This window comes from Dermacentor andersoni, chromosome 7 (assembly GCF_023375885.2).
Source record: "Dermacentor andersoni chromosome 7, qqDerAnde1_hic_scaffold, whole genome shotgun sequence".
Classification (NCBI taxonomy): Eukaryota; Metazoa; Arthropoda; class Arachnida; order Ixodida; family Ixodidae; genus Dermacentor; species Dermacentor andersoni.
In genome coordinates this window covers 73,408,005-73,543,155 of record NC_092820.1, presented here as the reverse complement: position 1 = coordinate 73,543,155, position 135,151 = coordinate 73,408,005, and the positions used below count along the sequence as shown (strand labels likewise).

Here is a 135,151-nt window from a genome sequence, read left to right as displayed (position 1 = left end):
TCGGCCACATATTGTTTTCTGTCGCCGTTACGCCATGAGGAAATCCCGGGATCCTAGCCATAGACAGCTTCGCCGTAAAAGACTGCCAACTGTAGCAGCAGATGTTTGATTATCTTTAAGACCGTTAATGCTATCACAAAACATGTTGAAAAAAAAACAAAGAAATAAAAACTGAAGCGTTAGTTTTATAACTAACCTTATCATTAAAAATTATGTAGTACTTCTGTAATCTGAACTTGTTAATGAAGACATCAAAAGCAGACAAATTTATTAATTTAATTATATACGCCGCTCTGAAATAAAGAAGTGCGCCACAAAACTGCGAATATAGGACTTGTGAAATCATTGTACAAGTTATATAAATACAATTCTTCCGCTTTATATGTTCTAATGTAAACAGTTTACAGGACTGCATGCGACATGCGCGTCTTATGCTCAACGTATTTGTAAACTTCCTGCTTCAGTTTTTTTTTAATGTTACTGGTTTGCTGCAATTCTGGTAAAAGCTTTGAGGCCATAAATAAAAAAAAAATTACTTCCTATATGTTCGGTAGAATAAGGCTTTCTCCCTTAAATGCAACGCATTTGCATTGAATCGGTTCAGTACCTGTCCTCCGTTTCCCACTCGTTTGAATAGGGAACTTATAGTTGGTCCCAAGCTATACGCCTTCTCTTGACATTCGCGAAAACCTGCTCTCAAATTTCAACGTTCAGCTTTTCCCGCGCCGTTTCTCATATAGCTCGCACGCAGCACTATAGCCTATAGTCTAGCTAGTATAGTCTAGCTAGACTAGCTACTATACTATAGACTACTACTATACTACTATACTAGTATAGACTAGTACAGTCTGTCTAGCTATAGCTGTCTCAACTCTCAGGCGAAACACGATTTCTTCACTTCCAATGTTAGATGAGAGCGTCGACCGAAATGAGGCGAGAACGATTTTATTTCTCGTCCGAGACGTACAAAAAACCCGGAACACGCGCATGATGCCACCGTTTTAAGATAGAGCTGGGCGGTCGATTGATTAACCTTTAGATTAATCGATGGATATGCGTTAATCGCGATTATATAACTCCTTTATCTCGCGATCAAATCTTTGACTTTATGAGAAAAAACCAGGCAAACGTTAGCGAGGTGACCCCGGCTGTGTCGCAACTGTTCAACAGCAAGTAAGAGAGAGCAAGATTGAGCTTAACTTAACCAAACCTGATCCAAGAGGGCACATGGGGGTCCCAAGCCACATGTGTATGTTGTACATCAAGTCACATGAGGTAAAATCTGGCGCCCATGCTTGGGGCCTCTTCAGTGCAGCTGGATTGGCTATTAATACTGGAAGGAAGTGCTTCCTATACTAGAAACTGTCAACAAGCTCTTTTGCTTCCGCAGCTGAACCTTGCATTGCGTCTGAGTGAACTTGGTATGCTTGATATGTCCACTCACGCAAAGTGCCGCTGGCGTGCAGCTGTGAATTCAAATAGTACTGATTCTTTCTTTTTTTCTTTTGCAAACTACGTTGTGTAAATAGCCAGTTTTGTTGATAAGTTCTTTTTTTAAAGTTCGCGTACGTGAATATACAAATCCGATGTTTCGAATAATTATTCAAACGTTTTCGACTAATTGGGTTAACACTTCGGGTCGATGCCCAGCCCCAGTCTGAAAAAAAAAAAAAGAGCGACTGATGCACTATAAGGATTTATTATGAAGGATAACCAATAATCGATGGCTCATGCGCAGATACACACTCATGATGATTTACCGCATGTATATTTGATCTATACTAGAGTTCGGCTGTGTGCTATTCTCCGGCGCCTCTGCTTACAACCGACGTCCAGTAGTTTTGCTGGGACGGGAAGCGCTTCGTTTATGTCTGGGGCTACCGAAGTTTGTAGCAAACACTGTGCTCTACAAGGAATCACGAATACCTTCCCTTGAAATGAGATTTAAAATACTCACCGTTCGAACATCCATAAGGCTCTATGAATCCCCCCTGAGGAGGTCCCAGTCAATCTCTATCAATCAACGAGCCCAATTTTTTGGATTCACATGGCCTCAGTTTCACACGCCACAAGTGATTATAACACAATAGCTATTGAGTCCGTTAGATGTACATATAAATGATACAATCACGGTAAACAGTATCTCAAATTCATTGTTTATTACTTATGATGACATATACCCAAACAATGCAAAGCAGCTTCCCTCGCATATTCTTAACGGCTTTCCAGGATCACTTGAGTCAGCTCCACACAAACGTAATTATAGCAACAGATGCTTTGCAGGATAAGGAAAAGGCAGGAGTTGGAATTTTTTCATCATCATTGAATTGGTCATTTTCTATTCGGCTTCCCGACTTCACTCCAATATTCCTAGCGGAATTCCTAGCTGTTGTCCTAGCTTTGCGCATGCTACAGGCTTCCAGGGGAACCGCGGTAATAATCGCAGACTCTTTATCGCTGTGCACCTCACTTACTGCTTCCGGCGAGTCGCATGTATTAAACACTTTGTACTCACTGGCTCCAAGTCGTTTGCGGAGTTTACTATTAATATGGGTACCTGGGCGCAAAGGCATGTTTATGGATAAAGCGGCAGACAGCTTGGCCAAGGCTTCTATCAGCGGCCCTGTGCTTACCCTTCTTCCAACGACTTTCACGTCTGTCAGGTTTAGAAGACACATCCTTTTAGCATCAAAATCAACTCTAACATCATCCTCGGAACTACACCACTTACAATTCCCTTGGAGCAGAAAATTTTGCAAAACCAGACAGACGGAAGTGACATGAACGAGACTGCGTTGTCGAGTACCACCCCTAAATTTATACATGCCCCGATCTGGTCTGGCAATTTCCCCTTTGTGCCACTTTCGCAATTCATTTGAAACGATTGAACACTACCTAATGGAATGACGGCGTTTCTCCTCCCTTAGAAAAATGACACTGGAAATTACAGTGCGACAGCTCGGCCTGCCATTGAACACTCCAGGGCTGCTGTCTTTTGGCGCGTCTGTGCTTGGGCGCTCACACAGGAATGTATGCATCGCCTTAGAAAAGTCCATTATTGAATGAAACCGATTTCATTGTTGACCGTATTATTAATTTCATTCCTCCTTTATTGCCTCATTTATATTACATATACTTTTTTTCTTTGAGGACTGTCTACTGAATCGCTTTGAACTTTCCTCGCTTTAATTTTTGCGTCGAAATTATAGATTTATAAATTTATTACCTGAACACTTATGTAAAGTCTGCCCGACTCTTGGCCAACCACCGTGAATGGGTATGCGCCAAACACATCAAGGTCATTATCATAATCATTATCAAGGTTTGTATGCGAACTAATTAATGTAACGGTCACTCCTCGTGAGGGGCAATCCTAGGACTCGGGCCTGCCCGACCTTACACGAGTAGAATATTGATAAAGTTGTTACCACCACCTGGTAACGTAACACCTTTGAGAAAAAGAGCGCGAAGGGTGGGACATGGGCCGCTCGCTCGACTCGTCTTTCGCACTGTTTTATTCAAAGACGATCGCTGCAGTTCGAGACAGTTTTGCAGCGCCGCGCGGTTAAGTAGTTCACGAGGAAAGTTGTTTCTTCTTGGCTATGGCTTCCCACTCGGCCACGTCCAAGGCAACATTGCAGGCGCTGTAGAGGCCCACCAAGATGGGGACTAAAGGGAAAGGAAAGCCTGGAAGTAGAGAAGGAGTGCAACCATGTTAGAACAACGACAGTTTGAACAGTGCAAACGAGAGGGAGGAAAAAAAAAAAGAAAGCTAGGAAGAAATCAAGTGAGACAGAAAATGTGTGTAGAAAGGCAGCGGAGGTTAACTAGAGGTAGTGATGGTCGGCTACCCTGCACGCGAAAAATGTGGCAAGAGCACAGAAAGGAAAAGAGAGAAGAGTACGAAGTCAACCGCGTACACAATCCAGTAGTACCAGGCAGCGTTCTTAGAAGCCTATTACGTAGGCATGTAAACCTCGGTAACTTCAGTAGCGTAGATAAATGCTTTACGTGCGGAATTACTTTGGCAGCACCAGCCTAGAACTTTCTGCTCTGGGAGTGGACGACCATCGAGTCTATCAGGAAGTTTGGAGATTGCTTGCCTCTTGGCAGCGCGGGCAGACACATAGAAGGTGTGCGCAGGTGCGGTCGCAGCTGTGCATGTCACACGTGGGGCCCGCGGTTATTCCAATGTATAGGAACGCGTAGGAGTTGGTCAATGGCGGCTCCGAGCCACAAACGGCACAACATCATCTCTTAGTATTGCGCTATCACAGCTACTGGACGTAGTTACAGGTCAAGGGACAACGCTGTTACAAACGCCGGCTGTTTTCGCGTTGGCACTGATGGACAGGGTATACCGCGCGTATATCTTTGATTCGAGGAGACCATGGATAGGACACATTCAGATCTGCTAGCCCTTGTTTCGATGATTAAGTACTAACTTTACGCTCTGTTTTAAGCCAACTGTATTGAGACCACATGGGCTCGACCGTTGCCGTCCGCGCAGGTTGCCACCAGAGTACTGCTGCACATGTTTAAAGACGACCCGACTGGGCGACCACCTTTATTACACGATGAACGCCGTTGCGTCTCGCACGCGCGCACCACTTCTGATCCCTTTCCTTTGCCTTTTCTTATTCCTGCTTCCCCTTCAGAGTAGGGTAGCCAACCATGAGAGGTTCAACCTATGTTAACCTACCTACCTTCCTTTTCTCTTTCCCGCTCTCTCTCTCAGGGGAGAACGAACGCAAACGAGACAAGATGTAAACGTTCAAGAAAACGAAATCAACTTCTTCCCCATCGCCAATACAACATGTTCATGCGCAGACTGAGCTTTACGCTCGTCCTTCTCGGTGGGTGGCAGCACTTCACGAACGCGCTTAAAGCGCTGATGGTTACTCGCGCGGTGCCCCTAGAGGCCTCCGCGAAAGGCCTCGCCATTCAGGATACACAACAGAGAGTCCACAACCAGGTAAGTGTGCAACTCAATTTGAGCCCGGAAGCGAATTAAGCCACAAGTCATCGCTCCATCTGCGTCGCATACCATGATGACATGTGAACATGCTTCTGCATTTGAGCAGGAGGTGTAAAGAATAAGATAAGTTTCAAATAAAATACAGTATTGCATGCGTCATGTGCCCTCTTGCAGAGTTATTACAGTGGTACAGCTTCATGCTCAAGTAACTAACTACATTCGGGAATGTGGGATAAGGGTACGTAAAAAAATGCTCTCGCGCAACAACAACAACAACAACAACAACAACAACAACAACAACAACAACAACAACAACAACAACAACAACAACAACAACAATTACCGGTGACGACCCTTCTGAAGATGACGAGGATTACTTCCAGGTCTCCCAAGTGGAAGAGGGAGGCGATAATGGTGAGCAGAAAGTGCGGAGATCCCAGCAGGGCCTGGGCCCGCCGCATCCGCTCGGGTGACGCCAGGTAGCGGCCCTGGGACAGGAGAGGACATAACGTTAGCCGATTGGGGCATGCGCACGCAGTTCGTTTCGAATATCCAACAGGGCTGCATTCACTCATGCCATTACGAACAAACGAAGGCACGCTGACGGTTCTCGTGGCAACAGATATCAGTCCGGACCACCGCCTCGAGAGGAGTATGATGCTTTGAAATGGCATACCTTTGGTGGCGACGTCTTTTGTCGCAGAGACGGGCCTGAGCTATGCTGCCCCCGCCTCCCCCCCACTTCCCCCGTTTCCAAGCAAAAAAAAAGTGCTCATCTTGAATTTTTGTACTGCAGTGTCGAACTTCGCGTCCGTAAGGGAACTCGTTGAATGCGCCATGACAATATCGAAACTGCAGCACTAATATACTATCGAACGAAAATGCTACCAGATCGCTTTCTTGATTACTCAAGATACTTTACAAAGACTATTTTCCTAATAGCATATTATTCGTTCCCCACGTTTCTACGCTCGACAAACAACGGCAATTAAAGTCTTCCCAGTTGCAGTAAGGTGCACGGAGAATGACTGCTGGAATTTTCTGGTGCCTTAACACGAAGTCTGTCCGATGACTCCAGCAGAAATAGCGTATGCTTCCTGCAAATAAACATGTTTGATTTGATTTGACTGAAATAAAAGTTACGGAAAGCTTTGAACCTGCTTGTAAGCACTTTTATCTCTGTAATCAAACGTCATAAATCATTTCTTCACCATCAGTGATCATTGCTTTTGAATGAACTTTCTCTTATTATTGAATATCTTTAAAATACTTTTGGCTGACCTACACTGACGTTCCCGTATTGGGCCAGTCACTAGCCGGAAATGCGATCAGTCTAAATCTTATAGTATGCATCTCCTTTTACCGCAGAGGCGATGTTTTCGTATATCTCCCGCAGACATCCGTTTCGCGGATGGCGTCATCGCGCCCTATAGATGGCTCAACACAGGACAGCGTGTATGTAACGAGCCAGCATATATAGGTATTGCCATCTCTACTACCGCTGCTGATGTGCCGCTTGCGGACTCTGTTCCCTAACGAACCACGCAACAGAACAACAGACGCTACCTAAATATGCTCTGTTAGAAAAAAAAAACGTCATCAATACCCAGACCTTAATCACGTGACCCTCTCGTCGAGATGGCACGCCGCCCTGCGCAGCTCTCATCTCGACGACCAACTCTGGACGACCCAGCAGGACTACGAAGCGGCGAAGAGGCCAGACCTCGACGTCCCATCGTGGGAGGCCTAGGCCCAGCTGACTAAACTGCTGGTGCTCATTGAAGTTCACTCTCTCTCTTCGTCAGGAACGTTGTCCTTTTAAAAAGCCGACTTGATTCCTTTTGTTCTTTTGCATTTTTTTCTACTCTTTTCTCCACTAAGGGCACTTGTTCTCGCGAGTACCAATCTGTACGGAGAAAACAACTGCTTTCAAAATTTGAAAACGTTCGTCGTCAGGCAAGCAAGCGAAACTAATTGGCTGGGGGCGTCTATGCAAATCGTGTTCGAGTTGGGCAGCGTACATATGACTTTGTAGTTCTTATGTTGTCAAAGATTACAGGAAGCGATTACATAACAGATTCACCCCTGCTACGATGTCTGAGCGTACGGTAGTGTGTGAAAGGGATGTAGCTTAATTTTTTTGCCGTCGCCTGTGGATAATATTGAAACTAACTTGGTATAGGCCGTTATGGTCGTCACATACAAAGAAAACCGACCACGAAGTGCGTTTGCAGTACCGGGAGAAGACACGAAAATCCAGAAAGTCGCGTCAGCACGGATACCAACCGCATTATGTTCCGTCTTTACCTCTGCGGTTATCAATCAAAAAGAAGTTGTCGCCATCCTTAACACGGGATAGTTATACCCCTGTCACACGGGCACCCGCGAACTCCGTTGAGCATGAAACTCCTTAACGGAGATTGACGGCAATGGAGTTGCGGCTGTGCTACACGGCACAGCGTGAGCTTTCGACGGGCGCCGCACGGGGTACAAACGGCGCTGCTGCGCTTACTTCCGCGTGCAACTGTTCCCATATACGGTCGCCGTTAAAGTAATCTATGTGCATTTTTTTAACGCAGTATGCAATAACATAAAATCACAGCGAGCAACTTTGCGGTACGTTACCGCAAGACTTTTGTTTTCCAAGCATAGCGAAGTTGCAAGCGATGCTGGCCACACTGCGCTCTTGCTTTCGTGCGTGGGCAGAGCGGGTCACGTTGTTGGGTCGGTGCGCTTCGAGTTGTGATTCCGCTGTGTAATCGCGCGTGTCTGTGTGTTCGCGGTGCGCCGGGATCGCTCATGGTGCGTGCCACCCGGAGAATCTTACCCGTACGGCTTGAACGATACGTGCGGCTCCCGTGCATATAAAAACAAACAAAATGGCGGAACGACGTTTCCCGATGCAGCGTGGCGAAGTATTGGTGTAGAGAGTACAGGTGCTGATGCCCTTAAAAACAAATTAAAACTTCCATTATGTGGCATATATCCCAAGGCAAAAAAAATAATAATGCTAAAATTTGTAAATGAACCAGTTACGACGATTTTACTAGCGTAGTTTTCTGCAGAACTGTAGCTGCCTGTGAACGAGAGTACTCCATCCAACCGTAATGGTCATTCCCGAACTCCCTTCGCCCAAAATCTCCATTTAACTTCCTTGGCGCAAGGGAGACCGTGTGACACGGAGCGCAACTCCATTGGCGTAAAGACGAAGGAGTTCAACGGAGTTCGCGGGTGCCCGTGTGACAGGGGTATTAAGTTTGTCCCCGAACATGAAGATGCTGCTTCTGGAATTTACACAAAAAATAAAACAGAACAACAAAAACTCATACGACGGTTCGCGACAGTTAAATACGCCGTGATGGTAAACACTAGATAACTTTTAGCCTGTCCGCTATTCCGGTAAACGGGGGTGGTTTGGGCGGATTTCCGAATTTGCGGGGGCGTAAACGTGAGCGGCTGGAGCGGTGCAGCCGCCTGGTGACGTAGACCTCAACCAGACAAACACAGAGCTAAAATTGCAATAGCCTACTATATTCTACTTCCCTGCTGGTGCAAATTTTCGGGAGCGGTGTAATTGCGAACACGTTTACGCCGCTGTCGAAAATTTACACCCGTGCTAAGAAGAATATATAGTAATAGGCTCAGTATTTATGTGCTTGAGCTTTGCACCACCAGCTGGCGCCGCCAATATTGCCGCTCCCGTTTACGCCCCCGCTCATCCGGCAAACCGCCCGCGCTTGCCGGAATACCGGACGCACGCGGCACCGAACGCCCGCGCCGCCGCTACCGACTCACGAAGGGAAAGGCGAGGGATGACCGAGGAAGAACATCCACAACACTGCGGGCGTAGTCGGTGGATTCCGCCGCCCGTGATGGATGGATGGATGCTATGAGCGTCCCCTTTGGAACGGGGCGGTGGGTTGCGCCACCAAGCTCTTGCTATCATACTGCCTAATGTCCTACCTACGTTAAAAAGAAAGGAAAAAAAAAAAAAACACGAAGAATTCCGATCACCAAACTTTCTGAACCTCTATCGGAAACTTTATTTTTGTACGCCGTTTCCCTACTTCTACCAATATTCACATCGCCTCTTACTAATCACCCCCCTATTGCAGACATGTTTACTTTCCCCTTAATCTCGCCGAACCCAAGGGCCTAAATCGCCCGCTGGGCAGATATGTTCACTTTCTAATGAAACATGCTCCATCGTTTTTGTTGTTGTTCTCCTGAGTGGCTGTGGAGCCGTTTACCCAGCTTTACCGCAGCAAGCACATGCTTCTTCTTCCTTGTTGTATATCTCTTTATAAGTGCGTGTTCTAAGGAATCCTGATCTCGCTTTGAAAAGTAATGATATTTTCTTTGAGGTGTCGCAAATTGTTTGTTTCCTCATTTCTTTATTACCTCTTAGGCAGTTACCCTTAGTTGGTTTCTTTTCCATTGCTGCCACACATGAGATTGTCTTAGTCTCTCTGACTTTCCTCTTGACGTTCTTTGTTGGCATGTTGCTCACCATACCGGTCGCATACTTGCTGGTAATCTTCCTAGTTCTTTTCGTCCACTGTGAATCAGTTTTCCCAGTGCACATACCTGAGCACTCTCCCAGCCCATTTGCTCTCTTCCGTACTCCTCAGTCGTTCTTCATAATCAGTGTTAATCCGAGCTTTCCTTATTTCAAAAGTCGTCCAGCCCATATCACCCTGCACAGCATCATTTGTAGTTTTCCCCCTGAGCGCTCAATGTGAGGCGTCCCCCTGACCTTTGATTCCCATCGAGTCCTGATTGTGCCCCTGACCGCCATTTCCAAACGTTAGTCCTGGAACCACAACTTTCCACATACCCCGGAGCACCTCGTACTTATTGTATCCCATAGCGTTCCGAGTCTCGCTATGGACGCATTTCTTTTCGCGTTTGCTCTCATTGCTTTTTCCTGTCTTTCCATATATCTATTGCCTTTGTTTGCCTATGTAAAAAGGTATCTTTATTCTTTTACCTGAGGTATTTCCTGGCCCTGTTTTGACGCTGTCTGTTCACTGCTTTCATTGAATACCACAACACCTGATTTTTAACGCTAAATTTCAGATTTAGATTCTCGCATTCCTGTCCAAATATATTAGCCCGACGTTGCAAATCACTTTGCTTGCTAGCTAGCAACACAATGTCGTCCGCATAAAATAAACCTGGAAGCTGCTGCTCCACTACAGTACCCTGCTCTTTGTATGACAGATTAAACCCGATATTACTTCCTTCTAGCGCCCTCTCCATCCTCACCATGTACATCATAATCAGCAGTGGGGATAAAGGGCACCCCTGCCTCAGTCCCTTGTTGATATCAGCTTTCTCCGCGCTGCTCATCCCTTTCCATTCAACGCAAACGGTATTTTCTAGGTAAATCTCTCTCAAAAGTTGTATACAATCGTCGGCTAAGCCTTCCCCTTCCAGAATAAGCTCCTGTAATGTCTAAAAAAGGCCACATATAACAGTTTTCTTTCTACTATGGATATTTCAATACAGTGAGTAAGGGCAAATAAGTTAACATCCAGACACCTACCGATTCTTACGTACTCCCAATGTGCCATTATTCTCTGCCCATGCTTGCAGCTTTAATTTAATCACCTGCATTGCTAACCTGTATATTACCGTTATAATGGTCAACGGTTTAGATGAGTGAACTTAGGTTTTTCCCCCTTATTTTTATAAATTATGTTCATTATACTTTGTCGCCAAATGTCTGGTATTCTTCTATGTTTTAATGTTTTTTCTACTCCTTTCAACAGAGCTTCCTTAGTTTCTGGTCATAGTTCATTGATCAGCCTGACAGGAACCACATCTAGCCCTGTGGCTGAACGCTCAGGAATTTTCTCTTTGGTTTTCTTCCAGTTGAAATTTGTCAGCACCAGCTCCTTTTCCACTTGGGTATCTGTCATGCTGTTTTTCTTCAAATACAACCTCATCATTGCCGTGGAAAGATTCGGCTGTTATTTTTCTGATGTGATTTCATGCCAGTTAACCTTCCAGTTTGTTTTCCTCTTCGTCTAGGATATGTTGCTGTATTGTTCCGGACTTCCTGCCTAATAAGTTTATGTGGTTCCAAAATATTTTAGGTGCGGCCTTCTTTTTCTCACGTATGTCTGACAACCAACGTTTACTTTCACCTTTTAATTTTGCTTGCACCAGTATTTGAACCATAGACTTTTTCTCCCGGTATATTTCCCATTTACTGGTTACTTCATCCTGCGGCAACTGCGCCTTCTTTGCCTGCCTGTGCTCTCGAGATGGTTTCTGTAGTTCGGTGATCGCTCCTCGTATCTCCCTGTTCCACCAGCTTTTCGGATTCTTTTTTCCTTTCCAACAAACATGTTGCTTCTCTTTCTGTATTTCTGTCGTAATTACCCTCAGAAGCTCACTACATTCCCACTTTTTGCTTGGCCATTTGGCAAGTTCTTTCTCGGCTCTAGTGACTATACTTGTTAATGGTTCAGCGTTCAAATGTGGACTGGCCATTCTTCGCTCCTTGCTCTCTCTCTCGACTACATATTCCATTTTGAAAATCAGGCGTTCATGGTCGCTCCCTATGCTGCTATACCCTTCCTCGTCAATGACCATTTCTCTCAACTTATAAATTTTTTCTGTCGCCAGACAGTAATCAATGGTCGATTGCAGTCTCTCCGTTACCACGTGGTCTGCCCGTCACACTTAGGCCCTGCATTTACGATAACAAGATTAGGTTCCTCATACATATCTAGCAAAGACTTCCCGTTGTTGTCTGAATCTCCATCTAGATCCTGTATGTGGGCATTCATGTCACCTTATAGGATAATTTCGGCATCATTCCCGAAACCCTTAATGTCACCACTTATGCACTCTACTAACTCTTGAGTCTTCTCTGTGCAATTATTTCCCGTCCACAAATACGTTACGCCCAAGCCAAGTTTTATTTCCGCTCATTGTGCATGATAACCAGAGATGCTCTTGACATTTCGAATTTACTATTTTTCATTTGGTTCACTAATCGATGAGGATTCCGACTCCCCCTCCCTTTCTTTCTGATTTAGTTCTGTTGCACCCTTCCCAAACATAATTCTCAATCACCGGTGGCACTTCCGAGTCTCTAAGGTGTGTTTCTGTTGCCGCATACACCCCTATTTGTTCTCTGTTTAACTGTTATTCAATCTCTACCCACTTTTATTCTGCCGCCTTGCATGTCTACGTCGCCTATTGCATGGTGAGCTCTCTTTCTTGATTTCCTCCTCTTTATTTTATTTGCGGCGATGCTGTTGGTTCTCCTAGGGGACCTTCTTCATTACTATACCTACCCCGGCTTCCTGAACGCCCATGGGCCCTCCAAAAAAGTAACTGCGTGACCAGCAAGTCGCCAGCCTGCTTCTCGTTCAAGCCCGTGGTTGAAGTGGATCCCGTCTCGTTGAAAACCACCACATCTTCTCACTTCCCTGCTGACTTCTACAACCTCGAAACATTTCTCTCGGCTCCTTGTGTATATAGCCTCATTAGCAGCCTCTACGGTTCTTTGTACTTTACTCTCACGTGCAGGAACCTTCGGCACTGTGCACACCACGATCTGCACCTGAGGAGACAGCTCGCGCAAGTCGTCTACCTCCTTCGCCAAGCGCTGGGCTAGTCCTGTCGCTTTTTTGTTTAGTACGTCATTTAGTCCACCTGTTACTACGACAAGGTTGCGTTCGTGAGCATATTCCGCGAGCTTTTCTTTCGCTCGCTCCATGGCAAAACCCAATGTCCCCCCTGAAAATGTCCCTACCGCCACTCTTTTGCCGCCTTTCACGCTCTCCACAATTGTCCCTGAGCAACCAGTCAGGTTTGAGTCGCCGGCGATAATCACCCTTGCCCTCTCTCTTATTGCCGAGGCCTCTCCCTACTTCCCTTTGTCCTCCTTTTCCGCCTGATTCGGTCTTGACAAGGTACATTGACCCCTAAGTTCCTGCTTTTCCTCTGTGGCCGCTTCAAGGTAGGTGAAGGTCATTCGAGCTACCCCCACGCTACGTTGCACGCACTCTCCGTGCTTTGTTGACGCTCCCTGTCCTGTTACGTCGGGAGACGGCGTTCCACCGTCACGACCATTCTCGTTCATGATGGCGGCCCCATTCCGCATTTCCTGGGCTGCTTGAAGTCATTTTTCCACCGCCTTCCGTGGATCACGCTCCATGTTTACCTAATTTTTTGAGCTCTTAGACCTGTTTCACAAGCTCATCTTGGAAACCCTCCATTTTCTTTAGTCTAGCATCGACATAACAGTGTCTGCCGATTGACTCGATTTCTTCTCCATTCTCACCCTTCCCCTCGTCTGCAATGAGGGGCGCTGCACACTTCTCGCCTTACCGTCTTTCTTGCCATGTGCTGCACTTAGCTTTTTCTAATGCAAACACTGAAGCTTTTCTGAGCACGCGCCTACGACGAGCACAGTCCGACACACATAGAATCTAAATCCCTAAAATGCCCTCAAGGTAATTATCACCAGTGTTTGAAAAGCAATAAATAAATACTTAAGGTATGACAGGTATTCAAGGACGCGGTCATGCTCTCACTATCCTACCGAAGCAATATTCCCGATATCAATGCACGCACAATAAAACCACTAATAGGTAATAGTCTTGCCACTTCCAAACTACTATTTAAAGGCTATACAGACTTAACCTCAGACACGGTTGCACGTGTTGAAACACGCGGCACGAAAGGACGCTCTGACTATCCTAGCATGCCAAATATAAACGAAACACACCTCCTGGCAGCAGGCCAATGCTACATTTCAATTTCTCTTATCTAACCTAATAATCAACCAATTTGAAAATTATTTTTGAGGCGAGACACTCCCCAGACAGTGCCTTACAATTTCTGGAGTACTATAGCCAAAATTTGTAAGGCACCTTGGAGAGGGGCCCATGTTTCATAATGGCAGCATTCTTCATAATTGGCAGCATAATGAGAAAACCTTTCAATGTTGTGAATATTTGGATGCGAACATGGTTTTTTAATGGTGAATAATATTGTTTGTTATTCAAAAACCATTCCAAAAGTATTCTATAATTGATCTGATTAGGTTAGCTACTCACACTTTAATTTTTATTTGAATTAATCTAAAAAATTATTATTTGCACAACCGTGCATGATTCTGTTACATACAGTTTAATAAGGTCCCAAATGAAAAATCGACGCAAACCAGTGCCGTTAATCCATCATATTATACAATGCCAATGCTGCTGCCCATTGAACTCATTTAACACTTTCTGAACAACAGTCACAGTCACTTAGCTAAAAGTATTTATTTTTGCAGTGTAGGCTTATTGTAAACATAGGAAAAAGTTACAGGGGGTTGGAGACACAGTGAAAAATGCAACACTTAACCCAAAAATGCTCTTGTAAGGTTGCATAAGCTACATGTTCCTTTTTTGTTTTCATGCATATCTGTGCACGAAATTGCCAGTGTGAGTTTGCCTCGCATTATTTACCAGACGGGCAAGCCGTGTTGGAAAGCCAACCTTGCAGAGTCCTGGCAGGAATACTGACGCAACCGCAGAAGAAAGGCGCATCTCAGTGACTCTGGCATTGCGCAGCTGAGCACGAAGTCGAGGGTTTGGTTCCTGCATTTCATTAGAGGTGGAATGCAAAAGCACTCGTGCGTTTGAATTTAGGTGCACTTTAAAGAAACCCCAGATGGTCAAAATTAATCTGGAGCGCTTCACTATGGTGACTTTCATAGCCTCAGTGTTGCTTTGGGATGTTAAAACCTGACCGTCCGCCCGCCCACCCACCTGCCCGCCCGTCCATCCATTCATTCATTCATCCAATCCATCTAATCCAATCAATCCATCCATCCATCAAATCAAACCATCAATCAATCAAGGTGCATGTCAACAAGGAAAAGCGAACACAAGGGGTGTATAAAGAAGGCTACGGCACAGATTGGACCAATGGCCCAGTCCACTATTCCTGTACGCATTCTTGCCTGACCTGATACTCTCATCTTGGCCATCGTCGAGACATCCAGAACATAGGGACAGTGTACTCTGGTGTGGCTTTCAGAAAGTTACAATGGCAACAGGCAATGTGTTACCACTGCAATGTGCACAAGTACGGCTGGTGATACAGCAGCACACGGCATCGTCATCGACCTCGTGCCCCACTAGTACGCTGGAATGCTTCACGATGTGGTGTCTGTGATTACAAAGGAAAGCAAAGGGAAATGGGCAGTTGTTGGAAGAAAACTCTCACCACATATTATCCTCCTCAGGAAGATCAGCCCGATGTCCACATTGCTAAGGAAGAACATACAGGAGAACATGGAGAAAAGAAAATGCGGTGCGGAGACGACAGCCCTGAGGAATCGCAACCACATTTTATTGAAGAAGATTTCCTGAAAAGATACAAACCATCAATGCAATCAACTCACTCTCTTCACGCAACCACAGGTAGGTAGGCCAACAATTACACTTCGTAACATATCTGCGACGCCTTTGGCCACAACACCAGTTACAAACGCCTTTGAACTGGTTATCGATCAACTCAGCTCCTGAAATGTTTTCTGCCACGGGGCCAGCTTTTGGTAAATCCCCAGCAGATGGTGAAATGAGCTACAGAGAATGTGCCGAACTTAAAAGGCCACTAAAGGCAAGCAATAACTCCAGCTTAGATGATACATTACAGAAGACCAGCTACGATCACTGGATACAGGGTAACAGATACCACAATATGATGCTTGAATTCACAAACAACACAGGCCTTACAGCACACACATAATACACACAAGACATTATGCCTTAAGGCATGCCCTTATTGCAATTAAAAAAAAAAGGGAACTCCTATACATTTTTCAGCATTTGTTTTGTGCCAAGAATGACTTAGTTGTGGAGAAAACAGACTGCTGGGAGTCGATTCGACGGTGTCTATATTAGACATGCATTGCTCTACCAATTGAGCTACGGCGGAGGCTTTTCTGCATCCTTGGGTAATTATGCATGCGTATAAGATCTAAGCTGGGGAGTGTTAGCCCGCACCACTCACAGCCACGTCAGCGGACGTGGAACATCCTTTTGACAAATGGCGTCAAGTACAGTAGAACCTTGTTGGCACGATCCCGTTACATACACTTTCCCGGTGCCAACATTTGTTATCGACAACACAAAAAAAAATGACCCAATACAGTTATGCATCTTTTTTTTACCGGTTCATATGTTCCCAGAAGACAGCATTTTTAGGCGCTAGCGTTCAATATATCGCCAAATTGCAAACATATATGATATGTTTTCCAGTCGCTACATCCCACGTAAACAAGAAAAGGTGTGAGGTGCGTGCGATCGAGAAGCAGTAGCTACCCACCACAGCAGCTTCCCTGCAACACTCACTCACTCGTCTTATGCGAAAACACTGGCACACACACAGTTCCCTATACTGGTGCCAGCAAAAATCTCCTCCCGGGTCGTTGCATGCTACATTCACAGCTATTGCCACCAATCCTATTGCCATAAGCATCTTCATCTATCTCTTTCACAACGCATAAGGTGTAGTGCCACTGGAAGCGCACTGCATGCTTTTAATATATGATAACCCAAACGAGTCACTGTTCCCTGCTGCAGGCGGCATGAAGAGAGCGTCATGTTTCGCTCTGGTGGCATCATAAGCACTGTATTCCAGCGTCGCTCACCAGCTTAATTTCGTTTCGGTTTCCCGTTGCCATGTTAAAACACTATAAAACACAATGTTGAAACACAATAAGAAAACAACAATGTGCACCTCTGGTCGCTCATGTACCACTAGCTCGATGCGCCTTGGTGTTTTTGGCACTATGATTCACGTCAAGTGGGCACGTCGACACTTCCTGCCATAGTGCCTCGCTCAAAGAAGCTTCTGATCCAGGCTGAATTCGAGGAGTGCAAATGTAAGCTCGTCGAAGCTGCAAAAATGACAATGCATGTATCATGCATGCATGACAGCGCGGCCCACCAGCTCAGCGTGCGTCAGCATCTCGTGCTGCAATGATTCGCGCAACGCGTCGAATTACGTAGATGTGAACTACGGTTGAGTCTTTCAAATTTTTTAGCGACTGCGGATCGTATGTTTTCCCGGTCAGTATGTTTCTTTCTCGCATTCTTCACCAAGACGTGCAAGTGTGGTTCATCTGTAGTACGTAAACTTTAGAAGCAGGCAGCTGGTCAATAAACCCTCGCATGCTACCGAAGGCATCAAACCGGCCTAACTCTTGCTATGCAATGAATGAGAAGAAGGGCTCGATTTTTGTTAGTCACAATCATTAAAAGCCAACAGTTAATGAAGCCCAGAAAAGCTTAGGTGAAATTATTAATTTTTTTACTGAAGCGTTAAGGTAGATAAGGTGCAGAAATAACAAGGTAAAAGGAAACATAAATGAGTATGGGTTAAAAAGAAATTTGACAGAACCCAACTTACGATGCATGTTGACAGTAACGCTTTTAGCATTGAGTCAGTACAGCAACACAACATATTGTTACGGTGAGAAAAGAGAACAAGGTTGTCGACGGTGAAGACGACGAAGTGGCAACAGCCTCTCGGGATTCTTGAATGCTGTTTATATACGCCTTGTAAATACACCGTGTAAATAGTTTTATGCCCGTGACAGTATTGCCACCGTCTAAATGAGTTATGTATGAGGTGTGTACTGCAGTGGCACCCCTCTTTTGCACTTCCCTAAGAATCATCTAGCACTGCCACTGCGAAGCCTGCACATGGTCTCCGAAATGCATGGCGCTTGTGCGTGCGAATGCTGGGAAAATCATTGTGCGGCAACCGGGATCCACTCTCGTGCTTCTTTCTAAGCACACTGCATCATCTGGCGGTGCACCGAGAAATCAATGTGTGCCTCTGAGACGAGAAGCACGGTGCGTCGGTGCCTGCAAAAAAACCGAGAATTGTTCCCTCGACAGCCGCACACTCAGCGGCACATGCTCATTGACCCAAGTTGGCGAGAGGTTAATCGACGAGCGACGCATGCCGTTGGATTCATGGTGCAGCCTGTTAAAGCGTCGGTGTTAAAGACATTCCTTGAATTAGCCGCCTGCTAAAGCGTGGAGTTGCTGTCGACGAGGAACCCTTGTGACGTGGGCTCGATTTCACTCAGCACGGGAGAAATTTAAGGGATCTTTTTCATCATTGTAGAGCAGCGCGTTCCCGGCGGCACATACATAGTTACGTCGAAGACCTTCATTGAACAGCGGCACACACCTACTGCCTCATACCCAGTGACTCAAGTTGGTATCAAAGAAGTCCTTCAAACAGCAGTAGCTTCCCAGTCCCGCATCTACAGTGACCCATGTCAACGTGAAAGAGATTCGTTGAAGAGCGACACATACCGGGTGTGTGAGGTATTCGAGAACACAATGTCGGCTTCAGGCAGAGAAGAATATCTCCGGCAAAAACATTTTCACCAAACTTATGGAAATACTTCTTTTAATGTTTATTTCCACAACTGCACAATAAGTACACCATCCGCAGGAATAACCAATTCAATTCGGCTTCGAAAACAGCTGCATGCATGGATCAGGTAGTTCTTAGAGATGTGGGCCATTGAGTCAGCAATGGCGGCCTTCAGCAAGTCCTTTGTATTATGTGGCTATTTGTTGGCCTCTCTCTCAACGATGCCCCAGACATAGTAGTCGAGTGGATTTAAATCTGAAGAACTAGGAGGCCACAAGTTGGGAGTGACGTGGTCGTAGAAGTTGTCGGCCAGCCACTCCTGGATGACGCAGGTGGTGCGGGCAGGAGCCGAATCTTGCGGAAAGACATAAGGTCTTCCTTTTGAAACAGTCTCTATCCAGGGCTCTATCCACGTGGCAGCATTAACACGGAGTCCTACTGCAAGAAAGTGTGAAGGCATGACGTTACCCTCGTTGCAGACGACGGCTAACACCATCATAGACGATGGAAATTTTGTGTGCATTGTAGGCACCTCATCAGCGCTTGCGCAACGCCATCTGTCGTTATGGCGGTTAACTTTTTGGTCTTGGTCAAGTTCTTTCCATCTGAAAAAAAAAAGAAAAAACCAGCATTCCAGGCTCTTCGGGTGTCTTCAGCTTGCTTAGCAAGCACTTAGACCGGAGCAGACGATTCTCCCGAGCTTTATCGGACATGAATTGCCCCCTCCTCATGACATAGGAATGGTATCTCAGGTCCTGATGCACAGCGAGACTGACAGTCGACTCTGCGACTTGGGGCTCCTTTGCAATGGGCTGCATCGACTTCCCTTGGTTGTCAGTCACGATGACTTGCAGCCACCGGAGAAAATCAGCGGTTCTGACGACATCTGACCGCTCACTGAGCTTTTTCCTCTTTCCCACAGATGCCATGTCACCGCCAGAACACATCAGTTCTGTCCGCACATTGTAAACGAAAGACTTTGCTACGTTCAGAAAGGTGGCAATTTCCAAGTCTCTGTGGTGTGCGGCCAGGGCGACCAGGTCTGCATAGCGTTTCATTTCCTGCATCAACATGTACGCTTCCATGTTTGAAAAACTTGTGCAGTATGAATGATAAGGGGTTAACCAACAAGAAACCGCATGCCTATAGTCGGATACAACTTTAGAAAAAAGGGGAGGCCCAGCCCAGATGACCGAAGCGCGACGGCCGATTGCCTCTGCGACTAAAATAGTCCCGCTCGAAAAATCGTGCTCCTGAAACGTGTAATTCTCAGTATAAATAAAGACTTTTGTATTTTGATGACTGGCTTAGTAGAGCTCTCATGTGCTACAGCACATGCCGGATAGCGACAGAAAAATAACCCCATGCCTTCTACAACGCTGCCCGTCGTCTGCTCTTTAGCTTCACTGCAAGTGACAAAAGTAGAAAGAGCAGCTCTGCATGGTTTTGCGCTTGTTTACATGTACACGGCGTATCTACTACTCGTTTTCTAAGCTTAAAATGAATCAGTTGCTATTGAAAAAGTAGTTATATAAAACAATGCATTTATCGCAACCATTACAAACCTGGGTCGAGAATACGGTCGAGGCAGGAAGGTACAAAAATGCTTCATTCATTGTTTCAAATAAACACTCTTGGTTTTAAATAGCATAAAATTTATATTCTTTTGGTTTTGTGTTTTCACAATTTCACAGCACGCATTCTACAGCTTGCGCGTGCAGTGAGCACTGGTGGACAGCAATCAATCGACGGTGCTACACAACGCTCGAACACCGTCGCTAGACGCTCGGCTATCTCACTGCTGACAATGATCGTTCACGCTAAGTTGACGGCGACAAATCCTTGCGTTGAAGGCTTCTTCTGCAAATATTTTCTGTTGAGACACTCGTAGGTTTGTTTCATGCACGCACACTTTTCTGATTTCTCCTGAGAATGGTTTTGCTCCATCACTTCACCCCGTCCGACAAAAAACGCAGCGACACAGTACAAGAATAACACACCCGCCACTAACAGTAAGCACCAGTCTTTGGAAAACTTTTCTCGTCGTAACATCACTCGGGAGCGAAATAAAAGAACATGGAACAAACACGCAGGATGTGTGTTCGTAGCGGTCGCCGCGGGATGCTGTTTTCAGGCAAAGCGTAATGCAGCGCCAGCGATGCTCGCTGCAATTTTCCTTCGCCGGATCACGGCTCACAATAAACGCACACAGCACAAATGCCGCATCATAAGCTCGTAGTAATATTTCCGGCGTGATAGACCATCAAAAACAGTTCTGGAATTCACTCTGACGAGGGGCTGAAGCATACAGCTGACGCGACCTCGCCCAGTTCGAAGCACGGGCGGCCATCTTCTCTGTCGGTGGGCTCACCGGCCGTCTGGCTACGGTGGCTACCATAGTCTGGCTGATGACGTTAGTTCAGAGTGCGCACCCATTGGTGGGTGCTCATGTGCCTCCACCTCGGAGGAGTAAACGCTCCCTTTTTTCTAAAGTTTTATCAGACTATAGATAGATATGATGAGCCTGCTGGTGCCTATGGTGATAAGGAATACTGTTCTCAAATACCTCGCACTCCTGCTATGTACCCACTGCAGCATACTCAGTGACCCCAGTTGGCCTGACGGTTGGTTTCGAACCCATTTTCCTCAGCACAGCTGCCCAATGAACTGCCCATTTGACCACGGACTACCGAGTGAAGTAGGTAGGTGGGAAAATGCTTATGTGCAAATATAAAAGCATACATAGTAGCTAAACAGATACTTGGCCCATGGAAAGTGCACGAAGTACCCTAGTAATGCTGATGCATCAAATGGTACAAAGAGCAGGCTACCTCGATCCTCTTCCAGCTGTCTTTGTTTCTGATGACCTCCATCAGGAGCTCGGTGGAGATTCCAACAAAGTTGAGGGTGCACCACACCACCACTGCCCGGTCCATGCCGTGCCACGAGCAGACAAAGGCGAAACTGGCAGCTGCCCCCACCATGCGGCGTTGTGGTGTCCACCCACGAGCCACGACTGGCTGGTAGATGTACCTGCGCAGCATGCATACACTGGCTTCACAAATGCAAGGTATAAACCATCATGAATGAAAGTTTCAGATAGAGTGGCACAGATGAAAAATTTTAATTTATTCGTGCAATGGCCAAATTATATTGATGTACTAAATGTCCAAGTCTAGAGCTGGGACATGCAGTACAGTTTTTTTTTTTCTTTTTGGGGCACACGTGGCCTTTAGTTTTGTTCGATTTTACATAAAGATATTGGAAGTGCTTTAACAGGTTAGCCAGGTTTTGCGGGAGGGCACAGAAATCGAGGATGACAAAGAAGTCTTAAAACGAATGGTCATAGTTCCTACCTGCCAACCCTCTGACTGTAGACCAAAATTTTTATTCTGCATACTTGTTTAGAGCAGCAACAGCACTTAATGTAGATGCTATTTGCAACTTATTGGTATGGACTGCACAGGATTTACTGAAAACAAAATCACTGTAACGATGCGACACAACGAGGTGGTGACTAGCAACCATGACTAAAATAGAACAGCACAAAGTTATGTCACTGAATAAAAAAAATAACACAGTAAAGTGGAGGCTAGCAACCATGGTTGCTAGTCACCATCTCATTTTTTTTTTTCATTCAGTGTCGTAACTTTGTGTGGTTTTATCTATGTCGCATCTTTGTGCTGTTTTATCTTAGTAAGCCATGTGCAAACCGGCCCACATGAACACGATCCCACACATGGACTGCAGGTTGGTGATGGGGCAGCCAACAACAAAAGAAATGACGAACTAACAATGGCAGCATGCATGTATGATTACTGGGCCGAGTGCTATCATGCCTGTTTGTTCTGCCAGTTGTAACTCTGGGAGCAAAAGATGGCTGCCACCTTCGAGCACTGCAAATCCTGGTCTATACATGCCACTGGCTTTACGAGTAAGCTCCAGCTTTTAATTTTCATATTAAGATACACATGCAATGTCGAAATGCTTTACAAAACCACTGCACTGCTTTTTATGAAACTGAGTCATTTAAATGAACAAAGAACTATACACTGGCGGTTACTAGAAGTAAACTTTTGCTGAAATAATTATTTTAAGAAAGTTAACAAATATCAGAACTTCTTAAGGAAATAAGAAAGAAGCACCAAGTCTTGAATTGTATAACTCCAAAGCAAGAGTATATTTGTCTGTAAGCAACATATGACGTAGTTCTAATGTTTACTACTACAATAATTAGTATTTTACATAGTACATTTACTTAGTCCTCGCAAAGGTTGCAAAAGTCTCACTAAAGAAACACTCGCACTACCTACAGCAATGTCTCATGGGTAAACGTTACCTGCTCCAAGACACTGTAAAAGATATTGTTGACTAAATTGTGGTATCACGTTTACCCCCTATCGTGCCATGCGATTATCCTGAATTCTGACCGAAAATTGCCAAATTTCTTATAAAGCAATTGTTTACGAAAGACATTGCAGGGAATGTTTTAGGTGCTCATTTATTCAAAATCTCAGCCATTATTGTAAAACTGACATCATATTATACCATGCGATATCATATCATATGACATATACACATACCACATACCAAACGATAGGTATGAAATAAGAACATAAATCGTGACAGTCGCCTACAGAGCACATTTTGAAATACTCCAATTAGTCACCTGTGTCCTCATGAAACACCTTAACTAGAGACACCAAATACTGGAAGCAAGCAAGGAATTCAGGGGCTTTGTTTATGTTGTTTCCGCACCACTACCCTGCGATGTCAAAGTAACCAGAAATGCTGCTCTCAGAAGACGAGCTCAATGCACAGAGAATCTTGGTGTCTTCTTCACTCACAGAGCAATACACTAAATCGCTGAAATTACTCGATACATCACTGAAATTAGCTTTTCTTCTTTTTCGTGAAGAAGCCAACGAAGGTCAAGTTGCTGGCAGCGCCATATTGACACGTGTACTTATCTTTATCGGGCAACCACGTTTCGCCGCTTAACAACTGTAATCGCACAGCGAGGGACGCGCCTGCATGTATCCGACGTTTCTGGAAAGTTATCGACGCTTCTATCCGCGTGTCTGTTTTCGCCGAACCTTGTTTTATCAGATTTCATCGCGTGACACGAATGGTGTAGAACTTTGTGGAAGACACGCGGGTCCCATCAGTTAATCTGGAACATTCGACGACTGATCTATAAAAGCCGACGCGCTTGACCCGCTAATCAGTTTTTCGACGATCGCCGAGCGTGTTCGCCGCTATCGTTGTGCTATAAGTGTAGCCTGTTTTGTGGGCACAGGTTCGCCCAATAAAAGTTAGTTTTGTCGTTCACAGTACTGCTACTGTGTTATTCAACGTCACGACCACGTGACATCTGGTGGAGGTGCTTGTGCGTTCATGTACCGAACGCCCCCGCAAAGCCGCGATCCAAGCCCGAAGCCCGAGGACAAAACCAACGTCGCCCAAGACCAGCGAGCTAGCCGCCGGCTGCAAGGACTGCCCCCAGAGCACGGACTCCTACCTGAGACGTGCAGGAAGATTGCCACCAAGTCCTCCCCAATGGCAGCCCCAGCATCCCCCGTCGTGCTGCAGCAGCCCAGGGAGCCCCCCACGTTCCGCGGTTCAACATTCGAGGACCCGGAAACCTGGCTCGAGACGTACGAGAGGGTCGCTGCATTTAACAGCTGGAACAGCGACGACAAACTGCGACATGTCTTCTTCGCATTGGAAGACGCTGCCAGGACGTGGTTCGAGAACAGAGAAGCCACGTTAACGACCTGGGACCTTTTCCGAAGTGGCTTCCTGCAGACATTCACAAGCGTCGTACGCCGAGAACGAGCCCAAGCACTACTGGAAACCCGAGTGCAGCTGCCCAACGAGACCACCGCGATTTTTACAGAAGAAATGAGCCGCCTATTCCGCCACGCCGACCCGGAAATGTCCGAGGAAAAGAAAGTCCGGCTACTAATGCGTGGTGTTAAGGAGGAACTTTTCGCCGGTATGGTATGAAACCCACCGAAGACTGTCGACGAGTTTCTTTGCGAGGCCACTAGCATCGAGAAGACACTCGAGATGCGAAACCGGCAATTCGACCGCCGCACCAACGCTACAAACTATGCCGGAGTTCAATCACTGGCCTCCGAAGACCTGCGCGAGGCTATCAGGGCAGTCGTACGAGAGGAGCTTCAGAAGATCTTCCCGTCGTCGCAGCCTCAAGTGGCCTCGATCGCTGACATCGTCAAAGATGAGGTTCAGCGGTCGCTTGGAGTTCCGGAGGTGCAACCTCAATTACCGCAACCCCAACCCGAAGCGATGACCTACGCCGCCGTCGTACGCCGTCAAGGCCCTCCTCAGCGACCGCGCCAGGGCCCTGTAACGCCGCAATTCCGTCGACCAGCGCCGCCGCCGCCGACAGCGCGCCCACCCGTCGCCCAGCGGAGCTACCCGAGGAAGACCGACGTTTGGCGCGCTCCTGACCACCGCCCGCTCTGCTACCACTGCGGGGAAGCGGGTCACGTCTACCGACGATGTCCATACCGGGAAATGGGACTGCGAGGTTTCGCCGTCAACGCTTCGCGCCCGCAGCAAGGTGAACGCCCTCGCGATATCGCTGACTACCTCGCGGCTACTCAGTGGAGTTCTCGACGACCGTCGCGTTCACCATCACCAGGCCGCTACCTGTCGCCGCAGCGCCAACCATACACTGGCCCAGCTCGGGGCCGGTCAGCGAGCCCATATCCGGAAAACTAAAAGCAGCAACCGATGGAGGTGCGGTTGCTGTCCGTCGAACTGTCGAAGATCCTCCGCCGCCGACGAAGACGCCGAAGAAACTACCTCGACGACATAACGACACGCCGCTGTCCCGACGAAGTCTGGAAGGAAAGAATGCGACGACGAAAGACGACCTGACGTCACATACCAGCCACAAGTCAACGCGACGCAGTCGTGATCCGACGCCAAGACCGAACTGTAATGCAAGACAAAGAGCCACCGACCTCGACGTGCTTCTCGACGGCCACGCAGTCACCGCCTTAGTCGACACAGGGGCTGATTACTCCGTCATGAGTGGACACATCGCCGCCCAGTTGAAGAAAGTTAAGACTACGTGGGAAGGCCCTCAAATTCGTACCGCCGGAGGACACCTCATAACGCCGACTGGAATGTGCACGGCAAGAATTACCATTCACGACCGGACTTACCCTGTCACCTTCGTTATCCTCCAACAGTGTTCACGAGACGTCATTCTCGGCATGGACTTCCTCAACCAACACGGCGCAGTCATCGACCTGAAGTTGAAGTCAATAACTCTGTCGGAAGACCATGCGATACCGTCGGAGAACCCTCGTAGTCACCACGCCTTGAGTGTGCTCGAAGATCAGGTGAGCATCCCGCCTCGCTCCAGCATTGTTATTTCGGTCGGCACCGAAACACCCGCTGACTTAGAAGGTGTCATCGAAGGCGACCAACGTCTACTGCTAGACCGTGAAATTTGCGTCGCAAGAGGGATCGCTCGACTGCACGGAGGAAACACGAAAGTGTTGCTGACAAACTTCAGCCAGGAGTACAAGCACATCAACAAGGGCACGACGATCGCATACATCGAGGAAATTCTGGAAAACAGCAATGCGTTTGTCCTCTCGGATTCCGCCGCATCTACCCCGACGACCATGGTTGCCGAACCAGACTACGACATTAATCCAAGTCTCCCCGTGATTAAGCAACAGCAGCTCAGAAGTCTGCTCCGGCGATACAAAGGCTGCTTTTCGACGTCATCGAGGATTCGACAAACACCAGTCGCCAAGCATCGCATAATCACCGAGGAGTACGCTCGACCACTTCGCCAGAGCCCTTACCGAGTTTCGCCGCGAGAACGTGAAGCTATAAGAGAACAAGTCGACGAAATGCTGCGCGACGACATCATCCAGCGCGCCGAAGAAGCCCGACAGCTCGCCCGCCTACGGATCAAGACCCAGCAGCGTACCGACAGCCGACACTACAACCTCCGACGACGCTTCGTCGAGTACCAGCCCGGCGACCATGTTTGGGTATGGACCCCGATACGCCGGCGAGGACTCAGTGAGAAGCTGCTGCGACGCTATTTCGGACCCTACAAGGTCATCCGACGTATTGGCGCACTAGACTATGAGGTCGTGCCAGACGGCATTTCGCACTCACAGCGGCGCCGCGCACGATCTGAAGTGGTCCACGTGGTGCGCCTTAAACCATTTTACGGACGCTGATGAACTTCCTTAGTTTGTTGTTTTCTTTGCTACAGGTGTTTTTCTTTGTTACTTTCGTTTGTTAGCAGCATCGGGTCGATGCTTTTTAAGAGGGGGGTAATGACACGTGTACTTATCTTTATCGGGCAACCACGTTTCGCCGCTTAACAACTGTAATCGCACAGCGAGGGACGCGCCTGCATGTATCCGACGTTTCTGGAAAGTTATCGACGCTTCTATCCGCGTGTCTGTTTTCGCCGAACCTTGAGTTATCAGATTTCATCGCGTGACACGAATGGTGTAGAACTTTGTGGAAGACACGCGGGTCCCATCAGTTAATCTGGAACATTCGACGACTGATCTATAAAAGCCGACGCGCTTGACCCGCTAATCAGATTTTCGACGATCGCCGAGCGTGTTCGCCGCTATCGTTGTGCTATAAGTGTAGCCTGTTTTGTGGGCACAGGTTCGCCCAATAAAAGTTAGTTTTGTCGTTCACAGTACTGCTACTGTGTTATTCAACGTCACGACCACGTGACAATATTTTATGAGCCCCAGTGGCCAAATTGTTTTAGTTCCTCTGCCATTATAAACTCGCTCCTGCTTGTGCTGCCATATACCAGAAGCATGATAAAGCACTGACATGAAATCAGCTTGCCCATGGTATTGCTAGAAAATGAAAAGTGTCGTCGATGAGCACAGCTTGTCCTTGGTCGCTTTTGCAGGAAATGGGTAGACCTATCCGGCTTGTCCAAGGCACGGAAGGGGTTAATGTATTGGAGCAAGGCTAGCCTCTGAAAGTTGCCATTGTGGAGCACTGTAGATTGATTCACATGGCTGGTGCTCTTAAACGTGCATGTATATCCACTTAGAAAGGTGCTTTTGCATTCTGGTACCACTGGGATGTGAACACCACAGACTGAACTCAAACTCAAGACATCTCAGCTGCAGAATGCAATAGCTAGTGGGCCACAGTGGCAGGCAGGCAAAATTTTATTTGCTTACTGCATTACATTACTCATAATAATTAACAGATACTAGCACAAGCCACTGTTGCAACAATTCACTCACCTCTGTATCCACAGGTAGAGCCCTCGATCAAAGTGCCTGCGTGCGCACAGGATGAGAGCAAAGATGTGACAGAGCATCGATCAATGTGCAATTCATTCACATACTAAACATAAACTGTGTGAACTAAATGTGAGCATAGGGTAAGCTGCAGTGGCTTTACCTAAGCAGGACTTCAAAAGTTATGACCAAATCCAATGGCAGGTTCGGAGCAGTTCCGGAGCAATGAATTCCGCTCTTTTGAAGTGAAACTGCTCCAATGAAAGACCGAAGGCCTTTGTCGGGCGTAGATCAATCCCTGGAGCAGCCAAGAATTTCCAGTCCAAATTTTCGGAGTGCACTGGAACTTTAGAATCTTGGGTAACTTCAGAACCGGTTTAGCATGTGTGCTCCCTCGCTTCATTGCTCTTGTGGTGAAAGCTTGCATTACAATTGTGAACTTCGTGACACCAGTCAAGCCATGATACTACGAACACGGATACAATGAATCATTATATAACCTAAAACCTACATTGTTATTGCTGGTATCAGCATGTAAGAAATACAGTTGATACCTTTTAATTGACCCTCTCTTAATTCAACTCTGCTTAATTTGAATGCACCAGAAAGTCTCGGCAAGAAACAATACATTGCTATGGAGCGAAAACTCGTTTAGTTTGAATGCAAATGCATGCTGCTTTGGTTACCTCAGCCCTCACCTGATCCCCGCATGCGTCTCCTCGTGCGTGCAGTGGTTACTAAAAGCCTTTAACATGCAAGAAATCCAGCAGCCTCCTTCCTTAGGTGTGAAGCTGTTTTATCTTTATGTTTTAGTGGCCTATGCGCCTTCCACCTAAAAAGCCATTCATTCCTGTTTGTTTCATGTCATGTCACAGTGAGGCAGCGTTTAAACATGTCAGTGTTTTTCGCCGCACGCAGGTTGAGTTGTGCTTCAAGAGCATGAAGCAAAAAGATATTACAGGCTACATCAAGCAATAAGAAAGATGTGAATTCACTCATTTTGCTACTGTTTGTTAATTGGACCTATTGTTTGTTAATGTGACCCATTGCAGTACTGCAAGAGTTAATTTACTGGAGGTCCACTGTAAATGCTCATGACAAATATCAGGGAATACAGTGCAGTCCACTTATAACGATATCGAGAAAGACGAAAAATATGATCGTTATAACCGATGATCGCTATATCTGGACTGCAGTTATCAAAAAAAAAAAAAAAATTAAACGCGTTTGCGCTCTTTACCTTTGCAGTTCTGAACTCGAATTCGCTACTTGCTCTAAAGAATAGATGATGTATACAGTAGGCCGTGAAAAACAAACTATTTCTAGCGCCAATGACCGTGTCAAGGATTAGGCGCACCAAAATAGTCCGAAATCTGCACTTGCTTTTGCGACAGCTTCAGCTTCACAACCGCGGTGTGCATGGATTCCAGCTGCTGCGCGAACACTGGCGGCAATCCTTTAGCATGCATAAAATCAATTAAGGAGTCGATCGACGACAGTGCACTTTGCGTGGACATCGTGGTCGGGGTCAAGGAGCCACTGTCGATCTCGTTGTCACTGTCGCCGATGCCGTCGCCGCCGTCGCACAACTTTGCGTCTGTCGAGACAGCACATCTTCGGCGATCGCCTCGTCGGTGACCTCATCGCAGAACGAGGCAGCACTGTCTGCAGTCAAAAACTCCTCCTTCGACACACCACCTGTGTCACCAGCAGGAACGAGCTCCCAGAGCTCGGTTATGTCAGCGACTTCCACCGGGTCGGTCTCAGCAGGTTGGGGAAGTTCGTCCTTACGCACAAAGCCCGCCTTCTTGAAGCAATTGGTGACGAACCACTGGTAAAGCGCCTCTTCAACATCGGCGTACAAAGGGTCTCTAACCCCTTTTCCGCTGATCGGAATGGCCGCTGATAGCTCCTGCCTTCACAATCGCGGTGCTCCCGGTTTTCAAGATGGTTGATATCGTTAACTGGACGAGCTCATACTTCTTCACGAGGGCGCTCACCTTGAAGCCGCATCGAGAGTCCTGCAAAACATCCATCTTCGTGTCAATCGACACAGCTTTGCGCTTTGTCGGCGATATCTTCGAACTGAGTTGAACCGTTGGTTGCACGCTGCTTCGGTGGCGTCAGCCTGCTATCGCGAGAGAGACGCGGGACGGGCGCCACCGCGCTTTGCTTGTCGCTTCTTTTTTTCTTTCTCTCTCTATCGGAGCGACTGTGGCCGACGCGCATGAAGCAGCTAGTGCCATCTTGTGGCGCGCTGCGCCAACGTTGGCTGCGCCTACTCGTGCGCGGGCGGGGCGAGACGCGCTGCGCGGTAATGGCGGCAGATACGAACTTACGGAGGTAAACATCGCCTCGTCTCGACATCGTTCGTTTCAGGGAACTAAGCAATGCAAACATTACGATTATTTGGCGCGGAAAACGCCGTCCAGACTGCAAAATTTTGATCGTTATATCCGATATGCGGTGAATAACCTATCGTTATAAATGGTTTTTTTCCCCATAGACCTAATGCATAAAATGACACTCTCATGTCGACCCATCGTTATAACCGATATATCGTTATATGTGGTATCGTTATAAGTGGACTGCACTGTAGTACGTGATTCCCCTTGACAGATCTGTAGTAATACATCCACAAAAACCCTGTCTCAACATCAGAACTTGTCTCTCTCTCTCACTGATTATGATAAGCCAATTATTCTCTAAGGCAAGTGATAAAACTGGCAAGTTAGGCTTCCGCCAACAGAAACCATTACTCTGTGGATCTACTGTCTCAACTCTATCAGTTAAATTCCCTCGCAGAATGCCGACTACCATCAAACTTGGTGCTAGCTGCTACACAATAAGGCACTGACCGTACAATTTACTGTTACAGTAGACGTCTGTTAATTCGATTGTGATCGAATGATACTGCTGGCACCATGCATTTCTATGGGCCCAAACTATTGTTATTTTGATCTTAAAACTGACCTTAGCTGGATAATTCAAATCTGGCCAGCCAGTACGCAAGTACCTGACCCCTATGGTGACTCCAACAGTGACCTCCTTGGTGGCAGCACCTGTCTCGGCGAAGCTTATGGGCCAGTGACTGCGTTGAACACATGTTATATCCTGTAGGAAACGCTTATTTTTCAGCCTGCCCTATGACGATTTTCAAGCAATAACCATCGCTCACAATGTCTGATTACGGTATTTATCAGATTCTAACGCGCACCTTTCTTTCTTTAAAAAGGAAGAATTGGGCCCAAATTTGTCTGCGCAGTGCAATCGGACTCGAATCTAAAACAGCCTCGAGAGCGTTCGCATGCTTTACCGCATAGCACGGATGTATTGCGGCAAAGCCGCCTTTAGGAAACCAGCAGCCAATGAGCAAGACATTTTAGACTCTTGCTATAGGCAGGGTAATATCATCAGCAATCTTGAAGATATAGAAAATTGTAAAAGCAGTGGAACAATTCTATACTGATCTGTACAGTACCCAAAGCAGTCACGATACCTCCACTGGAAGTAGTAATGAACGGATTACACAGGCTCCTCCTATAACTAGCGATGAAGTTAGAAGGGCCTTGCAAGACATGAAACAGGGAAAAGTGGCAGGACAAGATGGACTACCAGTCAATTTAATCAAAGATGGTGGAGACATAATGCTTGAAAAACTAGCGGCCCTTTATACGAACTGTCTATCGACTTCAAGGGTCCCAGAGAACTGGAAGAATGCCAACATTATACTAATCCACAAAAAGGGAGACGTTAAATAAATGAAAAATTATAGGCCCATTAGCTTACTTCCAATATTATATAAAATATTCACCAAGATAATCTCCAATAGAATAAGTCCAACACTGGACTTTAGTCTAACAAGGGAACAGGCAGGTTTCAGGAAGGGATACTCTACAATGGACTATATGCATGTCATCAATCAGGTAATCGAGAAATCCACAGAGTACAGTCAACCTCTCTATATGGCTTTCATAGATTACGAAAAGGCATTTGATTCAGTCCAGATACCAGCAGTCATGGAGGCATTACGTAATCAAGGAGTACAGGATGCTTACGTAAATATCTTGGAAAGTATCCTGCAGAGATTCCACAGCTACCTTAATTCTCCACAAAAAAAGTAGGAAGATACCTGTAAAGAAAGGGGTCAGACAGGGAAACACAATCTCTCCAATGCTCTTCACTGCGTGCTTGGAAGAAGTACTCAAGTTATTAAACTGGGAAGGCTTAGGAGTAAGGATCAACGGCAACCTCTCAGCAACCTCCAATTCTCAGCAATATATCGGCAGCCTTTGATTTGCAGATGACGTTGTCCTGTTCGGCAACACTGGGGCCGAGGTACAACGAATGATTGAGGACCTTAACAGAGAGAGTATAAAAGTGGGGTTGAAGATTAATATGCACAATACAATGATCAATAGCCGGGCAAAGAAACAAGAGTTCAGGATCGCCAGTCAGCCTCACGAGTCTGTGAAGGAATATGTTTACCTAGGTCAATTACTCACAGGGGACCCTGATCATGAGAAGGAAATTTACAGAAGAATAAAAATGGGTTGGAGCGCATACGGCAGACACTGTCGGCTCCTGACTGGAAGCTTACCACTATCATTGAAAAGGAAGGTCTACAATCAGTGCATTTTACCAGTGCTGACATATGGGGGCCGACATTTGGGAGACTGACAAAGAAGTTCTAGAACAAGTTAAGGACCGCACAAAGAGCGATTGAACAAAGATTTCTAGGCATCACATTAAGAGACAGAAAGAGAGTAATTTGGGTCAGAGAGCAAACAGGTATAGCTAATATTCTAATTGACATTAAGAGAAAGAAATGAAGCTGGGCAGGTCATGTAATGCGCAGGTTAGATGACTGGTGGACAATTAGGGTTACAGAATGGGTGCCAAGGGAAGGGAAGCACAGTCGAGGACAGCAGAAGACTAGGTGGGGCAATGAACTTAGGAAATCTGCGGGTGCTAGTTGGATTTGGTTGTTGCAGGACAGGGGTAATTGGATATCGCAGGGAGAGGCCTTCGTCCTGCAGTGGACATAAAATAGGCTGCTGCTGCTGCTGATGATGATGAATTTTTTGTGCTATGAAATCGGGTGCACGTTAGATTTCTACTTGGTTTAGGAACTTTAATGTCCTTTACACATTTGTTTTCTATTTCGGACACACAGAAAATGGGGGCATGCTTGGTTTGGTGGTGTGTTAGAATAGCGCAAACACTGCCAAATGAATCAATGGTGCATTACAGCATTTTTTGTGCACCTTGTTGAATTTAACCTGCCAGGTAATTGATCAATTTCACTGGTCCCATTAGGGCCGAGCTAATGGAAGTCGACTGTGGTCGCCTAAAAGTGCAAGCAGTGTTGTGTAACGAGAATGCGGTGTTTTAAGGCGGTCCTACAAGCAGATTATGCTACTGCTTTCATTTTGTTGGCTTCACAGTGTCTCTGTTGGAAATGCTTTCAGTACTTGTTACACAGCTGATACTAAAATGTTTGCCATTTTAATTTGGCACAAACCAAAACAAAGCTGTTGACTGCACGGACACGTGGCGGTGCTTTTCAGCATCACTGTGGAGGAGGTTATGTCAACCAACATCAACTATCACGTCCACAACAACTGGTGAAGGCGTGGAGGCATAAAAATTGAGTGGACTCCCCAGAAATCCCAGATACATTACAAAAGTGCAGTGGAACTTGCAGCCATTTTAGGCTTAATTTAACAGCAACGATGGCGATAGCATTGCTAAGGGTGCTGGTTGCTTTGCACTGCTTAAAATAATGTTGCTCCCGGTAGCACAATAGCAGGACTTAGATTTGCATTAGCCGCTGGGTCGATCAGATTAGCATTCAGAAGTTGACGTAGGAGCTTTAATTTGATGCAGTATGCTCACAGCTGTAAACAATATGCCTAAAAAAGGAGGCCTTGCTCGCTCTCTCTTGCCATGTTTGCAGCCTTTGTTGACCATGGTAAACAAATGCGGAGGAAGGCCGCTTGGCTGCAAACAGACCGGATGATAAAAAACTCCAAAATAACCAGAGGTGCTTGCAGCATTTCATAGCAGTAGCTGCCACAGGGAAAGACAGGAGAAAATGGCAAACTCTTACTTTTGTAATCAAATTGTTGCTGTGCAACGTGACACACACGCCGAGCATCTTAAAGTGCTAGGTTGCACGAGGAAAGGACAGTGGTATGGTCGTTATTCACTCATGCCACGAATGCGTCTCTGGCCTAGTGGGGATGAGAGTTGGGGTAATGTGCCTGGTAGGCCAGGGTTCAAATGCCACCATTGAACATGTCATCTTTAAAAAAAATTGAGCAACGGTTTTTGTTAAAACCGCCCATTTGGCCTATCCAGCAAGACAGCAGCCAGACGACACTCTAGAACCTGGGGAGGTAAGGAAATACAGCTTCGCTTTAAGAAAGCAGATGTCTCCTGCCCTTGAAAAACGTGAGAAGATTTCCAGCTGGCCAGTGGGGCCCATTAATACTTCAGTCAGATGACCCCCTGCTGTGACCCACCTCCAAAGGTAAGAGCAGAGGTGAATGCGGCTCACGCATTTCGGTGGTGGAGGGAGTGCCATGCCCTCGAGGCCAGCCACTGCCGACCCAAACCCGTACAGTATCCGGTACTTCAGGAAGAACAGCACCGTGAGGCAGATCCCGAGCCCCAGGAGGCTGGGATCGTCCATCTCTGCCACGAGGTCAGGATAGTATGCCAAGGCTGAGCTAAAGCATGTCACAAAAGCAGAAAACGTGCCACTTAAGAGAGAGCATGTAAACAAAAAAAGTAGATATCAAGTTATGATGTTTAACATCCCAAAGCAATACTACACTGGTTATGAGGGGCTCCGGATACATTTGGGCATGTGTCTGTTTTTTTTTTTAATGCGCACTGTTTACCTACGTACCCGAGTGTTTTTTGCATTCCACCCGCTGTGGAATGCGGCCACTGTGGTCATGTATCGAACCCATGACCTTGCACTTGGCAGCAGATTGCCATATTTAGTCTGCTACCACACTGCTTACAGAACATGGAACTACGACATTGTGTGGCGGCAAAATCTAGAATTTCTGTGTCAAGTAGTCAAGTAAAGCAATTACCATAAAGCACCCACTACAGTTAAGGGGCCCATCATAATAGTCTGTGACTGGATTGAGTAATGGAACCGGTGCATTGGATTTGTGTAATCATTTTTTAATTGTGTGGTGGACTACCAAAATTCCACGATCACTTTCTTTTCCTGCACCTAGGAAGTCCCTGTCCTGTTGCCTAAAATCACAGCCATATTCATTGCTGCTGTTGGTATGTACGAGTAATCAAGGAACGAGAAAGCATGAAAGCATGTAAAGTACGTAAAATATTAAATCAACACATTTGCACACAACTTGCGGCAAAACTTCCATGTGACCTAAAGCACACAGACACAATGACAAAAGCAAAACATGTGCGGAATCTCTTTTCCGTGCAATGTGCCTCTATCAATTTATGGATATGCTTTCCCGGAACCGCAATCAGCATGCACTGGTTGCAGCTCCAAGGGCATTGCGATTTACACACTATTTCTAAATGCTACTCTGAGACAGATCATGGCAACTTAAATGGGCAGAAAGAAAGAGAAGGCCACTGTCTGCTTTGCTGGCTGTTTCTTGCATAATGGCTAATTTGATAAATAAGTCGGCCCCGTGGAGTCAGCAAACTTGTGGATTTCTAAATTTCACAATTTGCACATAGAAAGCTTCTGGAGATACTGCATGAGTCGCTTGTGTATGTTATTACTTTGCAACACATTATTTTAAGACTCAGCTTGCTTGGGACTTCAATGTCGTTTTCGTGTGGACTTACTGTTTTAGTGAATATGTTCTTTTACTTACTTACAAAGTACTTCAATGAATCCCAACTAGACTCAGGCTAGCGATTCAGCTGCATTAATACTATGTATCTTTGTAAAATATTTATGGTGAATAAATAAATAAATAAATAAATAAATAAATAAATAAATAAATAAATAAATGAATGAATGAATCACTTTTCAGTCCAATTTTACAGCTAGATGTTGTGAGGCTTGAGTGTATGGCTCTTGCAAAAGGCCGGTGGATGGATAGAGCAAACCAGCCTGACATTTCAGTGGTGGCACAGTAGTGGGACACCATCTCGCAACATTGGATGCATTGCTACATACCAATAAGCTGACTTTGCAATGAACTTCACCACATCACTGCTGCCAAAAAGCCTGCTTGTGGCTGTGGCTATTATACTAGGTTAAATGGTGACTATGGCAAGTGTTTGGCTCATCAAAAGAAAGATTCGATATGGTGCCCCCTCTTCGTAGGAAGTCGTCTTAAATCGTTGATCAACCAGTAGGGATAGCAGCGTTGCCGAAATGTGCTGCATGTGTGGTGTACATGTGATAATGATGGTTCCATCTCTCCGAGATGAGACGTGCCAGCTTCTTTAAGGGGTTGTTGCAAAGGAAAGAAGTGGTGATAGCAGAGAACAGTAAAGTTGGCATGTCCATACTCAGTAATGCTTGACGAGTAGTGCGAGAACATATACAAGATGAAATACACAGAATGTTCCCAGTCTTAATATTGTCTTGTGTAGCTTTTCACGCTACTCTGATATTAGACAGATATAACATGACATTAGAGACAGTGCAAAGTGAAAGCAAAGTATACATTCACTGATGTGAAAAGCTTTGTACATTGATATGTGTCTATTAACAAGCGGGTTCGCCCTGACTTTACTGGTAAATTTGTTTGAATTTTTGTGGTAGGTTATACAAGCCAAAGCACGATACTTGCGACAAGAGACGAGAGCAGCTGCTGGCACGCGGCCACACTGCCAGGTCAAAGGCACTGCTATGTAAATTGGCGTGCTGCCTAGAGCATGGTTGGAAGCACAATGTTTGAATTAACGACCGCAAATGCTTACACTTACGAATTACCAGGCGATTTCAGACATTCAAACACTACACTTCATTTTGACAGGACCACCAGTGTCAGTTAAAATAAACCGGAAATTCGAATTAAGTGGGCTCGAATGTAATGATGTTCAACAGTGGTATCACTAGCCAAGAGTTGCAAAACTATTGATTACAGTGTCAGCAGTGAACTATTGCAATACTGTCGATAGTACTATGTTATCAATAGCTTTCATAACACTATCGATAGCTTCACGAGGAAATATGGTAATACCATCGATAGTCTTCTTTACACTATCGATAGTTTAGAAACCTATAGATACTATTAATAGTAAATTTACCGATAATTTTTGCATCATTAGTGTGCACATGCCGTGAGTGATACAGTATCGATTCATATAGCTTCTACAATTTTTCAAATGTGCCCCTTTTATGCACTCACCTGTAGAAATAGTGAAGAAGGGCCTCAAGAAGAAAGTAGTAGAGTGTACACAACCCAACCTGAACAGCAGGGTACATGATATCTTGCGCTGACCAGGCTGTCTTTTGTTTTGTGACCTAGGTAACAAAAGCAAAATACTTAGAAGTTATTTAATCCTGCGTGAAAGGAGTGGCAAAATGCAAGAAATTCAAACCAGTAGGGGTACACATGTACCCCTACTGAAACATTCCGTATGCCATTAAAATATTTCCGTATATCTTCCGTGTGCTTTCTGTATAATTCTTACATAATACGATGACTAAATTACGACTACAATGACTAAATTCAGCAACTATCTCACTGAGTTACCAACGTGCTCTTAGTTAGTACCAACTAAGTTACACACATGTGCTTATCCCACACTGTTATCACAGCAAGGTCCACCCCCGTGGTTGTTTACTGGTGCAAGCAGATTGGTGCTGGTCAGTTTGAGAAAGCAGAAAGGAACACGAGCGCACTGGAACGGTGTCGCAGAAGAGTAATGAGGCTAGCAGATGAACATGTACAGCGTTTGTCAAAAGTATACGGGATACTCTACGCCTTCATGATATATGTAGTTCGGCTGTGTGGTGAGGTTCATGTGGAGCTCATGATACTACAGGCCTCTGGGCGGTGGGCACGAGCGTTCTTTTCATGCCCTGGGGCATTGCAACTTTTGGCTTACCACATAAGCTACTAAATAGGCCACATTCGGCCTAAAGGTCTCAGGCGACACAGGTCGTATATTTTTGACAAAGACTGTAGGGGAGAGAAGGAGTGCGAGAGATATATGAGGACGCCGAAAGTGTGGTAGAGGAGCCTCAACGTCACATGATGAGGCTGACACTTTCAGTACACACAAGGGCGTGACAAAAGCGTGAATGCAGTGAGTATCACCGCATGGCCAGATGGCATCTCCCTGTGGTGGCATGCAGCTTCCCACTTCAAGAAGGTATTCCTCAACAAGTTTACCACGGGTGACAGAATGCGCAGTCGCCTTTCGTTCAAGAACCATGTGCAGCCAGTAACAAAGTATGGGAAGGCAGATTTCAAGCTCAGTGTTTCTTGTAGAGTGTGTAGGACATACTGGCTGGCAACGTCAATTACTATGCACAGCCTCTACTTTGGAGCTATAATTACTGGCACCCCGAGATGCCTACACAATTACCAACGCTCAGTCGAGTAAGTGAGCTCCTAATTTGCTGTTGCTCACTGTTCATGTTGTTAATTTGAGTAGGGCAGAGCAGATGACAACGTTGCTGTTTGTGTGCCGTGGATGCCAACAATTTGCGCAGGGATACAAATAAGTAGGGTGCGAGATTAGAAAAAAATTTCAAATAGCAACCAACTGTCTTGCTACTCAATTTGACCCTCAAGCCAAATAGCTACAATTCTATTGGGCTGTCAAATGAAGTAACTCCTACTAACAGACCGTTTTACTAATTTGCAAGAGCGCTTCTCGGCACTGCAAATTTGCCCAGCTGATGGTGGCACCAGTCCGACTTGAGAGAGGGTGAGATGCTCGCTGCAAATGCTGGGATTTGTCTCTCATGCATGGCTTCATACTGACAGCCATGCCTGTGCTTTCTATGTCATAAGACAAGCAAACTGTTTGCATGTGCCGAATGCAAAAATGACTGCACCGCCATTAGCTCAGCGAACTGCCTCGCAGGTAATTTAATTTTACCATTATGAAAAGGGTTCATTAGCAGTGGATTTGAAATAAATATGCATTACCTTCTTAAAAATTTGTGAATCAGTGATCTAGTAATATATGTAAAGCCAGCAAGTAACAGCAAGTGTGAAACTAACCAAAATACAGCCGAACCTTATTACAATGCAGTCACGACCAACACAAGAATGGATTCTGTGTAAGCATTACATGCTTATTGTAAGCATTTATTACACGATGATATTGGCAAGAAATATTATTTGTTTCGTTACATATATCTAGTACTTTTGTTAAATCAAAAACCTATCTAAATAGTTTTGTTCGAGAACAATGCACTTCATGTGTGGTTTGCTGCCATATGCGATTTGTGTTCATTTCAATCTGAAGTGTCGCGATTCGCACACTTCTAAAGAGCCAATTAAGCAATGATTAAGCGACATTGTAATGATTTGCACTAATGAGGTCAAATGCACTTCAGTCAAGCCAATATTTAGTGTACTGCCCCCAAACAATTTGACAACCACTGTGGCATACCTGTACGGAGAAGTCCGAGTAGTTCTGCAGGGGGCCGGTAAACAGTGCTGGCAAGTAGAGGATGTACGCAAGTGATGTGTCGATCTCAGGATTGTTCTTTGTGCTGGGTCTTGCGATGGCATCAATGGCAAAGCTCATGCACCGAGCTGCCGTCCACGAAAGCCCAACTTGCGTGAGGAAAGTTTCCACACTGCCATGGTAAAGATATACAGGCTGGAAGAAAGGGTAGGGAAAGATATTTTCTAGTCATCTTCCGTAATTAACCCTTTAGGGTGATGTGTACGAAATTGGGTACGCCAAGCTAGCGCATCAACGGCAAAAGCATTGATGAAAGTAATGGTCAAAATGTGTCACATACATCTTCAAACTCTTCCGATTGGAATTGCGCTGCAAGTTTGAATAATGGGTGTAAAACATGTTACTAAAATGAGTGGGAAAGTAGACAGTTGTGTGTTCTTGCTCAGTGCAATTATGTCATATGTAGTGGGTCCACTTTCGTTGTTTTTCACAGTGTGCTGCACCAGGCATGATTTTCAACTGCCTGGATAGGTGCTTTCCAAGCCTGCTATAATTGAAATAGTTGATTGTTCTCATTTCTAATGTTCCTGTAGAGAGTTTTTGCATGTAGCCCACATTCTGTAAACTTCACAAAACTCAATAAAAAACTTCATATTGGTAATCTACTCTACAGATGTACACCGCTTATGATACTGAAGATGCAAAAAATGGGGTGAAAGTGAGTCTTCAATCAACAGAATATTTTGGCACCTGCAAGGGATAAGTGCATGAGAACATAACACCAGCAAGGCACTGATATGTCATCAAACTATCTGCAGACTTCTCTGAGAAGAACTTTCAAGGTGTACTGACAGGACATTTTCAACGTGTCATTTTTCTGCATTAAGTGGAGGTACAAACTATAGAAAGAAATTCTAGCAGAACCTACCCACGATAATTTCCCAAGTTATGCCAGAGCTATGTTAACAGCACACATATTTTCTTTAACTTCCATTACAGCCAACTGAACTGAGTGTGACGGTGCGTCCCTGGTTTTGTCGCTTTTGCGGCCAAATACACTGCACGTCCCTAGAGACCTCCTAACACTCCACGAGCTGTGCACGAGTCTCAATATCATGACACCACGACAGTGGCGATGCTCTTTCACTCTACTTTCGCAGGTGGTATGCACCCCTTCTGAAGCGTTGCCATGGCGCCGAGGATAGGTGCTTACCTGCCATGTTGTAGGCCCAGCTTCGATTTCTTGTAGGGGCTACATTTTTATGTGGCCAGATAGACAGACCGAAATGGGGTCAGAGTCAGAGTGCCCTAAATAATTTACTATACTAACAGTTGTAGCTACATAACACCATGAAGCCAACAGACAATGAAGCCAAGGAAAGCATGGGGAAAATTAGGTGTGGTTTTAATCGAAATGTAGGAATAATAAGAAAAAGGGAAATGAAAGTGGATGAACTCATTACTTCAGCATTTCAATTAAAACCACAGCCTATTCCCCCTATGATTTCCTGACTTCAAAAAGAACACTATAGCTTCAAAAGAATGAAAAAGTAAAAGCAGAATCTATACATCAGAAACATACAAAATGCATCTAGATAAGTGCAAATAATGTCCATCACTCCAAACAAATGTGAGCAAAAAGAAAGAAAACTTCGAATGTAAAACAGCGGGTAAAATATACATTATAGCTAACAGATCATATGAATTAAAAAACAATGTTTCAATGAGAAATTAAACATTTATAAATTGAATGAAAAAATATAAAGAAGTAATAGACGTGTAAGATTAGAATGGTGGCAAGGGACCAGAAAAATGGAACCCTGTGGTTCTCCTTTTTGTTGTCCATTGTTTATACATACATGTTTTGGTACGAAGGAGATGGATGTGTCATGATACACTGCCTCGCTCCGTTACTGCAATCGTTGCAGCTGCCAAACGTGAAATCTGCCAGAAGAGACGCACGCAGCACTCTTCTTAAGTTTTTTTTTTAACGTTTTCATAACTAACCTTATTGCTACATGTCGTCAGCAAAATTTTCTGTCACTGCACTATGACAGTGCTGATGCCAGGTCCATTCTTTCGAGAGCAACTTTAGTATCAAAAACACATTTTCTGTTTCCCTACTTGCTATGCATGATCCTTCGATGTGCGAGAAGCATGTGGTAGGATTTTTCTGCAACTTTGAAAACGTGTGCCAGTGCTCCTTTAAGGACCAGCTGCAAACCATGACTCACAGTGGGACTCCTTACTTATGACTCATCCAAAGCAGCATTGTTGCCATTGTCGGTGTCAGCTAAAAGCAACCGACTGACACCTGTGCTCGAAGTGGTTTATCACGATAAATCGGTTGCTGTTGCATCAGCAAGAAGAGGAGAGTAGGTATTGTCATACTGCTGCATGTATTTCCCAGAGGCACTGCACATCACGGTCACCACCTTTGTTCCACTAAGATTCTTGACACAGCATACTGTTTAATTAGCTGCCTGAGCGTGAAGCTATCTGCTCGTGAATTATTGAAGGTTTGTACGTGCTTCTATTCTTTGACCTCTTTCCCTGCCAGATCCTGTGAGTCAATGCCTCACTGAGAGATTATAATATATATATATATATATATGTGAGTATGTGTGACTGTGCATGTGCTATACTGGTCGCCATCTTACGAGCCCACACAATTGAAGATAAGCCACATACCTTTAGGAATGTTAGCACAGGGAAGGCTGAATGGATGATAACAGCGAGACCCAGTAGGTAGCACACCAAGGTACTTCTGTACTTTGCAGTAATGTAGAAGGTGATGTACAGGGTGTAGAAAGACGCAGTTGTCAGCCAGCCAACATTGTAGAGCAGGAAGAAAGTGCTGTACGCAGCATAAAAACTTGAAAGCCACTGTATTTGGGAGAAAGAAAAAAGAACGATTACACAGATCTAACGCACATGTTCGAATCTAGGGAAAATAAAGCTTTTCTGAAGCAGTCCTCTCAAACACACGTGCTATGCAAGGCGATATACTTGCAAATTCTCTCAAAGAGCTACTTGGCACAACAGAAGCAAGTGTGCGATCATGGCCGAATGGTTAGAGCATCGGCTGGGGGGCCGAGGGTCGACCCCACCATCAGACGCGCAATTCACATAATTTTCAGAGTGCGAGCAATGCAATAAAGCAACAGAACCCAGTAGCCACAGATAGCAAAGTACGGGAAGGTTTGCTAAGAGAGGTTTACTTCAGCAGATGGATTTAATGTGAGCAGAGATTTTAATGGCATGAGCTGGGGACGTATTCTGAAACGTTCGCCGCGGCGAAAGTTTCGCACTGGCCACGCCTCCGCCGTTGCGGCGCGCTCTGAATGGCTGCTTTGACAAAACCGGAAATTCAGGTGGCGCAAGTGAATTTCCGGTTTTGTCAAAGCAGCCATTCAGCGCGCGCCGCAACGGCGGAGGCGTGGCCAGTGCGAAACTTTCGCCGCGGCGAACGTTTCAGAATACGTCCCCTGGTTACATCTGTCACGCACAGGTCAGGCATGCAGCAGCAACGTGGCTTTGGCTGAACAATATGAAATTACGGAGAAAAAGTTGAGTGCGTACAATTCAGCTGCCTGTAGATACAAAATATTTGTTTTGCCTTTAAGATTAAAAAACAAAGGTTAAGGTAGCACTACTTAAAATGAAGGAAAATGTAGCCTTGCACTAAAACTACTGCCAAGGTTCGTTGCATCCTTGGGTTTGTTGTTCGTGTGACACGAAGAATGAGTTCCCGCTTCATTCGGCTAACTGTTTAACCTCCCTCATTCTGCTGGTTTTGGAATATTGTGGCCCTGCCTGGGCACCCAATCATACTTCCTTGCAAGCTAGCTCAGACACGGTCTGAGCTAGCTCGAAAGGAAGTACACCACCACCACCATCAAGAACATACACCATCCTAGATCGCAGCAACCTCAATGCAGTCATATCCTACAGCGCTGATCTACATGAACCTCGCCGTGCAGTCGGCTGGTGCAGCCTATGCCACAGACAGTGTGCTGCCTCCCTCCACCCGCTCTGCGGACTGATGCCACCAGCTTATTTCTGTCTGCCTGCCTGATCGTGCCTCATTATGAGCACTAGCGACACGCAGCTTACACTTGCTCGCACTCTATTCATTACTGCGAGTTGCGTGTGCTTCGAGGGCGGCCACCATTCAGGCCCACGCAGGGTGTACCCTCCTTCTGCGAGGACACTTGAGCCCTCCTCCCCGGTGTGGATGGCTTTGTCTGAGGCCCTGTCCACTGTGACGTAAGAACTTTGTAAATTAATCGCTTCTAGTGCAATGCGCATGGTGCGAACTCATTCCTGCCTTTTCTTTTTCGCGTGTGCATGTGCTTCCACAGGTGCGGTAGGTTAGTTCGGCGGGCCGACACGTCTGCATGGGCTTACACTTCTTCGCCGAACTTGTACTACCAGCCTACCCCTCTCTGTTCTCACCTCTCTTCCTTTTAGTAGAATAAAATATCAAAGTAATGCATCTTTACTTGTTGCTGGGCTGATTGGTTGGCACTTATTACAGTGGGTTAGGATGCAAAACAAAGTGAAATAACACCAGTACAGGGAAGAGCGCCATTCGCAACTAAGTCTGACAGGGCTAAGAAATGGGGCAGCGTAGCACGAGCTTGTTGACAAGGATAAGAGTGCTGCACATTTATTTGCCTACGCATTGCGGTTCCTGCACGTGGGAGCCAAGTCTGTCTAGCATCTGCATACTTGGCAGAAGATGCCTTGGCACACGAGTTAATGGAGGCACACATTACATTAAAATGAAATGCAATATTTGTACCAGTGACATGTATGTGGCTCTGCATAGCAGTAAACAACAGTTCTTTGATTGCGTGTTAGAATAGGCATGCATTTTCAAAATTTTGTCTGTGTGGTCTCGTTACGGTGCACAAATTTATTTGTGCAGTCTTGCATCTTCCCTGTAAAAGCAAACCTGTATGCTATGAAAGAACTTAGTTGCAAGCGCCACTCGTTCCTGTCCTGGTCCTATTTCACTCTGTTCCGCATCCCAACAAACTATAATATCAAAGTAACAGCAGTTTTGCAGCTGTTATTAATGTTCATGCTGTACTCTGAGCAATTAGGTGTATGCTTGTACCACATTAATTTTGGCACTCCTTTCAGATAACTAACTAAGTACATAAACACATCATTGCATACCTTCAGATGCTACGACAAAACAGAATGCAGTGCTTCAAAGAGGATTGTGCAAATAATGCCACGTATGCAAATGAACAAGCTTCCATATTATTACGCACATGCATAAGTACGGCTTACTTTGTGACATTTGGCAAAAAGGCAGTGGCTGATGAGGGGCTGCACCAAAACCCACGGCCAAAACCTGCGGATAGCAGTGCTGTAGCGATACCATTCCTCGTCAGCAGTGTCCTGAGAGCAAACCCAACACAAAAAACAATCAATGAGCTGTGGTGAATGCTGGATGGTAAACTAGAAACTCGTATACTGTACCTTGTCACGAGGGATACCGTAAGAACCGTCAACGAACTCGTCAGGAACAACTTCGGGCAACGTATAATCTAAAGAAAAACAGGAAAGAAACACCAATAGAACGCCTTTTCGAGATAAGAGCTCCAAATGTCACGCGCTCGCGGTAAAGAAATCGCAGGTAAGCCCCCTAAGAGAGAGAGAGAGAGAGAGATATAAAGAGGGAGAGAGAAGGGAGGGAGGAAAGGCAAGGAGGTTAACCAGACTGAGTCCATTTGGTTAACCCGTCAAACATACCCATTACGAGTGTACGCCACGGACATTAACAAAGAAACAACAACAGCAGCAGCAGCAGCAATCGGAACAGTAGCTTCAACCACTATTCAGACACTCACTCGTTTTGCATGTCACGAAGCAGCCCAGAACGTAAACCAATCCGGACGTCCAGACCAGCCAATGAAACATCCTCAGCAGGATTTCCCACTTCTTCAGAGTGGCTGGGAACCTGGTGGGAAGTAGGGAAATGTAGAGAAACAGACAGGCACACTTCATTTTTAACTGGCTCCTATTTCCCAGTCGTCTGTGTACGGAAGGGTCGCGACAAACATATTCGGATGCACAAACATTCATCGGTGCCCGTCAAAACGTCGCTAGCAAGCGTGAAATAAAGTCAAGTCACGCGCTGGAAGCTTGAGGACTGTGGGCTTACCAATTCTGAACGACTGTAGGCGTTTTCTCCTTCAGGTCCTCGGCGTCGTAGTCATGAGAGTCGTTCATGACAGCTCTTTAACCGAGCAATCGTGCCGGCTGTCTTCGTTAGGCCTCACGCTACAGCGTCGCCACCGGGGTTTCAGCGTGTACGATTAATGATAACGTCAGCTTTAGTTGAACCAAATGCGACGCTCGACCCAGCGGTACACTGGACATGAATTGCACGCATGTCGCGTTGAACCAACGCGATGTTCAGCGATGAACCATAGTGACAGTGACCGCACGGTCGCGAGCATCGGGATCAAAGGCAAGCTTCACTTTGTGTCGCAGCCGCGAAAAACGCTCTGTAAACATTACATGGTGTTAGATACGTGCGTTGGCAGCTTCAAAAACGATCTGGCTGTGCTTTTACACTTGTCACTTCACTGCCGGAACGAATTGTTGCACAAGTTTAGAAACCTAGAGTAGGTAAGTTGTAGCGAGCGCTGGCGTGCACTTGAGCAGACGCCCAAAGACAGTATATGATCACCTGGTGTCACCATATGGTGTCACTGTTAGAAAAATAATATTTCAAGAATGCAATCGCACATGTTAATAAAAAGCAGTAATACGGCAAATGATTTAAAATGTGTTATATAACAGAAGGTAAATAGTCCGGTTTTGAAAATTCAATTCAACGTATATGGAGGCGCGTAATTTAAACCTGCCTGGAGCGTCTCGTTGCCGTCTTCGGTATCGCGTGTACTTGTTTGAAATTTGGTGCATAATTAAGATGCCTAGATTTTATAGCGGAGCTTTCTTGATCTTTGTGTTCACTTTCCGCAAACATATGTCTGACCTAGCAAAATGGCCCGGCCCCAGGAGTGAGGACAACGTAATCAAAAGGGATGACTTGGTGGATGTATCCAGATACTTGGGCTGCCGTGCATAATATATGTCCTGGCGAGAGTTATAACATGGTTCGCAACGCGGGCCAATCCCTGAGATGTTGCAACGCCACGGGAACCACATTTTTTTCTTTCTTTTTTTTTTATTGATCGTCAAAATTTATGAACGTTCCCTGCCCTTGCTTAGGACACTTACTCTGCTGCGGATAAGGTCGCAAGACCTGCACCTCTTTCTGTTTATTTAAGTTTTTGCTAATATACTGCCCACCACCTTCAAGTCTTTCTTTTATAATGAAGTAATAGAATAATAAAGAAAACAAATTATTGGGTTTTACGTGCCAAAACCACGATCTGATTATGAGGCACGTTGTAGCGAGGGACTCCAGAAATTTGGATCACCGGGAGTTCCTTAACGTGCACCTAAATCTAAGTACACGGGTCTTTTCGCATTTCACTCCCATCGAAATGCGGCCGCCGTGGCCACGATTCGATGCCGCGACCTCGTGCTTTTTAGCAGCCCGACACCATAGCCACTAAGCAACCACAGCGGTTTGGAGAAAAGGGGATAAGAAAATGGGCGAAAAGATAACGTGTCGCAGGTGGGGGCCAAAACATTATTTTCTTCATCTCAATTTCAACCACAGCTAATTACTCCGACGCTTTCGTTGGCTTCATTGGCGGTTGGCTTCATATAGTCGCGATTAACAAAGAATCGAGCCCCTCTGACTCCCTTCTCCTCGTTCATTCATATTGACACGTGTACTTATCTTTATCGGGCGACACATTTCACCGCCTAACAAATGTTATCGCACAGCGCAGGACGCGCTTGCATGTGTGGGAAGTTTCTGGAATGTTATCGATGGTTCCATCCACTGTCTGTGACCGAAACTTGTGTAATCTGATTGCATGTGTGCGCGACGCGAATAATGTAGAACTTTGTGGAAGGCGCGCGGGCCCCAGCGATTAGTGTAGAACATTCGACGATTTATGTATAAAAGCCGATGCGCTTGACCCGTTGATCAGATTTTCGACGATTATCGACGAATGTTCTAGACTAATCGCTGGGACCCGCGCGCCTTCCACAAAGTTCTACATTATTCGCGTCGCGCACACATGCAATCAGATTACACAAGTTTTGGTCACAGACAGTGGATGGAACCATCGATAACATTCCAGAAACTTCCCACACATGCAAGCGCGTCCTCCGCTGTGCGATAACATTTGTTAGGCGGTGAAATGTGTCGCCCGATAAAGATAAGTACACGTGTCAATATATGCGAGGGTCTCGAATCGGGCAGCCTCAATGTAATTAGGTAGCTTAAGAAGGTTTATTAACCACGTGTTCATGTCCGCGTGCCTGCCCTTCTAAGTTAACGTGTCACGTGACGTTATCGCGCAAGAAGGCTGTTCCACATTCACCCGCCATGACTCTGAGTGGCGCTGGCTAACACTCTCAGGGCTAGACCTAGTACACAATAAATACCCAGGTTAGTAAACGGATTGATGGCCGTCGCTGTAGCACAAGTGGCGGTTATTCGCACGCGTAATGCGAAGGCTGTGGGTTCGGCTCCCACGCACCGGCGGCAAGTTAGCCTTCATACTGTTTCTCTTCATTATTTTCTACATTCTAATTTCAATCACGACTAATTACCCCTATGCTTTCCTTGGCTTCTTTGCCTGCTGTCTTTATATAGTCAAGATTAACAAAAATCGAACCCCTCTGTTCTGTTTCCCTTCTCCTCCTTCACACACACACACACACACACACACACACACACACATATATATATATATATAAACATGCATACCTCTGCCACGCGACCGCCTTACAACATACACTTCGGTTCATATTGGGAAGATGGGAACACATTTGCATGTGTTTTTAGATGGGCATAGATTAACGTAGGCTTTCGTCAATTGTGTTATTTATGGTAAGAATGAAGGAAGGAGTAAATGATTAAACGATGAAACGTGCAGTTATGGCCTATGTATATTCGCATCCATACTAAACGTAAAGCTTTAACTCATGTATCTCCTATGTGTACTCATTAATACAGGGGGCGAAGAAATCATTTTGCCCGACCCACACTTCGCTGAATTTTATGACGTTTCTTTGACTTAAAAATTTACCCGCCAGCCTGGCCCTGCGACAGTAGCTGTCCAGCGAAGCTGTTGAAAACCACCACTACAACTGCTGAGGAGGGTATGCTATGCTTTATTAGAGTAATGGTAGTAACGCTATTTTAGTGTAATGGTAATTTCGACAGCGCGCCGCCGCACATAGCGGTGCTGCAACAGCATTGAAATCAATTCCTAGGCTGGTTATATTATATACGAAAGGCTATGGGCGTCACTCCATCCACTTCGCAAGCTGCCGTCGCCGAGGCAGCTTGCTCAACAGTAATCTTTACCTGGGGCGCTATTCTGGACATTCCGCCATTTTCTTCGAGGCGTGACGGAGGCGCGACGCATTCAAAATGGTGCCGATGGCTCCGTTTTGCTTTCCTAGCGTGAGGCAAACTTGACGTTTTGCCTAAGAAACTGAAATGAAGGCACCGAACCTAACGTTCTTCGTAAAGCAAAACAGTTTTCCTCCTGAGTGAAAAATAAAGCAGCTATCTCAAAGCCTACGATTACGCCGTCGGAAATGCTTCTCGCTTCCGCCGTCTGCTGCGTTCAAGCCATCGTTAACTATGATGCGTGCACCCGGCAAAGGGAATGAGTCATCGTACGTGGGCGCCAACGCGCTTGTTTTCGACCTTGAGGCAACCCACGTGACCTACCATGTGGTGATGAGCGCACGTTCTAGGCCACGCTATCGCTATCTCGCTAAACGCAAGGGACTCAGCCCGACTCGGCTGGCTGAGAAACGGCCGAATATCACCGATAGCGTTGCGCGCGCCAGAGGTATCCGCTTGTCGGACGCAAGCGCCAGGGCTGCCATTTCTTGTTCAGTTCGCTGGTTACTCGCACCGCGGGAGGAAACTCCAAGGCGCCGCCTTACATACATCCCTTTAATAAATCAAAAAGACGCCACTGTCACAACTTCTGATTGTGCGAAAAGCCATTAATCTTTATTACAATACAAGCGCAGCAGTGAAAATGGGACAACGTTGCAGAAGGTTTGCTTTGTTCAACCAATATTATTCCATATAAACGCGTTCTTTTAAAAAAATGATGTTCCAAAACACAAATGCCAACATCACCCGAGAGCGATGCAAATACAATGAGCACGCGTTATGAATAAAATTTTTTCATGGCGCCAAACGACGGGGAATATGTGGAGATACGTATTCCTCCCGGCCGCCATTGCGTATGGCTGCTCATTCGCATAATTCGCGCGGATCGTCGCACCACAAGTTATGGTGGAAAATCTCTGCAATGGCGGCCCAGCGCAACGTCACGCAACGTCAAATTGACGCTTACGAAACTGCGCTTCCTGTGACGCTCCCCACAGCATATTCCTTCAGCCAATCAGCAAGCTGTCATGGCGGCTATGTTGGATCACCACCACATATTCGCGAAAATGCAGATGCATTGCACCGGCTTCTGTACGCTACCGTTCACTTTCTTTTTGAAGCGCTAATGTCGTAGTATAGCCGCCAAGGACAAAAAGAAATGTATTGATAAAATTTGCAGCTCACGTCACGTTTCGTCATCTTGATGAAAACGCAAAATTACATTTTGCAAAGCTTCCGTTGCCCTGCACAAATTTCAAGGCACGTGAGCTCTCCACAGCCAATCATATAATCAACATGGCGGATAATGGCGGCCGTGCAGCCGCCATGCGTGTCGAGAATAGTTCCCCGGGAAACGTATGCTGGGAGCGCTACCTGCTTAGCCTTGTTGTCAGAAATGACAACAAGGCTAAGCAGGCGCTCCCAGCATACTAAGGCGCTCCTTATTGACGATAAGGAGCGCCTTATCGTCAATTGCGTGGTTCGGATGCTTTTCTCGAGCTTGCTCTTTATTGAAATGTAAGCTGTTTCGTATGTTGTATGCGTGATTCCAAAGAGTGTATGCACTGTTCGCTTCACTTGGCTGTCTGCTTATAGCCTTTGCCTTGCGGAGTTATGAGCGACTGCATTTTTTTGCTTGCTTAAGGGGGTATGAGCCGTTGATGAGTCACTGCTTGTATAGCCTCTGCCTTACGGGGGCCATTGCTCTGCCCTGCACTGCCGCCGGAATCGGCTACATATTGTTTTCTGTCGACGTTACGCTATGAGGAAATCCCGGGATCCTAGCCATAGACATCATCATCATCAGCCTGGTTATGCCCACTGCAGGGCAAAGGCCTCTTTCATACTTCTCCAACTACCCCGGTCATGTACTAATTGTGGCCATGTTGTCCCTGCAAACTTCTTAATCTCATCCGCCCACCTAACTTTCTGCCGCCCTCTGCTACGCTTTCCTTCCCTTGGAATCCATTCCGTAACTCTTAATGACCATCGGTTATCTTCCCTCCTCATTACGTGTCCTGCCCATGCCCATTTCTTTTTCTTGATTTCAACTAAGATATCCTTAACTCGCGTTTGTTCCCTCACCCAATCTGCTCTTTTCTTATCCCTTAACGTTACACCTATCATTCTTCTTTCCATAGCTCGTTGCGTCGTCCTCAATTTAAGCCATAGACAGCTTCGCCGTAAAAGACTGCCAACTGTAGGAGCAGATGTTTGATTATTTTTAAGACCGTTAATGCTATCACAAGACACGTTGAAAAAAACTAAAGAGAAATAGATAAAATCTGAAGCGTTAGTTTTATAACTAACCTTATCATTGAAAATTATGTAGCACTTCTGTAATCTGAACTTGTTAATGAAGACATCAAAAGCGGACAAATTTATTAATTTATTTATACGCCGCTCTGAAATAAAGAAGTGCGCCACTAAACTGTGAATATAGGACTTGTGAAATCATGGTACAGGTTATATAAATACAATTCTTCCGCTTTATATGTTCTAATGTACACAGTCTACAGGACTGCATGCGACATGCGCGTTTTATGGTCAACGGATTTGTAAACTTCCTGCGTCAGTTTTTTTTTTTAATGTTACCGATTTGCGGCAATTCTGGTAAAAGCTTTGAGGCCATAAATAAGCAAAAAAATTGCTTCTTATATATTCGGTAGAATAAGGCTTTCTCCCTTAAATGCAGCACATTTGCTTTGAATTGGTTCAGCAGCTGTCTTAGACCATTCCTCCGTTTCTCACTCGTTTGAATAGGCAACTTGTAGTTGGTCCCAAGCTATACGCGTTCTCTTGACATTTGCGAAAACCTGCTCTCAAATTTCAACGCTCAGCTTTTCTCGCACGTTTTCTCATATAGGTCGCACGCAGCACTATAGTCTATAGTCCACAGCTGTCTAGCTATAGCTGTCTCAACTCTGCGGCGAAACAAGATTTCTTCGCTTCCAATGTTAGAAGAGAGTGTAGACCGAAGTGAAGTGAGAACGATTTTATTTCTCGTCCGAGACGTACAAAAAACCCGGAACGCACGCATGATGACACCGTTTTAAGATAGGGCTGGGCGGTCGATTGATTAACCTATAGATTAATAGATGGATTTGCTTTAATCGTGATTATATAACTCCTTTATTTCGCGATCAAATCTTTGACTTTATGAGAAAAAACCAGGCAAACGTTAGCGAGGTGACCCCGGCCGTGTCGCAACTGTTGAACAGCAAGTAAGAGAGAGAAAGATTGAGCTTAACTTAACCTAACCTGATCCAGGAGGCCACATGGGGGTCCCACGTGACAGGAGCCACATGTGTATGTTGTACATCAAGTCACAATCATGAGGTAAAATCTAGCGCCCATGCTTGGGGTCTCTTCAGTGCAGCTGGATTGGCTATTAATACTGAAAGGAAGTGCTTCCTATACTAGAAACTGTCAACAAGCTCTTTTGCTTCCGCAGCTGAACCTTGCATTGCGTCTGAGTGAACTTGGTATGCTTGATATGTCCACTCACGCAAAAGTGCCGCTGGCGTGCAACGGTGAAGTCAAATAGCACTGATTCTTTCTTTTTTCTTTTGCAAACTACGTTGTTAAATAACCAGTTTTGTTGATAAGTTTTTTCTTAAAGTTCGCGTACGTGAATATACAAATCCGATGTTTCGAATAATCATTCAAACGTTTTCGACTGATTGGGTTAACACTTCGAGTCAATGCCCAGCCCCAGTTTGAAAAAAAAAAAAAAGAGCGACTGATGCACTATAAGGAGATATTATGAAGGATAACCAATAATCGATGGGTCATGCTCAGATACACACTCATGATGATTTACCGCATGTATATTTGTTCTATACTAGAGTTCGGCTGTGTGTTATTCTCCGGCGCCTCCGCTTACAAGCGACGTCCACTAGTTTTGCTGGGACGGGAAGCGCTTCGCTTATGTCTGGGGCTACCGAAGTTTGTAGCAAACGCTGTGCTCTACAAGGAATCACGAATACCTTCCCTTGAAATGAGATTTAAAATACTCACCGTTCGAACATTCATAAGGCTCTATGAATCCCCACTGAGGAGGTCCCAGTCAATCTCTATCAATCAACGAGCCTAATTTTTTGGAGTCACATGGCCTCAGTTTCACACGCCACAAGTGATTATAACACAACAGCTATTGAGTCCGTTAGATGTACATATAAATGATACAATCACGGTAAACAGTATCTCAAATTCATTGGTCATTACTTATGATGACATATACCCAAACAATGCAAAGCAGCTTCCCTCGCATATTCTTAACGGCTTTCCAGGATCACTTGAGTCAGCTCCACACAAACGTAATTATAGCAACAGATGCTTTGCAGAATAAAGAAAAGGCAGGAGTTGGAATTTTTTCATCATCATTGAATTGGTCTTTTTCTATTCGGCTTCCCGACTTCACTCCAATATTCCTAGCGGAATTTCTAGCTGTTGTCCTAGATTTGCGCGTGCTACAAGTTTCCAGGAGAACCACGGTAATGATCACAGACTCTTTATCGCTGTGCACCTCACTTACTGCTTCCGGTGAGTTGCATATATTAAAAACTTTGTACTCACTGGCTCCAAGTCGTTTGCTGAGTTTTACGATTAATATGGGTACCTGGGCACAAAGGCATGTTTATAAATGAAGCGGCCGACAGCTTGGCCAAGGCTTCTATCAGCGGCCCTGTGCTTACCCTTCTTCCAACGACGTGTTTTATCACGTTTTATCAGGTTTAGAAGATACAAAAGGATAGACAGTTGGGCGAGTTGGTACGGTAACATGGTCTTGGCTTGTAGCGCGAAGTTTACTTGGGGAGTTTCGCTTTTGCGCTCGTTCTGTCTGCTCCTTTCTGTGTCCGTGTTCACTTCGCGTTAGAAGATACATCCTTTTAACATCAAAATCAAATCTATCATTATCCTCGGAACTACACCACTTACAATTCCCTCGGAGCAGGAAATTTTACAATACCAGACACACGGAAGTGACATTAACGAGACTGCGTTGTCGAGTCCCACCCCTAAATTTATACATGCACCGATCTGGTCTGGCAACATCCCCGTTGTGCCACCTTCGTAACTCATTAGAAACGATCGAACACTACTTCCTGGAATGCCGACGTTTCTCCTCCCTGAGAAAAATGACACTGGAAATTACAGTGCGACAGCCCGGCCTGCCCCCCCCCCCCCCCCCATTGAGCACTCCGGTACTATTGTCTTTCGGTGAGCCTGTGCTTGGGCACTCACACAGGAATGTATGCATCGCATTAGAAAAAATCATTATTGAATGAAACCGATTCCGTTGTTGACCGTATTATTAATTTCATTCCTCCTTTATTGCCTCATTTATGTTACATATACTTTTTTATTTGATGACTGTCTACTGAATCGCTTTGAACTTTCCTCGCTTTAATTTATGCATCAAAATTATAGATTTATAAATTTATTACCTCAACACTTATGTAAAGTCTGCCCGACTCTTGGCTAACCCCCGGGAATGGGTATGCGCCAAACACATCAAGGTCATCATCATAATCATTATCAAGGTTTGTATGCGAACTTGTTAACGTACAGATCGCTCCTCGTGAGGGGCAACCTATAGGACTCGGGCCTGCCTGACCTTACGTGAGCAGAATTTTGATAAAGTTGTTACCACCACCTGGTAACGTAACGCCCTTGAGGAAAAGAGCGCGAAGGGTGGGGCATGGGAGTGGTGTGTTTGCCGCTCGCTTGACTTGTCTTTCGCACTGTTTTATTCAAGGACGATCGCTGCAGTTCAAGACAGTTTTGTAGCGCCGCGCGGTTAAGTAGTTCACGAGGAAAGTTGTTTCTTCTTGGCTATGGCTTCCCACTCTGCCACGTCCAAGGCAACATTGCAGGCGCTGTAGAGGCCCACCAAGATAGGGACTAAAGGGAAAGGAAATCCTGGAAGTAGAGAAGGAGTGCAACCATGTTAGAACAACGACAGTTTGTACAGTGCAAACGAGAGGGAGGAAAAAAAAAGAAAGCTATGAAGAAATCAAGTGAGACAGAAAATGTGTGTAGAAAGGCAGCGGAGGTTAACTAGAGGTAGTGATGGTCGGCTACCCTGCACGCGAAAAATGTGGCAAGAGCACAGAAAGGAAAAGAGAGAAGAGTACAAAGTCAACCGCGTACACAATCCAGCAGTACCAGGCAGCGTTCTTAGAAGCCTATTACGTAGGCATGTAAACCTCGGTAACTTCAGTAGCGTAGATAAATGCTTTACGTGCGGAATTACTTTGGCAGCACCAGCCAAGAACTTTCTGCTCTGGGAGTGGACGACCATCGAGTCTATCAGGAAGTTTGGAGATTGCTTGCCTCTTGGCAGCGCGGGCAGACACATAGAAGGTGTGCGCAGGTACGGTCGCAGCTGTGCATGTCACACGTGCACGGGCCCGCGGTTATTCCAATGTATAGGAACGCGTAGGAGTTGGTCAATGGCGGCTCCGAGCCACAAACGGCACAACATCATCTCTTGGTATTGCGCTAATATAGCTGCTGGAGGTAGTTGCAGGTCAAGGGACAACGCTGTTACAAACGCCGGCTGTTTGCGCGTTGGCACTGATGGACAGGGTATACCGCGCGTATATCTTTGATTCGAGGAGACCATGGATAGGACACATTCAGATCTGCTAGCCCTTGTTTCGATGATTAAGTACTAACTTTGCGCTCTGTTTTAAGCCAACTGTATTGAGACCACATGGGCTCGACCGTTGCCGTCCGCGCAGGTTGGCACCAGAGTACTGCTGCACATGTTTAAAGACGACCCGACTGGGCGACCACCTTTATTACACGATGAACGCCGTTGGTCTCGCACGCGCGCACCACTTCTGATCCCTTTCCTTTGCCTTTTCTTATTCCTGCTTCCCCTTCAGAGTAGGGTAGCCAACCATGAGAGGTTCAACCTATGTTAACCTACCTACCTTCCTTTTCTCTTTCCCGCTGTCTCTCTCAGGGGACAACGAACGCAAACGAGACAAGATGTAAACGTTCAAGAAAACGAAATCAACTTCTTCCCCATCGCCAATACAACATGTTCATGCGCAGACTGAGCTTTACGCTCGTCCTTCTCGGTGGGTGGCAGCACTTCACGAACGCGCTTAAAGCGCTGATGGTTACTCGCGCGGTGCCCCTAGAGGCCTCCGCGAAAGGCCTCGCCATTCAGGATACACAACAGAGAGTCCACAACCAGGTAAGTGTGCAACTCAATTTGAGCCCGGAAGCGAATTAAGCCACAAGTCATCGCTCCATCTGCGTCGCATACCATGATGACATGTGAACATGCTTCTGCATTTGAGCAGGAGGTGTAAAGAATAAGATAAGTTTCAAATAAAATACAGTATTGCATGCGTCATGTGCCCTCTTGCAGAGTTATTACAGTGGTACAGCTTCATGCTCAAGTAACTAACTACATTCGGGAATGTGGGATAAGGGTACGTAAAAAAAATGCTCTCGCGCAACAACAACAACAACAACAACAACAACAACAACAACAACAACAACAACAACAACAACAACAACAACAACAACAACAACAACAACAACAACAACAACAACAACAACAACAACAACAACAACAACAATTACCGGTGACGACCCTTCTGAAGATGACGAGGATTACTTCCAGGTCTCCCAAGTGGAAGAGGGAGGCGATAATGGTGAGCAGAAAGTGCGGAGATCCCAGCAGGGCCTGGGCCCGCCGCATCCGCTCGGGTGACGCCAGGTAGCGGCCCTGGGACAGGAGAGGACATAACGTTAGCCGATTGGGGCATGCGCACGCAGTTCGTTTCGAATATCCAACAGGGCTGCATTCACTCATGCCATTACGAACAAACGAAGGCACGCTGACGGTTCTCGTGGCAACAGATATCAGTCCGGACCACCGCCTCGAGAGGAGTATGATGCTTTGAAATGGCATACCTTTGGTGGCGACGTCTTTTGTCGCAGAGACGGGCCTGAGCTATGCTGCCCCCCCCTCCCCCCCCCCCCCTTCCCCCGTTTCCAAGCAAAAAAAAAAGTGCTCATCTTGAATTTTTGTACTGCAGTGTCGAACTTCGCGTCCGTAAGGGAACTCGTTGAATGCGCCATGACAATATCGAAACTGCAGCACTAATATACTATCGAACGAAAATGCTACCAGATCGCTTTCTTGATTACTCAAGATACTTTACAAAGACTATTTTCCTAATAGCATATTATTCGTTCCCCACGTTTCTACGCTCGACAAACAACGGCAATTAAAGTCTTCCCAGTTGCAGTAAGGTGCACGGAGAATGACTGCTGGAATTTTCTGGTGCCTTAACACGAAGTCTGTCCGATGACTCCAGCAGAAATAGCGTATGCTTCCTGCAAATAAACATGTTTGATTTGATTTGACTGAAATAAAAGTTACGGAAAGCTTTGAACCTGCTTGTAAGCACTTTTATCTCTGTAATCAAACGTCATAAATCATTTCTTCACCATCAGTGATCATTGCTTTTGAATGAACTTTCTCTTATTATTGAATATCTTTAAAATACTTTTGGCTGACCTACACTGACGTTCCCGTATTGGGCCAGTCACTAGCCGGAAATGCGATCAGTCTAAATCTTATAGTATGCATCTCCTTTTACCGCAGAGGCGATGTTTTCGTATATCTCCCGCAGACATCCGTTTCGCGGATGGCGTCATCGCGCCCTATAGATGGCTCAACACAGGACAGCGTGTATGTAACGAGCCAGCATATATAGGTATTGCCATCTCTACTACCGCTGCTGATGTGCCGCTTGCGGACTCTGTTCCCTAACGAACCACGCAACAGAACAACAGACGCTACCTAAATATGCTCTGTTAGAAAAAAAAAACGTCATCAATACCCAGACCTTAATCACGTGACCCTCTCGTCGAGATGGCACGCCGCCCTGCGCAGCTCTCATCTCGACGACCAACTCTGGACGACCCAGCAGGACTACGAAGCGGCGAAGAGGCCAGACCTCGACGTCCCATCGTGGGAGGCCTAGGCCCAGCTGACTAAACTGCTGGTGCTCATTGAAGTTCACTCTCTCTCTTCGTCAGGAACGTTGTCCTTTTAAAAAGCCGACTTGATTCCTTTTGTTCTTTTGCATTTTTTTCTACTCTTTTCTCCACTAAGGGCACTTGTTCTCGCGAGTACCAATCTGTACGGAGAAAACAACTGCTTTCAAAATTTGAAAACGTTCGTCGTCAGGCAAGCAAGCGAAACTAATTGGCTGGGGGCGTCTATGCAAATCGTGTTCGAGTTGGGCAGCGTACATATGACTTTGTAGTTCTTATGTTGTCAAAGATTACAGGAAGCGATTACATAACAGATTCACCCCTGCTACGATGTCTGAGCGTACGGTAGTGTGTGAAAGGGATGTAGCTTAATTTTTTTGCCGTCGCCTGTGGATAATATTGAAACTAACTTGGTATAGGCCGTTATGGTCGTCACATACAAAGAAAACCGACCCCGAAGTGCGTTTGCAGTACCGGGAGAAGACACGAAAATCCAGAAAGTCGCGTCAGCACGGATACCAACCGCATTATGTTCCGTCTTTACCTCTGCGGTTATCAATCAAAAAGAAGTTGTCGCCATCCTTAACACGGGATAGTTATACCCCTGTCACACGGGCACCCGCGAACTCCGTTGAGCATGAAACTCCTTAACGGAGATTGACGGCAATGGAGTTGCGGCTGTGCTACACGGCACAGCGTGAGCTTTCGACGGGCGCCGCACGGGGTACAAACGGCGCTGCTGCGCTTACTTCCGCGTGCAACTGTTCCCATATACGGTCGCCGTTAAAGTAATCTATGTGCATTTTTTTAACGCAGTATGCAATAACATAAAATCACAGCGAGCAACTTTGCGGTACGTTACCGCAAGACTTTTGTTTTCCAAGCATAGCGAAGTTGCAAGCGATGCTGGCCACACTGCGCTCTTGCTTTCGTGCGTGGGCAGAGCGGGTCACGTTGTTGGGTCGGTGCGCTTCGAGTTGTGATTCCGCTGTGTAATCGCGCGTGTCTGTGTGTTCGCGGTGCGCCGGGATCGCTCATGGTGCGTGCCACCCGGAGAATCTTACCCGTACGGCTTGAACGATACGTGCGGCTCCCGTGCATATAAAAACAAACAAAATGGCGGAACGACGTTTCCCGATGCAGCGTGGCGAAGTATTGGTGTAGAGAGTACAGGTGCTGATGCCCTTAAAAACAAATTAAAACTTCCATTATGTGGCATATATCCCAAGGCAAAAAAAATAATAATGCTAAAATTTGTAAATGAACCAGTTACGACGATTTTACTAGCGTAGTTTTCTGCAGAACTGTAGCTGCCTGTGAACGAGAGTACTCCATCCAACCGTAATGGTCATTGCCGAACTCCCTTCGCCCAAAATCTCCATTTAACTTCCTTGGCGCAAGGGAGACCGTGTGACACGGAGCGCAACTCCATTGGCGTAAAGACGAAGGAGTTCAACGGAGTTCGCGGGTGCCCGTGTGACAGGGGTATTAAGTTTGTCCCCGAACATGAAGATGCTGCTTCTGGAATTTACACAAAAAATAAAACAGAACAACAAAAACTCATACGACGGTTCGCGACAGTTAAATACGCCGTGATGGTAAACACTAGATAACTTTTAGCCTGTCCGCTATTCCGGTAAACGGGGGTGGTTTGGGCGGATTTCCGAATTTGCGGGGGCGTAAACGTGAGCGGCTGGAGCGGTGCAGCCGCCTGGTGACGTAGACCTCAACCAGACAAACACAGAGCTAAAATTGCAATAGCCTACTATATTCTACTTCCCTGCTGGTGCAAATTTTCGGGAGCGGTGTAATTGCGAACACGTTTACGCCGCTGTCGAAAATTTACACCCGTGCTAAGAAGAATATATAGTAATAGGCTCAGTATTTATGTGCTTGAGCTTTGCACCACCAGCTGGCGCCGCCAATATTGCCGCTCCCGTTTACGCCCCCGCTCATCCGGCAAACCGCCCGCGCTTGCCGGAATACCGGACGCACGCGGCACCGAACGCCCGCGCCGCCGCTACCGACTCACGAAGGGAAAGGCGAGGGATGACCGAGGAAGAACATCCACAACACTGCGGGCGTAGTCGGTGGATTCCGCCGCCCGTGATGGATGGATGGATGCTATGAGCGTCCCCTTTGGAACGGGGCGGTGGGTTGCGCCACCAAGCTCTTGCTATCATACTGCCTAATGTCCTACCTACGTTAAAAAGAAAGGAAAAAAAAAAAACACGAAGAATTCCGATCACCAAACTTTCTGAACCTCTATCGGAAACTTTATTTTTGTACGCCGTTTCCCTACTTCTACCAATATTCACATCGCCTCTTACTAATCACCCCCCTATTGCAGACATGTTTACTTTCCCCTTAATCTCGCCGAACCCAAGGGCCTAAATCGCCCGCTGGGCAGATATGTTCACTTTCTAATGAAACATGCTCCATCGTTTTTGTTGTTGTTCTCCTGAGTGGCTGTGGAGCCGTTTACCCAGCTTTACCGCAGCAAGCACATGCTTCTTCTTCCTTGTTGTATATCTCTTTATAAGTGCGTGTTCTAAGGAATCCTGATCTCGCTTTGAAAAGTAATGATATTTTCTTTGAGGTGTCGCAAATTGTTTGTTTCCTCATTTCTTTATTACCTCTTAGGCAGTTACCCTTAGTTGGTTTCTTTTCCATTGCTGCCACACATGAGATTGTCTTAGTCTCTCTGACTTTCCTCTTGACGTTCTTTGTTGGCATGTTGCTCACCATACCGGTCGCATACTTGCTGGTAATCTTCCTAGTTCTTTTCGTCCACTGTGAATCAGTTTTCCCAGTGCACATACCTGAGCACTCTCCCAGCCCATTTGCTCTCTTCCGTACTCCTCAGTCGTTCTTCATAATCAGTGTTAATCCGAGCTTTCCTTATTTCAAAAGTCGTCCAGCCCATATCACCCTGCACAGCATCATTTGTAGTTTTCCCCCTGAGCGCTCAATGTGAGGCGTCCCCCTGACCTTTGATTCCCATCGAGTCCTGATTGTGCCCCTGACCGCCATTTCCAAACGTTAGTCCTGGAACCACAACTTTCCACATACCCCGGAGCACCTCGTACTTATTGTATCCCATAGCGTTCCGAGTCTCGCTATGGACGCATTTCTTTTCGCGTTTGCTCTCATTGCTTTTTCCTGTCTTTCCATATATCTATTGCCTTTGTTTGCCTATGTAAAAAGGTATCTTTATTCTTTTACCTGAGGTATTTCCTGGCCCTGTTTTGACGCTGTCTGTTCACTGCTTTCATTGAATACCACAACACCTGATTTTTAACGCTAAATTTCAGATTTAGATTCTCGCATTCCTGTCCAAATATATTAGCCCGACGTTGCAAATCACTTTGCTTGCTAGCTAGCAACACAATGTCGTCCGCATAAAATAAACCTGGAAGCTGCTGCTCCACTACAGTACCCTGCTCTTTGTATGACAGATTAAACCCGATATTACTTCCTTCTAGCGCCCTCTCCATCCTCACCATGTACATCATAATCAGCAGTGGGGATAAAGGGCACCCCTGCCTCAGTCCCTTGTTGATATCAGCTTTCTCCGCGCTGCTCATCCCTTTCCATTCAACGCAAACGGTATTTTCTAGGTAAATCTCTCTCAAAAGTTGTATACAATCGTCGGCTAAGCCTTCCCCTTCCAGAATAAGCTCCTGTAATGTCTAAAAAAGGCCACATATAACAGTTTTCTTTCTACTATGGATATTTCAATACAGTGAGTAAGGGCAAATAAGTTAACATCCAGACACCTACCGATTCTTACGTACTCCCAATGTGCCATTATTCTCTGCCCATGCTTGCAGCTTTAATTTAATCACCTGCATTGCTAACCTGTATATTACCGTTATAATGGTCAACGGTTTAGATGAGTGAACTTAGGTTTTTCCCCCTTATTTTTATAAATTATGTTCATTATACTTTGTCGCCAAATGTCTGGTATTCTTCTATGTTTTAATGTTTTTTCTACTCCTTTCAACAGAGCTTCCTTAGTTTCTGGTCATAGTTCATTGATCAGCCTGACAGGAACCACATCTAGCCCTGTGGCTGAACGCTCAGGAATTTTCTCTTTGGTTTTCTTCCAGTTGAAATTTGTCAGCACCAGCTCCTTTTCCACTTGGGTATCTGTCATGCTGTTTTTCTTCAAATACAACCTCATCATTGCCGTGGAAAGATTCGGCTGTTATTTTTCTGATGTGATTTCATGCCAGTTAACCTTCCAGTTTGTTTTCCTCTTCGTCTAGGATATGTTGCTGTATTGTTCCGGACTTCCTGCCTAATAAGTTTATGTGGTTCCAAAATATTTTAGGTGCGGCCTTCTTTTTCTCACGTATGTCTGACAACCAACGTTTACTTTCACCTTTTAATTTTGCTTGCACCAGTATTTGAACCATAGACTTTTTCTCCCGGTATATTTCCCATTTACTGGTTACTTCATCCTGCGGCAACTGCGCCTTCTTTGCCTGCCTGTGCTCTCGAGATGGTTTCTGTAGTTCGGTGATCGCTCCTCGTATCTCCCTGTTCCACCAGCTTTTCGGATTCTTTTTTCCTTTCCAACAAACATGTTGCTTCTCTTTCTGTATTTCTGTCGTAATTACCCTCAGAAGCTCACTACATTCCCACTTTTTGCTTGGCCATTTGGCAAGTTCTTTCTCGGCTCTAGTGACTATACTTGTTAATGGTTCAGCGTTCAAATGTGGACTGGCCATTCTTCGCTCCTTGCTCTCTCTCTCGACTACATATTCCATTTTGAAAATCAGGCGTTCATGGTCGCTCCCTATGCTGCTATACCCTTCCTCGTCAATGACCATTTCTCTCAACTTATAAATTTTTTCTGTCGCCAGACAGTAATCAATGGTCGATTGCAGTCTCTCCGTTACCACGTGGTCTGCCCGTCACACTTAGGCCCTGCATTTACGATAACAAGATTAGGTTCCTCATACATATCTAGCAAAGACTTCCCGTTGTTGTCTGAATCTCCATCTAGATCCTGTATGTGGGCATTCATGTCACCTTATAGGATAATTTCGGCATCATTCCCGAAACCCTTAATGTCACCACTTATGCACTCTACTAACTCTTGAGTCTTCTCTGTGCAATTATTTCCCGTCCACAAATACGTTACGCCCAAGCCAAGTTTTATTTCCGCTCATTGTGCATGATAACCAGAGATGCTCTTGACATTTCGAATTTACTATTTTTCATTTGGTTCACTAATCGATGAGGATTCCGACTCCCCCTCCCTTTCTTTCTGATTTAGTTCTGTTGCACCCTTCCCAAACATAATTCTCAATCACCGGTGGCACTTCCGAGTCTCTAAGGTGTGTTTCTGTTGCCGCATACACCCCTATTTGTTCTCTGTTTAACTGTTATTCAATCTCTACCCACTTTTATTCTGCCGCCTTGCATGTCTACGTCGCCTATTGCATGGTGAGCTCTCTTTCTTGATTTCCTCCTTTTTATTTTATTTGCGGCGATGCTGTTGGTTCTCCTAGGGGACCTTCTTCATTACTATACCTACCCCGGCTTCCTGAACGCCCATGGGCCCTCCAAAAAAGTAACTGCGTGACCAGCAAGTCGCCAGCCTGCTTCTCGTTCAAGCCCGTGGTTGAAGTGGATCCCGTCTCGTTGAAAACCACCACATCTTCTCACTTCCCTGCTGACTTCTACAACCTCGAAACATTTCTCTCGGCTCCTTGTGTATATAGCCTCATTAGCAGCCTCTACGGTTCTTTGTACTTTACTCTCACGTACAGGAACCTTCGGCACTGTGCACACCACGATCTGCACCTGAGGAGACAGCTCGCGCAAGTCGTCTACCTCCTTCGCCAAGCGCTGGGCTAGTCCTGTCGCTTTTTTGTTTAGTACGTCATTTAGTCCACCTGTTACTACGACAAGGTTGCGTTCGTGAGCATATTCCGCGAGCTTTTCTTTCGCTCGCTCCATGGCAAAACCCAATGTCCCCCCTGAAAATGTCCCTACCGCCACTCTTTTGCCGCCTTTCACGCTCTCCACAATTGTCCCTGAGCAACCAGTCAGGTTTGAGTCGCCGGCGATAATCACCCTTGCCCTCTCTCTTATTGCCGAGGCCTCTCCCTACTTCCCTTTGTCCTCCTTTTCCGCCTGATTCGGTCTTGACAAGGTACATTGACCCCTAAGTTCCTGCTTTTCCTCTGTGGCCGCTTCAAGGTAGGTGAAGGTCATTCGAGCTACCCCCACGCTACGTTGCACGCACTCTCCGTGCTTTGTTGACGCTCCCTGTCCTGTTACGTCGGGAGACGGCGTTCCACCGTCACGACCATTCTCGTTCATGATGGCGGCCCCATTCCGCATTTCCTGGGCTGCTTGAAGTCATTTTTCCACCGCCTTCCGTGGATCACGCTCCATGTTTACCTAATTTTTTGAGCTCTTAGACCTGTTTCACAAGCTCATCTTGGAAACCCTCCATTTTCTTTAGTCTAGCATCGACATAACAGTGTCTGCCGATTGACTCGATTTCTTCTCCATTCTCACCCTTCCCCTCGTCTGCAATGAGGGGCGCTGCACACTTCTCGCCTTACCGTCTTTCTTGCCATGTGCTGCACTTAGCTTTTTCTAATGCAAACACTGAAGCTTTTCTGAGCACGCGCCTACGACGAGCACAGTCCGACACACATAGAATCTAAATCCCTAAAATGCCCTCAAGGTAATTATCACCAGTGTTTGAAAAGCAATAAATAAATACTTAAGGTATGACAGGTATTCAAGGACGCGGTCATGCTCTCACTATCCTACCGAAGCAATATTCCCGATATCAATGCACGCACAATAAAACCACTAATAGGTAATAGTCTTGCCACTTCCAAACTACTATTTAAAGGCTATACAGACTTAACCTCAGACACGGTTGCACGTGTTGAAACACGCGGCACGAAAGGACGCTCTGACTATCCTAGCATGCCAAATATAAACGAAACACACCCGCACACACGAAAGAAGAAGAAGAAAGGCGGAAAACTAGCAAATTAATATTTAACGGATAAAAAATAATTAAACAAAAATATAGACGCAAGGTTAAAGCATGCACAAGAAAACTCACGTTTTCGTCGCCGCCACGGAGCGCTGCAAAAACACGTCCTTCCGCCACAAACATCAGTAGGGCACATCGAGGCACGCCTGACGGCGCGAAACTGATGAACGAGCTAAGAAAAAGCTAATCCTTAAATAATTTGCTTTCACGCACTCATAACATACCACTCCACATTAGTAGCAAGGACCGCCTCGATAAGCGAGTGTGTGCGTGAGCCATCTTCGGGTCCCAGGAGGATATGAGCGTTACCGTTAAAGCAAAGTGGTGGCACCCTGCTAATTGTTCTCGTGCTTTAACCTTTAACCTTTTAAATACTTTTACACGCCAAGTTGACATTATTAATGCCAGCAGAAAGTTCGATTCATGGCGCGTCGTCAATCACTACGCTCCACCAATCTCCGATCCAGGAATATCTCTAACCAGCGCCCCCCACATTCCCCCCGTCGAGTCAAGTATAGCGTTTGCGCGCAAAGTATAGGGCTTTTCGAATACCAAAACGTTCGAATCGAATACAAATATTTAGAAAAAGCGAGCTCCGATAATCGCTTCGAACACCAACTATTTTCAATTTCTAAAAGAGCGAAAATGAAAGATTGCGTGGAGTTCGTTTGAAAAGGACAATAAGGCTTAATTACGTTTTTTTGTACACATAGCGCCGTCAGCAAATGGATGTCAGCTAGAGTGAAAAGCTTGTAAATGCGAACCAACTGAAATGGGATCGTATCCGTTGTGCCATAGCAAGGATAACAACAGAATAAGCCAACAGCACGTGATCACATGCAAGCACTAGATTGTTGCGCTTGGTAAAGGAGCCAAATGTAGTACTGCGTCGTGTATGAGTCTTTCACGTGCCTTCTTGAGCCCTTGTCTGTATGCGCTACAATGGTACTCCGTAATACCAAGGCGCCGCTCAAGGTTTTAAAAGAAACATACTGAAATTGGACAAATAATATATTTCTCTGGCTAAACAGAGACAAACTTGTCAACTGCTTGAGGCCAGGCATGCTTAATAAATGACTGAACACTCTGGTGCAGAAGCCAACTCCCCCATGTGCTCGCTGAAAAAAAAACAAAAATAAACTGGTGTGTCTATGCATCAACCGCGCGGTTCCGACTCAGCAATATTATTCGTAAGAGTCTCGGCTTGCGCCAGTCTTTCTACATAGACTGCAAGAACCGTTGTTATAACTATGCAATATTCCGACAAACCAATATTCGACAGCATCGAATAGCGATTTTTCGAGCCGAATATGAGAGATCTAATACCAACGTCAGTTCGTTTCGTGTTGGAGATTTACAGTTTTTCGCCTATAGCGTTATAACGCCGGGGAAATAGATACGACGACGCTCCCCGACAGCTCACACGAATCTCACGAGCCGCGTTTACAGCAGTGCGCCAGCGTACACTTTGTCACATGTCGCAGAGCATCGTGGAAGCACTAGCCACGTTTACATGACTGCACGAGTAGTACATCGCGTTTCCTAATGAATTACGGTAATACTATAACACACCGTATACGCATGGAACCAGGTTGAACGTCAGTGGAGGAGAACATACACTATCAACTATTTTAATTTTCTTCTTGTCTAACCTTGATGTGTAGGGGCGGCCACTGCGCGAGAGGACCCACTGCATCTGATTAACCCTCGTCTGGAACATTAGTGCGCTTTGTCTCCATAGCGCACCCCTACAGATGCGATTCTCCAGTCGCACTTATACGAAAGTGGCCGTTTACAAAGGAAGCCACGAAACGGCTTGAAGGCCAAGGAGTGTTCTCCACGAGGACGAGGCTTCGCATAGCAGCCAATAATTTTCGAACGCGTCACAGCATTTACCAGCTTCCGTTGTTCTCATACGATTTTCTACAGGACAGCCCAACTAGACTCCAGCAATGGTCTTTCATTTCGACTCAGTTCGACAGTCCTCTTCGACTAGAAGGTATACACACACATATATATATATATATATATATATATATATATATATATATATATATATATATATATATATATATATATATATATATATATATATATATATATAGCGCCCCCCATCGACCGAAGTGCTCTGTGTTCTTCAATAGTGCTCCTTCGCGAGTCGTGAGACAAAATTTCGCAATCATGGCGCACGATCCCGGTGTCTACACGACAGTGCCCAAGTGGAGACCTTTTTCAAACGACTCGCCATCGCGTGAATCGCCGAGGAACGTTACAGTGGCGCTCCATCACGTAGGGACGACGCTGATCACCAAGCGAGCAAAGATGGCGGCGCCAACGGGAGCACGGCGGAAAAAAGAATAAATATACACGCCATACCTCGAAGTCCTTGACGGGCGTCCACTTCCTCGCTTCTGCGGTGATCACCTCGAGGGCGATGCCGAGAACGCTGAGCGCGCACCAGATGCTGTCGTGCATGTTCATGTCGTGCCAGAGCCAGGTGAAGGCGAAGGCCACCGCCGCGCCCAGCACCAACTGAAACGGTCTGCGGTCGCCCCGCACGACCGGTTCGTAGATGTAGCTGCGGGTACAGACGGCACAGTTAGAGCAAGGGTATGAGACGATGCGGCCCAGCCATTGCGCAACCACGCGAGGTGACCCTCACTTCTTTACTCTCTGCCACCGCCCACATACACCATCTCGTATCTCGTGTTCACTGGAATTTTCTTCGGGAAGGGGGGGAGGGGGTATGCACGGAAGACATTTCAGCGCTGTAACAGAGCGCGCATGGTCTCGAATAGGCTTCCATCTGTCCAGACCAAGCCGTTGCAGCACGAGAAGCAAATTCGTTAAAGGCATATGCACGGTCCGGGATGGTGACAGCACCTACTTAAATTAGGGCGGAGGGGGGGGGGGGGGGTTATTCTTGCGCACAGATCGCCGTCAGGGCTTTGATGATACGTAGGTGCGAAAATCAATTAAGGGGCCCGGTGAAGCCCCCCGGCTACACTGGGCCCGTGGGGGGGGGGGGGGGCACTAAATAGTGAACAGCGATGAAGCCTCTTTCCAGCCCCCGCCCCCACTTGGCTATATCGCTATTCTTATTGCATTTGTTTTCACCTGAAGCGTCTTTACAATCGCTTGCTAAAATCGCATGTATCTCACAGATGCTACACTCGACTCTCGTTAATTTCATTCTTGCGGGACCGCAACTTTAGGTCGAAATAATTGAAACGTCGAATTAACAAACAATGGCCAAATTTACGATTTTCAATTATTTAATGCTTCAAACATTTCGTCATCTACAGACTACTTCAATATGACATTGCAATAGCTATCCGTGTCGTTGTTGGCCAGTGGCCCACGGACATCAGCGCTGTCATCGGTGCTAACTAAATCGTCAAAAGATACATCGAGCACGAGTTGGCGGGATCGAATCCCGGCCACGGCGGCCGCATTTCGATGGGGGCGAAATGCGAAAACACCCGTGTACTTAGATTTAGGTGCACGTTAAAGAAACCCAGGTCGTCAAAATTTCCGGAGTCCTCCACTACGGCGTGCCTCATAATCAGAAAGTGGTTTTGGGACGTAAAACCCCATAATTAATATTAAAGGATACATCGCCCAGGGCACAGCGCAAGTCGTTGTCATCACTGCAGAACAGGTTGTAGGAGTCGCTGTTGTCGCCTAGGGTAACCAAAGGTGCCGTCTGCTGATTGTATTGTGTTTTCAAGCTTTTAGTAGCCACTGCGCGTACGAGGGGGCGCCCTTGGTTGCGCCTGTGCGAAATATTGTTATATATAACCGAAGCGACAAGCTTTCGCATTCGAACTAAGTGAGTTTTCCTTCCATAGCCAAGTATGGTTTCTAGCTGGGACTTCGCATGCAGCCGGGACACAGCGCGTTCTAATTAACCGAGATCAAGATAACCAAAGCTGAATTAACCGGAGTTGACTGTATAACATTATCGCTTTTATTTTGGCAATCGTAGTACCCACGCGCTTCACTTTGATAATGTGCAGAGGAAAGGAGCCATTACTCGATCACGTGCCGCGTGACCAGATGGCGGCGTTGTCGCGCCACTCATGACGTGGTCGGAGTCAAATTTATCTTCTTGCTCGGCGTTCGGAGAGCCTAGCTCGGCAGTATGTTTGTCGATGCGAAAGGGAGTCATCGCGAAACCTGCGCTCATCAGATGTTATAAGGCCTATATAGCCGCGCAAGCGTGAAATTTGTTCAACCAACAGCACAACTGTAGGCAATATAACTCCCGATAAGCCCCCTGTATGGGTACGATGAATTGTACCTACTGTAGCATTAATTAGTGGGCTCGGTCAGACGCGACCATTCCTGCACGGATGGACAAACGCACTACCGAGCTATACTCTCTCGGAACGCCTCGCACGAGGCTAAATTTAACTCCGATTACGTCATGCGTGGCGTGATAGTGGCGCCATCTATGAACGCGACCCATCCATATGATCGGGCAATGGCTTCTTAGCGTTACGCAATGATTACCAAAGTAAGGCGCGGGAGCAGTGCGGTTGCAAATATATAAGCAGTAATGATATAAACCGTTTTTGTTACATGCATGCGGCTTTAGGAAGCGACCCCCTCTGACCGATTTTAAAGACTTTTCACGTTAAAAAAAAAAAAAAAGAAAAGGAAAAAAATTTTCTGCGCGAGCGCTTACCACTCTCGAAACCAGCGGCCGAAGGTTCTTGCAAGATAACCGAACTCATGGGGAGAAAGCAACTTCAGTCGTTTCCCTTGCTTTGCGGGCCGTAATCCAATATGCTGAAAATATTTACGCGCCTATCCAAGAGAGAAGGCTACCATGACAACAGGCAACGGCAAACTAATTAAACTAGCCAGACTAATTAGCAGATATATATTGAATAACATCATTAGATAAAAGTGTGCGGGGGCCACGGGCTGTGCACATGGAATCGATTTAGGCGAATATTTCATTGGGCACACAAAGGTTCGTTTTATTATGTGCATTTATTATATTGGAATGAAGCTGCGTCTATCCGATTCCGAAACTTAAACTGTCATCTATGGCGCAATTCCGAAATTTTTTTCACATCAGGTATAAAAGAAACGAAACAAGAAGAAGATAGAGTGGTAAGGTTATCCCCACAAAGGTAAGAAAAGCGGTAAGCCAAACAGACTCAATTCGCTTTTCTTTCTTTTTTTTTGGCGTGGCGGTTAGAAATGACGTTGAAGAGGATATCATAATTACGGATAATCCGTGACAGTGTCACGTCAAATTTCTTTATTACATGCAAAATAGACAGCTAAAGGCGGTATTCGAACGTTAACAAGTAAATTGTTAACTACGCGAAAGTTAAGTAAAGCTTCCAGGGTGATTAGGCGGGCTTACTTTTTAAAGAGAACCTAAGCCTTAGAAATTAGGACGGGAACAAACAGCGCCTAGTCTGTCGTCCTCACTGCGTCCCGTCCAAGTGCTGTTTGTCCCGGTCCTAATGATGTACCAACCAGCCTAGATCAGCACACTCCTTCAAGCCTTAGAAAGCTTTTCTTTCTACAGACGAATACATACCCCTCCCTCACACGCTATCACACTATATACCCCGACATCTACCCGAGCCAGGCGTGCAAGGTCTGTAAAACTGAATCGGCAACACTTCCCCACATGCTATGGGAGTGCAAAGATCAATACCAAGAGCTTAATCCCGTGACCCTCTCGTCGAGATGGCACGCCGCCCTGCGCAGCTCCCATCTCGACGACCAACTCTGGGCGACCCAGCAGGCCTATGAAACGGCGAAGAGGCAAGACCTCGACGTCCCATCGTGCGAGGCCTAGGCCTAGCCGACTGAACTGCTGGTGCTCATTAATGTTCACTCTCTCTCTCTCTCTAAAAAACGAAAGAAAGAAAAAAGGCAACAGAACGAAATACATTGTGCGTTTGAGCTGAGCTCAGAATCTATTCTTTTTCTGCGAAGTCACTAGCCGAGCACATGGAAGCAGGACACCTCGCTGCCGTCGCAGGAACCGTAATAGTGCGAGGAAAACATGGATGTTGCTGCCTTGACAATATAACGCTACTATTTTGTTTAAAAAACTTAACTCCGTGTACCACTTTAGGTATCACCCGAGGCACAGTTCGAGAGCTTCAAACAGATCCTGAAACAGCGAAAGGCCAAGTCACAGGAGATTGACGTACACCTGTGAGAAGAAGTATACGGACCAGGCATTGGGGAATAAAACTCATTTTCTTCTCTGTTAGTTAATGGAACTTGAAATTATAGAATGCAGTCCAAACTTGGCATTACGCATTTTCTAGTACACTCAACAGTTTCCATTTAAGCGTGCTAATTACGGAGAAACTCTGTTTTTTCGTCGACCCTGTGGTCCGTATGCTTTTGCTCACGGGTGTACATGGTTGAAGCGTCGAGTCCAGATCAAAAGAAGGAAATATTATATGAGATAGTGATGCATGGTAAAACAGTTTAGTCCAGAAGGCATGGGAATTAAGTACGACGTGTTTGAAACAGCGTTTCGCTATACCAGACTTTGCGTCTGGGCTACTGCATCGGACGAGACCTTTTAATTGCTCACTTGCATACCTTCGGATCCACAGGTGCATGCCACGGTCGAAGTTCCTGAAAAGAATAACGAGTGAAAACGAATGAGGCGTATGCTTCGTTATAGCTGTGCGTGCATCAAACCTGCAATAGCGCCGGGTCGTGGCGCTTACGCATGCGTTCCTAGCACAGCGGCTTCATGATTCGTTGCTATAGATTCTAAAATACTTTTGTTCATACCCTTTGAAAAAAGCAAGCCAACTCGTAAAAGAGTACACAACGAAATTAAGACGAATACAAGCGACGACGGCAATGCATGTTGCTATTGCCTGCAGATAAATAGGACCCTCGATCTGGTAGCAGTTTTCCTAGCCAATTGAAGCGTTGTTTGGCAAATTATTCTCTATACTGAATGCACCAGTACGCTAAACACGCGAGCTCGACGCATGTAGCACATATCTTATATTTCAAAACATCAAGCACGCGTACCTATAGGTAACCAAGGCCGGTCAGGAGGCGCTAAGGCGGTTTGAACGTTCAGCTAATACGCTGATGCCGTCTGGTAGGGAGGCCACGAAAACGGCATGCGCCTTCAAGCAAGGACCGCTTGCATGTAGGCTCCCTCAACAGGTCATGTCATTGACGTGTAAATCATCTCCAGGCGCGACCATGCCGTCGTCACCGCCGTGCTGTCCTGGTATCGACAGCACATGCGCGTCCCGCGCGTTGAGGGCTACTAGGCATCAAGAGACGCTTCACCGCATCCATACTTGCAGACAACTTTCTGTGGCTATGAAGGGAAAGCTCAGGGGGTGGAGATCCTGCACATGTGTTATAGCGCCCAGTAATCCGTTAGCGTTTGGCAGTGCTTTTGGTTGCTCGGAACAGACGTTGAATCGACGCAGCTTCCAGTGCGACAGTTTCGCGCTTGCCCAGACGCGGAAGGTAAAAGCTGCAAAATAAGCACACTTTTACGTTCAGTGGTGTGTTCTGTCTTGTTTAACTGTTGCTCATAAGGTGTGTATGTTTTCTCTTCCCCAGCTTAAGCTAACGTGGATGAAAACGCGGGACTCCATTCAGAAGCGCCCTCCCTTGTGCGCGCTTTGCGTCCGTAGCTTTCCCTTCATAGCCACAGAAAGTTGTCCGCGGTATAGGAGCGGTGAAGCGAAGCACGCACTATGGACACTAACGAGCGCCGACAGTGAGCGCTTCGGTAGCCTCAGCATAGCGTAGGCCCCAAAGCGGTGTAGCCTGGTGTAGGCGGTGTAGGCCTTCTGCTGAGAGGATGACGCAGTTCCCGCACATGGTTTGTCTTTCGCGTCCGATGAGCCGGTGATGCCTCGTCTCATACGGAGTGGAACTTCAACATGCACCAGCAGTGCTTACACGCCGCCTACTGCTTCGCTCAATTGCGATGGCACCAACTAAGAAAACTGCTGATCTAAGCGGCGTGGAAAGGCAACAACGTCGACGAGCGAATCTCCCTTTGGTCCGGGTAGGGACAGGCCAGCATGAAGAAGAATGCCTTCGGGCGTTCGTGGCGCACGCTGCGAACTATGTCACTTGCATTCCTGAAACTGAGCGCCTCGTAACCCAAGTGGCTGCACAAGACACTACGTAGGTGGACCAAAATGCCCGCACCTTCGCCGAAGCGACTCTGCAGCAACGCGTCGCTCGCCAACAGGACGCCACGCGCTAAGCAAACCTGCAACAAGGTGGCCGACCAACAAATCGTGCGTCTTTCGCTGCAAGGGATCGAGAGCTCATGAGGCAAGCATGCAACAGCTACTGCGGAGACACGTTTCACTTTCGTGTTCTAACGATTCTATGAAAGAGGGATCAACCACTGACATTGAAGTTGGTTCATTTGTAGCGTTCCGCTGCTCTGGTTGACGCATATAAGTTTAGCGTGTCCACAAAATGCAGTACGAACTGCGGAATCCAAATGCATCGCAGAGACAAACGTGCGTAGCAGCTATGGTGGTGCGCCATCTTGTGACACATTAACCAGGGAAAACAAGGGGAAGGCGGGAGATGGAAATTCAAGAGCAAAACGAGAGCAAGCTGAAAGCGGGAGCCTACGTTTCGTGTCCCCTTGTCGAAACGTTGGCTCCCGCTTTCACGTTGTTCTCGTGTTGCTCATCTTCTTACATTAACCAGAGCACACCAAACTGCAACGGCCATGTTCTACCTATGTGATGGCGCAAAGGGGTCGGCAGCAACGTTAATTGGTGAACGCTCCATTTATTTTTTGAAAGGACGTTTCATATAGGCGCTGTCGTTGAAAAAGTCACATGGGCGCGCTATTGGCGCTGTCACTGCTGTAGACATCCTTGGTGTTCCGATATTCCATGAACTATGTATAGGGCAGACTAACTGTCTATTACAGGGTTCGTATAAGCATAACTCTTCACGGAATTCTGCGTTACCGGAGACGTAAACGGGAGCAGGCATCTTGGTGGTGCCATCTTGTGGTACATAGTTTATCAGTTTAATCGAAAAGGGCACAAATTACGGCACAAAGAAGACAGGAACTTAGAGGACGCTGTTTACTCGGCTGCTTCAGTCACCCACGAAGAAGGGATCGAGCTGGTCCGGAAACATCGGCAACTTCTTAACCCTGGCTCGAGCAGTTTTCGCTTCCAAATCTATCGTTGTATCATTGCAGCAAGCGAGCACATTCTTCTTAGCTGCTTTTCTAAAACGTTTGACGTAATCGTCAAAATACAGTGTTTAACATTTTTTCGACGTGAATACTCACTCACGGAAAAGCAAAAAAGGAAATAAAGAAATAAACAGCGCTGAAGATGTCGCTACCAGAGTTACTGCTTTCCACGTCTTGTGTAACCCGGTATTCCATGAAAGGCAATGCGTACTCTGCCAAGCTAGAGCTCTCTGCCGTCTGGTAATGTCTAAAGTGAAAGGTAACGGAGAAGGCATTGAGCGCAGTCCGCCCGATGGTCCAACGAGCTGAGATTCGGCTTACCTCCAAAAGTGCGAGCACCGGTGCATAATGGCTATGCACGGAGAGCGTGGCGGGATCTCGACGCCTTCCGCGTTGGAGACGGCGCCGGAGAAGCTGTAGGTAAACTGGTAACGCGCGTAGAAGACGAACAACAAGGACAGTGCGTAGCCCACCACGCTGGGGAGGTCCATCTTCTCGCCCATCCAGGGCCACTCAGACATCGCGGAACTGCGAACCGTGAACATGAAAATGAAGAAGGCCGAGTTAATCGCATATTACGTGTTCTGAAGTACTTTATTAGCCACATGCTTACTCCTGAGTTCACGCACTACGCGACGCCTGCGGTCTAAAGGATGCTCCATGTCCGCCACCATGGTCTTGAGTGGCGCTAGTTGACTCTCCTACGCAGGGAGCTTATAAATGCAAACGCTATCCTGAGGTGGTGTCAATGCCAAAATTTGCACCCTTATTTACCGCCAAATTTGGTCAGCAGCCATTTTGGTCCCGTATCTCGCTAGTAGTCGCGGCGCATTCCTGCTTTTTTTGGTTACGCTGTGATGTGCCCATGTTGGCACGGAATCTGTTAAATTTCTTTAGTTTTATACCAATGCGTACATGAAACCTACATGTACATCTTTATTACACTAGTTGCCTTTTCCTTTTATTTTCACACATCAAACTTCTTTTCCATTGCATGTCGTGCGACAAGTATACAGCAACAAGTTATAAGGCACGCTGACGTGCTCGTGATAGCATTATCTCGCGCCAAGGATATGAACTGGGGTGCTATAACGTAAAACTATTCCAAACTTTTCTCTCACATTTCTGCAATCGGCCCTCCGCGATTGGTAAAAACTTTTTGGGGGCCATCCCCACTTCACCTGCCTGTGACGCGACGTCACGAAAACCGCGATAGCTTCCCATCTGATATGACGTGTACCCACTGTTTATGCATGATTCGACGGAACAAATGAAAAATAGTTATTTCTAATTCGACGCCTTTTCGTCATTAGCCCTCGGCTATTGGTCGAAAGTTTTTGGGCTGGACCCACTTCACTTGCCTGTCATGCGACGTCAAAAAGCCGCAAGAACTCACCTCGTCAAAGTGACGTGTGCGCGTTAAAAGTGCATTAATATGCCAAACAAAACTGAATTTTCTTCTGAATAGCCGCAGGCTGCCCCATTCCGAAAGGTATAAAAGATGGCTGCCGCCGATCGCTGAGGCACTGGCTACTTGCACCTGCCGGAGAGCATGGGTTTATTTGCGCATAATAAAACTTCTTGCGTGGTCGAGTAACGTTTTCGAGCAGCTTCGGAACGTTTAAGACCGTATTATGCCAACTCTGCTTTGCTGAGGATTCGTTTTAGTGTCATTCTTAAGCTTCCGTTGCATGGCGCCGCGATTTTCGACCAGCTACCCCAAGCTAAGTAAGGGAAAGTGGACCAATCGCAGACGCCGGCACCACCCTCTTCATCTGGTTATCGATATTCAGCGCAGTGGCTCGGCCCCATCGAATATCTTGCCACTTGAGCGTGCTCCTCGTGTCTTGTCAGCCAATTAGACGAGACAAGCCGCTCAGTGTAGGCAATGTTATACGTTTTTCAAGCAAACGAAAATGACCTCCTATGAACAAGGAGAGCGTTTTATTGGTCTGTTCAGACAACTCTGCGGGTGACCGCCCGATGCTTGCGCCGGTGGTTAGGGAAATCTGACGTCAGTATATTGGAACAAAACATATTGGAATAGTTTCACGTTATAGGGCCCCTGCAATAAGCATTCTCGGGGACTTTCACTTGTAACTAATATATAAAGGGTGTTTTTCGAAGTGTGCTGTGATAAAGACTGTGCTTACTAGCCTGCTTAACTAAAGCGTAGACGTGCCGTGTACTGCACTCAGAGACGCTCTATGTCTCTGTAGCTGAGGCCAACCTTTATTAAAAAAATTGCTTAGTTTGACGTCACTAAGGGTTGCGGGAAACTTGGTCTGTTGGCTGGTCTTTCGCCATTTTGTCTCCCACATCGTATAATTTGTCGGAAAGTTTAGCCCTCCAATTAAGCTGTTGGTGGCAAGTATACTTTTACAAAGGCTGTCACCACCCTGAAAGAGCGCTTGCATGTAAGCTCCCTACTCTCACGGCTTCATCGATGGTGAATGTACACTAGCACACACACACACCCCGGAAAGTGGAGGGAGGACAGCCTTCATGCATGGTTGCACAATGGCAGCGCATCGCACGCGTAATGCTGGGGACGTGGGCTCGGCACCCTCTTGAGGCGAATTGTTCCTTCGTCCCCTCTCGTATATTGTTAACCTCTGATTTTTTAACGCAGGTTGTTTTGTTTTCTGTGTCATGCTTTTTTTTTTCTCTTTGCCATCTCTGTATTTGCTGGTCTCCGCGCACGCCTGCGATAGCCCTTCGGGTCTGAAGCATGTTGGAATAAATAAATAAATAAATAAATAAATAAATAAAAAAATAAATAAATAAATAAATAAATATGTTGTGGTTGTTTGGCAATCCTGGCAATAGCGCGGACCAGGCTTTGTGCGAGCATGTACCCTCAAGGGCAAAGGAAACGAAAAACTGAAAGGAAATAATTACAAAGTAGATGGTTTGCATCGGCGCCATTGTGGCCGCCATCTTGGGGTATATACTAGCGCACCGAGAAGCTATGCAAACAAAACGGGCGCGTCATGCAGCGAGCGCCAAATTTATAATAGTCATAATACCACGAAAAATTGTCCGACGATTACAATACTCCCTAATGCGAAATTTTAGCGCAGCTCTATACGTGTTTCCTTTTCGCGATATATTGAAGCAAGGAATTCAATACCGAAACCACCGCACCGACTGGCAGTGGGCCAGTGCCGTCAGCGCCTTCGCAGAGCGAGGCGCAGTATGGCAACGCTGGCATGATAAGCGGCATCGTATGATGCGCTGACGTCATTGCGGCTTTCCTGGTAGGGTTAGCGAGCAAGGTGAGAAGCTGTGTCCGTGACGTCAAGTGAAAACTATCTACGCCACTCTACAGTGGTCGCCGTATCTACAGTGGTCGCCATAGAAACGCAAAGAATAGACACGGACAGCGCATGCGTCGCGTCTTTGTATGTCCGTATCCATTGTCAGCCAAGCTGATCCTACGACTCCGCAATGGTCAACTATACCGGCTGGCTTTTAAAACGCCAGGATTACAGAGGTCAAGTAGGCGTCGCCCTCTGCGCGCCCACAGAGTTACATCGTTCACTTCAGCCGGGCCTAATCGTATAATCGCATAAATCGATTAATCCAGTCGATTTATACCAACCGAGCCAATCGTATAAAGCGGTCCTCCCTTGATTACTGCGCCCCGACCTGCGTGTAAGTAACTTCGCCTCGGAGATAATGTCGCGTGACTGAAGGAGACCGTGATGATAATGGTGATCATGATCCCAGGGTATACATAATCGGAACGGAGGATTGGTCAGGAAGCTGGTCGTAGAATGATGGGGAATGAGGCGGGCGTAGCGGGGACGGTAGTAGTAATATAAATAATAATTAAAGCCTTCTGTCATCCAATACCGAAGTAGAGATATAACATCGCTGTTGTTGTAGTTTACCTTATGGCACGTACCCACGACGGGGATTGGTCAAGTTCGCAATGTAAACGCGACAGAATTCCTCCGTTAGATTTAACTTAATAGTATATACGACCAAGGCGTAAATAAAAATATTTTGCATAGTAAAAGAATAGTTTCAATGCTCTCACGCCAGCTTTCGATCACACAGCTGGAATTGCGCCGCTTCATTTTGGCTCTTGCAGTCTCCGTGCCTTTAATTTTAGATCGTAAATATTTGTAAATATACGTTCTTGTGCAGCACTGGAGCTTTAGTACCGGAAGAAGGCCAATAGAAGGGCCCGATTTCAAAACGAGAGCTTATTTCTCTCCTTATTTTAGCTGTCTTTTCTTTCATGCAATTACGCTGTGGGAAAATAGCAGCTGCCATAAGATGGGCTTTTTCTTTATAACAACGGGCGTGGCCCCTCACCAAATTTCTTGGGTTCCAAAGGTGCTTATTTTTGTATTTCTACAACTTACGTATCTTAAATAATCTTTCAAGCTTCCAACTTCGAATGCTCGTTATGTTCATAGTAAAAAAGGAAGAGCCATTCCGACTCCTTTGCAGCTCACCTGTAGAAGAAATGGCCCATGAGTTCCATCAAAAAGAAATGGCCGCCGGAACGAAGCAACGTCGCGATGGCTCCAGCGATCACCCGTGGTGTGCAACTCGGTCTTGTCTTGTTCAGCTGCGGGGAAGCACGCGCAGGTGGCTTATTTAATTTAATTTAATTTTATTTAATTTATTTAATTTCATTTCATTTGGGCCCATTTACAAGCAAATGGAGGGGTTCAAGGTAAAAGCTGCTTATTGGCAGCTTGAGTGGTCCCTGGCGTCCTTTACATATTGGCAGACCGGTGGCAAAGAAGACTTTCGGAAATGAAAAACAAATAACGGGGGTTTACATCGATTGAAGGGAGTAATTTACACTTCTTTCACTGTGAATACGAACAGCACGAGGGAACGCTTCGCAACTCTCGCGCGAAATTGTTTGGAGGGGTGTCTCGTAAAAGGCGTCGACGGTGCGAATTCGTGCGTGAAGTAAAAAAAAAGAAGTTGATGAGTTGCGCGCACAGCGTGCGATAGGCACGCAATAAGTTAGAGCGCACTTGGCTTTTTCACGTTGCTGTGAGAAACGTTCGCGGGATCCCTTAGTTACCGACTTCTATTTCCCTATTGCCTTCTCGAGGCCACCCACTTCTTGGCTTGTTCCACTCTTCAAAGAGAGAGATAAAAAAATTATACGGCTGGCCATTTCATAGAACGTATCAGCTTTTTTTATCTGAAGCTCACAAAACATATTCAACGCAAACCTAAGTAGGCTGGGTGGTTCGAATCGGCCATCTGTGTTTTTTTCTGCGTACTTGCGTCTTATTTAGATCTTCCCATCCCCAATCATTTTTCCTCTGGCAATGCAACCAACTAAGATGAATTTGAGAAACATCGCTGTATTCTTTTGTTCCAACCTTTCCTCCTCTCTCGCTCATGAATGGTCAATAAACCTGTTTGTTGTCATGAAAGCGCCATGAAAGCGCCATGCTTCGCCATGTTCAGCGGGGATAGAAGTTCCAGTACTGACAAAAGTCCAACATCGGAGGCAGCTTCACCAAAGCACAAATAAAGAGAGGAAGGAAGAAAGAAAGAAAGAAAGAAAGAAGGAAAGAAAGAAAGTAAAAAAGAAAGAAAGAACGAAAGGAAAATTTGAGTAGAGCAGAGTCGCATCCGGCTTTATATCCTACCCTTGAACATGGGATGATAAGATAGAAAGATAGGAAGCAGACCAGTAAGTCAGCCCCGCACCCGGAAGAATTGAAACCACAGCTGCCGGCCGGGATGGAGTGCGATCACCTTGAAGAAGCGCCGCTACGCTTCTGTGACCTTGTTCTTGCGACAGCTGCCCGACCAAAGCCCCGGGATACTTTTTTTTTTGTGTTCCGCGTACGTTTGCGTCATCTAAGCGGGGGCTGAAACTAAGATCAAAGGGACTGCACAGTTTTGCCAAAACCTGAGCGATGAAGTGGTCGTAGTTCTGCGGCGGTCCCAGGTAGACTGTGGGCAGGTAGATGAAGTAGGCCAGCGACTGCCAGTACGGCGGCCACCTGCTCCGGCTGTCCCCGCTGGGCTTCTGGCGCTCGGCTCGGACGAAGTCCACGCTGAAGCTGAGTCCGCGCATGAGGTTCCAGTGGAAGACGACGTAGGCTGCCCTGTAGGGCATCAGGCCGTACCTGGGATACATGTACTGGAGAAAAAGAAGACACCCTGCAGCTAGCTGCGGGACACACAACTTGCCGAGCCTAGCGTATCCCTCAGCTCTGTGAGCATGCTATCGCTCCCGGAGTCCTGTCCCTCAGGACGTTTCGTCTCGCTTGCCGCATCTTGACCGCTGCACTTGGCGCTAAAATCATCTCTGGCGTACACAACGCGGTGGACGTACCGCTTGGAACAGAGTTTCATTATTTCTTGACCACCATCGGGACTGCATCGGTGCTCCGGTCATATTAAAGCGAAGCTTTAGGTAGGTGCGTAAAATGTAAAGCCTTAAAGCGCAAGCGTAATCCTTTTTGTTCCTTCTTGTGTCCTTTCAATAGCATCGATACCTACCAATTAGTTCACATTTCAATCAATCAATCAATCAATCAATCAATCAATCAATCAATCAATCAATCAATCAATCAATCAATCAATCAATCAATCAATCAATCAATCAATCAATCAATCAATCAATCAATCAATCAACTTCATTTCCTTTGGATAGGAGGAGTACGGGACTAAAAGCTTGAGCAGCTTGACGAGGTCCCGACCCCGTTACAGTTGGCAAAACAGCAGGATGACGGTCAGTCACACACGAAGAGTTCAAATAAAGCGGCGAATATTACATAACATCGAGTAACACTAAATTATGTAACAAAGCGCGAAACAATGGAATCCATTTGCATAGGCTTGAAACGGCATGATCATGAAAAGCAGCGATCGACAAGAAGAGGGTCAAAATATTCGAAAGGATGTACTGTCCCTGAAAATAAATGGACTGGGCGAAGCGCTTAATGAGACGTTTGAAAAAGAAGCATTTATAGGATTCACTGCCCGGGTTTTCTTCGCACGCCAGGCATCCGGCCGGGTAGCTCCATGTAGCGCAATAATAACGAAAACTTTACGTCGCCGAAGGTGAAATCTGAGCCAGGGTCCCCCAGCACCGAATCCCGGTGCTTTACCCATTAGTCCCACGGACGCATGCACGGGACGAGGGAGTAACAACCTTACGCCAGCTCTCGATTCACCTCATGTAGGCGAGCGCTTTGAGAAGCTTGGCGCATGCGTCGCGTCGCACGGCAGCAATTTAAGCACAAAAATGAAAAAAACGAAACGTGTCACTTTCCCTCCTCGTTCCCTCTTTGAGACGTTATGCTACACAGCTCCGCCCTCAAGATCGGCCCAGATCGATGGCTGAAATGACGCTCTCCGCGTTGAACGTTGAGTGTAGCCCTACTAGCGGTGTTCTAGTTCACTGTAGCACTAATATGCACGGCAAAAGAAAAAAAAAGACACGCGTTTGCAACAAAGTTCACGCACGATCGGGAGTCTCGCAGTCATGCCTGCACTGGTTTGCTAGGTGCAGCTGTGCAAAAACCTCTCAGAACGACGTTGCTTCAACTAGGTAAAAAAAAAGGTAAAAAATGAGAAAAACAGAGAATAACAAGGAGACAAGAACAGCGTGCTGCAAAACGGCGCATATTTTGTTTACAATGGCGATAATCTGCATTGCTTTTTTTAAAGGACCCCTCCTTAAATTTGGGCATTGTAAGCAGACAATCGCGTTGACGTGGTGACGACCGTTCACGCGGCGTTGCAACACCACGACAACAACGTCGGCGCAACCATGCGCAGTTCAGATTCAAACGTGTACCGACAATGAGACAAGAAAAAAAAAACGCGTCGTGCCATCGATTTGACTATGCACCGCCAGACATTGATTCCCAGATACGCGTAATCTGTTCTTGCAACCGGCCGCGGTGGCTTAGCGTCCATGGTGTTGCGGTGGTAAGCACGAGGTCGCGGGATCGAATCCCGGCCGCGGGGGCCGCATTTCGATGGCGTCGAAATGTAAGAACGCCCTTGCATTCGGGGCACGTTACAGATCCTCCGAGGGTCAAAATTTATCACCCGTCTCCCTCATATTCGAATCGTAGTATTGGTAAGTGAAACATCAGAATTCAATTTGTTTTTGCAGGCTTTCGACGAAAAAAAAACAACACACATTTCGTTTCATTCATTGTTGCGTCCGAGTACTGCGATGCGCCTAGCTCGCAACACTTACAAGTGTTGCATGTGCGCGGGCAATTACTCCATCACATAAGTTCCAGCGAGTGCAAAAACAACAATCCCACGTGTGTTTGCCGATAAATGAGTATGATGTTGGCTCAGACTCACCATGGGCGCATTAGGTACACGTATGACGACTTAAACGGGGTCCTACAGGAGACGTTGGAAGCCGTACGCTTCCGTTTAATACGTTAGATTTAGGCAAAAAATATGCGTTTGTCAAATGAATGAAACGGAGTGAAATGCAATATCAATATATTTGCAAGGGCACTTGAAGAGCACCGGCGAGCACTAACACATAAAATAATAACAATAATAAAAAGAAATAGACAACAAGAACGAGTTCGAGTCACTGGACGCAAAGTCATCCCTAGAATTAGTAATATTATTTTGAGATCATTGTTTTGATTCGAAATAATGTTTTTCTCACTCGCACTGTACATTAACACTGACATCGTTCTGAGCTCTTCTTTTTCTGTGTAGTTTTCCCACAACTGCAGAATGGCAGCACTTGGATGCTTTGTGTTGTCATCTATTGTCATCTAAACAGCTCGGAGGTTATGGTGATAGTGGGATGTGCTGAGAGGTCGCGCTGCCACATAAGCTTCAGAAAGCATTACTATACTGGAAACCACCAGGACACTTACGGCAGATGGACGAAATTTAAACAAACGCAAGCGAAATAAATTATTACGGTGGGTCGAGGGTTAATGGTTAACTGGACCGAAATCTTTACTTTAGCTGAATTCGTTGTAAAGGAGGAGAATTAAAGCAGTAAAGGAATTAAAGGAAGTAAAGGAGGAGTATTAAATAAATCTTGCCTCTACGTCTGATCACTCACCTTTGTCATTCTTTATATATGCACATTCACTGAGATATCTCGCGCGATCATTTGGTGCGTTACCCTCCCCCCACATTTTTGATTATTGTTTGTTTGTCTATGTTTTGAGTTAGAATGAGAGTAGTTTAGTTGGTTCAATATTTCTTTTGTACTTGTGAAACTAAATTAGCATAACACGCCATGTTTCATTCTGTTACTGTTATTTTTATATTATGCAACCTGCTCTCTTCTAGGTTGCCTCGGAGCATGAGGGTGTGCCAAATAAATAAATAAATAAATAAATAAATAAATAAATAAATAAGTAAATAAATAAATAAATAAATAAATAAATAAGTAAATAAATAAATAAATAAATAAATAAATAAATAAATAAATAAATAAATAAATAAATAAATAAACGTTCCTGAAGCCACAATTAAGCTTGGTAAGTGTTCAGTTTTCTTAACAATGGCTTCCAGATAAAACAAGCAGACAATGCATGTACTTGGTAGTTAGCGAATGTGATGCGAATCTCATACCATGGCCTCTAGTATCTCGTTTGGTGCACGGATGCGAATCATATATAACAAATTACACCTTGCACGACGCTGTCCGAGCGCAGCTGCGGAAGCTGGTCATGTCCTTTGAAGTCGGTGCGCAGCGCGACTCAATAAAACTCGATCATTTCTTACTCGCCGAAGTCATTGAACTTACGCGATTCTTTCTTTAAACACACACACACACACACACGCGGGCGCGCACGCGCGCACACGCACGCACGCTCACACACACACACACACACGCACGCACGCTCACACACACGCACGCTCACACACGCACGCACACACACGCACGCACACACACACGCACACGCGCACACACACACACACACACACACACACACACACACACACACACACACACACACACACACACACACACACACACACACACACACACACACACACACACACACACACACACACACACACACACACACACACACACACACACACACACACACACACACACACACACACACACACACACACACACACACACACACACACACACACACACACACACACACACACACACACACACACACACACACACACACACACACACACACACACACACACACACACACACACACACACACACACACACACACACACACACACACACACACACACACACACACACACACACACGCACGCACGCACGCACGCACGCACGCACGCACGCACGCACACACGCAGAATGAGTGACATGCAAACCTACAAGGAGGATAATTCACCGACTCACGTGGAATGGCTCGAAAGGGAGAAAGAACTTCTGGCAGTGGATCACGGCCGCGACCACGTAGCACAGAGCTGGGATGCGCATTGCGGCCGCGGCATAGAACGCGGCGTGTTGCCCCAGGAACAGCAGTGTCACCTCCCAGCCGAAGGTGGAGGTGATGAACAGGGACGAGTAGACAGCGTAGAAGACTGGAACCAGCTGCGAGAAGGGTGGCGGTGAGAGGGTGAAAAGAGAGAGACAGAGACGGGGGAGAAAGAGAGAAAGCAAGGGGACTAAATGCAGGGAGGTCAATCAGACAAGCGTCCAATTTGCTACCCTGCACTGGCATGTGAGAAAGGGTGGAATAGAAAGAGGGAAAACGGGAGAGAGTGAGCGCACTGCGCACACAATAGGAAGCACAGCGCGAATACCATCGGTGCAGGTTCCATAGAAAAGTAGAGAGGTTAATTCGAAACCGTTTTATTTTACCCTTTCTTTTCACTTTATTTTATTTTGGCCTTTCGACATTGGCTGGTCTAACACAACGCCTAAGTTAACGCCCATATTGGTTATAATGCTAGTTATACTAGTTATGTACTATAGTTATAAGAAATGAATAGAATCGAAGGAGAAGAATGATAGTACGGCCACAGAGATGTACTTTCGGGACCGTATTACGCAAGGCTTCTTTTCGACCCATTCTATTCATTTATCATCATCCGTCACACCGAGGGATCAATCTCGGCGACAGCGAGGGCGCAGCTTCATGCTACCTCATGACGGAGGGCGGAAACAATAGAAAATGCAAAAAAAAAGGAATGTTCCATAATACAGGTACCGGTCGGCTATCCGGCACGAGCATGGTTTCGTGCGATAGCTAGAGGAAAAGTTATAAGAAATTAGTAAGTAGTAGTCCTTTACAGTGGCCAAATTCTACTCATATCGATAGCCCATAATAAAGTTACACACGAAGATAACACCCTAAATCACAAAAATAGCGAGAATAATGACGTTTGCTTGCCGCCGGCGCCAGCCTGTCGGGATGCAGCGCTTTTCTCCCTGTATTGTTATTTTTTGAGCGTAAAAATTTTAATCAGTGAATGCCCCGAATTGGCTGGGTGTTACCATGTAGAGTGCCCGAAACAGTCGATTTCACTGCCGCAGCTGAAGTCCAGTTCGGAGCTCAGCTTAGACTTGTAGAGACAATAAAATGTACCAAATGTTTTCTACTCGTTTAGATGCTGCCTCTCATTAATGATGCGAGAGATGCAAAATAATATTAATAGATTTCAATGTTTGGCGGGCAGACATACTTCATTTGTAACTAGGTCAAGGTAAATGGAGAAGGTGGCAATGCCAAATAATAAAGCGATAGAAGAAGCAGGCTACTGTAAGAATGCATACGGCGTACAGGGCTCAGGAGCGTTATAACGTAAACCTATTCCAAGCTGCTTCTATTCTATTGCTGCTATAAACTGCCCGCGACTGGTCGATTAATTACCGGGCTACTCCACTTCGCCTGTCTGTCATCTCACTTCACGGAAGCCGCACGTACACTGATTATGTGTGATGAGACAGAAAAAAAAAAAGAATTACTACTGATTCCACACCTATCTCGCCATTAGCCTTCCGCTAGTGGTCAAAAGCTTTCGAGCTGCGTCCACTTCACCTTTCTGTTACGCGACGCCACAAAACCACGAAATCTCTCCCCGTTAAAGTGACGTGTACGCACTAAAAAGATGCATTAATATGCCGAAGGAAACCGAACTTTTTTTTTCGTAATGGCTCGAGAGTGGCCCGCTCTGAAAGGAATAGAAGACGTCTACTTACCGATTGCTGTGGCAGTGGGTACTTGGAGCTGCCGGGGAGAACGAATTTATTTGCGTATAATAAAGATATGACGTGGCAATACAACGCCGTCGAGCCCTTTCGGCAGGTATACGACATCCCTCGGCCAACTCTTCCTCGCTGAAGACTCTTCCTAGCGGCATTTTGAGCCTGCAGGGTTGCACGCCATCGCGATTTTCGGCCAGCCAGGGCGAGCCAAAGAAGGGGAAGCGGACCAATCAGAGACGTCAGCACCACCTTCCTCGTCCGGTTTGGTGCTCTCACTGCGCTAGCTCTGGCCCGCCGAAAACCCTTCCCAATTCTGCGCGCTTCTCGGCTCTAGTCAGCCTATTAGATAAGAAGAATCTGTCAAGGTAGGCAATGCTGTTTGCTTTCAAAGAAAACAAAAGTGATTCCTATAAACGAGGAGCGCGCTTCACGGAGCTGTTCAAACAACGCTGCGGGTCCGATAATTTCCTCGGCGCGGCCGTAATCTCGACGTCGGGAGATTAGAATAAAACGAGAAAGGTACAGTTTCGAATTATATGGCCCTCGGTTCCTGACTACAGTTTTCGGTATTCAGCCGCTAAATTTAGTGATAAATTTTAACTTGAGCCTGCTGAGACTTTCCACTTTCTTTGTTGGTGGCGATGGAATTGTCTATGTTTACGCATCTCTGAATTTCGAGAGAGACTACTTGCGTAGGCTATGCGTGCAATTCGAGGTTGAAGAACGCAGTTGCTTACCGACGGTGCGACATGGGCGATTGTCCGGCCCAGCACGGGATGCAAGAGGTACCACTTCCAAGTTCGGGTAATGATGTATTTTGTCGTTTCCCATCCCCAATTCTTCACAACCTGCGTGGTCCGACAAAGCAATGTTGTTAGCAAGTGTGAATTTCGGCAAATAAGACGTGTCAGCGCATGGTGATGTTGTAGGGCACATAACACTCACGCACTGTTACAAGATCGGCAGCATGTCACACTCCTGCAACACGTGAAGGCGAAAGCCTCCTGCCCACGTGGTAATGCATTAGGTTATCCGGTCGGAGGGGTCAGATTGCTTGCAACACATAGCCAACTGCATGGGAAGTGAACGAATTGATCAGAAGGTCGATTTCCTCAACGACACATGCCGATCACTTAAAGATCTATCTAAAGGTTCTTTCGTTCTTTCTTTCTTTATTTCGTTCCTTGTTTCGTTCTTTCTTTTTTCCGTTTGTTCTTTAATATTCAGTCATTGCATCTTTGCTTGCTTAAGGGGATATCAGCCATTCCTGATGTTGATGTTTCCTTTCTGTCTTTCCTTCGTTCTTTTTTTCTTTCGTGCCTTCATTCATATTTAGCCATTGCATGTTTGCTTGCTTACGGGGGTATGAGCGATTCTAGATTGTAATATTTTTTTTCGGGTATGAACGATTGCTGATGAAGATAATATTTGGACTACGCGTCAACTTTTTTTTAAACCACCCGACTAACGCCGCATATTTGGGTGTGAGCCATTCCAACGAGGCACTTAACGCTTTCGCCTTATTAACTTTGCATAAGCACATAGCCTTATCGGTATTCTTACCATAATAGCCACGTGATCATGATTAAAAGAAATGCTAGTACACGAAAAGATTCCGAAATCACTTGGCATTGCACGCGCTCCGTTTCACCAGAAGGTGCCAAGGAAGGGGAAGTGGAGAATAAGGTGGTGTGAAGAAATGAGAAAATTTGCAGGTGCAAGTTGGATATCACCTAGCGCAAGGCAGAGGCAATTGGAAATCGCCGGGAGAAGGCTTTGCTCCGCAGTGGACTTAATATAGGCTGCTTCTGATTATGATCTGGGAAAGACGTCCCAAACAACGCTTCATTTGGCGCTGCGACATTTGGCATTTGGTATTTGTGTCGGTTGTGTAACAGCAATGAGTGTTTGACTTAGTAACGAGAAACTTCCGTGTTTCTTCTAACATGCTATATTCTCGCCACGCAGGACATGCAGCTACGTATAAACACCCCTGCTTTCGATTGATATATGTGCTGTCTGCTCAGGCTTTAAGCCCCGGCGAGCTAATGATTGTCGTGCGGGTGTTTTAATTCAACGTGAAAGCCATACCGAGATAGCTTATTTGACGGTGTATGTGTATCTAACTGCTATGGCACAAGGCCAGCGTTTTACTCTTGTCCTCGCACCGACGCAAGACGCTATGTTTGCAGTCCAACACATGAGACAACCAAGTGCCACTAAACGTGCCCCGGAAATATCTTTCGGCGCGCCAAACTGGTGTCGTCGCGTCGTCGACGTTTTAGGTATGACGCTTATGCGAGAAATTTAGTAGGATGGACGCTATCCTACATGTTCGTCATGGCAAGTATGAGTGCTCTGAGGCACCACGTGGTGCTCACAGCAGAGTTTCGCCTTCAGAAATTGCGGAGATCTGTTTGGAAGACTATATTTTTACGCTTGCACTTAATCCATGTTCACAAAGTGTAACTGACAGGACGAACCAGGCATATCTGACACACTAAGGACCCTAACGTCGTAATGAATGAGATATTACGTCAAAGGTCACTTGTGGTGGCGGCGGCGGAATGAGCTTATTTCATTAGAGGTGAAAAGAAGGCAGGAGCAGGTTGCCAACTACCAACAGGAGGGGCAGAAAAACCTGCGCATTGTGGTTCTCTTAGAATAGAAAATTAATTCAACGAAATGATACTAAACCGAGATGATTCTTTTGCGGTCATGACGTCCACTACTTCGCGATTCTGCCAAGCGATGACAACGTAGGCGAACACTATAAGATAGGGGAACGGTGTGCAAAATCAGTTTAATCACGTGCGTTTTGTTCTTTTTTTTCCTCCGCAGTTCGAGAACGTGCACCACATTTGCGCGGTCGCCTCTGCACGAGAGGCCAGCGCGTGCTCCGCGTGAAATTCTTTGCGCATGCGCACTTTGCATCCAGGAGAACGATAAACCGTCTTTTTAGTGATAATATACAAGAAAGAATATTTCAGTTGCAGATTCATTGCTGTCACTGCAGGGGTTGCGTAGCTTTGAACATTAGCAATTAAAGAAAGATATAGAGATAGGCGAAAACAAGATTAAAAAGAAGCGAAAAAGATAGGACACAGGAAGAAACATCCCGAGGAAAACTCTAATGAGGTTGACCTTGCTTCTCTAAGCGTCGAGCAAAGAGGTGGAAACTATTTCCCATATTTCCATGGCTGTCTTCAGAAAGAGCAAGTTTTGGTTAGGCTCACGGACATTAAGGAGTTTTAGAATAGGAGCAATCAACCCTAGGGTGCTTCTAACGCATAGCACCTCACCAGTGTAGACGCGTCGAACGCAAACCGCTTCCTTTCGTTTGGGTTCCCACCTGGGTGCCCCTGAGCTAGGTCACTCTACGTAAACTTTGCGCACACAAATATAGTGACACCAATCGACACGGTGGCTCCCGCATGTATAGCGCCAAATTTAACCTGATTCCTCAGTAAAAGCAAATAATGGTAACGGGTAACATTCATGAGAAACAAATGATGATAAACGCTATCAGTTTGGCTCATGTCACGTAGATGAAGAAGATTGAACGATAACTCGCCACGTTTTCGAAATTGTTTGTCGATCGAGCGCCCGTATATAGTTTTTTTTTCGCTGGCGTATGGCCTATGTTGAATTCCTTTGGCTGAAGATGGCCGCTGCTTTGCGTGGCTTCCAACTGGAAAACCCCAATTGTCTTGGTGGTAAATGTCCAAATTACAAATGATTTACCTAAGCTCTACTTTCTTGCCCATTGCCACTCACTGTAGCGTTAACCTGACTGACACACAAAAAGAAAAGGTAACGAGACGAACACCTACAGCATTTGTCGTGTTCCCCTTTCTTGCTTCCACCATGTTAACGCTACGGTTACTGCTTTAAGATGAGCCTGCTGACCCGAGAACGACTTTTGATCCTTTTCCTGAAGGTTTAAACAGATTAAACATGTAACAAGTGTACGTATTGCAATAATCGACGATTTTATTTCGCAACAGCTACTATTAGAATTTTCTTCCATAGCCGTAACAGTGCGGGGAATGGTTTTACTCCGGTAAGGCGTTCGCTCCGGTAAAATAAGGGAATGCAAAGCGGTCGCTGGTTGGGGCACCATGAACTTGTGGGCCGCTATTAAAAAGCTCAGTGCCCTTCCTCTCTGTGAAGAAGGATGACCAACGAAGCTGTGCATGTGGGCCCCTTAATGAAGAACTGCACCTCCACCGTGGGTCGGCCCGACATTTCACTATATTCGGGATCGGCGCACGTATGGGGAGTGTTTAACGCCTGCTCCACTTCCGCCGCAGGTCGGCCCGGTATTGCACTCTCTTCGGGATCGATCCACGTATGGGGAGTGCTTAACGCCTGCTTCACCTCCGCCGTGGGTCGACCCGGCATAGCACTATATATGGCATCGGCCCACGTATGGGGAGTGCTTAACGCCTGCTTCACCGGCACCGCAGGTTGGGCCGGTATTGCACTATCTTCGGGGTAAGCCCACGTATGGGGAGTGCTTAACGCCTGCTCCGCTTCCGCCGCAGGTCGGCCTAGCACTGCACTATCTTCGGGATCGACCCACGTCCACGTATGGGGAGTGCTTAACGCCTGCTTCACCTCCGCCGCGGGTCGATCCGGCATTGCTCTATATTTGGCATCGGCCCACGTATGGGGAGTGCTTAACGCCTGCTTGGTCACCTCCACCGTGGGTCGGCCCGGCATTGCACTATCCTTGGGATGGGTCCACGTATGGGGAGTGCTTAACGCATGCTTCACCACCGCCGCGGGTCGGGCCGGTATTGCACTATCTTCGGGGTAGGCCCACGTTTGGGGTATGATTTACGCCTGCGTAACCTCCGCCGCGGGTCGGCCCGGTATTGCACTATCTTCGGGATTTTTTTTTTTGCACGCAGACACGTTAGTGAGGAAAGTAGCTTCGCTGTAAAACCTCGGCGCTCCTGTGCTTAAGCAGCACTCATAACCCGCATCGTCCAGTGCGTAGGGTACGTCATGAAGAGATTTCACAACCACAGTATCTATGGCGCGCGCGCCTACATCTCAACCTTTGCATTAAAAATAACTGCCATGACCCTCCTTATCTTATGACGATCAGTGACTTACCTGCTTTTGCTTAAGACCATATGGACTGTTTCTGAAGGCACTTGGCATCTGCTGCACAAGAAAGGCGCCTAAGAAGCAGACGAAATGAGTGTGTCATTGCGATGTCATAAATAACTACAGATGAGTCTTTAGTTTTACAGAGAGCACTTCAATTTTGTTTGAGTAGGAATTTTCGCAATATCGAAGGTTGATGGAATAAAATATACAGCAACGTCTCTCAATATGCTTGTGCCTCTGAACTTCGCAGTAACAAGGCACAAGGACTGGAAGTTTCAGTTGTTACAAAAGATGTTTCCGATTACAAGACGAACAGTAGCAACTGTGTGAGAAGGAATAATAAAAAGAAGATTGAGGATTTGTTGATCAGCCTTGAAGCGGGACGTCAAACGACATCGACGCTTTGTTGCAATTTTTGTCCGTTTTTATGACTAAGCGCGCTAATCGCCGGCTTTCCCATGGAACACCGGCCACTTACAGCGCGCAGCCAGATCTCAGTGCCTCCGATATAGATGGCACACATTTGTATATCCTTCCACGATCTGAAGACAGCTCAGGGGCGTAATCGTTCTTGGAATGGGCTCGTATAGCTGGCGAACCAGTTCTGCAGGAGCCCGCAAGTTGGAGGAAAATTCATGAAAGAGAGAAGTGGTCAATCACCCGATTTGTCGCAAGAAGTTACGGGAAGGCAGGCACAACAGGAAAACGTATTTACAATACAACTGTAGGGCGATCAAGTGCTGAACCATATGGCCGAGACAGCGCGCCGTGACACTATAAAGGAACGAAGCTACAAAAGAAACCCATGCAGGTTTCCTTTGCAGATTCGCGCTTCAAATGGGGTGGATGGTAATTTTCTCTTTGAAGTTCTATTTATTAATTTTATCTATTTGATACAACACTGCGGAGAATATTTCACGCAGGAGAGGGTGCAAAAAAGAAGAAAACACCCATGTTAACAAATCACAACGTAAGGGTGAAGTCGATGGTAATGAATTCCACTCTGTAATTGTATGCGGGAAGAATAAAAATGTATATGAGTTAGCCCTTGCGAATACAAGTTTGATGTTTTGACTGCGTTTATGACGTGAGGCTCGACCAGTGGGTTTCTTCAAGTAGTCGTAAGGTTTTATTGCCTGCTTACCAAAACAAACAGAAGCTAACAAATAAAAAAAAACGTGCTGTATTTCTCCTTTGAGCAAGTGGTTCAAGTTCGGCCAATTGTAACATCGTCGAAGGTGAGTAAAGACGTTTGAAACGTTTGTAAACGTAGCGGACGGCTTATTTTTAAATTTTTTTCAGGGTTTTTCTTCCTCTGCCTGAGTAAAAGGATCCCAAACAGCACTGCCGTATTCCAAAGAAGGTCTGAGAAAATCTTAACTACTACACGCAGAGACAAAGCAACAGCGCGCGCATGCGATCCCATAGATGAGATGAATATATATATATATATATATATATATATATATATATATATATATATATATATATATATATATATATATATATATATATATATATATATATATATTATATATATATATATATGTATAATATAATATATATATATATATATATATATATATATATATATATATATATATATATATATATATATATATATATATATATATATATATTATATATATATATATATATATATATATATATATATATATATATATATATATATATATATATATATATACATCTATATATATATAGAAAACTATCAGTCATAGCTCTCGTAGTATAGCCCTCTGGGCCGTTTCCTTTTTTTTTCTTTCGAAAGTAGTCCTATTAGGGTTATTATAATTACACGAAGGTATTTCGCCCTCGTCAGCAGCAGTCCTTGGTATAGTTATTCTGGCGGCTAGCTTCCCACGCTATGCGTGCCGCCATCGCACCTGGTTAAGCTTTTCCTAGACGCTAGAGTTATGCTTTGTCCGCGCAACCTTGAGCGATCGGAAAGCACGTTTTCCCCTCTTGGCCGGCGGAGAGGGGAGGCTTCGTTCCGGCCGCGAAGCTCTCCACATCTCTGTAAGGTGCCTTGTGGTGGTCTCGTGCTGACGATGCCCTCTCGGTGAGCGCATATTTCCCCCCTCATCTTTTAAGAGGTTCAATACATACAAGCATTTGTCTCGCAAACCAGATTTTTTTTCAAGGGAATTTTCCACGTCTCAGTAATTTCTCTCGTCGTATTCGAGTGCTGATTGCCGTGTTATAGTTTGTTAACGAAGCTTTCCCTCAAGTCTAAATATTTTAAGGCAGTTTTCCTAGCCTCTAATGCCGCTCGAGTTCGCTCTTCTCCTCGAGCGGCCATTTTTCCTAGAAAGTATGCCTTCCAACCACCGACTATCGACTATCGCGGACAACAAGAGTCTCTTTCCGCGTAAGTGTGAGGCTCGGAGCAGGAGCTGTGGCGCTTGAAAGTAGCCTGGGGCCTGACGAACCAACCGACTGAGCTATCTTTCCGGGCAACATCGAAGGGTCACGAGTTCAAATCACCTGTTATGTTCCTTTTTTTTCGCCCCCTTTTTCTTTCTTTTTTTTTCTTTCTTTTAATGTCTTTTCCTTTATTTTATCACTGTACGGGAACCCTCCTAAAAAAAAAAAGAAATATATATATCTTCAAATATGTATGGCCTCACATGTGTAGGTCATAAATACCAGGTTCTCTAGCCGAGTGCCATCCATGCGGTATAACCGAGCTCAGATTGGTCCACCTTGACTGATCAAATAGGGCACCACTGTAGGTTAAATGAGGCGTACAACTCCTGCGGGACCCGCCGTGGTTGCTCAGTGGTTATGGTGTTAGACTGCTGAGCACGAGGTCGCGGGATCGGACCCCGACCACGGCGGCCGCATTTCGATGGGGGCGAAATGCGAAAACAGCCGTGTACTTAGAATTAGGTGCACGTTAAAGAACCCCAGGTGGTCGAAATTTTCGGAGTCCTCCACTACGGCATGCATAATCAGGAAGTGGTTTTGTCACGTAAAACCCCATAAATTAATTTTTAATTTAACTCCTACGGGGACGGTAGAGTATCCGTCTCCAGTGCAAGAGGACCGTGATTCAAATCCCGGTGCCGCGCAATTCTCCACCGGAAAATACAAAAAAAAAACCGTGTGTTGAGAAAATTGCACAAACAGGCCTGGAGTGCGGCCTGATCCCGGTGACCAGAACCGGTAACGCACTCTCTCACCAGAGCAGGATTGGCCACCCTCGTGCAGTACTTGGCCACAACCTCCTATATGAATACAACAATCGAACCCCGGCCCTCAGTCCCCAGCAGCCGCGAAGCAACTGACCACGGCGGCGGTCAGATCTGTGACGCTGCAGAGGGTGCTAAGAATACCTGGCTCCGGACAGGCCGCCATTGGAATCTGAACATGGCAACGTTTAACGTTAGAACGCTATCTAGTGAGGCGAGTCTAGCAGTGTTATTGGAGGAATTAGAGGGTAGTAAATGGGATATAATAGGGCTCAGTGAGGTTAGGAGGACAAAAGCAGCATATACAGTGCTAAAAAGCGGGCATGTACTGTGTTACCGGGGCTTAGCGGAGAGACGAGAACTAGGAGTCGGATTCCTGATTAATAAGGAAATAGCTGGTAACATACAGGAATTCTATAGCATTAACGAGAGGGTGGCATGTGTTGTTGTGAAACTTAATAAGAGGTGCAAAATGAAGGTTGTACAGGTCTACGCTCCTACATCTAGTCATGATGACCAGGAAGTCGAAAGCTTTTATGAAGACGTAGAATCGGCGATGGGTAAAGTCAAAACAAAATACACTATACTGATGGGCGACTTCAATGCCAGGGTAGGCAAGAAGCAGGCTGGAGACAAGTCAGTGGGGGAATATGGCATAGGCTCTAGGAATAGCAGAGGAGAATTATTAGTAGAGTTTGCAGAACAGAATAATATGCGGATAATGAATACCTTTTTCCGCAAGCGGGTTAGCCGAAAGTGGACGTGGAGGAGCCCGAATGGTGAGACTAGAAATGAAATCGACTTCATACTCTGCGCGAACCCTGGCATCATTCAAGATGTAGACGTGCTCGGCAAGGTACGCTGCAGTGACCACAGGATGGTAAGAACTCGAATTAGCCTAGACTTGAGGAGGGAACGAAAGAAACTGGTACACAAGAAGCCAATCAATGAGTTAGCGGTAAGAGGGAAACTGAAGGAATTCCGGATCAAGCTACAGAACAGGTATTCGGCTTTAACTCAGGAAGAGGACCTTAGTGTTGAAGCAATGAACGACAATCTCATGGGCATCATTAAGGAGTGCGCAATAGAAGTCGGTGGTAACGCCGTTAGACAGGAAACCAGTAAGCTATCGCAGGAGACGAAAGATCTGATCAAGAAACGCCAATGTATGAAAGCCTCTAATCCTACAGCTAGAATAGAACTGGCAGAACTTTCTAAGTTAATCAACAAGCGTAAGACAGCGGACATCAGGAACTATAATATGGATAGAATTGAACAGGCTCTCAGGAACGGAGGAAGCCTAAAAACAGTGAAGAAGGAACTAGGAATAGGCAAGAATCAGATGTGTGCGTTAAGAGACAAAGCCGGCAATATCGTTACTAATATGGATGAGATAGTTCAAGTGGCTGAGGAGTTCTATAGAGATTTATACAGTACCAGTGGCACCCACGACGATAGTGGAAGAGAGAATAGCCTAGAGGAATTCGAAATCCCACAGGTAACGCCAGAAGAAGTAAAGAAAGCCTTAGGAGCTATGCAAAGGGAGAAGGCAGCTGGGGAGGATCAGGTAACAGCAGATTTGTTGAAGGATGGTGGTCAGATTGTTCTAGAGAAACTGGCCACCCTGTATACGCAATGCCTCATAACCTCGAGCGTACCGGAATCTTGGAAGAACGCTAACATAATCCTAATCCATAAGAAAGGGGACGCCAAAGACTTGAAAAATTATAGACCGATCAGCTTACTGTCCGTTGCCTACAAAGTATTTACTAAGGTAATCGCAAATAGAATCAGGAACACCTTAGACTTCTGTTAACCAAAGGACCAGGCAGGATTCCGTAAAGGCTACTCAACAATAGACCATATTCACACTATCAATCAAGTGATAGAGAAATGTGCAGAATATAACCAACCCTTATATATAGCTTTCATTGATTACGAGAAAGCGTTTGATTCAGTCGAAACCTCAGCAGTCATGGAGGCATTACGGAATCAGGGTGTAGATGAGCCATATGTAAAAATACTGGAAGATATCTATAGCGGCTCCACAGCCACCGTAGTCCTCCACAAAGAAAGCAACAAAATCCCTATAAAGAAAGGCGTCAGACAGGGAGATACGATATCTCCAATGCTATTCACAGGATGTTTACAGGAGGTATTCAGAGGCCTGGAGTGGGAAGAATTGGGGATAAAAGTTGATGGAGAATACCTTAGCAACTTGCGATTCGCTGATGATATTGCCTTGCTTAGTAACTCAGGAGACCAATTGCAATGCATGCTCACTGACCTGGAGAGGCAAAGCAGAAGGGTGGGTCTGAAAATTAATCTGCAGAAAACTAAAGTATTGTTTAACAGTCTCGGAAGAGATCAGCAGTTTACGATAGGTAGCGAAGCACTGGAAGTGGTAAGGGAATACATCTACTTAGGGCAGGTAGTGACCACGGATCCGGATCATGAGACTGAAATAACCGGAAGAATAAGAATGGGTTGGGGTGCGTTTGGCAGGCATTCTCAAATCATGAACAGCAGGTTGCCACTATCCCTCAAAAGGAAAGTGTACAACAGCTGTGTGTTACCACTACTCACATATGGGGCAGAAACCTGGAGGCTTACGAAAAGGGTTCTGCTGAAATTGAGGACGACGCAACGAGCTATAGAAAGAAGAATGATGGGTGTAACGTTAAGGGATAAGAAAAGAGCAAATTGGGTGAGGCAACAAACGCGGGTAAACGACATCTTAGTTGAAATCAAGAAAAAGAAATGGGCATGGGCCGGACATGTAATGAGGAGGGAAGATAACCGATGGTCACTAAGAGTTACGGACTGGATTCCAAGAGAAGGGAAGCGTAGCAGGGGGCGGCAGAAAGTTAGGTGGGCGGATGACATTAAAACGTTTGCAGGGACAACATGGCCACAATTAGTACATGACCGGGGTAGTTGGAGAAGTATGGGAGAGGCCTTTGCCCTGCAGTGGGCGTAACTAGGCTGATGATGATGATGATGAATCTTAGAGAGGGGAGAAATTCGCCTAACTTATGTTTCAAGATGCCTAATTTCTTTCGGGATGTGGAGCGAATGTTTATATAATCACCAGCGGTGGTTGCTCAGTGGCTATGGTGTTAGGCTGCTGAGCACGAGGTCGCGGGATCGAATCTCGGCCACGGCGGCCGCATTTCGATGGGGGCGAAATGCGAAGACACCCGTGTACTTAGATTTAGGTGCACCCCAGGTGGTCGAAATTTCCGGAGTCCTCCACTACGGCGTGCCTCATAATCAGAAAGTGATTTTGGCGCGTAAAACCCCATAATTTTTTATGTTTATATTCGTAGACCAGTTAAGACTGGAAGTTAATGTCAGTCCTAAATATTTGAAACTCTTCAAGGGAGTTGTTTTTTATTTGGTAGGCAAAGGGAAGTTTGTTGTGTTAATTAGTGAAGCACACGTGCACAGTTTTCTGATGGTTAATTACCATTTCCCATTTAGCACAGAGTTCTGCCAATTTATTTAAAGAGTCATTGAAGGTGATTTTGTCGGAGACAGAATTGACAGGGGTAAATAGGATGCAGTCATTTGCAAATAACTTCAAAGATACAGACGAGTCTGCCATGTCCACAATTCCATTAATATATCTAATAAACAGGAGTGGTCCCAAAACAGACCCCTGCGGAACCTTTGAGCATACATCTAAAAACCGCGAACAGGATCCGTCCACGCTAACGTACTGATACGGTTTGATAAATACGCTTTAACCCAGTTAATAATATGCGAGGGCAAACCAATTTCTTTAATTGGAACATTAAATTTTAATGCACGACCCTTTCAGATGCCTTAGAGAAGTCTAGTAGTGTAATATCAATTTGGCCACCTTGGTGAAAATCTTGGACGACTCGTGAACTGTTGTGATTAGTTGAGTTACGGTGGAGTATTCATGCCGGAAACCGTGTTGTGCATCAGTTATTATGTTTTTTTTTTGCAATAGGAAGTCATTCATGTATTTTGATAATATATGCTCAAGCATTTTACAGGAATAAGAAGTTGGGAATATGGAACGATAATTATCTATCTGTAATGGGGAGCCTTTCTTAAAAACACGGCTAACTCTCGCACTACGCCAGTCATCAGGGAGCGCGGCTGTATCGATAGACTTCTGGAAAATTATTGCTAAAAGGCGAGCCACTTGTAGTGAATATCTTACGAGGAACGCATGTGGAACGCTGTCCGGTCCTGGAAAGTTTCGAATGTCTAAGCGGAAGATACGCTTAGGAACGCCTTCAATAGTTATACTAACGCTTTTGTGTTCATTATCTTGGAGTACTTCGGAAGATTGATTTGACATCGAAGGACGTGGCATCGAAAAAACAATTTGCAAAAACGTGTTGAATGATTCAGGTATTTCTTTTTTTATCCGTATGTACACTACCATTCACTAGAAGCTGGGCGTTCTTGAAGAACACTTTCTTGTTCTTGTTTCGTGTTCTCGAAGAACACGATCACAAACTAGCCCATAGTCATGTGGTTCAGTAACATGAGGACAAGGTTACCTTCAAGATTATTTAAGATTCTGCCACTGTCGTTGAATCATGGTATACGCGTACAAAAGAAAAAAAAAGCTGGGTGTTTTTCAAAAACACCCAGCTTTCTTTTTTGTGCACATATAGTTCTCATTACCTTTAATGTTAAATAATCTTGAAGGTAACCATGTTCTCATGTTCCTAAACCACGCGACGATGGGCTAGTTGGTGATCGTCAGAAATAAACACGTGAGCAGAAGGGATACCACTAAGAATGTGTTCCCGTTGTTGTCCGTCTTCTTCAATGTGGTGTCTCTTTTGTGCGGAAATACCTCCATGTTTTAGTTCCTCAGGTTAATTTTTATCATAAAAGCTACTTTGAAAAGAGATCATCACATGTATATGTTGCATCGTGTAGTAGGTTGCCATGTCGATGCTCCATCCCGGATTGTTATGGGATCTCGCCGCATGCAAAGAGCACCTCATGGTTGCTTTATCGCCCTCTGTGACGGCACAACCGTCCAGATATAACTAGTGCCATTATTCCTGAAGGTATACGACGGGAACAGAATTACGCACTTCCATACAATCAGGCATGCATTTGACCTCATATCAGTGATGAATATTTATCTACGCAATCGTTTCCGAGGCAATTTTGAAAACAAAGAATTGAAGGTTATGTGCACGTTGAACGCAGCCGAGGGCAACGCTGAAGCGATCGCTATAGTATGGCACCAATGAACTCGACTGTGCGGTCCTCGCTGTCCAAAAGTGAGGGCTTGAGCTTGTTGGGGCGAGTATACATACCAAAAAAAAAAAACGAACTAAGGGGTCTCTTATGTTAAACTTAAGTGATATGTATGAGGTAGCATGGTTGTGTTTGGGTAGCTGTTTACTTTAATGGCGCTGCTCGCACGCGCTATTTCCCACCTACTCTACAGCGTATCATCCGTATCTTGACACCGGAGCAAGCGAGGCTCTTCGTCTGTAGCGTTCTTTCTGCGTTGACCCCCTCGCACACCACACCCACCAGCCCTAGCCAGGAGGCCCTTCACGCTTAACACACGCAACGCTTAAGCTCCCCACATCCAAGCGACACTTTCGTCACACCTGAAACTCAACAGCGAGAACAGGTCTTCTTCGAGCGGGTGCCAGGACTCAGGAGACGCAGGAAAAGGAGTCTGCTCTCGCCCTCGCTCTCTCGTGTGCATGTGACCAAGTGTGCATGCCCGAGGACTCGTCGAGCCGAGCACAGCAAACAGCGCCGATCTAGACTGAGGGACACTCAAAAGTCGACACGCACTCTCCACACGCCTCCACGACGCTTCCATAAATCGCCAAGCACAAACATTTGCACTTGGTAACGATGCCGTGACATACATTATAGAGCATCTCCGGGGTCACCTGTTCTACTAGGCATGACCCCCCCAACGTCCTCTTCACCTACTGGCACATGCCGTCCCGCTAAATAATTATCGTATTTCCTCCATCCTTTCTTCCCGCCCCTTTCCCTTCCCCACTCGTGGGTGAGCTGGACCACTCCATCCGAACGCTTTGCCCTATGATCTGGCGTCTTACGCAGCACATCCAACGTCCCCTATCTCGATGCTACACTTAATGCAATACAAGTGATGACGTCTTATACAATGAGCTGTTTTCACTATCAAGTTGATCTCTCTCCGTCTGTGCGTTGACGCCTTGCCGTCTTAACCGTTGCTAAACAAGTGGCACGTCGCCCTGACGTCTCGGCAGCACGCTGCCTCGGTCTTGGGGCTGCGTCTCTTGGCAGGAGCGAAGGCCAGGGGCGTACCCAGGGCGGTGGGGGGGGGGGGGGGTGGCTTATGGGGCTCCAGCCCCCCCCCCCCCCCCCATTTTTTTCCTGCTGTCATGCACCGCCGACTTCGCTCCAGATACGTCAGTGGGAACATTGCGAAATCGGGCTGGATTTCGCGACAACGCCCATGCACCGGGAGTCACATACAGTAACGCAAGGAGCCCCATCCGAGCACAAAGTTTCAAGGGCGTTTTGATGGCGAGCTAATGGCGAGCGGGCTCGTCGCGGTATCGTGCGGAGGCCGCGGAATCTGCGGAGCGCATGGATTTCAATTATGAAACTTTATGGATATAAAGTTCTCAAACTTTTGATGCGAAATGTGCCTTGACTTTTCTAAAGTCGTACATCGGACCATACAACGAGACAGGCCAAATCAACACACTATTAGACAAGCTGACAAAGCACGCAGCGAGGTCAGATGAGATGTAGTGTTTTGGTGGTTCATTTGTGCTGTCCCGCACCAGTGTCAAAGCATCCATGCCAAGACACTAAAGCTAGCAAAGGTAACTACGTTCTTCTTGATTTTTCTACTTTGACTTTGATTCGCGAGGACACATTGAGCCTCTTCAATTTTTTTGTCCTTGCTACCCGTGGGTTGCCGGAACTAGCCAGAGCGCATGCGTTTTCCTCGTGTTGGCCCTACCACCACGGGGCGCACTTCGATGCGCGTTCGTTTTTCTCTGGCCTAGTGGATTTTCGCCTAGCAGAGTTCTCGACGATTTCTGGCTAGCAGACAATAAAAAGAGAAAAAAAAATGCATTGTCGCTCGCCGCCATCAGTTGCGGGGACTCGACGGATTACAACGCGTTCGCTTGAGGGCAACCTTTCCGGAAAATCTTGTCTCGCTGGGGGATACCGAGCAGTATGCGTATGGCTCTCTGTGAACCAAGCGTCTCACGTTTTCTTCGATATTCCTTCGGTAGCCACATTAGGTGTCCAAAGTAGGCATTCGGTGGTGGCCAACGTGCTTTCCTTTGCGTATTTTCATTTCCGTGTCCCCGCCCCACAAAAGAAAATCAGACCCTGTTGCGGCGCAGGAAATCGTCGCATGGTGAAAGGTCGATTTTGTTACTTGCTTTTTGCGGAATGTAATGGGCCACGGGACGCTTCAGTTGCTGGATACTGGTATTATATTATTGCGAAAGCAATTAAATGGACGTTCCAGGCGCATTCCTGCCATCGCCGTCGCCCTCATGTTCCGTATAAAGTGCAAGGGTGATAACATCATGACCGCGCGCCGCATGCTGTATGTGCGAGTGGAAGCGTAGGGGGGGGGGATGGCATGTGTGAGCCGACGATGATGGCTCAGTCTTGTGTGCACAACGGAGAAAATCGGGGAGCAAGCGCGCCTCCTCCTGTGGCGCGCGATACATCAGGGGGAGTGGAGGGAAGGGCTGCTGTGATCTGTGAATACGTGGTTGCGCAAAATATTTATTTGCCTTGCTTGACGCATTATATATTGACTTTTTCTTAGATAAGCAGATTTATTGGAGACTTATACGTATATTTAAATATCTTGTTGCTAGGTTCTGTGTATACGTGCAGTGAACTTTCAGTGCCCATTTCAGTGCCCATGGGCAGTTTTCAGTAACTGAGTGAAACAACTTTATTTGGTCCACTATAGACGTAAGCAAACTCCACGCCACCTGGCTAGGCCCACTCGGGGACCATCAGGTGAAACCTGACGGCCCTCTCGCGAGCCCTCTGGACTGCCAGGATTTGAGAGGTCTGATCCGGGGCCCTAATTAGCTTCATCATTTCCTCTTGGGTGAAAGGGTGACTGGCAGAGGCGCAACCCCACAGAACATGTTCGAAGTCCGCATAATCACCACACAGAGGGCAGTCCGGGCTTGGGAACCGTTCGGGGTACATTGTGTGCAGCGCCGCGGGGCTCGGGTTTGTGCTTGTTTGCAGAAGTCTGAGAGTGACTGCCTGGGCCCTGCACAGCGAGGAGTGCGGCAAAGGTAGGAGTCTTCTTGACAGATAATTATATTTGCAGATTTCGTTGTACGAGCAGAGAGGCTCGGGTCGCCCAGGAGAGGACGCGTTGCCCAGCGCACGGTCAGTCAAACCTCGTGCAGCCGAGTGCGCCTCCTCGTTGGGGTTGATCGAGGCACCCTCAATGGTTCCAAGGTGCGCAGGGAACCAGGCCAAAGAGTGATGTTTCATGTCTTTGGCACTTTGGATGATACGTAGGGCCTGGAGAGCCACCATTCCCATCTGAAAGGCCCTGACAGCGGCCTTGGAATCCGAATAAATCGTGTCATGTACACTGTACGTCAATGCAAGAGCAATAGCTACCTGCTCTGCAACGCTGGAATTAAAGTGCGGATGGTAGCGCAGCTAAGGATTTTAGAATCACAGTCGATGACCACTGAGGAGAAGGCCTCTTTTTGAACGTACGAAGCAGCGTCTACGAAGCATGTTCGGTCCTTGTTCAAGCGGGCACTGGCGAGCAGAGCTTTACCCCTGGCTCGTCTGCGTTCTTCGTTGTAGGTGGGATGCATATTTCGTGGCATCCGGTGTATGTAAATCTTGGACCTTACGTTGCTAGGCAGCTTCACAGCGTCGAGACTGACGACTGTGGGGTAACGTCTCAGCTTGCCAAGTATGGCTCGGCCCGCTGGGGTACCGGAGAGTCTGACAAACTGGGAAAATTCTTGGGCTTCAACGATTTCTTCGAACGTGTTGTGAATTCCCAAATTGAGGAGGTCTTTTGTGTGCGTTCGGATGGGAAGGCCGAGGGCAAGCTTGAAGACTCTTCTGATTAGGGCATTGATCTTGTTGCGCTCAGTGACACTTTTTTGCCCTTATCAAGCTATATTTTGGCATTTGTATGTTCCATTGTATCTTCGCATTTCTAATGTACGAGGGCAAGTGATATGAAAGGGAGCCAACCCACTCTGAGCAATAATGGTTCGGTTCATTATCTGCGAGGCATGCACGTGGCACAGGGGCATCTCTCATTTAAAGAAGTCACATGCAGGTGTGGGGATAAAGGTTCTTTAATGCTCTCATACACTGGGTTGGTCATGGTTGCGTGACATAATGCACACTCCAAAAGTTGAACAGCGTGGTGTCGTGAGGCTTTTGACAGCTGAAGATATTTCTCAAAATGGAAGTAGTTGCCGTATGGCTGCCGTGTACTTTGAACATTGCATTTCATTGGCTACTGTGAAGCGTTGGAGGAAATGGTTCAAAGAAGGACGTGAAAGTTGCAAAGACGATCCAAGACCGTGCCAAAGCCACCGTGCAATCACCCCCAACGCAACTGCAAAGGCCGATTAGACAAGAACGGAGGACAAGCATCGATGAATTGGCAGTGCGTGTGACCATCAGTTATGGTTCGGGTCACACCCTAATTCATGAACAACTCGGTTATCGGCTCTTGTGTGCGCAATGGATACCCAAGATTTTGAACCACCGCCAGAAGATGGAGAGCTTCCGCGCTGCCTTGACTCTTATAATCCGGTATCACAATGAGGGTGACGACTTCTTGTCTGCTATTGTGACTGGGGACGAATCATGGTGCCACTACTACGAGCCTGAAACAGGACGGCAAAGCTTACAGTCAAGACATTGGAATTCACCACTCCAAGGAAAGCAACGGCCGTCATTTCTGCCGTTGTTGACTTCTTTTCCATCGTCTGGGGCCATTATTGATTGAATTTGCTAAACCTGGCGAGACTATCAATCGTTTCCGAAATTGTGAAACCTCGGATCGGCTGCGTGCCACTATCAAGAACAAACGACGTGGAAAATTGAGGAATGGGGTCATCTTGCTCCACGACCATGCCCATCCCCACATCACTGATGTGGTTAATACAAAACTGGCAAAGTTCAAGTGGGAAACGCTGCAACATCCGCCATACAGCCCAGAACTGTCGCCTTGCGACTTCCAGATTTTGGGGCAATTGAAAACAGCTCAAGGGAACCAGAAACGTGTCGGACGATGACGTGAAAGAGTCAGTTACAGACTTTTTGAAGCAGCAGTCCAATGAATTTTATGAGACGCGAATCACGCGACTGGTTAGTCAGTGGCACAAATGTCTAAATGCTCATGGAGAATGCTTTTAAATAAAGTACCCGGTTTGTCATATATTCGGTTTGGCTCACTTTCATTTGACTCGCCCTGGTATATTTTGCAGAACTCCTGCTTTTTGTATGTGCTCTCTGTTGCCACTATAATTTCAGTGCAAATACTCACAATACAAGACCTGTGAAGCTGCACCTGCGCAATGCATTGTAACAAAGGACAGCGTCATTGAGATTTTTCTCTGGTCTTTGCATATGTACAAAAATGTAAACAAGGTTATTGAATGAGAGAGAGAGAAAGCGAGAGAGAAAGAAAGAGAGAAGCAAATGAGAGAAAGGAAGGAAGGTTAATGAAGTTTCAATAAAATAATTGTCCTCATCTTGTTCATTTCATGGCCTTTACATTTTTCATATCAGCGGCATGGACTGCTTTGCTGGTTTCAAACGGATATAGTTTTAAAGCTTGTGGGATATTTTTTTTTTACTTATTAAATAGACAGGAAACATGGAAGCATTCATATAAGTTGTTTCGGGCACAAATTTCGAGACAGACGAGTATATTCGTTTATGAAAATACACATATTTTACCTGTCATGACAGCGCATAGCGTTTAAGAATTTGTTTGCAGCATCTTCGGCAATGGCATTGCAGTTATTATTAATGTGTTTGATCCCCCGACAAATTCCATAAGGAGGAAGCTGAGCTGCAACGTTGCGTACAGCGCACAACGCTGACGCTGTGTGCAGCTGTGACGCTGTGACGCTGTGACTAGCTGCGCACAGCGCTGACGCTGTGCGCAGCTAGTGCAGCGCAGCGCAGAGCTCTGCCTTCGAAATGTCGGCATCCAGCTGTTCGTTGGGAGCTCCGACGTAGTTTGGCACGGGCGTATCGCTTTGTCTCGAGGTGCTAATGTATGCTGGCGAGCTCCGCAAGCAGTTCGGCGTCGGTGAATGGGCATTGGAGTAATAAATGCGAAGCATTTCTTGGCGAACATTTGCAACTTTGGAAGTGTAGCGACCGCCCGTCACTTCGTTGTCCCCACCGTGGGTGTCATTCCCCTTCCCGTCGAACACAGCGACATTCCAGTTCGTTTACGCCTACTTTTATGACATTCTCGCTGCAAGTCGCACAGTCGGAGAACTCAAAGGGCACGTTCGCCTTCTATTTGAGCGACTGGATGAACACGGCCTGGTGCTAAAGCCCCAGAAATGCATTTTTGGAGTTGAAGCCCTTGATCTTCTCGGCCATCGCAATTCACCCCAAGGCATCGAGCCACTGGAATCACGGGTGCAGGAAATCGAGGACATCCCTTCTCCGACCTCTTTCCGAAAGTTGTGGAAATTTCTGGGGCTCATAAATCTTGAAAAGCGCTTTATACAATCCTGTGTGCAAGTTCTTCACCCGCTTACCGACTTACCGCCTCGCAACTAAAAAAAAAAAGAAAAAAAAAACGCCTACCTTCCTCTGGTCTTGGGAACGCGAACACTCCTTCCGGGAAACCAAAACGCGGTTAGCGACTGCAGTTTTGCTGATTTATCCGCCACCCCACCAGCCAACTCACCTTATGGTAGACGAATAGACCACGGCAGTGGGTGCTGCACTGCAGCAGCGCGATGGAGGCCGCGGGGCTTCTTCCCAAAGCCCCTCAAAGCTACAGAAGCTCTCTACAGCCTTTTCGGGAGGAAAATGTTGGTCATTTATTGTGCACTCAAGCATTTCCGTTTCTTTTTCTTGAAGGCTATAGCTTTTACATTCTGACCAACCACAAGTCGTTAACCTTTGTGTTCAAGAACAACAGTTCTTCGTACTCAGAATATGAGCTTCGACAACTTTCCTTTATCTCCGAATTTTCTACGGGCATCTACCATATCTCAGGGACCGAAAATCAGGCAGCTGATCGACGCACTGTCGCGGATCGGCGCTGTGCCTGCTGGCCCTGTGTATTTTCAAGCTCTAGCTTCTGCCCAGCAAAACGAGCCCGAGCTGCGTCAATTGCGGGAAAAAAAAAAAAAACTCGTCGCTTCAGCTTCATGAGGTGTCGCTTCCCTACACAAGAACATTGGTCACGTGCGACACATCACATGCAGCTCCTCACCCGTTCGTGCGCCATCAGTTTCGGTGGCCAATATTCGATTCACTGCACGGGCTAAGCCATCCCGGCATCAGAGCAACGCAGAGGCTTATCACAGAACGCTTCGTCTGGCCAGGGATCAACAAAGAAGTTCGTAGCTGGGCAAGAAGTTTCCAAGCCTGTTAAGCCGTGAAAGTGACCTGGCACACGCATTTAGCGGTGCAACCGTTTCGACCACAAGAGAGCCGTTTCAATCATGTGGATTTAGCTTGATGGGGCCTATGCCACCATGCCAAGGTTTCAGGTACCTCCTTACGTGCCTCGACCGGTACTCAAGGTGGCCTTAGGCGGCGCTTCTACAAGACATCACGGCCGAAACAGTGGCGGAAGCATTTGTTGCTACATTGGTGTTGCAGTATGGTCGCCCTTTGCGCATAACTACTGACCGAAAAAAGAATGATGGGTGTAACGTTAAGGGATAAGAAGAGAGCAGATTGGGTGAGGGAACAAGCAAGAGTTAATGATATCTTAGTGGAAATCAAGAAAAAGAAATGAGCATGGGCAGGACATGTAATGAGGAGGGAAGATAACCGGTGGTCCTTATGGGTTACGGACTGGATTACAAGAGAATGGAAGCGTAGCAGGGGGCGACAGAAAGTTAGGTGGGCGGATGAGATTAAGAAGTTTGCAGGGACAACATGGCCACAATAGTACATGACCGGGTAGTACATGACCCCCCCCCCCCCCCCCCCCCGTATCGCCCGCGGGCAGCACTGTAGCAGTGAACAACAATCAAGGATGGCCTCGGAGTCAGTGCAGCCGAGATGTTCTATGGGTCAGCAATTCGCGTTCCAGGCGCCAGTTTTACGGCCCCCCAGCCAGGCACTCTACAAGCAACCTCTCAGCACTTAAGAGAAGCTACATTCCTGGCAGGCCGCCATTGGAATATGAACCTGGCAACGTTTAACGCTAGAACGCTATCTAGTGAGGCGAGTCTAGCAGTGCTACTGGAAGAATTAGAGGGCAGTAAATGGGATATAATAGGGCTCAGTGAAGTTAGGAGGCCAAAAGAAGCATATACAGTGCTCAGAAGCGGGCACGTCCTGTGCTACCGGGGCTTAGCGGAGAGACGAGAACTAGGAGTCGGATTCCTGATTAATAAGAATATAGCTGGTAACATACAGGAATTCTATAGCATTAACGAGAGGGTGGCATGTCTTGTTCTGAAACTTAATAAGAGGTACAAAATGAAGGTTGTACAGGTCTACGCCCCTACATCCAGTCATGATGACCAGGAAGTCGAAAGCTTCTATGAAGACGTGGAATCGGCGATGGGTAGAGTGAAAACAAAATACACTATACTGATGGGCGATTTCAATGCCAAAGTAGGCAAGAAGCAGGCTGGAGACAAGGCAGTGGGGGAATACGGCATAGGCACTAGGAATAGCAGGGGAGAGTTACTAGTAGAGTTTGCGGAACAGAATAATATGCGGATAATGAATACCTTCTTCCGCAAGCGGGATAGCCGAAAGTGGACGTGGAGGAGCCCGAACGGCGAGACTAGAAATGAAATAGACTTCATACTCTGCGCTAACCCTGGCATCATACAAGATGTGGACGTGCTCGGTAAGGTGCGCTGCAGTGACCACAGGATGGTAAGAACTCGAATTAGCCTAGACTTGAGGAGGGAACGGAAGAAACTGGTACATAAGAAGCCGATCAATGAGTTAGCGGTAAGAGGGAAAATAGAGGACTTCCAGATCAAGCTACAGAACAGGTATTCGGCTTTAACTCAGGAAGAGGAAATTAGTGTTGAAGCAATGAACGACAATCTTGTGGGCATCATTAAGGAATGTGCAATAGAAGTCGGCGGTAACTCTGTTAGACAGGATACCAGTAAGCTGTCGCAGGAGACGAAAGATCTGATCAAGAAACGCCAATGTATGAAAGCCTCTAACCCTACAGCCAGAATAGAACTGGCAGAACTTTCGAAGTTAATCAACAAGCGTAAGACAGCTGACATAAGGAACTATAATATGGATAGAATTGAACAAGCTCTCAGGAACGGAGGAAGCCTAAAAGCAGAGAAGAAGAAACTAGGAATTGGCAAGAATCAGATGTATGCGTTAAGAGACAAAGCCGGCAATATCATTACTAATATGGATGAGATAGTTCAGGTGGCTGAGGAGTTCTATAGAGATTTATACAGTACGAGTGGAACCCACGATGATAATAGCAGAGAGAATAGTCTAGAGGAATTCGAAATCCCACAAGTAACGCCGGGAGAAGTAAGGAAAGCCTTGGGAGCTATGCAAAGGGGGAAGGCAGCTGGGGAGGATCAGGTAACAGCAGATTTGTTGAAGGACGGTGGGCAGATTGTTCTAGAAAAACTGGCCACCCTGTATACACAATGCCTCATGACCTCGAGCGTACCGGAATCTTGGAAGAACGCTAACATAATCCTAATCCATAAGAAAGGGGACGCCAAAGACTTGAAAAATTATAGACCGATCAGCTTACTGTCCGTTGCCTACAAAGTATTTACTAAGGTAATTGCAAATAGAATCAGGAACACCTTAGACTTCCGTCAACCAAAGGACCAGGCAGGATTCCGTAAAGGCTACTCAACAATAGATCATATTCACACTATCAATCAGGTGATAGAGAAATGTGCGGAATATAACCAACCACTATATGTAGCTTTCATTGATTATGAGAAAGCGTTTGATTCAGTCGAAACCTCAGCAGTCATGGAGGCATTGCGGAATCAGGGTGTAGACGAGCCGTACGTAAAAATACTGAAAGATATCTATAGCGGCTCCACAGCCACTGTAGTCCTCCATAAAGAAAGCAACAAAATCCCTATAAAGAAAGGCGTCAGGCAGGGAGATACGATCTCTCCAATGCTATTCACAGCATGTTTACAGGAGGTATTCAGAGACCTGGATTGGGAAGAATTGGGGATAAGAGTAAATGGAGAATACCTTAGTAACTTGCGCTTCGCTGATGATATTGCCTTGCTTAGTAACTCAGGGGACCAACTGCAATGCATGCTCACTGACCTGGAGAGGCAGAGCAGAAGGGTGGGACTAAAAATTAATCTGCAGAAAACTAAAGTAATGTTTAACAGTCTCGGAAGGGAACAGCAGTTTACGATAGGTAGCGAGACACTGGAAGTGGTAAGGGAATACATCTACTTAGGACAGGTAGTGACTGCGGATCCGGATCATGAGAGTGAAATAATCAGAAGAATAAGAATGGGCTGGGGTGCGTTTGGCAGGCATTCTGAGATCATGAACAGCAGGTTGCCATTATCCCTCAAGAGAAAAGTTTATAACAGCTGTGTCTTACCAGTACTCACGTACGGGGCAGAAACCTGGAGGCTTACGAAAAGGGTTCTACTTAAATTGAGGACGACGCAACGGGCTATGGAAAGAAGAATGATAGGTGTAACATTAAGGGATAAGAAAAGAGCAGATTGGGTGAGGGAACAAACGCGCGTTAATGACATCTTAGTTGAAATCAAGAAAAAGAAATGGGCATGGGCAGGACATGTAATGAGGAGGGAAGATAACCGATGGTCATTAAGGGTTACGGACTGGATTCCGAGGGAAGGGAAGCGTAGCAGGGGACGACAGAAAGTTAGGTGGGCAGATGAGATTAGGAAGTTTGGAGGGTCAACATGGCCACAATTAGCACATGACCGGGGCAATTGGAGAAGTATGGGAGAGGCCTTTGCCCTGCAGTGGGCGTAACCAGGCTGATGATGATGATGACATTCCTGGCTCGACCAGCTTCGACCTAAACCCACACGTATCGCCCGCAGGTAGCCTGTGCTTAGTTTGCCGACAATGGACACAACCACGCACATCCTTCTGCGACGGGACTCTATCAAGCCACCATTTTCTTTCTATGAAGGCCGCGTTCGTGTGGTTTCGCGTTCAGAGAAAACCTTGAAAGTTTACGTTCGCGGCAAAGAGAGAGTGTCGTGTGACCGCGCGAAACCAGCCTATCTTGAACAATAATTCTTCATTCTTTCCGCCATTCGCACATAAGCCTCCGGCATTTTACGGGGGGTAGGGGGGGCGCGCGGACGGGGCTTGTGGCGACCGTCCGTCACTCCGCTTCCCTGCCATGGGTGTCTTTGCCCCCTGCTCGAGCCGAAGCGGCTGTCCGAGAGGAGCGCCACCATTGCCATTCGACAAACCGGTTTTTACTCTTGAATAAAGTCAGTGGAATTTCCGTTCTCAACATGTCAAAACGTATATTATTGCCTCCGCTAAACCAAGCTCCCAACAACATTATCTACTAGCCGCCTACGTCTTGGTGCTGTGATGGTCGTTTCGTTTACTTGGCATCTACCAAAAGTGGCATAGTATGACAGGGCTGTATGGCGAACGTAAATGACCGGTCATGACATAAACACCATGATATGTGCGTCGTGTAGGTCATGAAACAGCCGCCTACGTCTTGGTGCTCTTATGGTCGTCCTTAGCACGACAAGAGTATGACGAACATAAATGATTGGTCATGACATTAAGTTCATGACATCCATGACATGCAGGTCATGAACCAGCAGCCTAGGCCTTGGTATGTACACAAATTGGCATGGTGTGATAAGAGTGTATGACGAACATAAATGATCAGTCATGACATGAATATCATCACATGCGTGTCATGTAGGTCATGAAAAAGCTGCCTAGGTCTTGGTGTTTTCATGGTCGTTTCGTTACCTTGGTATGTACCGAAATTGGCATATTATGACAAGAATGTATTACGAACAAAAATTATAGGTCACGACATGCTTGTCATGTAGGACGTGAAACAGCCGCCTACGTCTTGATGCTCTCATGGTCGTTTCGTTAACATGGGAGGCGTCCCGCTCACTGCTTCCCATAACATCGATTCCCACAGGGCGTGGTATCTGGCAGCTTCTTTATTTGCGTCAGTTGGTTGTGTGCCGCCGACTTGGTGTTGCCGGGATCCAGCACATGCCGTGTCTACTTGCTACCCAGCTGGCCGTTCAGGCTGTTGCACATCTGGCCCCGCTGAGGACGTTCTAGTGCAGATGCGTGAGCCTCTACCTCCCTTTCGAGCTTCGCTACGCGCTGTCGCAGCTTGTTGTTGTTTCGTTGTCGCAGCTACCTGCACGGGAGGCTTTCGCTCTTCCCACATGCACATGAGGTGGGAGTCCGCCGATTATTGCTCTTGAGGCTCCGCCATTTCGTACGCCGTGGAAGTCGGGTCGCAGCTCAGCGACCTGATCCATTCGCTCAGATCCGATGTGGAGTCGGAGGCCGTTTCTTCGCGTAGCAGCCGACGGAATTTATCCCACTTCGTAATGCGGTCAGCGGCCATCTTCGCCGTGCTTGCGGCTGCTTCAAAAGTCAGCGACAAGATGTAATGATCGCTGTCGACCGCGTTGCTCGGGTTCTGCCATCGGGCGCCCGGTACGTTTTTTAGAAGAGAGAGAGAGGTATGACGTGGTGGGTCGGCACTGTTACCGACCCGTCTTGTTTCTTGTGGGTTGTTGAGGATGGTAAGACCTAGATCTTGAGTCTAGTCTTAAGGCACGGGCCTAGTCTGGCCCGTGCCTCTGCCGCTCACTATAGGCATGTCGGGGTTGCTACTTTGGAGGTCTGCCAGAATCTCTTCGCCCGAGAAATCGTTGAACGCATGAAACATGATGCCTCGCACGGCGTCGTCTGGAGGGGGAGGATACACGTGGAGGTAGATGGTGCGGGTGCCCACATTGATGTATTTGATGCGGAGGTAGGCTTGGGCACGCTGAGAGTCGATGAATTTCAGTGTGAGTGTTGAAAGTGTGAACAGATGCAGGTTTGGTGGTGGTTGATCGAGCAGCGAGGCTGCCTTGAGCAAGGCTTCGTGTAGCTGCCACGGTGGCAACTTTGTGAGGTTGGTCGGTGACTGGGGGCGTCTCACGATGAGGATGGCATCCGTCGGCATTATAAGTAGCGGCACGCGCCTGCAGTGGCGTGGCGGGCGCGGTTTGAGGTTCAATGTGCTTCGCCCGTTGCCGTAGGAGTTCACTCCCGTCACACTCAGGCTGGGTACTTACTTGCCTTGAGTCTCAGTGGTGGCGTCGTTCTTCAGCGATGTAACTGGGTGATTTAAAGGAGTCATTCCGCCATTCTTCCTCAGAGATAACTTGTCTTTCGACCGCGTACTCCATGTCGGTGGGTGACCAGGGCACGTCTAGGGAGCAGTTGCTGCGTCGCTAGGCCTACTGGGGGCCGTGCTCGCGCTAAGCCCGTTAAGCTTAGGGTGGTGAGCGGCGCGGCCCGAGAAACAAGAACTATCCTGGGCGAATCTCCGAAAGTCCTGGTGTCTACGTGATCCTGATACCTTCCTGCACCCACTCGTGCAGGAATCATAAGAGTCGGTGAGGTTAGCTTGACGAAACACCGAAACGACCCTCCCTCTCCGAGCGCTCGCAGCATTCCTGGCGTGAGGAATAGCGGCCGCAGCAGCGAACGAATTGACCTTCATGCTACCGCTAGGTTCAACGCGAACTAAGCGGCGAGCGCACAGTGCGTACGAAGCTACCAGCTTTTGGCCCACCTACACTTTGTACTAATCTAATATCGCTTTCATGATAGGGCCTGCACGGCCGCGCTTAGCCGCGCCATGTGCAACCGCCGCCGAAGTAGAAGCACTACACTCTCTCCCCCTCCCAGTGCTTTGCGCGCAATGGAAGACGGCGCGCTTCCTCTCCGCTTTTCTCCTTTGTGCAAGCGAAATCGAGCCGCCATCCTCGGCTCATGATCACTCGTACGCACAGCATACGGCGTAAAGCCGCGATGTTATCGCGCTTTGACCCTATGTGGAACATCACGGCGACGGTGGAAATGTGCCTGGAGTGTCCATACAATTGTTATCGCAATAAAGCAAAGAAGCACTGTATAGTGGGCGCCACAATAAAGAAACACGTAGTCGCTTGACGAACGTGTGCAATATGTAGCCTCATCAATTATTCAGTATTGCTCGCGCATCTCGTGCCTGACACACATCATAGGAAGTTGAGGATTCGGTTTACGCGCTTTTCAAGATATGATATGCGAGCGTTTCCGGAAAGTGACTTGACCAATGCGGTAACCAGAAAAATGGTGCCACAACGCATTTCACGATGAATGTCGACGTTAGTGCCATTAGAATTGAAGCAATCTAGCGACACCTCGTATTGTCATCACGGAAATCAGTCGTGTATGAAGCATTTGGCAGCCAGACTCCCTTTTTCACTGCGCGATTCAGTGGCGCAGCCGCCAAGTCTGCGTGGGGAGCATGCATGAATGTATATTCTGACAGGACTGCCAATATACATATATGAGGCGAGTTATATTCCGCACAGCACGTAATTAATTTTAAAGATTTTTCATGGTCATTGAAGAGTGGAACATACCTAGTGTCACATAACTAGTGACTGAAGTTAAGGTGAAAGATGTTCAGAGAAGAGTGGTCCTAGTGGGGGACTCCCCCACTACCGCGTGCCTCATCATCTTAAAGTGGTTTTGACACGTAGGTAACAGATTCGGGTAGCTTTAAATTTATATGGCGCTATAGTATAAATGATCTCTTTTAAACGCAAAAAACGAATTAAAGTCTTAGGTGCTATTGTGGTAAGACGTTCGTGAAGTAGCTGGCTTACTCGCCGTGTTTGCATTTGTGTATGCAGGGTTTATAAATTTGTTAAGCGTGAGCCACCAACGATCGCTTTGAATCGGTTGCAGTTAAAGCGGTCAATGATGACTCGGGATACTGCAGCATTTCAATGGGAATCATTCTTAGCCTACTTTACACATTTTGAGTCTGTCTGTCTGGAGTCTGTCTGTCACAGACGTTCTTGATGCTCTGTCTGTCTGTCTGTCTGTCTGTCTGTCTGTCTGTCTGTCTGTCTGTCTGTCTGTCTGTCTGTCTGTCTGTCTGTCTGTCTGTCTGTCTGTCTGTGTGTGTCTGTCTGTCTGTCACGTCCGTTCTTTATGCTCTGTCTGTCTGTCTGTCTGTCTGTCTGTCTGTCTGTCTGTCTGTCTGTCTGTCTGTCTGTCTGTCTGTCTGTCTGTCTGTCTGTCATGTCCGTTCTATATGATCTGTCTGTCTGTCTGTCTGTCTGTCTGTCACGTCCGTTCTTTATGCTCTGTCTGTCTGTCTGTCTGTCTGTCATGTCCGTTCTATATGATCTGTTTGTCTGTCTGTCAACGCCATCGCGATGCCCGCAGTGGTAGTTTCTTTACCTTAATATACTCGGGATATGCATGCATTGAATGACATTGTATGACATGACATTCGTGAGACGAGGTCGCGGGATCGAATCCCGGCCACTGCGGCTGCATCTCGATGGGGGCGAAATGCGAAAACACCCGTGTACTTATATTTAAGCGCCCATTAAAGAACCCCTGTTGTTCTAAATTTCCGGAGTCCCCCGCTACGACGTGCCTCATAATCTTAAAGTGGTTTTGACACGTAAAAGTAATTAATTTAATTTCTTTAACATTCCTAATAGGACTGACATGTACGTCGTGACTTAGTCTCTTGCACCGTACCTTCATAGTCGTTTACTTAACTGAATATACATCAAGATGTGTTTGACACACATGCACGACATTGACAATGGCATGACATGCATATAATGACATGAATGACACGAATGACAATTCATGAATGGCGTATTACGACATAAATGACAAGATATGGATGACATGACATCCATGACATGATGTCGTCACCTTGCTAACTGTGGTCACACAGAGGCTCGCGTAATGCACACGCGGGCTTAGTTTACAGAAACACGTGTGCCCAGCAGGGAACTTTTTTGAAGGGCTCCAAACGATGCCGCACAGCCAGCTGCCTGCGACTTGCTTCGCATGAGATCGCATGGGATCTGTACAATTTTTTAAACTTTAGAAACAAGTCGGACAACGAAGCTCTTGCGTCCACTTACTCTCTTCGCTGGTCGCGTATCGCCACATGGCATACCCTACGGCTGCGGAAATGAACACCCAGTGATACACCTTTTCCAGAGTCCACTTCGACCTTGAAAGTTGGAAACGAAATTGGCAGGTTCTTATCATTAGGTTAGCTGTTGTCAGCCCGAGTTGCAATGAAAGCACACACACACGCACGCACGCACGCACGCACACGCACACGCACACGCACACACACACACGCACACACACACACAGACACACACACACACACGCACACGCACAGAGAGAGAGAGAGAGAGAGAAAGAAAACACTTTTTACTAGCGCAGAAAGCATCCCTCTTGTGTTTTTCTGGTGTTAAATACATAGGTAAGAAGAAGAAGAAATTACATTAGAGAATAGTCCGTCAGTTTTTGTTGTGGTGGCCTAAAGATATATTTATTAAAAAAGACCGTCCAAAAATAAAATTACTTATCAAATCTTAGGTTACTATCACACATATTGGCACAACCTTCTCTGTCTACTCGTGAGACTTTTGGCATCATTACAGTTTAAAATACGGTTATTCTATCACTTCATAACTCAGTACGCATTGCCACGAGTTAACTGCAGAAATCCGACGCAGTTTCGCACCACTCCATTTTCTTTTCTTTGATAAAAGCAATGAACCCGTGACTTCAAAATTTTCTTATTCTACTGTAATTGTTTATGCATTTACAAATATTCTTATAAGCGGATTAGTGATTGTATTCATTTTAGGAACTCCAGTTTTGCCCTGTGAGACGTAGTCGCGCTGCAATCGCCCATACCTAGTCGGCGTCGGCTGCAATCGCCCATTCCTAGTCGGCGTCGCTTGTAATGGGCTCTAGACCGCATTTCGGCTTCGCCTTCGGAACCACGGGACTTGACCTTGCGCAATGCGCACAGAAGTTAAAGCCATGCGCGCGCACGCTAACTCAAGCACCATTCGTGCGCACGACCACACAGAGACGCAGGCAGGCCCACGCATCCCGCACTATAATAGGCGCGCATGCGTAGAAACCGTACGGCGCGCGAACACAGAAAAGAGAAGCACACCTGACCCGTACGTTGGCAGTTCTTACCTGTGAAGTTCAGTTTCCCGCTTCTGGTTCACATGCTTCTTGCCATTCATCTTCGCATCAGCCGGTACACCCGTGCCCGATTCAAGCGCCCTAAATAAAACGTACCCCTCGTTTTCGGTTTACCTGCTAGGCTGTAGTCTTTTTCCGAGCCGCCTCTAACAACGCCTACCACACGTCACATACACGAGGGAAAAAAATCAGTTACTTGAATGAATCAGTGAAGCAGACAGCTTAAAAAAAGACAATGATCAAAACAAAGGTTATACTATGAGCGTGACTCGCTGCTACTTCGCCAAGGCGAAGGACATATCACGTGACGGGTAGGGCGGTCGGTCACTTGATACATCTTTGTGAAGGAGAACTACCGAGCGTGCCACGTAGTTTACGCTGCGCTCCGCGAAGTGGCATCGAAAGGGATGACACATCGGTCCTAAAGGTTATTTCAGCGTGAAAATCAGTCGTACAAGTTCTTTTCCTTATTTTTTTTTGAGAACGTCACAGTGCCTAAAAAGGTTAGCGTGGGCTATTTTTCAGAGACCTTTCATCCATCATCTTCGCGCTGTTTCGCAGCTACTGAAGCAGTTACAAGCTGAGCTCTTTGAACGCCTGTTGTTCAGTTGGCGTAGAGGCACGAAATGATGGGAGAGAAAAAGGAAGAGTCACTACGGTTCGAGTGCATTTCGTCGACGGCACTTCGAGTGACAGATGGTGACATTTCTTCGTCAATAGCGCTCCTACCATAGCCAGTATTGTGAGTGACGTTTATCATGTCATGTCATGTGATAACGTCATATGATATGCTTACCATATAACCCATACGTCTATCGTATGTATATTATACTGGTTGCCCCACATAACTTGAGCCAAAGTTTTAAAAATGAAAGGTATTCCGGACGTGAGTTGAACCGAATACATAATGTTGGCCCTGGCCTAGATTTACTCAGGCTATTTTTTATTTTCCCCTTAACTAATGGATTACCGTAAAACTTCATTTGGGCCTATTTGGTACATAATTCTGAACTTAACGTTACAGCGCAAACACCTAAGACGAACCACAAAAGGAAGACACGGCACACACTGGCGCTGACTAACAATATTTCTTCGTCGTTGATGCATATATATACCTAGGCCACACAACCGCGCAGGCGCAGAGAATACATTTCTGACATCTGCCAACTTATCGTATACGCAAACGCAGGAATTCAAATTTAGATGGGTGCAGGGACAAAGATGTGTCACTGATGCAATCATTGCCTTGTCTTTTTATGTGATAGGCCTCTAAGGCAAGTCGCGCATGCTCATTCTTGCTTTTGCCAAGAATTAACGTCCGATCAAGTCGCGCCACACAATTGCTGGAAGAGTTTATATGCGCAACAAGGTGCGCTCCTCTATCTACATTTTTGTTTACTTTTTGTTCCCTGAGTCGCTCATTGACGCAACGCCCTGTCTGGCCAACGTATGTCTTACCACATGAGAGTGGAATGCCATAAACCACGCCGACAGCACACGACACGTATGAGGCACCATGCCGAATTTGGCATCCTCCTATGCTCTCTCCGCAGGTGCGGGAGCATAGCTTTGAAAGCTTGTTTGGCGCAGAAAATGCCAAAGGAACACCATGCTTGCAAGCAACTTTCTTGAGTTGATGGGTCACCTTATGCATATGAGGGACCACCGCAGGCCTTCGCGTTTCACGTTCGGCAGCCGGCCATTTTGTGGTTTTTCTTCTCTGAATCAGAGCTTCAACCACGGCAGTCAAAAGCGACATAAGGAACCCAGCTGCCAAAAGTCGGTTGATCTGATTATCAAAACTTTCTTGCATCTTGTGCACGCAGGAACTCTTAAGAGCCAATTCCATACATGACGACGCAATGGCTCTTTTCACAATCTTCGAGACACAATCTACACAATTTTCACAATCTACAGGACAAAAGTTCCTTTTTCGCACAGAGTTGACACGCCCAACACACATGGCGTTCACAGAATTCGAGCTTCAGTTCCAAGAAGTGCAATACATTGTTTTGTGTATTCTCGTGGGTAAACAGAAGACCTTGTCCATGTACCTTAAAATCCTCTAAAACCTTATTGATCGTATCCTGGTAGGACGATTTCAGCGATAAAAATACCAAAAATATCATCAACATATCTAAAAACTTTTAGAACTTTCCGCTCAATAAAAGCATGGTCTAAAGAATGATCGAGGCTAGACAAAAAATATCCACAAGAACGGGAGCAGCACATGACCCAACACAAATGCCATTCCGTTGTAAATACGGTTGGTCATTAAAAACAATAAAAGTAGCTCGAAGGTAATATGTGCTGACATCAACAAAACAAAAGTAAAAGAAATAAAAGGGTGCGCTGGCGCACTGAACTTCCCCACAAAGCTTGTCCCCCCGGCGTTATCAGCTGTCTTGATAAAGAGTAGCTGCTCGTCGGCTGGAAAGGACTTATCACCCTAGCAGCCTTTAGTCGCGACGAGCGATGACTGATTCTGGTTTTTTGAGAGGCTTCCTGAAAGGCCGCCACGGTCTGTTCCTTTTATGCTACGGCGTAACCGGGCTAGGGTGATCTCCGGAAGCACTCCGCGGCAGCTTTTCTTGAGTCGGCAAACATTAGCGTCTGAACCTCGCACAGCGACCACGAGAGACGCCGTCGTGGACGGCTTTTGATTTTGACCTATCGGTTCCGTTATATGGTGCGACCTTGCTGTCCTCACTCGTGGGCTGCCGCAGCACTTACAAATCGAGATGTGCTTAACTATTGAGATGGATACGGGGATAAGTGAGTTTTGCACCCTGAGACAAAGGGGACGACACAAGAATTGGGAAACTTACTCTGTGTCGTCGTCCGTTAGCATGCTGTGGCCGAAGCTGCTCACAATGTCACGTTCCATTTACTGGTCACCGGGCCAGGTGCATCTTTGGGCATGACATATACAGCACTTGCACTCAGTTGTCAAAGTACTGTCCTGCCACGGTCATTCGCGCGCGAGAAAGAAGACCACCATTTAAGATTATTATGCAGTAACACACGCGGTATTTGTTTGTTCTCCATATTACCTACCTATTGCCGTTCAGCCTTTATAATATAGCCGCAATGTAGACTAGCAGATATCGAATGCCAAGGAAGGAAGGAAGGAAATCAACTTTATTCATGTCCTGCAGGCCACGAGAGCTTTGGGCTCTCATGGAGTGGGCGTCTGCCACGACGGAACCGGGAGGTTGAGTTTCCTGGCGGCGTCGTGGACCTGCTGGACGGCCCAGAGTTGGGGAGCGAGTTCTTCGCTCCGGATTGCTTTTTCAAACTTGCGCTTGTCCGGTTCGGAGTTTATGTGGGCTTGCGAGCACGGCCAGAGTAAATGATATACGTTAAGAGATGTATTGCAATTGGTGCAATAAGACTTGTCGTAGAGCTCAGGCATGTAATGGTGTAATCTGTTTTGCGTGGGGTATGTGTCTGTTTGTAGCATTCTGAGTGTAACCGTTTGAGCTCGAGTGAGCGTGCGGTGTGGCGTGCTATACTGTCTACGTTGTAGGTAGTAGTGTTTAGTGATTGTATTGTCTATAGTGGGGGCGTCCTTATTCTCCGAGTGGTCGGGTGAAGCCGCGCGGTCTGTAAGCGCGCGCGAAGCCTCGTGTGCCGCCTCGTTAAGCTTGGGGACGTCGCCGATCTTTGGTCCTAAGTGTGCCGGGAACCAGTATATGACGTGGTTCTTAATCTCTTTCTTTGAAGCAATTCTGAGAGCGAATGCCAAAATGGCTGCCCACATACGAAAAGGACTCGCACACAACTACTCACACTTACTTGTGTTCGAGGGTTGCGCAAGTGTCAAGGACAACATTAAGGAATGTTGGCAGCTCGATGGAGGTGATAGTTGGCACATGCGATAACTTGTTCGCATCCTCATTGCATGAGAATCAGTACCAGCCGTCGAAGGATGACAGTGTAGAGGGCATTGCATTTAATATGATGGAGTCCGCGTCCCCAAATTCAGACCCGACTCACTCTGTAACGACTGAAGACCAGGGATCTCGCTTATATGTGCAGTCGTCCGACAGTTCGCGGGCGCTGCGTAGGCCACAGGACTTACTGGACCTTTCTTCAACACTTGCCGACAATTCTCGTTTTGTTTCGCACCGGCAGGTATCAGCTGAACTAGTTCTATAGCCACCCTATTTGTCTCGAAATTTGGCCACCCTGTCAAAGGGACGGTTTTTATTTTTAAGCTTTCCTTTTTATTTAAGTTAGCGCTGTCCTGGCATTTCCAGTGGATTCACCTTCCCCAAGATGCCCGCATTTTAATTCATAAGCATTCTTTCATGAGTACCCCAGTAAAATAAGTCATGCGAAATGTGTAATGCCTTGTATTTGCACAAGAACGCCTAATTTACAAAGATATTTAAATGTTATAATTTTGCCAATATAGATGATTAGTAGCGCTATAAGCGATAAGGAACAATTGAAACAAAAACTGATTAGAGGGAATATCCATACGATCAGATTAGTACCCCTGTCAAGGGGGCAAGTAAGAGTGCACTTACGGAGAGTGCACTGGGTTTTAAGTGCACTTGCCCAAATCTAAACGTCGCAAGCGGAGTGTACTCGCAGAAGACTGCACTCCGGTCGGAGTGCGTTCACGGAACGCACTTTGCTGGTCGACTGCGTGGCTTCGCCGCCAGCGGTTTCATCGATACAAAATGTTATGCATAGAAAAAGGACACAGAAGTTCATTTTAGCCGTTGAACAGCTTTTAAGAAAATAATCAGAACAGAACTCGCTGATATTCTGTTCTGGCAGGATCAAATACCGCCTCGTCGCACGCCGTTATATTGTTCAGGATTGCTATGCATTCGTCTTGGCTGGCCTTGACTTGTAGTACTCTTATGATAAAAATATTTTTGTTTTTTGTTGAGCAAACATAAATTAAGATGGTTTTTTATTTATAATGCAACTAAATCAATCGCTTTTTAGAAGGTTTATTTTTTTATTTCAATCTACATCTTCAAAAAACATAATTTTAGTCTTTCACCGTTTTTTTATTGTGAGTGCGCTCTGCTTTCCCGTTCAGCACCGCGTAACCTAAAGTGCCACTCGAGGTACCGAAGTGCACTCCCCGTAAGTGCACTTAACTTGCCCGCTTGACAGGAGTATTAGGTATATCCTTGGGGGTACACAGGGCTTTTTTATTTTACTTTATTTATTCATACTGTCAGTAAAAGCCAAGACAGGAGTTGCGGTTACATTGCTGTCATCAAGCTAGACATAGTAGATGTTTAAACAACTCAATACAAAGCAATCAGGATAGGAAGGCACAGCATATAAACAAATATAAAGCAATAACCAACAAGAGTTACAAGAAAATGTTACAAGATAATGTTACATAGGAAATGCATGGGAAAGCTTATAGTAGGGATGGGTCAACCAAATTTTGTGACTGGGCCAACTTGAAATTTGGGGGTGGGCCAACTGAAATGTCCATGGGGGCCAACAGAAATTTGGGCGTGAGCGAACTTAAAGTTTGGCGGTGGTCCAACTTCTAATTTGGCATGTACCAACTCAAATTTGGGGGTGGGCCAACTTGAAATTTAAGGGTGGGCGAACTGGAAATTTCAAATTTGAGTGCCCGCCAACTTGAAATTTGGGAACTGCTAACTGAAATTCAGGGGCATGCTTGCGCATACTTAGACAACTTCAATGTAGTTATGCAGACCTTTTTCTGCCTGTGTTCATATTCTGGGCGATTCTTGAAAGACATCGTAACCATAGCACGCCACCTGACCATGCTACTCAAAAAGTCATTTTATTTACGTGAGGCCTTCTGCAAGCTTCTGCCTTCTTGCCGTTCATCAGTCTCCTGAATTCACTACCAGCTGCAGCCCATTATGACGACTACGTTACCGCGGAAGTCCGCAATTAATACTCCGCGCCAATACTCACCTACGGGGCAGAAACCTGGAGGCTTACGAAAAGGGTTCTACTCAAATTGAGGACGACGCAACGAGCTATGGAAAGAAGAATGATAGGTGTAACGTTAAGGGATAAGAAAAGAGCAGATTGGGTTAGGGAACAAACGCGAGTTAATGACATCTTAGTTGAAATCAAGAAAAAGAAATGGGCATGGGCAGGACATGTAATGAGGAGGGAAGATAACCGATGGTCATTAAGGGTTACGGACTGGATCCCAAGGGAAGGGAAGCGTAGCAGGGGGCGGCAGAAAGTTAGGTGGGTGGATGAGATTAAGAAGTTTGCAGGGACGGCATGGCCGCAATTAGTACATGACCGGGGTTGTTGGAGAAGTATGGGAGAGGCCTTTGCCCTGCAGTGGGCGTAACCAGGCTGATGATGATGATGCCTTGTAATCTATCCATCCACATGCACGAAGCAGACAAGGAGAAAACCGCCTTTGCCACACCCTATGGAGTTCACGAATTTAACGTAATGCCTTTCGGCCTATGTAATGCTCCCGCCATATTTAAGCGGATGATTGACACCGTACTACGGGGCCTAAAGTGAAGACTTGTTTGTCAGACTTGTTCAATAGGCACTTGCTCCATCAGACTTGTTCCATCAGCACTTGCAGCGCCTCGACGAAGTCCTGACATGCCTCTCAGCTGCAGGCCTTGAACTGAATCCAAAAAGTGCCACTTCGCCAGCAAAATCATTAAAGTGCTCGGACACCTTGTCAGCAAGGAGGGCCTTCGACCCTACCCCGACAAGATTACCGCTGTCGTCCGCTTCCCCAGGCCTGAACGCACTAAAGATTTGCGTAGTTTCCTTGGCCTAGCTTCGTATTTCCGGCACTTCATACCTAACTTTGCCACCATTGCGGCGCCGCTCCATCAACTCCTTGCTTCTGGAGCTCCCTACGTCTGGTCGGACGAACGCCAAACTGCTTTTGACGCCCTCAAGCGTGCCCTCACTTCCGAACCTGTGCTTTGTCATTTCGACAACACCGCACCCACTCTTCTACATACTGACGCCAGCGGGCACGGTATTGGCGCTGTTCTTCTGCAACGTCAGCAAAATTCTGAAGAACGTGTGGTTGCATACGCAAGTCACACGCTAACAGCTGCAGAGAAAAATTATACGATTACCGAGCAAGAGTGTCTCGCCATTGTTTGGTCCGTCCAAAAATTTCGGCCTTATCTGCACGGCCGCCACTTTACGATCGTTCCTGACCACCACGCCTTGTGCTGGTTGGCGACGCTAAAGAATTTAACGGGACGTTCCGGCCGTTGGATACTTCGTTTACAAGAATACGACTTCGACGTCACCTAGAAGTCTGGAAAGAAACACCAGGATGCCGATGCTCTCTCTCGGTCTCCCCTACCACCATCTTCAAACGCTGCTTGCTTACCACTTTCCGTGAGGAAACCGCAGGGCGCGTCGCCTGCATTCCCTTCGCTCGCAGCTCTCGACCGGCTCCCTTCCAGCTATTCTCATACGTATGCCTCTAGACAACGTAATGGCTCCTACTGCCACTCCGTCATGGAACGTATTCGCGGATCAACTCGCACACCTAACGCTCGGCTCCGTCGGCAGTTGAAGAACTTCAAGATCGAAAATTCGATATTATACCGGTACGTGTTTCATCCCGAAGGACACCGTTGGGTTCCTGTCGTTCTCCGATCACTTCGGGCCCAGATATTGGAGACCTTTCACGACGATCCCACTGCCGGTCACTGTGGTTTCCATAAAAACTGTGAGCGAATTCGAAGCCGCTTCTCTTGGCCTGGACTTGCAACCAGTGTAGCGAAATACGTGGCTTCCTGTTCGCTCTGCCAACACCGCAAACGACCGACCTCACCTCCGGCTGGACTGCTCCAACCTGTCCCGTGTCCTGAAGCTCCTTTTGCAGTCGTTGGTATCGACCTCTATGGACCACTACCTTTAACCACTGGCGGTAAACGATGGATCGTCACAGCTGTAGACCACTTGACACGGTACGCTCAAACAGCCGCGCTATCTTCGGGATCCGCAGAGGAGGTTGCAGCCTTTTTCTTGGAAGCCATTTTTTACGGCACGGAGCCCCACGTGTCCTTTTGAGTGACCGGGGCAGGACCTTTCTTTCTAAACTTCTCGACGATGTTCTCCGTGCGTCCAATACCATCCATAACACGACTTCCAGCTACCACCCTCAATCTAATGGTCTCACATAGCGCTTTCATCGCACGCTGTGCGACATGATATCTATGTACATCAACCCTGACCATACCAATTGGGATGTCATTCTACCATTCGTCACTTTCGCGTCACAACACGGCCGTCCAACGCACTACGGGGTGCTCGCCCCTTTTTCCTTGTGTATGGTCGCCAACCGATCACCATCCTCGACGTTTCTTTCTTCGGTGTCCCCGTGCCTTCGTCCACATCAGTGTATGAGCAGTTCGTTTCGCGCATTGCCTGGTGTCGCCAACGTGCCCGCCTCAACACCGACACCAGTCAACAAGACCACAAAATTCGCTATGATGCATCTCACCGTGTCGTTTCCTTCCACCCTGGAGACGAAGTGTTACTGTGGACCCCAGTTCGCGCTCCTGGATTGTGCGAGAAACTTCAGTCTCGTTTTATCGGGCCCTACATTGTTCGGGAGCAGACTTCGCCAGTTAACTATCGTGTCACTCCAGTTGTTCCGCCTTTGGACGGCCGCTGCCGTGCCACAGAGATGGTGCATGTTTCGCGTGTAAAGCCTTTCATACAGCGTTTCCCGCCATAACCAGCGTAACCAGCGGCCAGGTTGGCCGCTTCCACGTGCGGGGGAAATTGTGTGAGCATTATTTTACCCCTTCGCCTTCTTCATCTGTGTATATTCATCAACATGGCCAGCGTCATCGTCCTCAGCGCGCGACCGGCGAAATAAACCGTTGAGGCTTAGCAGCTGTCTCGCACTACATTCACGTCTTTACCGCGGCTGTCTGAAAACCCTGCCTTTCTGTGCAACATGCTGTGCATACTGAAGCTGCGCTTTCCCCACAAAGGTTAAGCGGTGTCACATGCCCGGTTACCACGAAGTCAAAAGCCGCAGCTGGTACAAGTGCAGCGGGAAATGCAAAGAAGCGAATTATGCAAAAACAGACGGTTCATTCTAAGCCGTTCGCAATTTCGTTTCCAGGACGCGACCTATGAAATTTCGTGCCAGATGGAAAAGACAGCAAACGGTGCTCCTTCATAGCAGAGGATCTCACCGGCATGGTAAAGATCGTGTTTTTACGGCGCTTTCATAGCCAGCTCATAGCGACAGATGTTTCGGGCGACCTTTGCGCGTCTTACGTTTCCGAGTAGCTGCTGTGACGTTGCTAGCTCTCCTCTTCGTCGGATGCCTCCTTTGCTACGCTCGTGCCAGAGGGGAATGCGCCTGAAATGCGGCATCAACACTGTTTCCGGCGTCTGTATGTGGGGATGCCGTCGACAACAATGCGTGTAAATTTGCACGCGACGAAAGTTCCTTGCGTAGCAGAGCAGCTTGCGGTTTCACATATACCGCCTCCATCAATTCATTTTGCCAACAGTGAATGTATCGTGTCACATGCTATACGGTGCCACCGTGAAGCTCGTCGGCGTCGAGCATTATTATCAACTAGCAGTTTGAACAGTTGAATTCTGGCAAACCAGCGTATATGCTTATGAAAACCTAAATAAATAAAGCCTAAAGCCTGAATAAACACTAGCGCTAACTGCTTTCTGGGCAATAGCGCAAAACAAGTGTGAAGTCGTGACCAAGAGGTTGTATTTCAACAAAGCTTACATGTAAAACTCACATATTTGCGGAAACTCGAACACTTCATACACAAAAGAAAGCGAAGCTGTATATGTCAGTTCTCGCACCCTTCGAAAGTACTAGAGGTCTGGTTTGCCAATGCCCCAAATCTACCCAAGACTTGGCACATGCTTCAATACACTATATATGTCCGGTTCCATTGAATTGGCTATATCCGTGTATACTTCAGTGTTATGCTCTACGTAATATTCGACGCATATTGCTGCATGCTGAGCCACCTGGGCTCTGTGCAATGCACCTATGCCTGCTCAATACCAACCATGCCATGACACGCTAAACATTTTAGAACCATGATGGGTGTATAAGGAGCGCTTGGCGGGCTATCTAATTATTAACACCCAGATCTTCAAGGGCAAGATCGAATCGTTTATTGGGACAACTTATGTTGTATGTTTTGGCGAATTCATGCGGAATGTAAAGGTGATGATTGCTGCCACAGGGGGCACGAAAACTGCATGCGATAAACTTTAACAGCTATCGCTGGAAATTATTCGTACCAGATCTTTCGGTGTGCAACATGCACCGTGGAAACATGGGACCATAATTTACACATGGTTTTCTACTACTGCTTCTCACATCGCAGGTGTAGCTAGAGCTTGATATGTCTGCTACAATAAAATATTTTCATAGACTTAAGAGCAAGGGCGTTAGCCATGGGGCCAACCAAAACCGTTAAAGGTGTAAATATCTTTAGACCGTTAACTGCACATTTTGCTGGGCACCGCCGGGCAATACCCATTGTACAATTCACGTATACAGCTTCGCTGTTAAAAAAATGTATACACAAAGAAAAACAACAACCAATGGACGCAATTTTAGGTATTTTTGCAAAGGGGTGCGGTTAAATATGGTTCACGACGAAGCTTGTTTTTTCTTAGCAATGGCCGATGCATCCCACTCGGCCACGTCCATGGCAACATGGCAGAGGCTGTACATAACCACCAAGATGGGGACTAGAGGGAAAGGAAAACCTGAAAGCAGACAAGGAACGCAGCCACGTTAGAGTAACGGCAATTTGCACACATTTTTTAAAGATAGTAAAAGAAATGAAATTGGCGGTTTCACTCAAATGAGCAAGCAATGACAGCGAGAACAAGGTTTAGCGTTGTGCTTAGACCCCTCAAATGGTATTCTTACAGAACGCGGGTCCGACTAACGCGGACCCAAAATACGCGGGTGTGCCAAAATTGTGGTACCCTTCAAAGGTTTAATATGCCCCTGTAGAGCCTGTAATGACATCGCACACGCACCACTACGGTGGACGCAAACTGCATCAGTAAGATTACGTTACCTTCAGGTCTGAGCACTATTATTGTTTTGCATCTTTAATATGTAATAGCCTGAGAAGAGAATGATATCTTAGTTGAAATCAAGAAAAAGAAATGGGCATGGGCAGGACATGTAATGAGGAGGGAAGATAACCGATGGTCATTAAGGGTTACGGACTGGATTCAAAGGGAAGGGAAGCGTAGCAGAGGGCGGCAGAAAGTTAGGTGGGCGGATGAGATTAAGAAGATTGCAGGGACAACATGCCCGCAATTAGTACATGACCGGGGTAGTTGGAGAAGTATGGGAGAGGATTGACCAGCTCCTGACAAGTTTAGTGCTTTAACGTACACCATAGGGAATGGTAACCAAACTTTTCGTGCGTGTTTTGTTCTGCGACCGGGAAGGGAACCCGAAGTCTCATGTTCAACAGCAGGATGTTAAAGCCACCAAGCGATATCCGTGAGCTATGTATATGAACAAAGAGCATAGAGTCGACTTCTGTTAACTTTACCTCAGTTAATTTGACTTCTCGCTTAATTAGAGAGCACTGAAAAGACCAGGCGAGGAAGCATGCATTGGTATAGAAGGAAAACTCGTTTAGTTCGAATGGGAAAGTATACCGTTTCGGTCAATTCGACCGTTAACAGTACTCCATCATGGTCGCAGGGGTTAACAAGAGGTTGAAAGCATGCGTAATTCAGCAGATGGCGCTACTACTTCTCCAGGCGACGGCGATGATGGCAACAACCTGTCGCGCAGTGATGACAGCGACTTGCACTCTGGCCTGGGCAATGTTTCTTTGTGGGATTTTGGCTGCGTTGATAGTAATGTTCACGCCTGTATGACGCTGGCCAATGACGACATGTGTATGTATTTTAATACCTTATTAAACTAGTCCTGTCGACAGCAGACTACTTGAAGCAATGAAAGAGTTCAATTCGTTTAATTTGCAGTCGTTTGTTAATTCGAACTTTCGGATAAATCAATCAAATCTCTCGGTCCCACGGGGTTCGAGTTAACGGGAGTCGTCTGCAGATGAAACAGAAGTACAGTGCTAAGAGCCAAGTGTTCGACGAAAAGTCGTCTGGCGAGTAAACATACTGGTGGAAAAAAAACGTGACTCGCCAAGAATAAAAGAAAAATAAAGAACATGATGCTTCGGGCCAGGTACGGGTCCCTTAGTCACAATGAAGATATAGGCATGGGCGCGCTGCTATTTATGAGATATACACGCATAGCTTTCTCTCGGCATGAAGAGTCAAGGCCTTTCCCTCAAGAATGAGGAAAGATGGCAACCACTGCTCCCCAATCACCCACTGCTTGCGGCAATGTTGTGTGGCCGCACGTGACAGCAGAATCTCTTTTCACCCTCTCATTCTTTTTGTAGTGGGGAGAGATTCATTGAATCTTAAATGTATTGATTGATTGGTAAATTGACTGATTGATCGATTGATTGTGGTTTAACTGGGGCTACGAGAGACACCGTAATGGAGGGCTAAGGAATGACTTTTTACCACTTGGCGTTCTTTAACGAGCACCTTAATCTAAGTATGTGAGCTACTCTTGCATTGCACCCTGTGAAAGTTTGCCCAGCGCAGCTGGAAATCGAACCCCTGACCTCGTTCTCAGCAGCATAACGCCATAATCACCGCCAGAGCCACGCGGTGGGTGGTGACGAAAGCAACGCACCGCATGGAATGAGGGAGTAGCTCATGACACGGTAACAGGCTTACCGGTTAAGATCCTTTTGCAGATGACGAGGCACACTTCCACCTGTGCCAAGTGGAACAGGCATGCACAGATGGTGAGCAGGAAGTGCGGGGATCCCAGCAAGGCCCTGGCCACTCGCATCCGCTCATCTGACGCCAGGTAGCGGCCCTGAGACAGCAAGCAAAACAACAGCTGATCACGCATGCTTCACTTTAATTTCAGATAACCCCTCTTTTACCCATGCCGTCCCGTATCAATGAAAGCGCGTTGACGGCGTTTTGCGGTTTAGATATCTCGCCGGATGGCAGGCGCAAGGTGCGTACAAGGCTTTGGTACTAAGGCCTTCGTCAGGTCTCCTTTCGCAGCCAAGTCTCTCTCTTTTAGCAGCGACGTGCACTGTGAAGTCGAGCTTAAATGACTATAAAAGAATTGTGAGGAACTTCCGTGACAACCCTTCGGAATTTGGTGCTACTTTTGGACGAGTGACGTTACCTCCCAGTGATGATGGTGATTTATCGGCATCCCCTTCGAAAGTGGCCAGCGACAAAGAGTCACCTAGCCTGCTGGAGCTAACCAAGTAATGTACAGCTATTTATCAGTCTAGCATTATGTAAATGTATCCTTACTTTATCTCTATATCCTATAACCTTTATATCTACCTTGTATAGCTATGTAGACGGATCTGGTCCTGCTAACTCCTTTTCCGCTTTGCTTCAGACAAAACTCAAAGCGTATCTTGCTTACCTCCACTGCTGTTCAGTCAAAGCAGCCACCCGCTTTAGATTTCAGCGCATCTAGAAGGTGAATTTTCCCTGCGGGTCTCACTTGGTGAATATATTTCAATTCCGCCAGGATTTCCTAAGTTGTCTCCAGATTTTAGCGGCAACACACGCTTGTATTAGCCAGCCGTGGATATTTGCTACGGTATGTGTCTTTCCTTAGCAAGCCAGCTCGGGCCTCAAATAGCAAGGCACTAACCTTTGTGTTATCTTACAGATGTACTGCCATCGTCACTCCCTCGTCGTTACACAGTTGGCGTCGTACCGCTTTCTTCGTTCCATTGCTGTCATTCCACCGTAATCGTGCTGTCGTCATTCGGTCGTGATTATGCCGCCGTGCTCATGACATCATGGTTAGTGAGTCATAATATTAAAGTCGTCATTGTGCACTCGGTGTCATGTCGCCATCGTGATGCCGTCGTAGTCGTTTCATCATCATCATCATCATCATCATTCCATCTTCGTCATCCGATTGGCTTCATACCGCCGTCGGAAAAGCGAAATAACGCAAAAGAGAAACGGAGTTAATGAGAGCTGCGCTAATTGCTATAGCGCGGGAGGCGAGTATACCGTACCTCAGCACACCATGCATCGATATGGCCAAAAAAAAAAGGCTCCGCTATCTGAGCAATGTGGACTGACTGATGACGCCAAAGGGGTGCCAGTACCGGCTAAAGTCAAATTTGTCTGGAACCATTTTTCGACCTGATAGTGGCTTTCCTGTGTGACGTCACTCATGCTTCCTTTTGTATGACTCTGAAGTAAGATTATGTCTGTGAAATTCAGGGCTCATGGAACTTGAATGAGCTGCAATACTAAGTTCAATACGTGGACCTTTACGTCGGAGGGAGACAGAATAACCTTTCTGGACTGTTGCGGGTGAGTACGTAGTCACGTGCTAGATCTTCTGCAGCGCTTTTGGAGATGGATAAACACGGTGGCGACGCGGTAGCCACGCTTCTTTACAACAACCCGAACGGTGTTATGACGACACCCGAAGAACTCTCGTTGAAAGTGTCTATATATGCTTATCGCTTTTGTAGTAAGCGTCCGTTGAATATTGAGCCATTCATGCGTATTTTCTTTAGCTATCGCTGCGTTGTCGCGCGTGAGGTGCGCACCAACAGTGGAACACCAACACGACATAACCTACGCCTTTCAAACTTTCAAGAAGCTCTGTGACCCCTCGCGTGAGTTGTTGGAACGCCGCGCGCGCAGGTGCAGTACCTCGAACTTCTTGACGGGCGTCCACTTCCTCAATTCGATGGTGATCACTTCGAGCGCGATGCCGAGCGCACTGAGCGCGCACCAGACGGCTTCGTTCGAGTGCCAGTTGTGCCAGGTGCAAGTGAAGGTGAAGGCCACCGCCGTGCTCAGCACCAGCCGGAACGCTGTGCGATTGCCTCCCAATATGGGCTCGTAGACGTACCTGCGGTTTTAAATAAATAAATAAATAAATAAATAAATAAATAAATAAATAAATAAATAAAGATCCGCCTCCGTTCAACCCTGTGAAAGTTGTTGCCGACGTTAGAAAAGCAACACTAGCACAAGCAACGTACGTTACGCTCGCACGCATTTCTGCGGAAGTGCAGCACACATCCTTGGCGCTCCGCCAAGCGCAAATGCGTCATAGAACTATTTTAACTTCTCAGAGTAAACTGCTTCAGAAAATTCGTAAATAACGACTCACACTTTAGTTGCAGACATGATCACCTCGGACTGCAATTCCAAAATACGAGAATAACGGCATCGTCACGTGTCGATATCGGGTGGTAATGCAGTCTGATGACGCGTTCACGTCAAGCGGGACGTGAACACGCAGTGACGTCTTCGTCGAGTGATGCTGTCACAATGACGACGTCATGTGATGCCTCTTGGTGAAGCAGCACGACGTGCGCTTCCCGTTTCTTTGCACTGACTCCGAGATCGGCCCAGCTGTTTCTGTGAGCACGGCACACGCGGACGCGAGAAAATCTCAACCAACTAGAGGCTAACAACTTGGCCGTAAAACAAAATTTGGTCGTTTTACGTGGCCAAGACCTTGATCTTATTATGAGGCATACCGTAGTAGGGCTCTCTGTATTGATTTCGACCACCTGGGTCTGCTTAACGTGCACCCGTACGTAAGTACACGAGCGTGTTCGCATTACGTCTTCATAGAAATCCAGCCGCGGCGGCCGGGACTGAACCGGAGACCTCAAGCTCAGCTTGCCGCGTTACGTACTGGCCACAGAAACCACCGCGTTGTGCCAGTTGCACGTTCAGATGATGCCGTAAAGGTGAGAACCGCGATAAGAGACTACACGGTCGTTGCCACTGCGAAGCAACGCGAGGTGACGTCAGTCGACTACCCTTACCCTCTCGTTTCTTCTGCCCTTAACCTCCTGGGTATCTCGTTTTTTCGCAGATGTTTGCTGCTTATCACGTGCGATTTCATTTCACGCCCAGGATACTTGATGGTATTATTATTTTTCTGTCAACATACGCGGTGACTGCAAAGCATCTCAAAAACGTGTGCATGCGTGAAAGCGTAGCCCTCGAAACCGCTTGCCGCAGCTGCCTTCAGAAAAATAACAGGAGCCGTGGGTCCGGCTACTGTAGAGAGAAATATACGTTGGTGATTTTCGTTTGCCTTGTTTTATACGCAGTAGCCTTGTCCGATAATTTATACGCTTGGTTATGCAAAAACCTTACCATGGACATTAAGCAAAGCATTCTGAAAGCGCCAGGATGCGAGACATGAGCGAGACACAAGGACACGAGACATGAGCGAGTGGTGCGAAACATTTTGAGAAAACTTGAAGAGAAAAAGAAAAAAAAAAGAAGCACTTAGGTTAATAAGGCTCAGTGTAAAACGTACCCTTTCCTTAGCAAACTCAGCAGCCAAGTAAATGGGAACGCAGCACATTGTTCTCATATCGCGAATCATAAAGGTGGATAGATGACGTGAGCGCTGTCGCACTGGTTGTAGAAGACTAATTTTCCCTTCGAGTCTTAAGTGCCGGGGTGCCACTGTTGCTCGTCCGAGGTTAATCATGATACTGGTCCGGCTTATAGACCGTGATTTCCCTGCGTCCGATTGCATGTCGGCTTTAGGAATAACTGCTTTCGGTGTATGAGCATCGAACAAACAATAAAACGGTACAAATGACTTATAGCGATGCAGCACCCGTATATATGCAGTTAGATATAGGTTAAAATGTTTATTCGAGATGTTAGAGGATAACGTCTCGGATGACCTCTGGTTTCCAAGGTCAGCCAGAGTGGAGCGAGGGAGAACTCCAGCACCCTCAGCAATTCTTATGAGATTTGCTGGCGGGGCCGCCTTAGAACGACGCTAATGATAACGATGAGACAGCGTGATGGTATCGTCTCAAAAAGACCCCTCGGTAACGTCTGGAAAGTGTTCGTCTTCTTTCTTACAGTTACAACGTTTCTCAGGCTGTACCAGGCTGTGCCCTTGAACTACTATTCAGACATACCTTCGGATAAACAGGTGCATGCCACGGTCGAAGTACCTGAAAAGAGTGAAGCACGAAAATTAGTACGGTGTCCTTTTTACCACAGTTGAGCACATCAAGCACGTCAAAACGGTGAGGCAGCAGTCTCCTAGCACTAGCCGTTGGGGTGAGTGCTGGCCCTTCCAGACAAGTTCTGAGGAATTTCTGTTTAATAAACCATTCGTACAATAAATATTGCTGTTTGAAAGATTCGGCTATGCAACCACGTCCACTCGGTAGATAAATTCGCTGAATCCCAGATTAAAATACAAACACTGTGCTTGGACCAACATGTAAATATTAATTTGAAAAATTGTTGGCTCGCAAGGACTAGATGTAGTCCTTGCGAGCATAAGTATAAGCCGCTGTCACACGTAGACTGCCTCCGATGCACATCGCTTCCAAGATAGGTCGAGCGTGGCCGCACAATGGGCAGTCACTGCCAAACTGCGCCCAAAATAGAAGATACTACGCCCGAAATAGAAGCCAAGGCCACCGTCTTCGATCGATCTCCGTTGCTTAAGGCCTATTCATGCGTTGGTTCTGCCTGCAGAAGCAATCATTCGCTTGTAGCATGTTTGAGCGCGACGCTATTGTCGCTTCCCCCAATGGTTTTCTTTGTAGCGCTCCGTTAGTTGGATTGATGTCAAATAAAGAGTTTCAGCTTCTCTGTAAACGCAGTGCAGGTTACGGAACAACTGAACACCAGAGAGACCAACAGGCAGTGCAGCCTTGGTAGCGACAACTCGTCACAATGACTCTAACCAGAGTGCGCAGCACTATAATTGCAACGGCCATGTTCTCTATAGTTCGCAGATGCGTCGGCGGTAACAATTACTAGTGAGTAGTGAATTCTTTTCGTATAGTTAGATTGTACTGGAGCCTTAACTTAGTGGGGCTTTTGAGCTCGCGATCGCAAATTCAATTCAGGGTGTGATCCCGTTCCTGCGGCGAGTGTCGGCGTCGGAGTAACCGAGCGAACGAGCGCAGCGGGGGATGAAAGCGCGAAGAGGAAA

General features: G+C 46.6%; 3 protein-coding genes across 5 annotated transcripts in view; all 3 read right to left on the bottom strand.

Annotated features, from left to right (window-relative positions):
• Nucleotides 1-2,135: 2,135 nt before the first annotated feature.
• LOC129380093 (protein-cysteine N-palmitoyltransferase HHAT-like protein) lies at nucleotides 2,136-46,000 on the bottom strand. 2 transcript variants are annotated; one of them, XM_055072800.1, is made up of 13 exons: nucleotides 45,476-46,000; nucleotides 45,162-45,271; nucleotides 44,791-44,858; nucleotides 44,599-44,709; nucleotides 41,986-42,180; nucleotides 39,277-39,489; nucleotides 37,053-37,168; nucleotides 34,209-34,415; nucleotides 27,685-27,720; nucleotides 21,226-21,427; nucleotides 15,221-15,362; nucleotides 5,322-5,466; nucleotides 2,136-3,687 (listed from the first exon to the last, which is right to left on the bottom strand). In XM_055072800.1, exons 1-13 carry the CDS (start codon nucleotides 45,541-45,543, stop codon nucleotides 3,519-3,521), a joined length of 1,782 nt encoding a protein of 593 aa, XP_054928775.1. In that variant the 5' UTR covers nucleotides 45,544-46,000; the 3' UTR covers nucleotides 2,136-3,518. The 2 variants fall into 2 exon arrangements, with proteins under 2 accessions (XP_054928775.1, XP_054928776.1); XM_055072801.2 differs by lacking the exons at nucleotides 2,136-3,687; nucleotides 5,322-5,466 and adding an exon at nucleotides 13,894-14,589 and having other exon boundaries at nucleotides 45,476-45,999.
• An 8,553-nt stretch (nucleotides 46,001-54,553) lies between these two features.
• On the bottom strand, nucleotides 54,554-117,247 carry LOC126534310 (protein-cysteine N-palmitoyltransferase Rasp-like). The gene is made up of 12 exons (XM_055072802.2): nucleotides 117,094-117,247; nucleotides 116,007-116,098; nucleotides 91,388-91,455; nucleotides 87,001-87,111; nucleotides 84,452-84,646; nucleotides 80,009-80,242; nucleotides 78,576-78,691; nucleotides 74,428-74,634; nucleotides 71,484-71,519; nucleotides 67,269-67,470; nucleotides 56,432-56,576; nucleotides 54,554-54,748 (listed from the first exon to the last, which is right to left on the bottom strand). The coding sequence occupies exons 1-12, from the start codon at nucleotides 117,141-117,143 to the stop codon at nucleotides 54,636-54,638; spliced, it is 1,569 nt and encodes a 522-aa protein (XP_054928777.1). The 5' UTR covers nucleotides 117,144-117,247; the 3' UTR covers nucleotides 54,554-54,635.
• Nucleotides 117,248-126,806: 9,559 nt separating this feature from the next.
• The window catches only part of LOC129380081 (protein-cysteine N-palmitoyltransferase Rasp-like), a 37,374-nt gene continuing 29,029 nt past the window's right edge, over nucleotides 126,807-135,151 (bottom strand). The window contains exons 9-12 of one of the 2 annotated variants that reach the window (XM_050181577.2): nucleotides 134,118-134,153; nucleotides 131,860-132,061; nucleotides 129,877-130,021; nucleotides 126,807-127,845 (exon numbers count right to left, since the gene is read on the bottom strand). In XM_050181577.2, the coding sequence (XP_050037534.1) occupies nucleotides 127,727-127,845; nucleotides 129,877-130,021; nucleotides 131,860-132,061; nucleotides 134,118-134,153 (502 nt within the window). In that variant the 3' untranslated portion in view covers nucleotides 126,807-127,726. The remainder of the gene's footprint in view (nucleotides 127,846-129,876; nucleotides 130,022-131,859; nucleotides 132,062-134,117; nucleotides 134,154-135,151) is intronic. The other variant, XM_055072803.1, reaches the window with a different exon arrangement.

What these genes read in the sequence shown, in the direction of transcription:
- LOC129380093 (XM_055072800.1), bottom strand. Translation starts at nt 45,543, where the DNA reads ATGAACGACTCTCATGACTACGACGCCGAGGACCTGAAGGAGAAAACG. An exon ending in CTCTGCTCTTACCTTTGGAG is followed by an intron (nt 27,721 to 34,208) that starts GTGGGTCACAGC and finishes GTGCGCACGCAG; the next exon opens with GCACTTTGATCGAGGGCTCT. An exon ending in CTTCAGAAGGGTCGTCACCG is followed by an intron (nt 3,688 to 5,321) that starts GTAATTGTTGTT and finishes CTCTACTTCCAG; the next exon opens with GCTTTCCTTTCCCTTTAGTC.
- LOC126534310 (XM_055072802.2), bottom strand. Translation starts at nt 117,143, where the DNA reads ATGAATGGCAAGAAGCATGTGAACCAGAAGCGGGAAACTGAACTTCAC. An exon ending in ATACGCGACCAGCGAAGAGA is followed by an intron (nt 91,456 to 116,006) that starts GTAAGTGGACGC and finishes TCTGCTTCTTAG; the next exon opens with GCGCCTTTCTTGTGCAGCAG. An exon ending in CGGTGCTCGCACTTTTGGAG is followed by an intron (nt 71,520 to 74,427) that starts GTAAGCCGAATC and finishes TATTCTTTTCAG; the next exon opens with GAACTTCGACCGTGGCATGC.